General features: G+C 36.1%; 2 protein-coding genes and 1 non-coding gene across 9 annotated transcripts; 2 read left to right on the top strand and 1 right to left on the bottom strand.

Annotated features, from left to right (window-relative positions):
• The first annotated feature begins 17,731 nt into the window (after positions 1-17,731).
• On the top strand, positions 17,732-19,492 carry LOC131876648 (uncharacterized). The gene is made up of 3 exons (XM_059222090.1): positions 17,732-18,116; positions 18,486-18,668; positions 18,909-19,492. The coding sequence occupies exons 1-3, from the start codon at positions 17,732-17,734 to the stop codon at positions 19,490-19,492; spliced, it is 1,152 nt and encodes a 383-aa protein (XP_059078073.1).
• Positions 19,493-28,900: 9,408 nt separating this feature from the next.
• Positions 28,901-109,892, top strand: LOC131856105 (uncharacterized). Of its 7 annotated transcripts, none has more exons than XR_009358231.1 (4): positions 28,901-29,375; positions 33,657-33,967; positions 34,385-34,458; positions 48,249-48,803. XR_009358231.1 is itself a non-coding variant. In XM_059207414.1 (4 exons), the coding sequence occupies exons 1-4, from the start codon at positions 29,231-29,233 to the stop codon at positions 109,836-109,838; spliced, it is 390 nt and encodes a 129-aa protein (XP_059063397.1). In that variant the 5' UTR covers positions 28,901-29,230; the 3' UTR covers positions 109,839-109,892. The 7 variants fall into 7 exon arrangements, 5 of the variants coding, with proteins under 5 accessions (XP_059063397.1, XP_059063396.1, XP_059063398.1 ...); XM_059207414.1 differs by lacking the exons at positions 33,657-33,967; positions 48,249-48,803 and adding exons at positions 58,564-58,675; positions 109,780-109,892; XR_009358232.1 differs by lacking the exon at positions 48,249-48,803 and having other exon boundaries at positions 28,901-29,407; positions 34,385-34,595.
• A 1,373-nt stretch (positions 109,893-111,265) lies between these two features.
• Positions 111,266-111,349, bottom strand: TRNAL-CAA (transfer RNA leucine (anticodon CAA)). Its single transcript has one exon. It is a non-coding gene; the product is annotated as a tRNA-Leu (tRNA).
• Positions 111,350-144,179: the final 32,830 nt, after the last annotated feature.

The raw sequence follows: 144,179 nt of genomic DNA on the forward strand, positions 1-144,179 counted from the left end.
CCGTGTGCACTCCGAGCGCCATTGTCCCCGACATTTTTTCCGAAATTTCGGGAGCTAGATCTTACTGTATTTTTCTGCTAGAATCTAGAATCTTGGCTGATTTCATCAATTCTAACACCTTCAAAATTAAATTCAAAGTTGGTCTAGTGATTTCTTGGATTAAGGCTTATAATCATTAAAAAAATTGTTGAAATTAAAATTCCTATCAAAATTGTGTTTCTTACTGTCCTAAATCTGAAAAGTGTGTTGGCATTCATTCGAAATTTCAATGCTTTATTCAAATTCTTGCAGTTTGTGACTTTTGAAATTAAGTGTTTAATTACAGCAACTTTGATTTCCACTTTCAAATTTGAATTTTGCATGAAATCGAGTCAACTTTTAAATTTCAAAGCCTGCATTGCTTTCAGTATTCCCTCTAAAATCATAAAATTCAAAATTTCAGTTTCCCTCTCTTTTTCAAAATTCAAAATTTGCATTTTTCAACAATCTTGGTAGGGTTCAATTTTGAGATTGAAACTTTAATTTGGCCTATCTACAGATCGTAAAATCACTCAATTTTTTCAGATTAGCTTTAAAATCATCATAGCTTTCATCCCTGAATTTCGAAAAAAGTTGCGAGGACCGTGTGCACTCCGTTCGCCACGGTCCCTGACATTTTTTTCAAAATTTCGGGAGATTGTCCTGATTGTATTTAACAGCTTAAATCTAGGAGATTGGCTGATTTTATTGAAATTTGCTACCTCTAAAATTCAAAATCTTCTCTCTCTCTTTAGTGCATGAGTTTTACAACAATAAGCCCTACTCACACTATTCCCGTTAGATGAAGCCTTAGAATTAAGTCTTTCCAAGGTTTAATTACTGAGGAGATGGAACCTAATTTGAATGGCCTTTTTAACGAGGACACGGGTAATTCCTCTAATCCTCTTAATGATGAAGAAGCTCTCCATGAGGTTTCTGTAGAACAACTTTCAAAATTGGATAACCAATTTGATGATTTTCGGCAATGGATGTCTCAAGAATACCCTGATAGTCAAGCTCTTTCATTAATTGAGGGTCTAAAACGTATGGTTAAAAGTGATAAGAATGGAATTCATATTTTGCATAGTATTGCACACATTGTGGATTCAAATGTGATGCCTATGAAGAGTTGTGCCGAGACTTTAGGTTATACACAACCTCCTACTCAAGTTAATCATTCTATTCCTTTGACAACTTCTATTGCTAGTATACCTACTTTTACATCAAACATAATGACTACTTCAATACAAGACATTCCACCTATGATCACCAGTCATGGGGGCAATCCTTCCTCTTCAATCAACCCTCTTCCTTCATTCAATCCAACTTCTTCATTCATTCCTTCAATGAGTGTCCCTATTACATCTCCACAAATAAACATGACGCAAGGGGGCAATTCATTTAACCCTTCCATTCCTCCTTGTAGTGTTCCTTCTTTCCAATCATCTCCTATGACTAACTATCATAGTGTCCCACCACATTACTCTCAATCAATACCTTCTTTCAATAACATAATACCTCCATCACAATCTAACACACCTAATATGAACTCTTCGACTGAAGCGACCATTAACAATCTTACACAAACTGTCTCTTCTTTACAACAGCAAATTGCCTCTATGAATCAATCTAAGTTTAGTGTGCCCACATTTGATGTTGCGAGCCCACTTTCTCTTGACATTGTTCGATCTATTCCCCCTAAACATGTTCAAATCCCGCAATTGGAGCTTTATAATGGTAAGGGTGATCCTCTAACACATGTTAAGACCTTTCAAACAATATGTACCGATTTTTCTCATGACCAAAGGTTGCTTGCAAAACTGTTTACTAGAACATTAAGAGATAAAGCCCTACAATGGTATTGCTCGTTGCCTTCTTATTCTATTTCTTCTTTAAAACAACTTGCAAATGCTTTTATTCAACAATTTCAAAACAATATAAGTCCTAAAGTTACTTTGATTGATTTAATGCATTGTAAACAAGGTGTTAAAGAAAAAGTGACTGATTTCATTGGTAGATATAAGCATTTGTATGCTCAAATTTCTTTTCCAGTACCTGACAATGATATTCAAAGAATCTTTATTTCTAATTTACAAAAAGATATTAGAGAAAAACTTATGTTTTCTGAGTTTACTTCTTTCCAACAGTTGTGCGCAACTCTTCACAATTATCAACTGACTGTGAGTCAAATGGAACAAGCAAATCCTATGGCTCCGAGTGATAAGGGTGATAGTAGTCAATAACCATTTGGGAAGTTTAAACCGAACAGAGAGGTCATTAAGTTCAATTTTAACATCATCAACAACAATGTGAATGTAGCATCAGGTGTGCCTCCTATTTCTAAGTTTTTCAAGAAAGAAAGAAAGTTTACTCCTTTGAATGAATCATTGCATAGTATTATGAATAAGTTATTGGAACAAAATGTGCTTACCCTCCCTCCTATAAAGCAAATAGATCCTACAAAGATTAATTCACCCTATTTTGATAACAAATCTTTTTGTCAATTTCATCGTCAACCTGGGCATGATACCGAAAAATGTTTTGCTTTAAAGGGTACAATTCAAGATTTGATTGATAATAATACTATCTCTGTTTCTGGTGTGAATGATAAAGGCAACACATCTGTAGCTCCTCCTAACCAAAATCTTAAGATTTTTATTGATCCATTACCTTCTCATACCTCTAATGTGATTGAGACTAATGATTCCTCTTTCTCACCTGATAGTCTTGTGTCTATGACTCCGAATGTGATTAACTTTGTGGAACAACAGAAAATCCATCACATTTGATTCCAGTGAAACTATCAGGGCACCTGATGGTCCTTTATATATAGTTGCAAAAGTCAAGAATACACCTTGCCGTGGAGTGCTTATTGATCCTTCTTGCATGGTTAATGTCATTACTGAAGAATTTCTTTTTACTTTGCAATTGAATCAAGTGATCTATGATGAAACAAATGTGGTTGTGAAACTATTTGATGCATTTTCTTCTCCTGCAATTGGTTCTATTACATTACCTATTGAGGTTCATAACAAATCCCTTGATGTGAGCTTTGCTATTATTCCATCGTCCGAACAATTTCGTGTGAAGCTAGGCTATCCTTGGTTATCTTCCATGAAAGCTATTGCTTCTCCTATTCACAAGTGTTTGAAATTTCCCCATAATGGTGAAACTGTTACTGTCAATCATAGTCTCTTTAAACCAGCTGAAAGAACTTCTAGCGTTCCTATTGATTATTTTTGGCCTAAACAATTCCAATCTCTTCCACCACGAAGTGATCATCTTTTCAAATCTTATCAAAATTGGAAAAAAGATATGATCCTATCTCTAAGTGAACCTAGAACACCCAAACTTGATATTCCTATCATTCTTGAGAAGGAAGTTCTTCCTTTGAAAGATAAAACTAACGTCTTTCCTCAAGAAGATTCCCAACCCATCCCTATGGATGTGACTATGTCTATGTCTAATAAACTTCCTAAAAATAGACCTATACCTCCTCGTCATGATGGACTTGGTCTCCTTCCTAAACCAAATATTCCTCCTTTATATGGAGCAGTTCCTCCTCCTTCCTCTTATAGAGAGAAGAGACCTTCCTCTTCTCCTATTATTCAACCTAAGAGACCACAACCTAAACACCCAAGTGATAAGGATGAGAACATTCATCCTCCTCAATCTTCTCAACTTCCTGCTAAGACTAGACGAAATCGTTCTACACATGAACGCCGACGAAAGCGTCGTCTTAGAGCTTAGGCAGCTGTTTCCCAAACTTTGCAATCCCCAAAGACACCTTCAGCTAGTATTATTCCATTTTCTCCTCAGTCGAAAATTGAGCCAAAATCTCCTAAACATAAGATGCATGATGGTCTTGATCCTGTGCGAGTTAAAGATCCTATTTTTATAAATCTTGATGATGATATAGATGAAAATGTTATTCATGATGAAAATGTTACTCCTCTTTCTTCTGATAGTGAATATGAATATGTTGATGTTGATAACCATTTATCTAACGAATTTTCTAAAGCACTTATCCTAGCTCCTAGACAAGAACAACGTGGCTTGGAACATGAACATAGCCCTTGTTTGGATCTTGTGATAGCTCCATCTGCTGTGTTGGATGTTCCTCCTCTAGCGTGTTTCCTGCCTTCCCGAAATGTTGATCAGCAAGATCGGGGGGTGGATGACGTGCTAGACTAGTTTCATTAGCATAGCAGACTCTCTCCTCCTCTCTTGACCTCTTTTGTTACTTCTTCTATGTGTTATTCTCATTCTTCTATTTGTTGTCCTTAGTGTTGTCTACTTGAGGATGATGCAAAGCATTGAGATCTCTTTTGGTCTCTCTCATGTTGACTCAAAAGACACATGTGTTCCCTTCTTCTAGGTGACCTTCCTTGATTGGGGAATGAAGAACAATTATGCATACATACATATGATATACATGAATTATCACACAGCATACTGACCCCAAGGAAAGCGAAGTCACCTTGTGCTTTGTGTTTTGTGTCTATTATCCTTGGGCTTATCTCACACTTGGGGGCTAAATCCTTGTGATAATGTGCTTCTTTCCCTTCTCATTTCTTATATGTATCACTACCTTAAAGCAATCACCCCCAATGAGGCGTGTGTGATCGCTTTAACGTAGGGGGCATACACTCCGTTCATATCTCTTCAAGATACTTGAAAATTTCTTGGCGAATTTAGCTTTGCCTTGAAAATTTTTGGTATTTTTCTTGCATGACTCATAGTGAGGGAACCTTACTACTGACAGTCATGGTTCTCCCTCGTGATCTTCCCTTTTACTTTGTCAATTGAAGTCGTAAGATCCTTATTCCACTGGGGGCTTGGTGTATCTTGCCTCCTTGACGTGGTGAAAGTCTTTCAATGTTGTTTCCTTGTACTTTACCGAAAGTATGGGCGTACGCTTATACTCTCGCTAAAGTGGGGGCTAAATGTAGCGTCCTAAAATTGTGACACTTGCAATTTCGACTACATTTGGGTCTTCACGATGGCGGCGCAACGTTGAACCTGAATGGAGACCCCGAAACTTGTTTACGACATCAAAAACTGCATATTTCTGCACCTTGGCCTGATCCTTCCTTGCACCCTGCTGTCCCAGGAGGTGGGACCATGGCGCCCAGCGCCCTGGTCCCTGGCCCTATTTTGGGCCCGGTCTCTTGTTGGGCATCGGGTCTTTAAGTTTGCAATTCGGAAAACAATGCTTCTAGGTCGGCCTAAGGTCGGAAAAATCAGTCTCCTAACCCTAATTGACAAGTATATAAACTACTTTTCCTCTCCTAGAAAGGGAGGAAGGAAGGAAGTAAGCAAGAGCAAGACGTAGAAGCGATATTCAAACATTCAAACATTCAAGCATTCAAGCATTCCTTCAAGCAATTGAGTATTCTAAGTCTCCATTCAAGGCTAGGTGTTGCATTCAAAGACAAGGATTCAACCGTTGAAGAGGAGATCATTTACAACATACAACATACAACATCATTACACCTTCGCATGTAATAATACAAACATTCTTACGACAAGGTTGCAGGTACGCGGCTGTAATTGAAGATCTGGAATCCTTGTGCAGAGACGAACAGATCCCCCTTCGTTTCGCAGATTTTTCGGAGGACCGTGTGCACTCCGGGAGCCATCGTCCCGTCAACTTTCGCTCAAATTTGCAGGACAGCATCGTCTCGACATTTTACTGCTAATTTCAGGTCCGCAGCTTCATCCCGTATACCTATCTCTGTTTATAAGCGAATCTTTCTTACTTTACATGCATTCCTAGTTCAATCATTCTATCTACATTCTTTACAAAAGAGGGTATCCTTGATGTCTTAACCCTTGAAACTCATTTAGAATCCAATCTTGCATTGTGTAAGATTGGATCTTGTGGGTTTCAACCCCTCTTTTGAATGTAAAGTCTCTCCTAAGTGAAAACCTTCAACCCTAGTGACCCTCCTTTCTCTCTCCTTGGAGTGGGGGGGGGGAACACCTAGGGTTCGATTTTCCGCTTTACAACACAAATTGCTCTTGATGAGCAAGCTAGTATCATGACCATGACTTAAACAAAATTTTAACTTAGTCAAATTATCTCCTCCAAACTTCTATGAGTTCATCGCCTTCATTCTTCATCATTTGGATGTCTTTTGTCATTGGAAGGTAATTCTTGACCACTATACCTCAATCTTGACCTATGCTACCCTAAAACCCTAGAACCTAGTCATGTTTACAATTGAGATCTTGGTGACTTGATCACTTAATACAACTTAATCATGCAGGTCTCATCTAACTCCGACTCCAACACTTAAGCAAATCAACCCTAGCAACCAAGTACTTTGGGAAATATCTTGCAACTTGACAACATGGGTAATGATGGAGGAATGGAATGTGAGACCTATAGAGGTGAGAGAGAGAGGGTGAGAGGAAGAGATAATGACCTGGAGAGGGTAGAGAAAGAGAAGTAGAGAGGGAGAGAAGAAGAGAGGGATGGAGAAAGAGACCTAGAGAGGGGAGAGAGAAGAGAGATAGTAGAGAGGGATAGAGAAGAGAGATAAAAGAGAGATACCAATGTCAATCTTCTTCTATAAATTCGAGATCACGACGGTATTCTTTCAGGGTATGAGAATCCATGGCGGCCGTCGGAAAGGTTGGAGGTGATGTCAGAATTGTGACGACCACAAGGATAGTTGGAATTGCGATGACCACAAGGATAGTTGGAACTTCTAACATAAAGTTTTCGATGGCTTTTTTTGTCAGTAGTGCAATGAAATTATGTCGGAATTCCGACGATTTGCCATCAAAATTTTCACCCGAATGTACTAGTGTATAGAATCAACTAGAGATAAGTATCTCTAAACCCATTAAGCTGCAACAGCTCAACTGCAACACAATGTCCAAACCAACTCATTTAATTTGACTGCAACACTAGAATACACAAAGAATATGTTCACATCAATGACAACACAACATTCCAACAAACTTCTCAACAATATAACTAGTTAGAAAAAGATTACTGATAAGTTAGGGGAGACAAATGACTGGTGGAATTGAGAGTTAGTGGCAATTAGAGAGAAGAGGATAATTAGTTATTTTAGACATGTGTCATAAAGATAATAAAATTACCATTTTATTTAAATTAATTTGGAGTGATTGAGATTTGACATGTGAGAGATTAATAAATTAAGAAATTTATTTAATTGAGAGAACATGATTAAATAATTATTTAATTAAGGGAAGATAATATAAATTTAATTTTTTTTGGTCAATAATAAGTTTTTGATTTTATTAATATATCAATTAAAAAAAGTACAAAGTTTTGATAGTCTCCATCCCAAGCATCTACAAAAAAACCCCTCCAAATCTAGCACAAAAACAAACCCCTATATCACCCAGTAGCTACTTGAAACTAAATGCACATTTGGAAACAATTTCATAGGAACATTATCAACCCGACAAAGATAAAAAAATATTACATAAATTTCTTTTTTATCATTGGTTTTTAATAAAACTGAAAAACATAGGCTAATGTAAACAACATTACTAACTAGCATTCTCATTTTCCTCGTTGAGCTTGGCTAGAACCTGGACCACCTCCTTTGTGCGTGCCCTCGGTCATAGTTCTCATCCCATGTCCACCCTCACAATTTCATGTGCCACTTTGAGGGCATCTTCTACCCGCATTAACCCTGCAAAGGTTTTGAAAGCGTCTCAACCTCATCATGCTAAAGCTTTTCATCTTGCTTTCGTATCATCCTCTAGTCAATGAACAAAAGGAATGGGGTTCAAATATTCTACCATTCATTCTGATATGTCAATGCCTACACCCAAGATATCCCATTCAAAGATTGAGTCTAGATCGCCCAGGTATTCATTTGCAATTAATTCATTCAACTCATGTTTAACCTTTGCCACAGTGTCTTTGAATTCAAGACCCCAAGCAACAATTAATGAATATATTTCCATATTAGTCCTCTATCAGTGACTAATATGAACAATGTCTTCTCCCAACATAAGCTTCACCATCTCTATCAATCTTTCATCCTTGTGAAGAAAGAGGCCTTCTTGTGCCTGTTCGAAACCTTCCCCAAAAATGGCACTACTTTCTTCACTGTTTTGAAGGTGAAGCAAGCCTCCATATTTTCCTGCTACAATGTCGTCACCTTAGAATTCATAATCTCCACTCTCTGTAAACCTCTTACAGTGATTGTGAGAAGACAAAATGAAAATGAAAAAGTAGAGTGAACATAAATCATTATAACTTTTAATGCATCATGCACATCAAACAAACCTAACATCCAACACCACTGCCAAAGGCCAAGATCATAAATACACATCCATTAGTACTCTATTTGAGCATATTTTGCCTTTTTGTTTGCATGATTAAGCATTAACTCCTTCTCTAAATCGTGCCAACTACCTTTCCCATCATCCAATGCATCCTCCACCCACCATTCTCAGAGTTTCCATATCCATGATATCTTTACCCACATCATCCTCCCGCAGATTACAAATATCTTTGAGTTGGTATTCATGTACTACGTCAAACGAAAAAGCCCATTTTGATAATGCATTAGCTACTTTGTTTCCTTCCCTTCACACATGAGTGACTTTAAAGTCATTAAAATAATTCAAATCACCTTTGATCTTCTGAACATACTTATTTAGCATCCAAGCTTGAGTATCCCCTTTGCTAATAGCATTGATTATGATCAATGAATCACCTTCCAAATGTAAATTTTTAAAACCATATTTTAGTAGTCCCCACTCAACTTCCAAAAGTGTTGCTTGCACCTCAATTGCATTGTTCGTGCCACTCTCCAAACGTTTGCCACCCCAAGCTACAATATTGCCCTTCCAATCTCGAAACACTACCCCTGCACCAAAATTTATTGAGTTTCCTTTTGATGCTCCATCAAAATTGGCCTTGATCCACCCTTCTTATGGTGGAATCCACCTACAATTTAAATGAACATGAGTTTCCCCAATAGACGAATCATCCCACCTAGGCCCATGAACGGGCCTAAACTTGATTCTTGGCCAGCAACTCTGAATACATGAGTTCTCTTTGTATAATACATCTTTCACATATAATCTTGACGATTCTGCCCCAACAACCTCTTCAATAGAGGTATTGATTCTGGCCATAATCCTTTCGAGCGATTCACATTTGTCTTGAAACATCCTTATATTTCTCTCCTTCCAGATTTCCCACACAATCATTGTTGGACTGATCTTCCACACACAAGAAAAAATAGACTTTTTGCACCTATATAGACAACATAGAAACACATCCTTTAACGTCCCAAGAAGAGGGCCATGCCAACCCAATTTTCCTTGCACCATCCTCCAACAAGCTAATACAAATTCACAATTCAATAGTAGATGATCGATGTTCTCTTAATCCTTGTCACACATTATACATTTTGTTGTCCCAACCATCCCTAAGCGCTTCCTCCTTTCCCCATCAGAATTCTGCCTCTCGCCCCAAGCCAAGCAAAAGCACCTGCTTTAGGGAGACATTCTTTTCCCCAACGTAGTCATGTTGCCCATTCCTCCCTCTCTTCCCTATTTCCCAAAACCTAATAATCAATCTTAACCAAGTATTTGTCATGTTTCGCACCACACCACATAACAACATCCTTGCCACCAAGAACAAAGACTCTTTTGCTTTTAAAAATGTCCTCCATTACTTTGATGTGATCTAGATTATGTATAACACCTCTAACATATTTCCACCCCCATTGAATCCTTCCATCAATTCTTTGGGGTTCCAAATAATCCCCGACTTTAACTCCCCAATCCTCCTCCAATAATCTTCTGACCTCCATCAAATCCTCATTGCTGCCAATGACCTCCGTACCATCCCATGAGTCTACCAAAAAATTAGCACTCCCATCGTCACCAATCTGCCATGATAAATGATTTGTGATTACTTTCTTGTAGGAAACAATGAAATTCCAAATTGTTGATCTATGTGGAGGGTTTGTAATGGTAAATATCCTCCAGTCATCTGAATGATCCAGGTACTTTGCATGCAAGATTTGCAGCCAAAGTTGATGAGTATTTTCATAGATTGCCCAAACCAACTTTGCCTCCATTGCTTCCTTCATTAGTTGTCAATTCCTTAATCCCGCCCCTCCCTGCTACTTGGGCATGCAAATTTTGTCCCAAGCAAGCAGCGAAATCTTATCCTACTCTTGAGCACTGTTCCAAAAGAAATTTCTCATTTTTTATTCAATCACCTTTAGCACCTTTTGGGGAATTTTTAGGCACATCATTGAGAAGAGCGGTATAGCAGAAATAATTGATTTTAACATCAAAATACATCCCATCGAAGTCAACCATTTACTTTTCCATCCATCAATATTTTGAATGCAACAATCTACAAGATTCTTACATTGAGCATACCGACTAGCCACACCAAATAGAGGAATACCCAAGTATTTTCTTGGGAGACTACCAACTTGTATTCCCCAAATATGTGAAATCTCCCTCTATTTTCCCAAGGGGTTGTTAAAGAAGAAAATTTCATATTTCCTCCAATTAATCTTTTGACTAGACCAGTTAGTATAATTTTCCAATGTACTTCTCAAAACTTGTGCTTCTCTCAAGGTTGTCTCCCCAAATAAAAGAGTATCATTAGCAACTTGTAGGTGAGAAACAATCCTTACATCTTGCACGATTTTAACACCCTTCCAAATACTCTCTTTTTTAACCCAAGCAATCCATTCACCACATAAACCAAATTTTTGCAAAGTAGCAAACATAAAATTCCACCTTACCTTGTCATAAGCCTTTTGTATGTCTAGCTTGAGTAACATTTTAACCATTTGTGTGACCCGAATCGAATGACTTGCCTCATGTGCCACAATAATGCCTTCTACTATAGACCTATTTGGAGTGAACCCACTCTGGTCTTCTGAAATGATAAACTTTAACACCTTTTTCAGCTTGTTTACAATCACCTTGGAAATAATTTTATAAATGGTGTTACATAAGGAAATGGGTTGCATATTATCATAAGAAACAACCATCTGCTTCTTTGGGATAAGGGCAATGAAGGTGTTATTAAAGTCCTTCAAAATGAAACCCCCAACTCTAGATTCTTGCACTACTTGCCATAATGTTGTCCTCAATTTTGACGTGGCCTAAATCTTGAGGCAACCCTATGAAACTTGTCTATTTTGTACCTCACGGGCTCCGGGAGAGGCTAATTGACCTTGTCGATTAATTGTTTTTCATTTTTCATTTTTTTGTTTAGTCATTTTTGAGTTATTAGTTTTCTTTGTTTTTACTAACAGGTCAGGCTTTAAACCTCGATGTGTCAGTTTGCCTTTGTCGGCACATCGGACTTTAAAGTTCGATGTGCCAATTTCCCTGACTAGCAGGTCGGACTTTAAAGTCCGACTTGCAGTTTAGTTTTGTTGATAGGTCAGACTTTAAAGTCCGACTTGCTAGTGTCTTGTGGTGACATGTCGTACTTTAAAATCCGACTTGTCAACATGAGTTGTATTTATTGCAACTCGTGTTTATCTTTTAGTTAGTTATAAATTGCTTTTTAGTCGATCTTTTTGCATTCTAAGTCTTTGTTTCTTCATGTGAGGTGTTTTAGCTCTTATCTCCTTCCTCCTTGCGGGTGTTGGCGATTTAGCTACTCGATTAATCTTTTTCTCTAGCGTCTTCGCATCTGGCAGGTAGGGTTTTCATTTTTCTTTTATTTATTTTGCATCAAGTTTTTGCTAGGTTTTGCTAGGGTTTGTGTTAGTTTTCAGTGTTGCTTCGTTATTTGTTTTCCTCCAATTAATGTGAGGTAAACCCAACATACCTTCCGCTTTTTTGCTAAACCTCTCATAACGGATTTCAAAACCTGAAATAAGATTTTCTTTTTCGTTCCATGGACTTGCATGTCGAGTTTTGAACCCCGAAATGCAAGTCAACCAATGCTCGTTCCCACAGCTCACATGTCGGGGTTTGAAACCTGACATGTGAGGATGAAGTTTCCTCAAGTCGCATGTCAAGTTTTAAACCCCAACATGTGAGCTTTTCATCTTTACATTTGCAACTGTCAGGTCAGGGTTTGAAACCCGACCTGCCAGTCAGTTTTGTTCCACTGGCATGTTGGGTTTTAAATCCTGACCTGTCAGTGTTTTTTTTTTCTTTATACTAGTATGTTGGGGTTTAAAACCCAACATGCCAGTATCTTTCCTTTGCAACTAGCAGGTCGTATTTTAAACCCCAACCTACCAGTTTTGATGTTTTTCCCTTCATGAGCCTTTTTCAATCAAGTTTTTCACTCAGTCTTGTTTGATTCCAGATCTCCAACTTGTTCTTATGATGATGAATACTGATCACGGGCCTAAAAAATATGTTCTGTGCAACATCTTTGCAAATGTCCAAGTCATTTGCAAGCAAATCAAAGGCCTCTCCCATTCATAGAGATCCATCACCGAGCAAACCTGTATACAAAAAGATGAAGTTGAGATGAAATCCGTCTTGGCTAAATTTGAAGAATTTAAATCCAATGAGGAGAAAGATGAATAAAGTGTCCCAGTTTTTACACTTAGTTTTTCATGTAGATGCATTTTTAATGTAGTTGCATTTTTAGATGCTGTAAGTTTTCTCGCAGTTGCATGTTCCCTTTATGCTGTAGTTGTAGTCAAGTGGGACTGTGCAGTTGAATTAGTCAATTGTGCCCACCTTTTTCTCCTTTTCTCTCCTATATATAGAGGAGCCTTATTTGTAAATATTTCTTTTATATGCTTCGCAAAACTCTGTCGAAATTTTGTGCCAACTAATACTTTGATCTTTTTTGGATGTAAAATTGAATTCAAAGTAATATAAGAAAGCAATCCATTAAACCTCAAATTTGAGTGAGTAGAAGATTGTGGTTGTGATTGGAATTACTCCTATGTTTAGTTCTCAAAATCATTCTTATATATATTAGAATTTTGTGGCAAATTTGTTTATGTTATTGAAAGAGATTTCCAAGTGTGTTGAGTAGACTTTGTGCTATTTGCATTTTGGGAAATTTTTCCGATGTTAAGTAATTAGTGGTAGGATTTGTATTGCTGCTATTACTTATGGTTTTAAGGGATTGGGAAATTATACTTGAAGACTTTGAGCTACAAGTTAAATTTCTTATCATTTGTAATCATTAGCTTAGTTAGAATTACATTCAAGAAAGACTTTGTGCTTCTTGATTGTAAGTTTAGTTTGTTCGTTTCTTTAAGTATCAAAAGTGATAGAGAATTGTAACAAAGTGGAGGGAGAATACATAAACTCTGAAAAAAAAAGAGTTATATGCCCGAAACTTACCCATAGATTTTAGTTTCTTGTTAATTAGAGAAGAAATTTCAAAGGGAACCTCCCCTTACTGAGAGGAGAGATTAACTTCTCAACATAGTTGTGTGTGAATTATATATTTTGTCATTGGTACGCTAGTGAAAAAATATTCACCCAACAGTTTTTTGGTGACTCTATTGGGGAGTGACGTGCAACCAGTATTTTCCTTTTTGGGTTGCAGTGTGCTTTCATTTTAATATCTATATTGTTGATTTTCCCAAAGTTTTAATTTGGATGATCAAAGTTACACTTGTGGACAACGAGCAACAAGAATTGTTGATCCTACCTTAGAGTTTTTGTACAACATAATTTCCCTTTTGTGACTCCTCCATGGACGCGATCTCCTTTGCAGCGGGCACGTAGTTTTCCTCCTACTACACATTGGTCTCCTATACCAAGTGAGGCGTCAAGTTTGCAAGTTTTGGTTGTTCCACTTGCAAATATTTTTGTAATACCACCATATAATCCATTAAGGATGGCTTCTACGGGTCCTTGGGGTACTCTGTTTGGTCCTTTGAGCCTAACGAAACCTTTACATGAACTTCCAAAAGGCACAAGAAAGAATTTGCCTATTTTTGGGAGATGGTGCTCAATATCCTGATGAGCACATCACTGCTGTTTATATTGCATGTGATGTTCTCGGCGTTGAACATGAAGATGTTTCTATGAGATTGTTCAGTGAAATTTGCAAGGTGCAACTGCTGATTGGTTCTATCATCTTCCAAATAATTGTATTACAAATTGGGCCAGCCTTAGAACAAGGTTTGAGGCAAGGTTCAAGCCTACTAAAGATGATCATGCACTTTTAGCATAATTGACTCAAATGAAAAAAGAACCACAAGAGACCATGCGAGAATTTGTGAAAAAGTTCAATAAGTTGCACAATCACATTCTGACTACTTCACAACTTACTGCTGGAAATTTGAAATGTTTCTTTATTAATGCTCAATTGCCAGAAGTGAGTTTTCTCTTGCGTAGGGATAATCCTAGAGATTTGGCTACTGCGCAATAGATGGCCATATCAATTGGAGATGATCTTATCCTTGTGGGTAAGATAAGAAAGGATCCTAGCAAGGTTAGGAATAATCAGATTGTTGACACATCATCTTTCTCAACAAATTTTGTGGATCCTATGATTCAAAAGCTAGCAAATGAGTTGCTAGCACTTAAGAATCAAATTTCCTCCCAAGGAAATACTTCTTACCGTGATGTTCCAAGAAGGACTTATCCAAATAATGCTTCCAATTATGTTGCGCGCAATCAAAACAAGTTAACTCCTGCTCCAGAGAAACTTGCATTCAAAGCACCACCTTAGAATTCAGCTACAGGTTATTATGAAGTTGAACAAAATGATCTTCCTCCATTTGGTGAGGAAGAAGCCAATTTGCTTCAAGGAGATGATGCAGAATTGGTCGGCAACTCTAACATCGAATATATGAAGTATGAAGAAGATGATGTGTCAGATGCGCATGATGGAGATGTATTTGCAATTTTCACCTGTTTGCAAGCACAAGTAGCACAACCACTTGTCAATGCGAAGAGTGATGATTCTACACAAGCTAAGGATTCTCAATGCTTGCTAGTTACTATTGCTTAGCATGGAAATCCTTTACCAAATCCTCCAAAGGACAACTCCACTCTAAAAGAGAATTCAAAGGATAAAAATGTAAGTGCTCCTTTGATTGCTGTACATTTTTCAACACCTGTTAATTCTTCTACACCTGCATCAAAGACTAGTGCACCCAATATTTCAAGTTTTCAAAATGAGAACCTTAACCAATCTTTGATGAATTATTTTTCAGCCATTTGATATTATAGATCATGCTAAGAAAACTAAAGTACAAATGTTTGAGGTAGAATATTTGAGATCCAATCCAGATCAATTTGATCGTTTCGTCAAATTTGTAAAAGAAAAAGGCACTTCCCCAAGTAATCCTCCCAAATCCAACACACCTCAAAATAATCTAGTTAGTTCCCCTTCTCCTACAGGAAAGATAGAACCATTTTATATCTCCTTGTTGATAAATGGTCATAAGTTAAGTAATTGTGTAATTGATTCTGGAGCACCTGGCAATTTTATGCCTGCTAAAGTTGCCAACGCTCTTGGTTTAGCCTTGACCAAGACGTTTGGTAGATTCTTTTCCATGGATAATAAGCAAGTCCCACTGATAGGTCAAATTAAGGATGCACAATTAGCTTTTGCCGCATTTCCAAACAAGAAGATCAAAATGACAGTACTGGTAGTTGATTTGTCAGCTTCCTATGGCATACTTTTGGGAAGGAATTTTTGTAGAGATGTTGGAGGAGAATTAAACATGGATATGAATGAAGCATGTATTCCTGTCAAAGGAGAGATCAAAAAGTTGTATCCAGGAAAGGAATCACAATACACTGTTGTTAAATCTGATGATCATCAAGCTCAGATTCTTTTTGAGTCATCGGTTATGGGAAATTATTTCTTACATGTTGATGATGAGTTTGAAGTTGTTCATGAAATTGAGGATGTCATTTCACTTGATGAAAGTTTTAGTGATTTTGAAAGTATTGTTGTTGAGTTTGTGGGATCTTCAACTCTACAAGAGCAACCTCTCAATTTTGATGTTGTAAGTGTTGGTGGTCCAAATGATGTTTGGACATTAGAGTTTGATGGCAGTTGTTCTTCCATGAGATCAGGAGCCGGTATTGTTTTCGTGTCTCCTAATGCTAATATATTCCCATTCTCTTTCAAGTTGCAGTTTAATAATATTAATAATACTACTGAGTATGCGTCTTCTTTTTGGAATGAATGTTTCTCAAAAGAAAGGAATTAAGAATTTGCATGCTCAGGGAGATGCTGAATCGTTTGTTTGTCAAGTCAGAAATATCTATCAGACAAGAAGCGATAAGCTAAGGCATTATCGTAATCATGTGTGGGATTCAATTGAGGCATTTGATGCCTTTGATCTGTCTATTGTTTCAAGTGAATTCAATGATAGAGTATATTCTTTAACAGTATTTCCGACCTTGTTGGTTCCACACAAGGATTTTATATTATTGAAATGATCTTTCGACCAAGTGTTGTAGATAATTCTGACAATTGGCAAGTGTTCAATAAAGATCAACATGTAATCAATTTATTGTAGACTCCTGATAGTTTTGATGACTTGTATTTTGATGGTAGTCAATATCCTTCAAAAGATGCCATTGAAAGTGTTGATGCAAAATCTGGTGAAAATTTTCTACAATTGAAAGGTAATAAGATTCCTAAGGGTCTTGTTTCTCTTGAAAAATTGTTTGACAAGCATGATCGCTATGTCAAAAAGCAACAAAAATCAGCCGCTAGTACAATGGAGTATGAGCAAGTGAATATTGGGACATATGAGAATCCAAAGATGATCAACATTGGAAAATGTTGTTCACATGAAGAAAGGCAGAAATTTGTTGCATTATTGCAGCAATATATTGATGTATTGGCCTACTCTTATGATGTCGTGAAGTCTTTTCATCTTGAAGAGCTTCGTCATGACATTCCATTGAAGTTGGGTGTTGCTCCTTTTCGTCAAAAGCAAAGGTAGTATAACCCAAAGATTTATGACACCATTTTTGCTGAAATCTAAAAAATGCTAAAGGCGAGGATACTTTTCCCTATTCATCACTCCACCTGGATAGCTAATATTGTGCCCGTTTGCAAGAAAAATGGCGAGATCCGGATATGTGTTGATTTCTAGAATTTGAATCAAGCATCTTTGAAGGATAATTATCCATTTCCTGTCATGGATCATGTCTTGCAAGCTGTCACTGGATCCGAGATGATGTCCATGTTGGACAATTTTTGGGGGTTATAATCAAGTGGAGGTTCTTGAGAAGGATTAACACAAGACTACTGCTTTTACCACACCATGGGGTACTTTTGCATACCATAGGATGCCTTTTGGCTTGATAAATGTAGGAGCGACTTTCCAATGTGCAATGGATTTGGCTTTCTGAGATTTTCATGGTAAGTTCATTGTAGTATATTTGGATGATCTGATAGTTTTTTCTAAGAAGCATCAAGATCATTTCTATCATTTGCAACAAGTGTTGGGAAAGTGTCGCCAACATGGAATTTCCCTTAATCCCAAGAAATTTATTTTTTGGGTTACTGAAGATAAGTTGTGAACATATTGTCTCAAGGGAAGGTATCAAGATTTATGATGAAAAGGTAAAGGCCATTCATGATCTTTCCCTGCCAGAAAGTAAGACTATCGTGCATTCTTTATGCAGTAAAGTAAACTTCTTGCGAAGGTTTATTTCAGATTTTGCTGAGTAGACTCATCACATAGTTGTCATGATGAAAGGCAAAGCTATTTTCAAATGGACTCATGAAAGAAAAAAATATTTTCATGAAATTAAGGAAGCCATGGCGAGTGCCCCAGTTTTGGTGTGTCCTGATTACACCAAAGAATTTATCATGTACAATTATGCAAATGATCATACCTATTCGGCTATACTGATGCATAATAATAATGAGGGTGTTAAATCACCTATTGCATTCATGAGTTATCCATTAAAGGCCCATGAATTGAAATACTCAGAAATGGAGAAGCATGCCTTTGCCATGGTTAAATCGGTGAAACATTTTATATTTTATATTCTCAATTCACATGTCATTGCACTTGTTCCTAATGCTGTTGTCAAGTCAATTCTAACACAACAAGAATTTGGAACTAAAAGGGGCAACTGGGTTGCCAAAATTCAGGAATATGACATGGAAATTAAGCCTACCAAGTTGGTTCATGGAAAAGGTTTGTGTCAGTTGATTGTCGATAACAAATAAAGTAATAAGGTAGTGCTTGAAAATTAAGGCATGAATGAAGATCTTCCCAAGGTTTTGTTTATCAACACCACATATGAGTGGTATTCTAATTTGGCATATCTTTTAACATATGGTGAGTGTCTTGCACACCTATCATGCAATGAAAGGCAGACCTTGAAGCTCAAAGCAATGAAATTTGTCTTATGGGACAATGGTTTGTATAACAAGGGTTTGGATGGAAATTTACTGTGTTGTGTTGACAAGAAACAACAAGTGAAGTTACTTCAATCTTTTCATGATCTTGCTTGTGGTGGACACTTTTCAACTCCTGTCATTGCACACAAAATTTTGTGTCCAGGATACTGTTGGCTAACATTGTTTAAGGATGCATGCAGTTGGGTTCGCAAATGCAAGCAATGTCAGCAGTTTGTTGGTAAGCCTAAGCTGGTGACACTTCCTCTTAAGCCAATGGTAATTGAAGAGCCTTTTCAACAATGGGGATTAGATTTTGTTGGACCTGTTTATCCAACATCTAGTGTGGGTCACATTTATATTCTCACTGCGATAGATTACTTCACCAAGTGGGTGGAGGCGATTCCAACAATGCAAGCTACCTCAACAATGGTTTGTCAATTTTTGAAAGAAAACACCGTTTCAAGGTTTGGTGTTCCTCATAAGACAGTAACTGATAATGCTTCTTGTTTTTCATCTTATGAGATCATTGACATCTGTTTCGATTATGGTATTACCCTTTCACACTCATCTGACTATTATCTGTAAGGAAATGGTCAAGATGAGTCAAGAAACAAGAACCTGGTTACCATTATTAGGAAGCTTGTTGATGAGAGACAATGGACTTGGCATAAGGCTCTTTATGATGCACTATGGGCGGATTGTATAGCTCCAAAAAGAGCAATTGACATGTCATTTTTCCAACTTCTGTATGGATTGAATGTCGAGCTTCCTATCACTTTGGAACTTCCAGCATTGAAGCTTGCCAAGGCCGGTGAAGACGAAACTTACCAAGGTTCACTTGATAAGTGGATTATGTTTCTTTCTCAGTTAGAGGAAACAAGAGCAGAGGTGGTGGATAGAATTTTTGCACACCAAAGCCAAGTGAAGGCATTATTTGACAAGAAGGCTACTTCTCGTGAGTTCACAGATGGTGATCAAATCTTGTTATGGGACAAGAGGAGGGAGCCAAAGGGTATGCATGAGAAATTTGATTCCTTATGGAGAGGCCCCTTCACTATTCATGAAGTATGTGGCGAGCATAGCTTTTTGCTTGCATATGTTGATGGTACCTCATTCTCATTACCTCAAAAAGAGTTGTCTTCACTTCCTCCTTGGAAACGTTTTCTATGAAACATTTATTTTGTAAATTCATAATGCACTTAGGAATAACATCTAGAAAGTTCACATCAACCATTCTTTGAGGATCCTCCTCCATTAGCAGTTCTTGGAAGTAGCTTACTGCTTTCCTCAATCTACTTTTGATTGGATAACACAACACCTTCATTATTCTTTAGGGAGAAAATTTTATTACTCGACATTTTGACCTTTTCCGAATTGTGAAAAAACTTGGTATTTATATCCCCTTCTTTGAGCCAAGTTTCCTGAGACTTCTACCTCCAAATGATTTCTTCCCTCGCAAGCACCTCCAAATACTCCCGGTTGAGTTTTTTTCTCTTCCATGTATTTTGATTCTAACATGCCTTTTTGAATAACCCAGTTATGCAATCTTTCCAATTTTTTCAATGACAAGCTTCTTAGCAAAAACATTTTTAAACTTATCTCTATTCCATTTCTTCAGAGACTTCTTCAAAAACTACAATTTATTGTAGAAGATGAAAGCATGATTTCCTTCCCAAGCTGAAGAATTTTTCCATAGGTCCTCAATCAAGTCGCGAAACTCTTTAAGCTTGAACCACATCATTTCAAATTTAAACGGACATCGTGCTGGGGCAAAAACATCTTGAATAAGGAGACTTATCAGATAGTGATCTAAACCATGGATAGGCAATATGGTAGCTTTGATAATCAATTATTTAGACACCCAATCACCTGCAAGAAATATTTGGTCCAAATTTTCTGTATATTTGAAAATCTAGCTCTTCTGTTGATCCATGTGAAATCCCTTGTCTTAAATTTTAATTCTGCCAAACCACTATTAATAGTAAATTCACTGAAATCCTACTGCACTTGACTAAACCTTAGATTCCCACCTTTCTTTTCTATAGGGGACAAAGTGGCATTAAAGTCTCCTGCCATCACACAAATGCGATCATCTATAATCGCTAAAATGCTCCCCAACTGCTCCCAAGTTCTCATTTTATCTAAAGTACAGGTTAGTCCATAAACATTAAACAAATCAAAATTGCTTTGTAGAGATTTTGAGTACACTCACACCCATTGCAAATTCTTCTCCATTCTTACTGGTTCAATATTTAGAGTGTCGTCATTCCACAAAATCCTCAATCCTCCTAAAGCTAATGTTGCCTCAGAAAAAAAAAAAAACACCTCTCCATTTTTGAAATTGCAATTGAAAAGCTTGAATATATTCACCTTTTAATTTAGTTTCTTCTAACATCACAACAACTCCTCGTACTTGATCAAGATATCTATTGATCAGTTGCCTCTTGTCAGGGGCATTATAGCCCCTTACATTCCATGAAAGGCACCCCATTACCTCTAGGAAGAGTCACACGCTCTTCCTGATCTTAGTTTAGTTTGCCCTTTAGCTAGGTTTGCCATCTCCAACCTTTCCCAATTGGACCTTTCCCCTCTGGACCTCTTCTCACCTATTTTTGGTTTGGTGATTTTTGAATTAGTTTGATTCAAAAATCTTTTTTCCAAAAATCCCTCCTCCTCTTGTAGACCCAGATTGTTAATATTATTGGTTACATCCTTCGAATCTTGCAAATCCAAACCTTCCTTTTTTGAAGATTTCATATCTCGATTATCCTTATCCATGAAATTTAGAGTTCTTATAGGCGACATCTGGATATCTTTGAAAATTTCATCATCAGATTCCTCCACCACCTTATCAACCTAACCATCTCACTCCTCTGAGTGAGACTTGATATTCTGGACATTCACATCATCAACTAAAGGTTCATTAGGAATTAAGTCTCTATTTTGGTGGACTTTGCTAGAGACTATGTTTTTAGGCGACACTCCACTGTTTTCCTCAAAATGAATATCTTCAATATATAACATCAGATTCTTGTCCTGCTTTGTATGTATTTCAACATTCTCCTTTAACTTCTCCCCTGACTTTTTATTATTATCCTTTACACCTTCTAGGTCCATCCTAGGCACATCAATCTCTAGATAATTATTTACCATATCATTTTGACCCTTGTTTTCTTTGACCATGGAGTCATTTAGTTTTTTGGAAAAATTCTCCACTCCTATATGGGATTCATTTCCTTCTAGATTCAAACTTGTAGTCGTTATATTGGCATCCTGTGTATTTCAACCTCCAAGCCATTAACTTCCTTGTTTTGATTGCTTCTGCCTTCCGACGATACACTCTTTCCATCATTTGCTATCATATCATTAACTTCTATCAATTTTACTAATAGGTCTTGAAGCCTATTCTGACATTAATTCTTCCCCTTTTCGATGCTCTGGCATCCTGCATCTGAATGCCCTTTTTTCTTGCATATAGCACAAACATCAGTCAAATCTTCAACTTCAATAGGTTGTCTCCATACTCCCTCACCCGACTATATTTCTATATATTGCAAAAGTTGATGAATGGCTTGCCATTGAATGCAAACCCTAGCATGCATACTATATTATTTTACCTCCAAAGCTTCATTGACCATTAAAAAACTTCCAAGCTTGTCACCTTTTAGTATTCCAATACTCATGAGGGAGATTATAGAGTCATATCCACAATGAAACAATATCAATCTCCTCCTTCTTGGGGTCAAAGTTCGGCGTCCAGTCTTTAATAAAAAAACCCTTTCCCCCCATGAGAAAAGGACCACTGTTTAATTTTCATTCCTTATCTTTCTCACTGGGATTGATGACAAGGCAAAACCCATTTGGGAGGAGTTTCAACACGCTGAAACCCATTTGGGAGGGTTTTCAACACGCACACCTCTCCCTAGTTAGTATCAACCCATGACCCAACTCTAGAGAAAGTAGACCGGTCTCCACTCCATTTCATGAAAAAGGCTCTACTTTTTAAAATTTGAACTGAAATATTTCATTCGTAGTTATCTACAAGTATGGAAACTACAGTTGCGTGCTCTGGACTTTTGCATACCTTTTTTGTTTGTGGCTCTAGGCTAGCCTTCTTTGGTCTCCAGAATTTCTTTTTGATCATTCTAAAATCCAACCGAGGTCTAGAATGAATAGACACGAAACCCCATTTATGTCTATCCCATTCCCTTCTTTGTGAATGAATCTTTTCCGTTTTTTCACAGCATAAAAGCTCTGACTTTCTTGTCCCTTCCATGCTCGATACAATGATTACCACTCCCTATTTTGATAACCTTCAATTTTGTGACCTCTATAGTTCCAAATCTACCTTCGACGTCCTTCTGTACAAAACCCTAGCTCCGCCATGCTTTTTTTGAACTAATATTATTTTCAGATAATATAAATTGATTTAATTAAACAATAAAGACAATTTATCTAAAGTATGTGGAAGAGGATTAATTAAATAATTAAATAATTTAATTAATATTAGAAGAAAATTAAATTATTAAATAATTAAAAATTATTTAATTATTAAGCTGGAGGGAAATTTGAATTTTGATTTTGAAGTGGAGGAATGAAGCTAATTTAGAAGAACAAAGTTAAATTAATTAAATAATTAAAATTATTCAATTCATAAGGAGAAATAAAATAAAAAGATTAGCATTCGAGGCATGCGACAATTTTATGTGTCTACAATGACCATAATTTTTAAATTTTTCAAGAACTTATGATAGTCTTAACATTATTCTCTGCAATAAATTATATGTTTTTGGGGTTTGAAATTTGAATTGTATATAATAGACACGTTGTCTAATTTTAAATCTATTTTTAATTTTATATTTTATTAAATAACTTAATAAATTATTTTAACTTTAATTTTAAGTTTTGTAAAGAAATATTTTTCTAAATATTGATTTATAATTACGTTGAGAGGCATAACCTACAGTGGCAACATTGGGTGGAGTAGAATGGCATGAGTGTGTTAAAAAAAATGTTAAATTGAACAAATAATAAGTCAACAACATAAAGTATTCAATTAAAAGTGATAACTTTTCAAACCCTCACGTTTTATTAAAAAAACATAAATAGCAAGAGGAAAATCAAGGTCAATGCATACCTTTAAAAGTAATTATTTTGAAGAGCAGGAAAAAAAGGTGCAAAGAGGAGAGAATAAATTACCACAAGGTAAATTAAAATAAAGAGGAGAAAGGTTTACTCAATGCATTAGAGATCAAATTATAGAGCATGTGTAAATAAATTACTGAGTACAATTAAGTTATATTTTGTTACATAAAATAGTATTAGTTTTGATGGTTGTTTATTTATTTTTTAAATTTTAAAAATACCAATTGATCTATAATTATAGAATGTAAATTAAAAATTTATTAGGGAATAAAGTGGTCAAAATAAAATAGCAATTACTTATAAAATGTAAATACTAAATAAAATAGTGATTAGTGAAAGTTAACAATAAATAGGTATAAAATGTAAATAAAATAGTTTTTTATTAAGGATCGAATAGGGTTTGAGGGAACCCAAAACCCCTTACAACAAGTTTTGAAGGGACTTGAAACCCTCAGATTTTACATGGATCCGGAACCCAAAGAAGAACACTGCCCTAAGATACAACATAGACATCCAATAGCCCATCCTCAACCTAGCAACAAAGTATAATCACTGAAGAGCCATTTGTAAAAAGAAAAAGGTCGAAGCCATACACTAGAAATCTTAGACCAACATAACCATAGGGGTTTTCCAGGTACCCTCAGCCTCAACAATGGGTTTTTGAAAGGCTCCCATAACCTTAATCTTGAGAATGAACAAAACTGAGTTAGTCATACCCTCCAAGATCACCACCTCAATAGAGGAAAAAGGAGAGAAATCAGTAAAAAGACCAGCCTCAATTCCCATACAACCAAGAGACAGGGTACCATCAACCTCCCACCAACACCTCCCAACATCAATTGTGGCATCCACCTCCACCTCAATAAGAGAAATTTTATCTCTAGCACCATCCATCTCCACCTCAAAAGAAGATAGGCCCACCTCTATAGGAACAAACAAAGAAACCCAAGGATGTAGAGATAGAAGCAAAAAGGCCAGCACTGAAGAAGCAAGAAGGGAGAAACCAACAATAGGGCCAACAAAGACAGAGATCACCATAATAGCCCACATGGTAGGCACATTAAACAACACCAAGAGGATAGAAACACTTGACCACCCCCTCACAAAAAACAAAATCAAAGAAGGGGTAAAGATATGATAACGACAAGAAAGAACTACACCCCCCAAGAACAAAGCAATAGCTTTGAGAGCCACAAAATGAGGGCACACAAAGAGGTAGAAAAGGGTCCCAAAAGGCACAACAAAACAAAACCCAATTTTTTTTTTTTCCATAGAAGCATCATGTTAAAATTCAGAACAAAAAACATACCCTCAAAGGGCCAGAGAGACCCCCCTTAAGCTACCACAAAGGCACTCAGCCCTAACGAGGCATTTAGAGAAAGAGAGGGCCAAAGGATAAGAGAAAACCCCCAACAAAAGCATCAACCCCCACAAAATAAAAAACCAACACAAAGCCCAAACCAAAGAAGAGGCCATCCAAAGGACGAAACCAACAAAGACACGGTTGGATTAGAGACGACAACCCTTTGTCAAAGCTTCAAAAATACACATTAGAGCACATACAATACCAACCATTCCTAATATTTTGAGAAAAACCAAAGGACATCACGTTCCAACGGAGGCAACCCCAAGATAGGAGATCAACAAGGTCATAGAGAGAAGCAAAGCGAGCTCTCCAAACTGGGCACAAGACTTGATTGAGCTGGATGATCCACCAAACTTGGGCCAAGGTAAAACCGTGCCCACCTGAGTCATTACCTCCCCATCATTGTCTCGTTCACCTAAATCCTCCACTTCCTTCGCTGAAACCCTAGCTTTGCCTGCTCGCCTGCTCCCGCGCGCCATTTTGCTTGTTAGTAACCACAACACACTCCTATGTTGTGATTGTTAAACACACCAAAGTGTAAATTAAATAGTTATTACGTAGTACATTGGTAAAAAAAGTGAATAAAATAGTAATTTGATAAAAATGTAAATAATAAATAAAATGTTAGTAAATAAGCTAGTAAATAATTATCGATTTTGGTTGGTAATAGATTTTTGTATTAACTTGAAATATCAAACAATACATAGTTCATAAAATCATCACCCCAAAAAGCTTCTACAAAGAGCCACCTGTCGATTCTAACACATCATAGTACCTTATAACATCTCAATAACCACTATAAAATATGGAAAGACATTGCGTAGTAGTATAAAGGGCACATTTTCTGCCTAGCACATACCAAAAAACACTACTAACTGTATCTCTATCACTATCCAAAACATTGCTAATCTAAACATATAGCAAATTCAACTACTAGCTATCATTAGCATGCTCCTCATTGAACTTGGCAAAGGTTCTCATTGCCTCCTCTGTATGTGCCCTCGGTCTCAATTCTCGGCCCATCTCCACCCTTGCCACTTCATGCACCACGTTTAGAGTTGCTTTAACCCGCATTAACCCTGCAAAAGTTTTAAAGGCCTCCCAACCATGCCATGCCAATGCTCTGCACCTTGCTTTCAAATTATCCTCCAATCAACGAACAAATGGGACAGGGTTCATAGGTTCATGCGTCCCTTAAAAAATAATAATGCCAACCCTCGAGACAACCCATTCAAGTATGAATTCCATATCACCAAGAAAATATTCTGCGATTAATTCCTTTTGCACTTGTCTAATCTTATCCACTACATCTTCAAATTCTAAACCCCAAGCAACAATTAAAGAAAAAATCTCTATATTAGTCCTATATCTGTGACTAATATGCACAATGTCCTCACCTAGTAATAGCTTAACTGCCTCCAAAAGCCTTTCATCCTTGTATAGAAAGAGTCCTTGTATGTGCCTCTTTGAAAGCTTTCCCACAAACAACACTAATTTCTTCATCATTTTGAGGATGAAGGTGGCTTCCATTTTCTACTTGCTATAGTGTCGTCACCTTTGAGTTTATTTTCCAACTCTCTACAATTTGTTTTTAGAGAAACCAATATGAAAAAATGACATGTATAGCCACCAAATAACTATAAAACAAACAACACCTCATTCATTCCGCCCGACACCAACATCCTACTTCGCCGCCATAGGCCTGAATCATAAATGCACTATCGTAAAAACTCTATCCTCGCTTTTCTTTATAGTTTGTCTACACGATCTGGCATTTACTCACCTCTAACTCATGCCATTTATCATGTCCTTTAACTAATGTTGCGTCCATCCACCATCCTTGGGGTTATCATATTCATCATATCTTCATCCACATCATCATTCTGCATAGTGCGAATATCTGCCAATTGATATTCATGCACAACTTCAAACATGCTAGCCCATTTAGATAGAACATCAACCTCTCTATTTCCTTCTCTTCGCACATGACTGACTTTAAAGTCATTAAAATAGTTCAAATCACATTTGATTTTCTGAACAAACATATTTAACATCCATACTTGTATTTTCCCCTTATTGATTGCATTGATTATGATCAATAAATCCCCTCCAAATGTAATTTTTTAAAACCAAATTTTGATCCCCACTCAATCACCAAGAGTGCAGCTTGTACCTTGGCCTCATTGTTCGTGCCCCTCTCCAAACTTTTGGCACCCCATACAACAAGATTACCATTCCAATCCCTAAACACAACCCCTGCACCAGATTCACCTAGATTTCTTTTTGATGTCCCATCAAAATTTGCCTTGATCCACCCTTCTTCCAGTGGTGTCCATTTACCATTTAAATGCACCCGAGCATCCACTAGAAACAAATCGTCTCGGCTAGGCCCATGAACGAACCTGCATAGTAAATAAAATTTATTTATATCTATGTCTATAATTTTATATTTATTATTTTTATATTTAAGTTTGTCAAATAATTTTATTTCATAAAAGATATACTTTTATGTAATCTTGGTTTCCTTATGTTTTTAGGTAGTAACTTTATTTACTCTTTATGAACTTTTTGTTTGTACTATTCATGCTAATTTTATAAGAATAAATTTAGTAGTAGTTGATTTGGAATAAAAAATGGTTTGTTTTAGTATTTGTTTTTTAGTATCTTTATCATAGCAAGAATGTATTGCTAAATGATAAACTTTGAAAATGAAGAGCAACAAAGACAATGCCGAAGAGAATATGATCGAAATTATATGAGACAACAACGTGAACAAATGTATAATGCGCAAAGAGAGGAAGTGAGAAGTCTTGAAAATGAAGAGCAATGAAGAGAATGACAAAGATAATTTGCTCGGAATTATATGAGAGAACGATGTGAACAAATAAATGATACACAAAGACAAGAAGAAAGAGATCGTTGAAACCAAAATAATAGAGAAAAAAGTGTTAAACGTAAGGTAGATATGATAGTGGAAGAAATTGAAGCATAAATGAGACAACATACGGATGAGATGATAACACATCGTACATGAACATCTCAAGATGAGTAATACATATTGAGAAGAAGAATACAAAGAGTTATGCATTTAGATCAATTGAATGAGATAGAAAAACAACAAATATGAGTGTGCAAACGTGAATCGGCTCAAAGACAACGCCAATCTCATGAGAATGCTAAGGTTAGTTTTGAAGGGATGAATTCTATTACAATAGATCGTATGTTACAAACACCAAATAATAGAGGACAAGATGTAATAAATATTGAAATTGATTTGAAGACTTTACAAATGATATTTTGACACAGACTAGATAAACTTGCTACACTAAGTATGTACTACATTTATCAAGAAGTTATCCTATCATAAAAATTGTTCGTTTACCTGAAGGCCCTATTTGTAATCGACATCGACAAGAGAAGGATGAACATCTATTTTCAGTATTAAACAACATGGATCTTGGTCCACAACCTTTAGAACTTACAAATTTAAACCAAATAACGGAAATGTTGATAGCACATGTCAACCCAATTCTTTAAGTTACACATACAAGTGGAAGTCAATATAAATATAAAGGACATACCATAAGTATTCCACAAGAAGTAAAAGAAATAGCTAAAATCTTACTAGTTCGAATATAAGATTTATCCATCATTATTGTTTGAAAGAAGGATCAACGTGAAACAAATTATAATTTTGCCATCAATAGAGAGAACATATACAAAGCACTTAAATATAAACTAGCTTAGATATCTTTAATACATCTTTCTAAAATACGTCGAGAGATATTAGTCTTGAGGCGCCTATATTTAAATTGTTATTGTGAATAAATAAACACCTTGATATGTCTCAATGTATTCTAGATAGATGCATCAAAGATATCTAAGCAAATTATTTTAGTTTTAAATATACTAGTATAAGATACAAATATTTTTATTTTAATAATTTAACATCGAACTTGCAAATTCATTAACTATTGCTTTGAAAGAAAAATAAGGTTTAATTTAATTATAGCTTGGAGAAAAAAAGAGAGAAAACATACTAATTTACCATTGGAAAAACAGAGAAAGCTCCGCTCCATTCTCGTTGAAAAAAGAAGAGAAAGCTCCGCTCCATGGCCGTTGGCTCTATAGCCATTGAAAAAAGCAGAGCCGTTGAGAAAAGCTTCATGGCCGATGGCCCCATAGCCGTTGATAAAAGCTTCATGGCCGTTGGCTCCATAGACATTGAAAAAAGCTTCATGGCTTTCACTACTTATATATATATGGCTGGGTGATCTGAGAAACCGGCAGACTGTTTGTTTAGTTTCCTGCAAGTTCCCTCGCCCGCGCGGAGAAGCAGCCCTTCCCGTGGTGATGGCGATGGCGACTTCAACAGTGAGGGCTTGTCCAAGAGAGTGATGGCGCCCATGCTTCAACATTTGTTTAATTTGTCGCCCATGCTTCAAGATTTCCTCACCAGAATGCGCAATATGACCCGTGCCCTGCATCCGCTCCGACGCCACAGAGCTCATCCGCATCGCCAATCATCTGCGGAGGAATGTTGTAAGTCGCAGCGCCTCCAAAGGAATTCTTGAGTATGGTTACTTAAATTCATATGCTGTTTTTACCTCTCTTCTGTTTCATCTGGTTAATGGATATATGTTTTTGATAGGGTAATTTTCAATATCAAAGAACATAGAATTATAATTTATGACATGTAGAATGTAATCATATTTTATTGACAAGAATGTTAACTTGATCAACAGAGAATAAAAGATTCTGTTGAGCAATAGCATTTGAGACATTCTAGCTCATCTCTCTAGTAATGGTCTGCAATCTAGGATCATTGTTACCATTCATTTGTTTCTAAATATTAAATTTGTGTTTGGCAGAAATTGATGAAGTTGGCCATGCGTATGCTGGCAATCTCATGGCTTATTAAATATGCATATAATATTTGTGATATTGTTCATTTTTTATTTATTCATGTCAGGCATTTCGGAATAGGTCTTGTTTGTGCTTGACCTAGTTTATTCTTAGCCATTTTTTACTTCTCTAATCTAGGCATATGTCCCAGGATTACCAAATTAGTTGTAGCTTTACTTCACCATGTTCAGTTTTACATTGGCAGAGTACTATTAGCGTAATTAACTCCTTGCAATCAACAAGCAAAGTCATTGTGAACAATGAACTCTTTGTATGAGGCTTGGGACCAAATTTTGTATCTTATTTGATCACATAAACGGTTAGATTATCTGGTCACTTGTGTAACCTGGACCATTTTTCTTGTTCACTTGGCTTGGTTACACTGGTAGAAAGGAAAGCATTGAATTATCTCTGTTCAAGAGAGGGGCAACCAGTAATACCATGAATGTTAGATTGTCTCTCAAGCATTACCTTATACCTTGTTGTCCATGAAAGACACTATGACTTACCCCTTTGTTTGCTCAGACTTGTCATGTACTTGTTTTCCTTTTGCTGGCTGTCCCCGTCCTTTCCTTGTGGTTCTCTGCTACGTAAAGACCTTTAAAGAATCTTGACAATATTGATGAGTATTTACCATTTTTAACATGTCAACTAATAATGTGGTCGACTGTCTTTCAACTGCCTTGACTCTGATTTCTTTGTAATTTATGAGAAATACTTAATTGTCATGCCCTGTTCACTGTTGGCTCTGCAACCTGAAAGGACTATCACAGTAAGCTTAAATAGAGGACTGCCTTCATCCTTTATGACTTTCACTATGTCTTGAAAACTCCTTTGCCTATGTTGCCCTTTTAGTTTCCCTTCAAGAGGCTTTATCCATATAGCTTCAATGACTAACACTATGTCTCTTGATGATTGTCCTTAACTGTCTTCATTTAAACTTCTTAGCCATATCTCCTTTTTCATTATGTATGCATTCTTGAACTGTCACAGGCAACTTATATCATGACAGTCTTCTAAACTATTCTCTGGCACTGCCATTGCACCCTTCTTTATTCCATGCACACGACTCTTAAGACAAGAACTCTTTATCAGTCATCTTTATTTTCTCATTATGATTGCCCTTCTCTGTGTGTCTTCAATCAGCAACATCTGCTTATGGTTTGCTTAATGTCCTATACCTTTCAACTACCCTAATGACATATACCTTTCAACTACCCTAATGACAGTCTTGAAACCCCAATGAAACCCTTTTTTGACTTGCAAGAAACAAAGACATCTTTACCTGAGATTGGGTGACACTACTGTTACCTTTCCAATTCCCAGAGAAGTTACCTGCCCTTCTACTTAAGACCAGACCTGTAGCATGATAATTTGTATGCTTGAGCCTTTATGTCATTACAGTATTGTCTTCTGTGACCTTAATCTGCAACTCTTACAGACTATGTCAGTGCATCTATGACTGTCCTTGTTTCTATATTATCCACTCTTGATCAAATAGCAATCACCCTTCTTGCAACATCCAACATCTTCAAACCTCAATAATATTTTTTTGAGATCCCTGGAGCAAAGCCTTCACATCCTCAACTTTATGCTCACTTCCTCTAAATTAGTGTCCTTTAAAAGGTTGTGGCCTTCCTTTAAACTAGCACTAGACTGCCTTCCCTTATTACTGTCGTCTGTTGTTCATTGCTTTGTACAAAGGACTTGCAGATGTGATGAGACCTTGCCTTTTTTGCTACTGTCATGTTTTTCTCTAAGGACTGCCATTCCTTATTTGTCTTTAACCATGCTATCTTCAAAGATTGCCTTTGCTCACTCTGACTGTCACCAACAGCTTTCCTTGTAACATCGAACATTTCTCCTTTCAAGCTCCTTCATTACTGTGACAACAGGTCAGTAGATTTTAGGTGACAGACCTTCGTTAAATTTGTCTATTTTCCTTGTCCTTTATATGTTTAGGTCCATAACTGACTTCTTAACCCCTTGTTGTTACTACAGTCTCTTAGGCTCCAAAAAACTTTGATGTATTAGGTTAACAAAACAAAGATGAAGACATTTTAGAAAGAAGAAATCAACAAAATTTTGAAGACTTCAAAGCATAAAAAATGCCAATCACTACCCATAAAAATCTGTCTCATACTATCCTTCTTCTAATTCACTTTCTTTTGACACTTTATTGTTATTCTCTATCACCATCTCAAAGTGATCGTTCTTTGTCTTGTCCTGTATAGCAGGACAGATGCTAATAGATTAACCCCCTTCGTCATATCATAAACTTTTGCATCCCAAAGAAAATTATTAACAATTTTAACTGTCTCATTTGCTTTAACTCGCAGATGTAATTATCTTGCCTTTCATAAACATTAGAGATCAATCTTATTATATTTTCTACCAATGCATAACAATTGGCAAGACACCGTTGTCTTATAATGGCTTCTTCTAGGCTTGAATTTCTGCTATTACTGTATTTATACTTCAAACGAGCAAGCTCATTTATTAATACAGCAAATTCAACCCTTGCTGTATCCAAAACAATCAAAAGACACCTATCTGATGGAACTGCCATTTCCCCTCTGGTAATTCCATTGGACCAATCAACCAATCCTCTTCAAACATGTCCATCATGGGCAGTGCCAATTGATCAGATGTTTGTGATCAGCCTTCTAAACTGTTTATAAAATTGTTCCAATTCAAGAATGCACGTATGTTAGCCAAGCTGCATCTCTAGAATCCAATCACAGAAATCCGTATGCGGACCAAATGCTCAGAATTAGTAAGAGTTAACATTGAAAGCAGAGCATCAAACTTGAGTTATGTTTTCTCGATTGCAAATTGCTTGGCTATTGCAACTGCCACAGTAGCTAGTTGACTTGAATATTCCGATATCTCTGTTCTCACAGGCATTTTGTTTAGCAAAAATTTCATCAATATCATAGCCAGTTGAGTGATGGAGAATCAGTAGATGAATGGCTAACATGATTAGCAAGTGTACTAGGGCCCTTTTCAAAGGTTGTTGCAATCTCCAGTAAGCACTCACAACATTTTGTGGAAACAGATTATTCTGGCCAATAAAACCCATGTCAGTTACTCTGGTCGGTAGTGCCAGGAGGCTGGTCATAAAGAAAGAAAGCCCAACAAAAGTAAGCATGAAGTACGTGGTGAATGTGACATCAGAAGGGTCCTACAGAAGTCAGAGTAGTTTATCAAGTTTGTGCTCTATTCCTAAGCACACATACCAAAAGAAACCCAACCATCGTTTCCGTCTTTATGCAAAGTGCAGCCAAATTTCCAGAGTGGGACCAAAATTGAACAATCACTAGAAGATCTCAAGATATCTCCTTTCATAAATTGTACAGTCTAGATTGTTGTTGCCATGAAAATCATCCACGTTGAATCTGCGCTTAAGTTATGTCCCTCAAACTCCTCCAGCTCCTCTTTACTTTTTCTGCAACGTGGGTCTTCAATAGATCAGCAAAGTGCTGGTTTCAAGCCAAAATTGGAGGACCTAAGTTCCTTTACTGCGACGCTCCCTAAACTCCTGGGAAAGAGCTTAACAAAGTGAAGCTTCCTTTTGCCTCTTCTTTCTCGGCACCTAAAATTTGTGGCAAATAATTTTTCTTTTGATAGCCTCATCCATGATCTCTTAAGGACTTAAATAAAAAATTACAACATTATATTGGCTATTTAAATTTTAATCCAAGCTACGACAAATTCCAATAACAGGACCATTTTTCTGGTTACTTTACTAGCAAGGAAGGCACTGAGACAAATTTTGAACTGTTTTTATTTTGAACTGGTTGCATCTATGAGTAAAAATTTGCTTTGAGACTAAAATTTATTTAGCTTGAGATGTTATTTTGTCTGAATTTTTTATTGTATAGCAGAACTGATTTTGGAAACCAACAAAATTTGCAGAGATAGAAGAATGCCCAGTCAATATAAGAGAGGGCAGAAACCATGTTACGGAAGCTTAAAGGAGCATGTTGAACGCATTGCTTAAAGCTTCTGGAAGACTGCAATGGTTGAGGCTAGATATGTAGATAGTATAAAGCAGCCATTTAGCAAATACCTGCTTATGTAGATAGTATAAAGCAGACATTTAGCAAATACCTGCTTATGCTATGTATGCTACATCTAATTCCTCATTGCTTTTTGTGATTATAGGGATGATACAAAGATGATAAAGTTGCTTATTGCAAATTGAATATTCAGCGTCCAACAAATAGGTGAATGAATCTTGCTAAAAGTGGAGTGAATTTTAAAATAAATTAAAACTTATCATAAAACAAAATTGAACTTTTTTTATATATTTTTAATAGTAATGTTAATATACAATTTTGTGTTGCATTTAAATTGATATTAAGAGTTTGATTGTTGAAGTCAGATTCACTTCAGTGACTTAATGAATGTTTAGAAAGTTTACATCACATTCTATTATGTCAGATTCACTTCAGTGATTTAATGAATGTTTACATCACATTCTATCATGTTCATTCTATGTTTTTTGTTCGGCATGCCATGCCTCCTCTGTTTTTATTGTCCGCGAGTTCTATTTTCATATTTTTGATATGTATTTTTATGTGTAGATTGTTTTAAAAAAAGTTTTATTGGTATTTTGTATGTCTTTTGTGTGGGTGATTCAGGTAGTTGCGATGATGAGGAGGAGGAGGAGAAAAGAAGCAAAACTACACATCACAAGCAACAGGAAATACAACAGGTACCAACATTTGAATTTGTGTATCATAAGCACTACATTTGAATTTGTATTTGATTATAAATTTAGATTTTGCCATCCTTTTGTTTATTTAGATATACTCAAAAAAATTGAATTTAAAAAATCTAAAATTAATGTTTTATTTACTCTAATTAACATAGTTCTTTTACCCATTGTATGATCCTCGAGGGCAACCTTGCTCACCATGTCATGTTTAAATTTTTAGATTTGAGTCACTACATTTGAATTTGTATTTGATTATACATTTAGATTTTGTCATCCTTTTGTTTATTTAGTTATACTCAAAAAATTGAATTTAAAAAATCTAAAATCTAATGTTTTATTTACTCTAATAAGCCTAGTTCTTTTACCTTTTGTATGATGCTGGTGGTCAACTTTACTCACCATGTCATGTTTAAATTTTTAGATCTGAGTCACGATATACTGTCTAACAGAGCATATATATCAAGTCTGTAGTCTTATAATTTAATTATAATTCACTCACAATCTCATATCTATAATTTCATGAAGTTTGAAATATATATATTTCTTAAACCAAAAGAGTCCATATGAATTTTGCTTCACTGAATGTTTCAAATTTACTTTAAATCTATGGAACAATTTTAATATAGATTTTGGATTTCAAACCTCTGATTACCATATGCATATTCTATGTAAAAGTTGCATGCCACCAGCTACTCTCAACAAGAGCATCAGCAGTAACCATTAAGGTTTTCCTTTCTGGTTGGATGAGGCATGTGAGTATTTATTAAGGTTTTCCTTTCTGGTTGGATGAGGCATGTGACTATGACCTATTAAGGTTTTCCTTTCTGGTGCCCATGCCGATGTTGAAATCTTCTTTAAAATTGAATTAAGAAATAAGTAATTTTAAAGAGGAACGTGTAAACCAACTCATCAACTGAATTTTAAAAATCTTTTTCTACGAAATAATTATTCTCTGCAGCAATAAGTCATGCCATAACTAGAAAAACCAATTGTTGACATATTTGATAGTTGGATTTATGGATGCAACATAATTTTTCTCTAACGTGTAGAAACATCATTTCCATGTAACTGAGTAATGTTTATAGTTTATTTATGTGGCTTAAATAGAAGGGTTAAACATCGTCTTTGCAACACTATACGACCCTTGTTATAGCAATGCTAAGGAGCATAATGTGCGTATTGATCACGTGCAATCCAATTAATCAAACACAAGATTTCAAGTTGTCTGCATAATGTGAGCATAATGTTTTAGTTATAAATCATAACCCAATACATAATGTGAGCATGATTTCAGGAGAGCAGTAATATCTTTGCCATGTCTGTAGACTGACACCTAGAGTGCAGAGTATCTCAATTGTTATTCTTGAATCAGTTGCTTAAATTGATCAACTTATTTGTAAACTGGTATGTATATAGATTTGTTGTTTAATAAAAGAAATTATTTAGGAGGGGTTGAATTGGCCCCTCCTCAAGGCTGCAGGGAATGGTCATTTGTTATTACCATTTTTCCAGCCTATCATTTCTGTGTTGATTTTATATTATTTTTTGTTACATTTTTTAATTTTTATTTCATCATGTTGAATTATTAATTATATAATATTTGTGATGTGCTGCAATTATTTTTTTATGTAACTGTGAATCCAGATTTTGGGTTCGAACTCCTTAATAAATTGTGTGGAACTCTGGCGAACCAGCTCTTAACTTTGATCATCGTTGGGAATGCTCCATTTTAGTATCTGTACTTAACTCAAACTAAAGAATGAAGTGTGCATGCTCCATCTGATTTTTCTTTTTTTTTTTTTTGAATTTTGATTAAGTATTAATTTTTTAGCAACCCTATCTCGTGGCTATTGTGACACTCTGTATCAAAGTTGGCAAAGCTAATTACTGTGTTATTCAACCGCCTTTGGGGTTAGTGTCCCATTTGGATAGAGAACATTTTATAGGGCAAAGTGCTAAACTATTCTACAGGCTTGTGATGCTTAAAATTCCTTTGCTTTCTTTTGGGGTAGGGTAATCAACGATTTTACTTGAGTGCTAAACCACTCTACAAGCTTGATATGTATTATTTGAGAAGATTAGGTTGATGAAATGTTAATTTTTTAGCAACCCTATCTCGTGGCTATTGTGACACTCTGCATCAAAGTTGGCAAAGCTAATTACTGTGTTATTCAACCGCCTTTGGGGTTAGTGTCCCATTTGGATAGAGAACATTTTATAGGGCAAAGTGCTAAACTATTCTACAGGCTTGTGATGCTTAAAATTCCTTTGCTTTCTTTTGGGGTAGGGTAATCAACGATTTTACTTGAGTGCTAAACCACTCTACAAGCTTGATATGTATTATTTGAGAAGATTAGGTTGATGAAATATTAATTTTTTAGCAACCCTATCTCGTGGCTATTGTGACACTCTGCATCAAAGTTGGCAAAGCTAATTACTGTGTTATTCAACCGCCTTTGGGGTTAGTGTCCCATTTGGATAGAGAACATTTTATAGGGCAAAGTGCTAAACTATTCTACAGGCTTGTGATGCTTAAAATTCCTTTGCTTTCTTTTGGGGTAGGGTAATCAACGATTTTACTTGAGTGCTAAACCACTCTACAAGCTTGATATGTATTATTTGAGAAGATTAGGTTGATTGTCATACCCCAAATGCGTTTGTGTATTCTTTTGGGCAGGGAATCTAGTCAGTAAAAAATATGTATTGTTTTGAGTGGATTAGGGCAGTTGTGCTACTCATGCATTTGGTTGAGTCTCTGTTTGGGTAGCTAAGTATGTATCGTATGAGTGGACCACGACAATGGATTACTTAACAGCCTTTGGATCAGGGTTTGTCTGGGCAGGATTAAATATATATTGTTTGGTAAACTTAATTTATAAGAAGAGCAACCTTCAAGAGATGAAACACTATGTTCCATAGTTAGTACTCCATAGCTTTAAGCATAGTTATATTTCATTAAACTTGAATTTGTCTTTTTAACTGCTTTATTTTTTTAACTAATAATATTATGTTATTAGCAAGTTGTAGTTTAAATATATTTTAGTGTTTTATTTTGGGAAATCATTTATATTTTGTATGATATTGAAGTGTGGGTTTGAGTTTTTGCATTCATCAGTTTACATTTATTGTTTATATGAAGTGTGTGTTTGAGTTTTGATACAAATTAATTGTTTATTTGAAGTGACTTGAACAAACTTGTTTGTTTAGTGTGTTTTGGCACCCACTAGTTGTGAAATGTGTGTTTGAATATTGATTTACTTAGTTTTTATATGAAGTGTGTGTTTGAATTTTGACACAAATTAATTGTTTGTTTGAAGTGACTTGAACAAACTTGTTTGTTTAGTGTGTTTTGGCATCCAGTAATTGTGAAATGTGTGTTTAATATTGATTTACTTAGTGTTTATATGAAGTGTGTGTTTGAGTTTTGACACAAGTTAATTTTTTGTTTGAAGTGACTTGATCAAACTTGTTTGTTTAGTGTGTTTTGGCACCCACTAGTTGTGAAATGTGTGTTTGAATATTGGTTTATATGAAGTGTGTGTATGAGTTTTGACACAAATTAATTGTTTGTTTGAAGTGACTTGAACAAACTTGTTTGTTTAGTATTTGTACTTTGACATGTTTGAACAAAATCCATGTACTTTGTTTCCATGTGTGCGTTGAAAGGTAATTTTGACATTACCTTTGTGTGGTATTTGTATTTTAACTATCCTGGAATACATTTTGTGTGATGCGTGTTTGACTTAACTTTGATTTTCACTTCTTGTGTGGTGTGTTTTTACTTCTTTGTGTTTGAGAGGATTCCATGCGCAACATTTTATATAATTTTGTGTGAATATAATTGAAATTAACTTTTTGTGTGTGAAATTTAATTTTTGTGGTGTTTGTTTTAACTTTGGCATTCATTGTGTGAACGTGTTTACAAAAAAGTTTCAATAACATTCACTTTGTGTGGATGATCGCATATGTGCATTTGCATACTTGCATTCATTGTATGCATTTGCATTTGTATGTATGTATGTATGAAAGTTAAATTTGTGTGGTGTGTTGTGTTTTTGAACTAACTTTGATGTTCACTTTGTTTTGTGTTTGAACTAACTTTGATGTTCACTTTGTTTTGTGTTTGAACTAAATTTGTGTTTGAACTAAATTTGACATTCACTTTGTCATGTTTGAGTGGACTTCAACATTCAATTTGTGGTGTGTGTATTTTGGTATGTTTGAGCTAGTGCTTATTTTGTGTGTGATAGTACTTGGGGGGGTGTGTGTGTGTGTGTGTGTGTGTGGTGCGTGTGTGGATGTGTATGTGCATGTGTGGGCATGTCAGTGTGTGTGCACGTGCATGCGTGTGTGTGGGTGTGCATGTGCATGAATACAAACACCTCATTTCTATTTAAAAAATATGCATAAATAATAATTATGTTTTGACATTGAGAGACGTATTACACTCACTATGGCTGTTAAAATGTGTTAATAAAAATAAAGACATTTGATTTGACGTTCTTGTGAGTGTAAATTAAATTAAATTAAATAACTAAAATAAAATAAAATAATTTAAATTACTGTCATTTAAAATCAAGTTGAAATGATTGAATATGATGAGTGTGAATTTTTTTTCGGATGGCTCTGTGTTTGCGTGGGTGTTGTGCTAGGGCCGACGTGCCCTAGCCCATGCCCTGCGCTCTGCTTGCTTTGTTCCAAGGGGGAGGGGGGTTTCTTTCTTGTTGGGGGTCGGTTTTTGCTTGCTGTTCATATTACACTCACTATGGCCGTTAAAATGAGTTAATAAAAATAAAGACATTTGATTTGATGTGCTTGTGAGTGTAAAGTAAATTAAATTAAATAACTAAAATAAAATAAAATAATTTAAATTACTGTCATTTAAACTCAAGTTGAAATGATTGAATATGATGAGTGTGATTTTTTTTTCGAATGGCTCTGTGTTTGTGTGGGTGTTGTGCTAGGGCCGACGTTCCCTAGCCCATGTCCTGCGCTCTGCTTGCTTTGTTCTGGGGGGGGGGGGGGGGGTTTCTTTCTTGCTGGGGGTCGGTTTTGGGTTTCCCATGGTCGGGTTTTCTGGGTTGTCGCAGGGTTTTTTTGTAACCCTTTTCTGTTTCTTCTCTGGGTTGTCGTTGGGGGTGTGTGGGCTTTTGGGGTTGGGTTTTCTTCTTTTGGTATTTTCTCTGGGTCCATGGAGAATAGAGGATTATCCTCTTCTCAAATGATCCCTGGAGATCTAGATATGGCGGATCCGTCTCATTTGATGCATGCATGTGGAAAGTAACACATTAGTCATTCCTAATCAGGGACAGACGTCTCTTCTTTGAAAGTGCCTTTTCGCATGAAAAAGGTGAATGGTTGCTATACTTGTTTTAGAATCTTGGGCACGTCGTGTCTGGAATCCTGAAGGAGACATGGAGCTATTGATGGCAACCAACAACTATTTTCTGGTTATTTTTTCCAACCCGACAGACAAGAACAAGGCTTTTTGAGGGTGGCCCTTATTTTTTCAACCAGGTGGGACTCTTTATCAAACCTTGGCATATTGGCTTTAATTCTATTGAGGAGCTTCCCTCTCGTGTTCCTATGTGGATCCAATTGCCGAGGCTTCTGTTGGAATTCTGGAGAGAAGATATTCTTCACTCAATCTCATTGCTTCTTGGTAAACCTGTGGGTTCGGCTTCACAAACTCAAGATCAAAAGGTAATTTCCTATGCTTGTATATGTGTAGAAGCTGATTTAAATAATCCTTTGCCAGACTCTATGGAAATCTGTTTGGGGACATCTTCTTGGATCCAGTAGCTGGACTATGAGACCTTGCCATTTGGATGCAGGATTTGTTATGAATATGGTCATTTACAGCGGAGATGTCCCAGAAATAAATCTTCTAAACTGGCTATTTCCGATCCTCCTCACTTTGTTCTGGGGGAAGATAAGGGGAACACCCCTATGCCTAATGGTCTTGTTGATAAAGATGGCTTCATTCCTGTCAAACCTCAGAATAAAGACAAAGGACAGAAGAGAACCTGTTTGGATAGGCAAAATGATGTCACCCTAAATAGGTTTGATGTTCTAGAGGATTTGGTCCAAGAGGAAGGAGTTCCAGTTGAAATGTCCTTGGGTGCCCAATTTCAGCATGAGGTGCTGGATGGGGATTCCAAGAAAGAGGGCGGGGCCCTATCTTTGGAGAATCAACAAGTTGTTCAAATGGTTATGGATTTGCCTTCCCATGTTCAGGACAACATAGATCTTAGTGGGTCACAGGTCCCTGAAGGTGTAGTGGTCATGGCGTCTGCTCCTTCCACTATAGTGGCCTCAGGTTTTGTGAAGAGTAATAAAGCCCCACTTATATTAGGCTTGCAGTAGAAGACCCTCAAAAAGGGTTCTTTAGACAAACCATTAAGGAGTGGACGAAAAATGGCTCAGGAAAAGGTTAAGCTTATTGGTGATACTTTGGTTGAGTCAGGTCTGTGAAGCCCATTGATTCCCACTTCTCTCAACCACATAAATGATTGTGCTCTCATGTAATGTAAGGGGGCTGAACAACATCCTTAAACAAAAGGCTGTTTGCAGATTAATTGACTCTGAGTCTTCTGATGTTGTTTTTATTCAGGAAACCAAGCTTTCAGTGGATGGTTTGGCTAGTTGTGCTTTGCATGTCTGGCCCCAGGGCCTTTGGCAGGGAATGAGATCTCATGATAGTTCAGAAGGGGTTGCTTGCTTTTGGAACCCGAGGAAAGTTTCCCCTTTGTGGTGGTTTTCTAGCAGGGCTTCCATTTCTATGGCTGCTTCTAGCTTTGAGATTGGAGAAAGATGCCCCTTCTCTAATATTTATGCTCCTACTGATCTTGTGGGTAAGTCACATCTTTGGGCTCACATCAATCTTGTTGGGCTCAAGATCCTTTTCTCCCTTGGATTTTAATGTCGTTACTAGTTTGGAGGAAAAGCGAGGTGGGTTATTCAGGCTTGATCCTTCCTCAAATTTACTCAAGAGATAATATTGGTCTCTTGAATCTCATTGATGTGAAGCCAATTAATGGTGTCTTTACATGGAATAATAGTAGGAGTGGCGTTGAGGCTATCTCTAAAAGACTTGATAGATTTTTGGTTTCATGCTATTGGGTGCATGATAGGTGGCCCACCAGTTCATAAATTCTTGATTGGAGGGGTTTTGATCATTGGCCTATTAAGCTTTCTATTACATCTTTTAGAACCTCCAAAAATGCCTCTTTCAAATTTCAATTGATGTGGCTTCGTGATCAGTCGTTGAGGGATCTTATGGTTGTTTGGTGGTATGAAGGGGTGCCTACCCATGGGCAGGCTATGTACACCTTTGGGAAGAGATTACATGTGAAATATAGGCTGAAGAGGTGGAATAAACAATGTTTTGGGAATATGCATAGACACAAGATGGTAGCTCAATCCAAGCTGGATGAGGTTACGCATCAAATTAGGGATCAAGGGATGACCGTGGAGCTCAGTATGGCTGAGTCCTTTGCTCTAAAGGACTTAGAAGAGTGGGAGTTGCGTGAGGAGATTTTTTGGAAACAAAAGTCTTGTGTGGATTGGCTCCAAGAAGGTGATAGAAACACTGCTTTTTTTTTTATAATTTTGTTAAGGCTCGGAGGTATGGTAACTCTATTACCTCTCATATATTTAGAAGGGGTCCATCTTCCATCTAAAGAAGAAATTGCTACGGAAGCTGTCAGATTTTTTTCTAATTTGTTTACCAAAGAGGATCCTGAAGCTATGGTGGAAGAGAGGGCCATCTTGAACTGTATTCCCCCTCTTGTCTCTTTTGAAATGAATTATGCTCTCTTGTGCCCCGTTTTGTTGTCTGAACTTGAAGGGGTTGTGTTTCAAATGAAAAAAGGCAAGGCTTCTGGCCCTGATGGATTTCCTATTGAGTTTTTTCAAGAATTTTGGGAGTCTATAAAGTACGATCTTCTAGATGTGGTTCAGGAATCTCATAGGAATAAACAAATACTCAAATCTATGAATTCTACCTTCTTGGCTCTCGTTCCTTAGAAGGAGGGGGCTAATAGCTTGGATCAATACTAGCCTATTGCTTTATGTAATGTTGTCTACAAGATAATCACTAAATTGATTGTTGAACGACTAAAACCTCTCCTATGCACTTTGGTTTCTAAGGAGAAAGGTGGTTTCATTGATGGAAGACAGATCCTTGATGGAGTTGTGATAGCAATGGAGACTATTCATTTGATGGCTTCCTCTAAGGAGAAGGCTATGTTTATTAAACTTGACATGGCCAAATCTTATGATAGGGTGAGTTGGGATTTCTTACAGAAGATCCTTTTGGCCTTTGGTTTTGGAGAAGAGTGGGTGAATTGGGTTCTTAGTTGTGTGACTTCTACCTCTTTCTCCATTCTTAGTAATGGGGAACCCTCAGAATTGTTTAGCACTTCGCATGGGCTTTGGCAAGGGGACCCTTTATCTCCCTATTTATTTATTCTCATGGTTGAAGGTCTTGGCAGATTTCTCACTTCCCAGGTGAGACAAGGTCTTATTCAGGGTTGGAGTTGAAGCAATGCTCTACCTCCCTACTCTCATCTTCAGTTTGTGGGTGACACAGGTTTGATGGGTAGGGCCATAATCAATGAGGCAGTGAATTTTAGGAGAGCTTTGGATATCTATTGCAAAGCCTTAGGTCAGAAAATTAAGGAAGATAAATCATCCATATATTTTTTTAATACCCCTCGGCTTATTCAGAATAGGATTGCCAGGATCCTCAGATTTTAGATGGGTTCCCTTCCTTTGTTGTACCTCGAGATTCCTTTAGATTTGGGGGTCCAAGGCGGAGATTTTTGGCAAGAAATTTTGGATAAATTTCGTTGCAAGGTTAATCATTGGACTTACAGGTGGTTATCCTCTATTGGAAGAGTGATTCTTCTGAAGACTATGGTACAAGCTCTTCCCATTTATAGGTGTTTTGTGCAGGCTCCCCCCTCAAGCTATGTGAGAGAGTTCGATGCTCTATCTCGTCAATTTCTTTGGTTTGGTAGTTTTCTTTTTTCTAAGTGGAGTTTAGTTAAATGGGACTCTGTTTGTAGACCGAGGCATGCTAGGGGTCTTGGCCTCAGATGTATTGCTTTGGTTAGCAAGGCCTTGGCGGCTAAGCTGTATTGGAGGTGGTGTAACAATCAGGATCAGGACTGGGCCAAGGTTGTAACCCACAAGTATCTCCCTGGTGCAAATGATCATGAGGTGTCTCGTCTTAGTTTAGTGGGCAGGGGCTCTTGTATCTGGGATAGTTTTAAAAAAGGTGCCCAAGTTATTAAAGATGGCCTTTTCTGGATTTGAAATAGAGGCTTTGAAGCTCTATTTTGGCAGGACTCTTGGGATGGTCACCCTCCTATTATGTCTAGTTATCCACAGCTTCAACCTCTTTGCAACATTTTCACTGATGTTGGATGGGTTAAGGTGGAGAATTTTAAAATAATTAGGCACATTGGACAACTTGAGGTGACTTGCTGGAAAGATCCTCTTGAATGGCCCTTGGGTGGCTTAGATGAAGATCGTGTGGTGTTGGTTAATATCTTGGAGAGTAGGTTATGTAGTTCCCTCAAGGAAAGAGATATTTTGCCTTGGGATCCTAACCCAAAAGGCAAATTTTCTGTTGTTGAAGGTTATGCTCAACTTGATAGGGAATTGCATGGCTTGACGGATGTTCCCTGGTGGAAGAAGGTTTGGAATAACTTCTCTCGGCCGAAATGTAATTTTTTCTTATGGCTCGTTGCTCAGAGGAAATGCGTCACATGGGAGAATCTTCGTAAGAGAGGCTTCAAGGGACCATCTATCTGTTATCTTTGTATGCATAATGAGGAAGACTGCTCCCACTTGTTTTTTCTATGCCCTTTCTCTAGGGAGATTTGGCACAAGTGGTGGGAGGCTTGGCAACATGCTTGTTTTCATGCTACCTCCTTAATTAACTTTTGGGATAACCTGGGCAGATCCCCAACAAAGATCTCTTTTCTTCAAGTGGCCCGGGCTATTGGCCAGCCCTTATTATCTGGAATTTGTGGCTGGAAAGGAATCGAAGGGTCTTTTGTGATTCACATATAGGGAGTCTTCAGTTGTGGCAGAAGATAGTTAATAGGCTTCAGGAGACAATCTCGACTAAGTGCAATTTGTCTGAAAATGTTGATCCGGGTGATTATGCTATTGTAAGGAATCTGCAATTGGAAAACATTAAAATGGACTGTGTTGCTAGAAATAGATCTCGACATGCAAAGCAACAGATAAGTAGAGATGGAAGGTGGATTCCCCCTCCTGTGGGAATCTTAAAAATTAATACAGATGGCTCTTCCCGTGGGAATCCTGGACATGCAGGTATTGGAGGTATAGGTAGAGGTGATGATGGTTGTGCAATTTTTTTTTCTCTATTTATATTGGGCAACACTCTAACAATCTTATGGAGGCCCTAACTATTAAGATTGTTGTTGAGCAAGGCTGTTCTTTAAGATGGAGGAAGATTATTTGTGAGTCGGATTCTCAGATTGTTGTGGACATGTTGAACAAACAAAATTTGAATGATGTGAGTTGGCAATTAGCTTTTGTGGTTAGACAAATTTTATAATTGTGTAATACATTGGAATTTGTCTCCTTTTCTCATATTCCCAAAGAGTGGAATAGAGTGGCTGATTGTTTGGCCAAGTGGGCTTCAGAGCATGTTGATGGTTGAGATTTTAGTGGAAGGGATGGTCTACCTCCTGATTATCTAGAAACATTAGACAGGTTAATGCTAGAAGAGAGGATGATGCAAGAGCACCTAGTGGTGTAGGATCAATTTCCCTCTTATGTTTGTTTCCTTTTCATTGTCATTTTTGAGGCCCTTCGAGGCTTCAGATGTGCTTGGTTTTTGGTATAATTCCAAAGTAGCTGGGCCCTATTATCATTGGAAATCCGATGGTCGGATATAGTGCTATGGTCACTGGTCTTTGTAGTGGTGGTGCTGGTAGTTCTTTTACGATCCTTTTAGTTTTTGTTGTTGTCTTGGTGGGCCTAAGGCCTATTCTTTGTAATTTTGTGATTTTTGAATAAATCTTTACCCCTTTTTTCCAAAAAAAACAACTCAAGTTGAAATATAAAGACCCCAAGTTTGTTGATTTCATAGTTTAAAATGAATATCATAGTTTAATTTTTAAGACAAAAAATAAGCTAATTAAAAATTTAAGAATTAAAAAATCAAATTAAATAACTTAAATAAAAAATAAAAAATAAAAAATTTAAATTAATTAAATAATTAATATAATTTACTTAAATAATTATTTTAAATTAATTTAAAATAAATAATTTAATTTAATTAATTAAGTAAAATTAAATTAAATATTGGAGATTTAATTCATAATTATAATTTAATTAAATAATTAATATAATTTAAATAAATATTTAATATAATATAATATAATTTAATTAAATAATTAATATAATTTAAATAAATAATTAATATAATATAATATAATTTAATTTAAATTAAATAAAAAATGAATAAAATTAAATAAGTAAAATTAAATAATATTAATAGCTAAAATAACATTTAATTCAAATTATGATTTAAATATGATAATTTTATTTTTAATATAGAATTAAGAGAAGAAATAGGCTAATTAAAATTTAAGGATAATAATAATAAAAAAATAGCTTGCTTAATAAAATATTAAATTAAATTAAATAATTTAAATGAATTAAATTAAATAACAAAAATATTGATCATCTAAACTTGATACATTAAAAAGAACATCATAATTTATTTTTTTGATCGATATTGAATATATATTAAACTTAAAATACCTATATACATATCTATCCAGTTCTTTAAAAAAAAGTATAAATCGTCTGAGAGCAAATATTAAACAAACTAAATATCCACCATTAAAGGCCAAACAAATTTCCTAATTGGTTTTCAAATTTTGGCTAGGATCAAACTCCCGACCCTTTGCAACGCTAGTCTCCATTATCTTGTCACAGTCCTACTTCTTTGCCTCACTTGTCCCTTTCAATCTTTGTCGAGCAAATGTATACCAACAGATCCTCCCATGCCTCCTAAGCCTTATTAGTTCTTGCCACACGATCTGCACCATCCTACGAAAGCATGGACGACTGATATTCCACATGCACTATGTGGGGCATTATTCCCTCCCCAAACGAATGTCTCAAATCTTGCCCTAAAACTGGTCTCCCCAACAGAGAAGTCAAACCACACAAGGAATGAGTCGAGATACACACTTTAGTCATCCATTCAACTTCTGCTTTAGTCCCAAAAGAAAGACCCCAGGCCACCAACATTGACACAATGTCCATGTTTGTTATGTACCGAAACTCAAAAACCAAATATTCACAACCCAACGGCCGCTTGATAATATACAAAAATTCCTCCTCATCATAGAGAAAAAATGAAATTAGCCTCCATCTCCAAACTAAGAAGCTGAGGTAAACAATTCCACCACCACACCTCACCCTCTCTCCTAAACCAAGGGAAACGATGTTTGTTGAAAATCTAGAATTTTTCTATTTCAAGAGTAAGTCAACCCATTCGCACGATGTAATATGTGCCACCGCACAAACATCTAATCACAAAAAAATTGTCATAATAATAAATCTAGGTGGTGGCTCAAAATTAATGACAGGGAAGTAAGATCAACACGAACAACAAAAGTCGTGTAGTACCCCTACCTTGTTTAGACCCTTTTTGGCCTCACTGACCAAGGTTGACTTTTCAGTGGATTATGTGGATGGTTGATTTATTGTGATTGTGATTGTGATGTGTATTTTGGTATTACGCTTTGTAGTGTGTTTGGTGAATATGATTATGCATTATAGTGCATTGAGGAATATATATTGAATATACATTATTGCTTATTGATGAGTAGTTGTTAACTCTGCTTCTACATCGTGTTTTAATGAGGAAATGTTAAGTTTATTTATGCATTACTAATATTGGACTTACACATTTACTTTACGTGTGAGTTGCTTCATGTATATGTCGTCATGTTGTATGGAAGTGTATGGGGTACTAGGAGATGATTTTTTGTCACTCATTTCGGTGAGACACGAAACATCATGTTTCTCCTTCACCGGTGTGTTTACCGTGTTTGTGTATATATGTATGTGTGGTTCGGTGGTGCAGGGAATCACAGGTACAAGGTATCGTCTCCACCTGGCTCCACATGTCTGAGCGTACCTAATTAACCTAATGAAAGTGGAGGAGACAGTTCTAAGGTCCTAATGTTACCCCTAGCCTTGCTCAATTGTGAGCATCATTAGTCTTTTGTTTGCCTTGTCGGTTCGTCAGGTAGTCCATTTTTCTGACGTTGGTTTTTTGTGTCATGTTCTATTTTGGTTTTAGTTGAGTGTTTCGTGTTATGAGTTTTGTGTGTTTAATTATTCTATTCTTGAGTAGTTAATGAGAATTTAACGTGTCGTGTTGATTAAAGGGAATTAAGAATAAATTGTATTAGAATCATTTTCGTGGTTAATTAATTAATCGATTATTTTTAATTGTCTAAGTTATAGTGAATGTTGAATTATTAGTGAAAGTTAAATTATATTTGCCTTGAGTAATTGTTTTAAAAATAAATAAATAATAAGACCATTGTTTTTATAAATTGATAAATCAAATTCTATTAAGCTAACAAAATTAGAGTATTTATTTACCACCATATGGTGGAATAAAATATGTATTATGCATTTTTGAACAATGAGTATTATTTTCCAAATTTTGGAGATTTCCAACCCTACAATGGATTTTTGAAATTTTGATTGGGAAGGATTTGCTTGGAAAGATTTTGGGGTGGGAGCTTGTTGGATTCGAGCGGGAAAACTCTTGTCGCTACTAAGGTTTCGTGAGTTCTTTTGGAGTCTTTGGCTCCATGTTTCATTTTGAAATTCTTCAACTTGAAGGTGAGTTTTATTTGATTTCTTCCTTGATTCTTTATAAAGAACTTTTCTCCAACTTGAATTTTGGATTTTAGTTTAGATAAAAATTTGTATGTTTCAATTTTTAAAATGAGAGCTGCTTTAGGGAAATGCTGCCCAAATTTTTATGTATGCCTAGAAAGTGAATTTTATTTCAAAAGTGTGATGTTGTTCACCCATCAACCAATGGGTTTTAAGGAAATTTCCATTTGGCAAGTTTTAATTTTTTGAGTTTTTGGAGGTCCATCAATCGTGGATGGCCTCCAAAACCTGGTCGTTGGTCTCCTTAGACTTTTTTGTGAAAAATGTGAATATGATGTTTTAAATGTGAAATTATTATGTGGAATAATGATATTATATATGAATTTTTTTATATGTGGATTGAACCAGATCTATTCTCCTAACGTTAGGGCCAATTGAGTAATTGAATACATGTGCTGGAAATGCATTGTTGCCATGAGTTATTTGTGTGAATTTAAAAAAAAAAACCCAGTTAAAACAAAATCATAGTAAATGTTATTTCTTGTCCAATGCATAAAAATTTATATTGATTTTAAATTCGATATGTGTGTATGTGTGTGTGTGTGTGCGCACGTGCATGTGCGTGTGCGTGCGTGTATAATTTGTAATTTTTTAATTTGTTAATGGTAATTTTCAATTTGTAATTTTTATTTGGAATATGGTATTGGATGAAATTCGTTTTTTTTAAAAAGAAATATCACTTTAGTAATTAATTTATAAATATACGCGTATATATTTATACTATGTATTTTGAATTTATTATATGAAGAAAATGTTAAATATTGATTTGATGTAAATGCAAATTAGTTGTGCAAATGAAATTTATATTGTTAGCCATCAATTATGTTTATTCGATATGACTTTGAATTGGAAAGATTATTTTTATTTATATATCGAATTTAGTTTTCAAAAGTATTTTAAATGTTAATTTCATTATCTTGAAATTTGAAATTCAAGTCATATTTTTATAGCCAAATTGGCTTAAATTGAAATGATTATATATTTGTTTTTAAATGATGTGTTGTTCCCTAATGTGGATTTTATTATCATGAAAGGGTCAGTTATTGAAATAGCTGCAATTAGAGATTGTTAGTTTTAAGTATATTTTGAGTGATTGTTCTGATTCCTTAACACGGATGAATTTGGAGTGCAAGTAGATTCATTTGAGTGTTTACTCTGATTGGTGAATTTTTGGTGCTGATTTTATAAAGTCATTCTCGTGTCATGATGGCATGTTGAATATAAGTTTATTGTGCAAGTTGATTTGGTTAAGTTTTGGTTGTGGTCGTTCATGCTTTATTGTGGTTTTGGTCTTGTTTTGTGGATAGACCAGTTGTTCCTTTCACACCTCCAACTGGTTTAACCATGCTAGATGGTTTGTTTAATCATATTGTCCTTCCATTTTTTTTTGTTTTGAATTCCTTATGTTAGTTGGCTTTTGTGTTTTGCCTTGGGGTTCTTTGGAGGTTGTGTAGTGTCATAAGGAAGAGTGGCTTTCGAGTGGGGGCTATGCCCAAATAGGTAGCAGTGTAACCCATCAAAAATTGAGTAATAAGTGATAATTAAAAAACGGGGGTTGGCTTTTACAAACATTAATCAAGATAAATTGTGCCCCACTCATGGTTGAGTGCTAATACAGACTCAAGATGCAGTTAGAAGGCTTGGAATGACAAACCAACTGCCTTGTCCTCCTGAAAGGTTTGTTGGGTCCGCATGAGACATGGATGGGGGCTGGAGGTTCGGGAGAGTCTATCAGGGTAACCCAAGATGGGGTTCGGGGCCTATGGAGGCCTGCCAGGGTAACCCATACCAGCTATGCGATGACACTCTTCCCTTATTTTCACTAGTGTAAGCATGTGTTGGCTTTTCTTGGAGCACTCTTGTGAGAGTCATGCTTGTATGCGTATATCTTGTGCGAGTACTTGATGTTCATGTGAGACCATGTGATGCTTTGTTGTGGCTTGATTGAGGGCCTTAGTACTATCTCCTAGCATAGAGGGGTGGTTCCTTTTTGGGCCACATGGTCGAGTGGTAGTGCCACTTTCCATTGGGTATTTTGTTCATGTCTTCTTGCGATGGATTAGCTTCGTAGGTTCTTCAAATGTTTTTCTTAGATTCCTTTCATTCCGTTGTTCTAGTTGGATTCTCTTTGATGTCTCAAATCATATTTGTATATCTTGGACTCTTATGTGGTTGGTTGTATCATTTGTTTATGCACGCCTTGATGGCATGATGTAATTGATGTAAAACCTTATGTATTTTGCACCTTTTATTTATAGAATGGTCTTGCACTTGAAGCAGACCCAGAGACGTAGCCCATTAGGGGTGAACTCCATTATCATGTGTGTTGTATGGTGTATGTGTTCATCTGGTTCCTTTTAATTTTGGATGTATGAATGGTATAATGGTTAAATTGTATAATGTAATTTAGGTGATATTAATCTTAATTGTATGTATGAAGTTGTTAATTTAAATACGGTAATATGAATTATGATGAATGTAGCTTTAGTGATGTAATGTGTAATGCCCCGCCAGGAAACCCCGAAGGGATAAGCCAAAATACAAGATTAGAGTGCAATAATTTAAAAAAAAAAAAAAAAAAAGTTACACCACATTAAGATACAACAAGATATCAAAGATTCAGATTACATAGCGGAAGACATCAACTAACACCTAAAGAGTTTCCCAATGAGATTACTTAAAATCACAATTCACTTAACTCACAATTAATCCAATAAGCTGATTATCTTAACAACGAGATAATTCTTAAACAGGATAATTTCTTTCAGAAGATGGAAATATAAGTCACAAGCAAAGGTTCATCCATTAAGATCTAATCATAATCTTCATTCAAGCTTTTCATAAGAATTACAAGCCATACATCTAATATTCTATCACACTAGAATTTCATCATAAACATATGAGATCTTTTCAAGCATACTTAATTTCCTATCAACAACTGAATATATTCCATTACTCTAAGTTACATTTTTTCATATTCCAATCTACTGCATTTTAAAAGATGATTGCATACATGCATCCACAATAAATCTCATCTAAACCACTTATGCATTCGATCAACATGGCATTCAAGAAAGGACTGAATAAAAGCATTTAAAGTTAATTCCATTTATCCACTTAACCATACTAACATAAGCTAATCATACATGATGAAGCTGAATAAAGAAAACATAAGAGAATAACATCACATAATACCATAATGATCTCGGAGTTCACCCCTAAAGGGCTACATCTCCGGGTCTGCTCAACTGCAAGACCCCTCTGAATAAATAATAAAGTTAAGAGTACAAGAGGTTACACCATTACAATCCGGCCATCAAGGCGAAACATAAACAATATACAAGCGACCACATCGGCCAATTAATACATAAACGATCCCTGAAAAGAACAGGATCCAGCTGAACATAATCAAACTAATACAAAGGTCTAGGAGAGCATCCACAAAACTGAGCCATCACCACCCAAGGTCTAACATGAAACCGATACTCACAAGGGCAGAGACAAAAGGACGACCCACAAAGGTACTCCTAACAGGACAAAACGACAACACACTAGCGAACGCAGGGACAAGTGTCATCACACAACTTGGTATGGCTACCATGGCAAGTCTTCATAGGTCCCGACCCCATACACTGGGTCACCCTGGCAACCTAATCCGCGCTTCCGGCCCATCCAAGCCTCATGTGGACCCACACATCCTCTCGTGAAGACAAGGATGGTGGTTTGCCATTTCAGGCCTTCCCACAGCATGTCGTGTCTATGATAGCACTCGTCCCATGTGTGAGGCACATTATCTTATTTAGAGATTACATTCTAATCCACTGTTAGGTTATCACTTATTAGACTCACTTTCGACGGGTTACCCAGCAGCCACTTTGGGCGCGACCCCCAATCGAAAGCCACTTTCCCATACAACACTAGACCAAACTCAGACGAACTCAAAAACCAAGGGATACACATGGTCAGACGAACGGAGTTCAAGAAGGGAGAGACAACCATCTGGTCAAACACGACTCAAAGATGAACACTTACTGACGGTACTCTAACTAGAGACCCGACCAACAATGGTCAACCACAAATCATCATTCGACTCTCACATAGAGGATATGACCAAATACGACACTACCACAAAACAACAGTCAACTCGGAACCGAGGACTGAAACAGGTACCCCAAATCATTCCATACGACAGGGTCCTATCAAAACAAGCACGACTTGCCATTACATAAGCAAAAGCGAATACATAAATTAAACTCGCATATGAATATTCAGCAGATACAATTTTTTCGAATAGATCTAAACATAAGAAGTCGATCAAGTTTTCTACAAGATCTAAATCAGATTACAGTTATCTACCTCATCTAGGAATAGGTTGTTCTTGGTTTTCTAACTCTCTAAGGTTCAAAGCATCGAATAGACATATTAAGCCATAATGAGTTCTTAAACCAAATTCATATTAATAAAACTCAGACAACCATTAATCATTTAAATAAGATATTTAATCTCCAATCAAAACGTCATTGACATACTGGTTCAAAACCACCTCTACAGTTTCATATTTTCAATCCCAGATGCTCTATACGGATCACGGAATATTAATATAAAAAGGAAATCCAAATGTAGATAATCATTTCCAAAAGCATATCGTTAAATTTCTAATGCCCAATGGTTAATTATTCATTTCTAACCTTTCCAGATGGCTTATACCCTTAAAATCTTCAAACAATATCTATATGGGAATAAAGTACGTTTTAACTCCAAAAAGATTATCCAACATAACAATATTTTATCTTCCCAAACTATACACAATTAAAATTATGTCTTGCATAATAAACTACTAAAAATTCATCAACATTCATGCCACATTTCCCGTAATTAAAAACTTACTTAGAATTTCCCATTAAATAATATTAAAATATTATATATATATTTTTTTTTTATAAAAAAAAAATACATAAAAAAAACATCTTTCAAAAAAACTAATTTAAAAAAAACAAAACATTTAATATGATTGGGGGCGGCGAAGGCCGGGCCCACCTCCCAACGTGAGGGTTGGGCGAGCCGAAACCCCAGCCGCTGGAACCACGCGGCGGCGCCACTGTGGTGCCCGCAGGTCCGCGGCGCCCTGCGGCCACCGCAGTGTGCCGCGGCCACATGCGAACTGCGAGCGAGAGAAAGGGGGGACGAGTGGGGGAGGGGAGGAGGAGCGGGTGGAGCTCCGCTCCCCGCCCTCCAAACCCCAACCACGGATTAAATTAAAACAAAACGCACAGTTCGGCTTAAAATATATATCTAAAAAAAAAAAAACAAAACGATGCACAGTCCGAAACTAAAACAAACATCCACCACAAAATTGATAATAAATTTCGATTTAATATAAATTTGATTTAAAAGGGACTGTTTCGGTATCAAGTTTCTTTGGTGATTTTCATCCTTCCCAAATACAAAGGGGTTTCAAACACCCAAACAGCAACGAGGAATAATACACCTCAATTAAATTTATTGATTTTTATTTAACAAAACAAACCAGACATGGCAAGGAGAACCATTTTAACACAATGATACAACCATGAATTTTCTTGAAGAACACAAGCTAACAGCATAGATCTAAACCTATAAATCCAAATTTAAATCTGATAACAATATTTAAAAAGATTGGATTTGACAACAATCAATTTCATTCACCCAACAAACCATTTCCATAACCACAAGGAAGAACAGTTAAGGTAATTCCTACCTTCATACGCATTCCTGGAATAGCTGAAGGAGAGCCCAATCCTCCCCGATCCAGAAGAAGTTTCTTCCCCCCAAAACCCCCAATTTCCTCCCCAAAATTTCTTTCCAACCAAAATTTTCCAAAAATATCCATCCTCCAAATTTTCCCTCAAATTTTAGGTTATAAGGAAGAGTTGACCAAAATTCCATTTTTGGAATTAAAATTTTATTTAAAAATAACTCTCCAAATTAATTCTTTTCTAACTATAGCAACAAATTAATTTGCTTTCAATTCCAAATCGATTTTCTCATTTAATCCAATTTAACCTTTCTAATTTCAAAAGCCAACAGAATACAATTAAGTCTATTGCAATTAAATACAAAACTTTCTTTTCAACAACATATTCAAAATGCATTTAATGTTCAAAATCAGTCATTTAATCAAACTTACTCCCAATTTAAAATGAGCAATCCAATATCACGAAAATCGCATAACGAAATCCTGATTAATTTAGCCCATTAATCTCTAACGCACAAATACATATTTAATCAAAATAATTACTAAGGATTAATTAATCAATTTAACCATACACACCGAGCACACAAACCGAGAAGGTCAACCAAACAGACGACTCGCAACCCGAACAAAAAGGGATTACCGATGACGACTGACGATGCTCACTTGAGCACGACTAAGGTCAACTAGGGTCTTACGACCACCTAATCCAACTCTAAGGATAAAAGAGGTACACTCAAACCTGCAAATTTAGGTGAAGACGAACCTCGCACTCATGCGGCGTTGTACCTAAAATCTCCTGCAACCAAGAGTCATACATGCATACATATATAAAATTTAATGAAAGCGTTAGCCCGATATTAATACCACGAGAAAGGAACACTGAACAACTTGCATACAACTAGTGTGGGAACCACATCAATAGCTATGCGTTAAATCAAACATCTGACTATAATCATAATATTAAGATAAACTGAACAAGATGAAACCGAGATTAGAAATTGATTAGGGCAGGGGTATTACATAATGTAACAAATGACAAATGTATATATTCAATCATGCTTAGTTTAATCTCTCATGAATTTAATTGCTATGTTCATGTGGTAATCATTCTATCATGAGTAGGTTTAATCAATCTCATTGTTAATTGGATTAATCGAGTAATCTTCATGGGAAACCCTTTAGGAGTTTGCGTTAAGTCTTCTGCTTGTGCAACTTCTATTGCAATGTATATCTTGTACATTAGTGTGTTCTTATTAAAAAAAAATTATTTGCACTCTTTATTAGTGTTTGTAGTTGTTTCCTTTAGGGTTTCTTGGCAGGGCATTACAAGTCGAGGAGTGAAATTAATGAACTGTACATCCCAATGGCAAGAAAAATAATTACCAAGTATTGCTCAAGCAACCCATGCCACATCGGCCCCTGAGTTGTCCGACCACCAAATCTTTGAAGGGTCCAACGCACATCCCAGGTTGGACAAAACATCGACGTCGACCTGCCCATTACCTTCACGACAAATATGTGAAATTTTGTATGCAGTTTCTTGATTAGTTGATGGTTAAAAATTGCTCACACAATCCAATCTAGAAATTGCATACAAGATTTGAATGGATTGTGGAAATTTGATAGCTTTGAATGTGTGAAATTTTAAAATCTTGAAAAATATCCAATTTTTGTACAAATAATAGAAATAAATTTATTTATTCTCCATTGATCTTGTTTGATATATTTGCTCTTAGATTGTATGTGTGCACAAGAGCTCAACAAAAAATGGATTGTGGTTGATAGCTTGATCGCAAGAAGATTTGATTGCATAAGATCAATTAGACGCATTGATTAAGGTTGAAAAGGAAGAGGGCATCCTCTTATATAGAGAACATTGTACGAAATGGAGGGATACGATTAAGAGGTGTAAAGATAAAAGGTCAGCTAGGATTAAAGAGTAGGTAGAAGAAATAATTAAAATAGTAAGAGGGTAGGTAAGAAGAATTAAAAGATGAGTGACATGTGTCATGGGTAGAAAAGGCTAATGAATTAATTAAATAAATAAAGGTCTATTTAATTAATAGAAGAAAGGGGATAATTAAACAAATAAAAGAATTTATTTAAATTATAACAAGTTTAGAAGAAGATAAATCAATTAATTAAAAAAACAAAGATTTAATTTAATTAATAGAAGACTTAGGATAAAACAATTAAATAAATAAAATATTTATTTAATTAAACATGACAATTTTAGGTTTCTACATTAGTTATTCTCATTCTCTTGGAAAATGTAAAGCATTTAAAACATTTTTTCAAGACCAATATGATAGGGCTTGCATAGCTCTTACAACTAATCTTGCACTCTTCCTTGGTGAAGAGGTAGTGTCGTAGCACTCCATTAATTCTCCATGTTGCTCCTCACCCTATGACACTAGTAGTTGACTCTATTAGGGGCTCTTTGTCATAAGAGGTAATGGTATTTCAATTACAATCATCTTGGGGCATAAACATAGTTCATTCTTGCCTCTATGCTTGGGAGGAATGGATCTTATCCTCTTTTCTCTCTATCTAAGGTTTCACTCTTCCCTTTAGGGGTTTCATTTTTCATGTTTTGATGTCCTTTCTTCCATAAAATGGCATGTCTCTTATGATTAATCTTTCCTTAGAGAAGTTTGTGATCCTTCTTCTAACTCTCTCTTTCTCTTTGAAGATTACCTCTTCTTTAGAGTAGCATTTTGCATATCTAAATGTCTTTCTTGCATGGAATATTTCTTCAAGAGAGTACATTGTGCATTTTCTTATATATAATATCTCCTTAGAGGTTGTATAATTCTTCTCAATCTCCCTACACTTGGGGGGAATTGATCTCTCTTATCCTTTCTAAGGATACACTTTTCCTTTGTTAAGTGGTGTTTGCTTATGATTTGATGTGATTGTTGGCATTGTGTTGTGATTGATGTCAACCAGAATGAGATGACTACCAGTATGAGAGATGTATATGCAACACTATCAAGGAGGAGTACAGGTTGAGATATCTTTGATATCATCTTGTGTTGTAGAACACCAGTAAGGTAAGGAAGATGACTTCGAGAGTCGCCGGTACACAAGTTAGTGCTTGACTTGTGTGGATGAGTTGGGAAGGTGATCGGTATCGATAAAGAAAGGATGTCAACTGGTAAGTGATGTGTTGACATGGAGAAGTCAGATCAACCAAGTGAGTGGTTGTTAGTCTACAAAGCTTATGACCGATGTACAAGCTGAAGGGTGAAGGTGCTAGAGCTATTGTTTGCGATGAAGAGGCAGAATATTACCTAAATCACATCAACACAATAGGAGAAGAATGAATAGATCACAGGTAAGCTGTTGTAGTACCCCTGCCCTAATCAATTTCTAATCTCGGTTTGACCCTGGTTAGTTTATCATGTTATAATGTTTTAGTCAGATGTTTTGATTCTTGTGCGTACCTCTTAATGTGGTTTTCGTACCAATTCGTATGCAAGTTTATTAGTTCTCCTATTTCGTGTTATTAATCTCAGGCTAACACTTTCATTAAGTAAATATATGTATGCATGTATGACTCTTGGTTGCAGAAGATTTCAGGTACAATACCGTATGGGTGCGAGGTTCGTCTTTGCCTGGATTCACAGGTTTGAGTGTACCTCTTTGGTCCTTAGATTTTGGATTAGGTGGTCATAAGACCCTTGTTTGACCATAGTCGTGCTGAAGTGAGCGTCGTCAGTGTTCCCTTTGGGTGGGTATGCAGGTCGTCTGTCTGCTTGGCTTTCTTGGGTTGCATGTTTTTGTGTGTGGTTAAATTGAGTAATTATTCCTTAATATTTAATTTGGTTTAATGTGTGTTTATGCATTAGAAATTAAGGAACTAAATTAAATAGGTTCCCTTTATGCGATTAATCGATAATTAGAATTGCTCAATCCAAATTGGTAGCAAGTTTGATTAAATAGTTAATTTTAAATTGATTAATTTATTTTGTTTATGCTTTGGAAGGGAAAGATTTAAATTTATTTGAAATAAAATTATTTTAATTCCCTTGTTTTAAAAAAAAAAAATAGAAAGGTTGATTTTAATTATTTAAGAAAATCAATTTTAAATATAAAAACAAGTTTATTATTTATATTTGATATAGTTTGAAAGAATGAATTTGAGATTTTATTTTAATTGAAAATATTTTACCCTCATTAATATTTTGGAATATAAAGGTTAAATTTGTTAAAATTGAGAAAATTAGAAATTAAATGAGGAAGAGGCATTTTGATTTTTCTAAATTAGAAATAAATTGTGTAAAAGTATTTTTATTTAGAAATGAGATTTTTGGTCAAAACTTTGCCATTTTAACTTAGGGTGGGAAAAATATTTTGGGGAGGAATGATTTTTGGAAAAATATGGCCAGGAGACATTTTGGAAGATGTTTCTGGAGAAATTTTGGGGCATTTGGTGGAAGAAGGATTCCGAGCTCGCAGGTTGGGCTCTCCTTCAAATTTCTTCCAGGATTGCGTATGGAGGTAGGATTTCTTTTATTTGTCTCCTTTGTTGCCACAAAGATTTACTGTTTGGTTGTGGAAGAAATGTGTTTGTTTGCAAATTTGGATAAATGGTAGTAAATCAATCTTAGTTGCCAAGAATAGTGTTGTTTGGAAAATTTATTCCCTTTCTGGGTTTAGTTATTCTGGAAAAATTATCAATATTTGTTGTTCATGGACATTCTGGAAAATATATTTTAGTCTTTGTATGAGACTGTATATTAATGAAATTTGGGGGTTTTGTTTGAAATAAAAAAATAAAAATGCATATATATGTGTTTGAGGTTTTGAAAATGAAATTTAGTTCTCAGAGAATTCTGAGTCTGAGACTGCGGATTTTGGGTTTGTTTTTAATTTTAATAAATTAAAACAAAAAATAAAATATACCCTTGCTGGTCTGAGAGTAACCAGAGGCTAGGGCTTTGGTTTTATTATTATTTTTTTATATAAAAATAAAGCAAAAAAAGAAGAAGTATGCATTTATATTTTTTGGAGCTGTCAGGGAGGGGCGACATGGAAGCCAAGGCCCTTGACCCATGGTTGGGGAGAGCCAAGGCTTCCCCATACAATGGGGAGAGGCCTGGCGGTGAGGCGATGCCGTCGCCTCCACTCAGCCGAGGCTCGGTGGAGACCACGACATGGTCTCCCTAGCCTTCCCTTGGGGAAAGGGAGGCCCATGTGGGTCTGCCCTTTGGCCTTGTTTTATTTATTTTTTATTATTATTTATATATATATATTTTTATAAAACAAAGAAAAAATAATAATAAAATATAAACATATTTTTGTAAAGTTGCAATGCCATTTACTTTAAAGTTTTTCTTTAAAAAGGAAAAAAAAGGGTATTTATTTAATTATTAATTTACTAATTAATATATGTTAACAAATATATATTAATAGTTTTTTTCAAATTACTAATTTTAATAATTAATTTATATAAAAAATATACGCAAGGAAGTATTATGTTAATTCGGAAAATGATTACTTGTTTTGTTTAACTCTCTTCTTAATGTATATTTCCATTTTTTGGGAGTATATGTTGGTTTTGGAGATGTGAGAGTGGTTTATTTATTTTGAAAAAGATTAAGAATGATGTTTTATTTTGAACAATAAATATCATATGTTAGTTGATTAATATGTATATGTGAGTTTATATCATTGGGTGTTCTGCGTATAAAATATTTATATTAATGTGATTTTGGTTGAAAACTCATGATGAAGTATTTATATTATTATATGATATAATTGAAGTTTAATGAGTTAGTAAACGATGAACGACCTGTACCTAGACAAGGTAGACAAACTGCAATCAAACTTAGATCATTTAGAAAACTAGATCAATTTTTAATGTTTAATCAATATGGAAAAAGATTGTCCTTTCTGGTTTATGCCTATGCATGTTTAAATTTCTGTATTTGCATTTGCTTATGAAATGACAAGTCCTTGAACATGATTGTTGGTTATTGTCGTTTATTGATTTGGGTACCTGTTTATATTCTTAATCTCAAGTATTTACTATTTTCTTGTGATGGTTGTAACCGATCATGTCTTTTATGCGGGTGTTGAATGTTGGTTTGTGGTTGACCATAGCTGGTAAGGTCTCTAGTTAGAGTACCGTAAGTCAGTGCACCTTGTATGAAGTCTAGTTTGACCAAGTGAGAATTCCTACCGTGTTGAACTCCGTTTGCTTGACCTTGTGTTTTCCTTGTTTTAGAAGTTGTTGGGTTATGGTCTAGTGTCATATGGGAAAGTGGTTTTCGATTGGGGGCTGCACCTAAAGTGGTTGTTGGATAACCCATCGAAAGTGTGTCTAAATAACTAATAATCTAATAACATATTAGAGAGTTAGTTAATGAATCATTGAGTAAGTTAATTGTGCCTCACATATGGGATGAGTGCTAGTACAGATTCAACATGCAGTGAGAAGGCCTGAAATGACAAACCATCATCCTTGTCTTCACGAAAGGATGTGTGGGTCCACATGAGGCTTGGATGGGCCGGAGGTTCAGAATAGATTGCTAGGGTAACCCAGTGGATGAGACCAGAGCCTAGGAAGACCTGCCATGGTAACCATACCAGGTTATGTGATGACACTTATCCCTTATGTTCACTAGTGTGTTGTTTTGTTGTCTTGATAGGAGCATTGTTGAGGAGTCGTCTTGATGTTTATGCCCTTGTGAGAACCTGATATCATGTTAGACCTTGGGTTGCTAAGATTTAGTTTCGCGGATGCTCCAATTGATCTTTTGTAATTGCTTCTTATTATGTTCAGTTGGATCCTTTCCTATTTAGTGATCATTCATCTATTTATTAAACCGATGTGGTCGTATGTATTATTGGTTATGATTGCCTTGATGACATGATTGTAAATGATGTGACCTTATGTATTCTTCTCTATTATTTAATTATTAGAGGGGTCTTGCAGTTGAGTAGACCCGAAGATGTAGCCCACTAGGCGTGAACTTCGATATCATTTCAAGTGTTATGTGGTGTTTAACATTCTTATGTTTCCTTTTAATTTAGCATGCATGGATGACATTATGTTAGTATGTATAATGTGGATTAGATAAAGTTAATGTTAAATGCATGTATGTAGTCATGTTATTAAAATGCAGTAATTTGAATCACGAAAGAATGTAGATTAGAATAATCGGATATATTCAGTTATTGGTAATGCAATTAAAGTATGCATGGAAAGTATTCGCTAGTTTATCTTGAAATTATGCATGGAAAGTATTCGCTAGTTTATCTTGAAATTAAAGTATGTAATGAAATTAGATGCATGACTTATGTTTTAATATAAGTTTGAGCGTAATGTATAGTTAAATTTGTAATGGATGAACTTAATCATGTTATCTATATTGTTAACCTTAATTGTAATGGATGAACTTAATCATGTTATCTATATTGTTAACCTTAATGGAAAAACTCATCATGTTATCTATAATATTAATTTACCAAAATAAATTATCTTTGGTTTAAGTTTTATCATGTCATTAAGTTAATCAACTTAATTGGATTAATTAAGCGAGTTGAGTTAAATGTTGAATTAAGTAATCACGTTGGGAAAGTCTTTAGGTGTTATTTAGTCTTCCGATGTAGTATCTGAACTTATGATAACTTGTTGTACCAATGTGTTGTGTTTAATTTAAAATTAAATAAAATTGTACTTTATTCTTATGTTTTAGCTTAATCCCTTTGGGGTGTCCTGGTGGGGCATTATAGTTGTGAAGTTGCAGAACAACAGGACTCCCTCCGGATGAAGATGCAATCATCATGAGAAACAATGAGTGACAGTGAAAGTGCCATCACCGGATCACATGTGCCTGTTTGAAGATATGCTGCACAAATAAGGAAGTCACATAAGTACATTGCAGGATGCAGAAGACAAGGCGTCACTCCACTGGTAAGTGGAAGTTATCTCCTATTATGCATTGTGTGCATCATAGTTATGTGAGATAAGGAAGAAGAGGTGTGCATCAAGTGCATGAAATCAGTAATATGCACTGAACCGACTGAGAAGGCATGTTGAGATGCCGATACATATCAAGAGTGTTTACCGGTATGTAACTCAACCGGTAATATGGAGAAGGTGCAGATGAATAAGATTCCCCATTTGATGAAGATGTATATAAGGTGGGATAACAAGAGTGTTGACCCATTGAGTAGTCCATCGGAAGATAAGCAGAGTGCAAGGCTGATGACAGATTGGTTTGAGGGTTTAATGTGCAGGGTTAGTAACTCGACGGAGAAGAGAAACTGGTAGAGTGTTTGGTCGATGATCCTATTTGGACTGACATGAAGAGTCAAGTTGGCAGTTGGTCGACATGGATGCCACATGGAGTCAAGGTGGCAGACATGCATTTAGATGAAGAATGAATGTACACCAACGGGGTAGTTGCAGAGCTGGTCGACATTAATGGAGGATCCCACAAATCACGGGACGTGTTGCAGATGTTTGCGGCTCGATGTCTTGAGGACAACTTAGAGCCAGCTAAGAGTGATTGAGGAGATTGAGGCGGATGAAGGAAACAACAAGATTGATCTTGGTGGTTGACCAAGAAATCAGCCGATAAGGGAAAAAATAGATTGCGAAAGATGGAAGGCGTGATCAAGAAGGCATGTTAATGGTGGAGTTGTATAGTTGGCTATCTGGGAGATCAGATCGGACAAGATCTGATTGGATTTGGTTTGCCTCGAGGTTGATGAGGAAACCGTAACCGCCCATGTTTTTTAATTGGTTTTTGGCAGGAAAAATAAGCTATCCATTGATTGGGATCCAGAGAGAGTTTCCATTCATATCTTCGAGGTCGAAAGAATTAAAACCCTTACAATTCACGATACGGAAAGGCCCTTCCCATAAATCGTCGAACTTGGCGTGCTGACTAGGCTTGGCCTCCATTTCATTATATTTCAGCACGAGGTCCCCTGGGCTTGAAACCTAATTGGAACTCTTTTTGCTGTCAAACAACCTCTTGATGGTTTGCTGGCAATCTTGGAGAGATGCGAAAGCGGTCTCTCTGGCTTCTTTGAGCTCCATAATTTCCGCCAACTTTATGACCATCGGGCTATTCTCTGCCACCTTGATAGAATTAAGTAGCTGCAGAGCTGGGACCTCTAAAGAGATACGAAACAGTGCATCCTTCCCATAAACCATCTTGTATGGGGAGTTTTTTAGAACCTGCTTGGGTATTATTCGGTCCACCCACAACGCGCTCCTCAAATGGTGGTGCCATTCCCTCTTATATTCTGAGTCTATCCTCTTCATGAGGCTGATAAGGTTCTTGTTAGTGGACTCGGTGAACCCGTTCCCTTGTGGGTAGTAATTGGAGGAGTTTTTGAGGTAGATACCTCTCCTAAGGGAGAATTGGGTGATGCACAAACCAGTGAATGCACAAATGTTGTTTGATATGATGGTCTTGGGCGGACCATATCAACACACTTAGGTCTTCTAGGAAAGTCAGCACTTCACTCTCCAATGAATTCCTTAAAGGGACGACCTCAAACCACCTGGTGAAGTAGTCAGTGGCGGTCATAATGCACTTGTGTCTGGGTGAACTGGGGGGGTTGATCATCCCTATAAAATCAAGTCCCCACTGGGCGAAAGGCTCTTCTATATCATCACAGTTCTGAGAGGCATTGCCTCTTTTCTACTCCTACCAGTATAATACTGGCATTCCTTATATTCCCTTACCAAAGCGTGCACATATTTGAACATGGAGGGCCAAAAATATCCGACTTGGGTGATTTTGATGATGGTTGTCTGTGCAGAGAAATGACCTCTTGATGAGCCATAGTGAAATTTATGTAGGATTTTATCGACTTGGCATTGGTCCACGCAGCGGAGTAAAACCACATCAAAATTCCTTTTGAAAAGTACACCATCTACAGGCAAAAAGTGCTGTTTTGGAGTCTATAGAACCTTTTCTTTTCCGGAGGGAGACCCTTGGGGAAAATCTTGGTCCTCATAAAGTGCTTCCTGGCCTCCATCTAGCATGTGTTTGGAGACTCGGGGGAAACCATCGCGACTTCCTCTGTGACCATCTTGTCTTCACTAGGTTCGCACTCATGAACTATATATTCGCATAAGTCTCTGCCGCGAACTATTTTGGTTGGCCTGACATCAACGTCATACTCCAAGAACTTAGTGATCCAATTAGCCATCTTTTCGGTGATGTCACCTTCCATGATGTATTCTCGGACTGCAGGATGCGCTACATATATGGTGGTTTTATTGCAGGCAATGAAGTGTTTGAATTTCTTCAGTCCCTTTCCTACGACCAAGGCTTGCTTTTCGACGAAGTTGTATTTAGCCTCATAATCTTTGAGAGTCTTCGAATGGAAAGCTATAGGATGTTCGCTCCCCTTTTCGACATCGTTCTGGGTCAGGACCATGGAAATACTATACTAACCTGAAAAAACATACATTATGAAGTCTTTTGACATATCTGGGCTAGATAACATGGGGGCTGAACATATGGCGTCTTTGATTTTGTCAAAATCTCGTTTGGCTTCGGGAGTCCATGACAAACATGGAAAGTTGGTTGCTACCGGGACTCAAACAAGAGGTAATACATTTCATCTTGACTCAACTCAGAACAATTGTCTGTATACAAAAATAGAAGATCCCTGGTTATGGCATAAAAGGTTTTGTCATGTAAATTTTGATAACCTGATCAAAATAAGTAAGAAGCACCGAGTAAGAGGTCTACCAAGCTTGGAAAAACCTGAGAATGCAATATGTCGAGGATGCCAGATGGGTAAGATGACAAAATCAAGCTTTACAATTAAGTCTTACACTTCTAAAGGAATTTTAGATCTTGTACACACTGATCTTTGCGGTCTTATGAAAGTTCAAAGTTATTATGGTGATAAATACTTCATATTATTTGTGGATGATTACTCAAGGATGATGTCAGTTATGTTTTTAAAAGAGAAATCAGAAGCCTTTCAAATGTTCAAATGGTATAAGGCAAGAGTTGAAAATGAAACAAGAAGATAGTTGAAATGTCTAAGATCTGATAGAGGAGGAAAGTTCATTTTAGATGAATTTAACTTATTTTGCAATGATCATGGTATAAAGAGACAAGTATCTGCACCAAGAACACCACATCAAAATGGGTTAGCTGAAAGAAAAAACAGATCAATTGTAGATTGTGTCAGAACCTTGATGATAGAAAAGAGAGTACCTCATCTATTTTGGAGGGAAGCAATAAGCACTGCAGTTTACACCTTGAACTGAGTACAACTAAAGAAAGGAACTATGAAGACACCGTATGAAATCTGGTATGACAAGAAACCAAATGCAAGTTATTTTAAAATATTTGGAAGTAGATGTTATGTTCACAAAGATGAAAGAAATGGAAAATTTGATCATAAAAGCGAGGAAGGAATATTTCTTGGTTATTCCTCTAGGAGTAAAGTATTTAAATGTCTGATCAAATCATCTAACAAAATAATGGAAAGTGCAAATGTGAAAATTGATGAATTTGCAGAAAAGAATGATGAATGAAACTCCACAGAACCAAAAGATTATGAAAAGTTTGTATATGTACAACAGAGAAAGCCGAAGAAGAAAATACTCGGTTACCGAGTGATGAAGAAGATCATACAGAGCCCACCGAGCCTATATTAGCAAAATATGTCAGAAGAAATCATGAATCAAGTCAGATTATAGGAGATAAGGATGCTCTAGTGATGACAAGGAACAAACTGAGACAGAACACATGTCTGATATCCGAGTTTGAACCGAGGATAGTAAAAGAGGCATTAAACAATGATGATTGGGTGAATGCTATGATAGAAGAGATTGAACAAATCAAGAAAAATGAAACATGGACACTGGTCCCAAGACCAAAAGAGAAAAATGTAATCGATACAAAGTAGATTTTCAGAAATAAGCTAAATGAAAAAGGTAAGGTCATTCGGAATAAAGCAAGACTAGTTTGCAAAGGTTATGCTCAAGAAGAAGGAATAGATTATGGTGAGACTTTTGCAATTGTAGCAAGACTTGAGGGAGTGAGAACATTGTTGGCATATGCTGCTTTCAAAAATTTCAAGGTATATCAAATGGATGTTAAATCTGCAATTTTGAATGGTATAATAGAAAAAGAAGTCTATATTGAACAACTTGAAGGATTTATTGAAGAGAAGAATAAAGATCAAGTATGTAAGTTGAACAAAGCTTTATATGGCTAAAAGCAAGCACCTAGAGCATGGTATGAAAGGTTCCATTCTTACTTAATCAAGATTGGATTTATGAGGACTAGTGAAAACAACAACATGTATATGAAGAATGATGAGGATAATGGAATACTGATTTCAACCATATTTGTTGATGATATTATTTTTGTGGAAATGATTATTTATATAAGAACTTTGAAACTGAAATGTGCAAAGAATTTGAGATGTCATTAATCGGTGAAATAAAGTATTTTATAAGTTTACAAATATTGCAAATGAAAAATGGGATTTTCATTAGTCTATCCAAGTATATAAAGGAAATCTTGAAGAAATTTGGAATGGAGGATTCTAAACCTGTAAGTACTCCTATGACTACTAATTGTAAACTATCAAAGAATGATGAATCTGCATCTGCTGATGAGACACTTTACCGATGTATGATTGGAAAGTTGCAATATGTAGTTCACAACAGGCCTGATATAGCACATGCAGTAGGCATAACAATAAGATTTTCTGCAGATCCCAACGAAACCCATATGATAGCAATCAAGAGAATTTTCAAATACTTAAGAGGCACTGAAGATTATGGTTTACTATATAAAAAGAGGAATGATTTTGACTTAAAAGTCTATACTGATGCTGATTGGGGATGAAATATTGATGACAGGAAAAACACAAGCGGTAGAGCTTTCTTTTTAGGAGAAAGACTAGTGAGTTGGCTTAGCAAGAAACAAGGATGCATTCCACAGTCAACAGCTGAAGCTGAATATGTCACTGCAGCATTGAATTATACCAATATAGCATGGATCAAACAACTGTTGGAAGGTATTTATGAGACAACTACCGAGCTAGTAACTATATTTTGTGATAATACAAGTGCTATTAACATTTCAAAGAATCCTGTAATGTAATCTAAGACAAAGCATCTCTATAAAGTATCATTATCTAAGAGAAGAAGTTCAAGAAAAGAAAGTTGTGTTGGAGTATGTTAGCACAAATGAACAACTAGCAGACATCTTCACAAAGCCACTGCCCAGGGACACTTTTGAGTATCTTAGAAGTAAGTTAGGGGTCCTACCCCTATCTAGTACTAATTGATAGAGTTCGGTGAAAGGATCAATTCTATGACTCTACAAAATACTATTTGCGAGTTGATGCTGATTTACACACTTTAGAAGGTCGTCTAAAGTTGTGTAGGAAACAGTGAATGAAGACAAGATGCTTTGACCGAGACTAAGATGATACATTTGTATATGTTTTAACAAGCAAGGAAATTACTTCACAGGGGAAGTAATCATGGATTAGTTTTACTTTTGACATTGTTGTCAAAGGGGGAGAAGACTAATGACAATGGGAGAAGATCACAGGAGAAGTTTACAACTCAAGGATAACAGGAAAAGAATAACAACAGTCCGAATCAATTGAAATAAATCAAGTTGGTCTTGCCATCAATGCCAAAGGGGGAGATTGTTGGCATTACATTAAGTTTGTTGGTATGATGATATTGAGAAGGTTGTTGGAGATTGATGATATAATTGATAAAGGATGATTACTGTCTTGATAATATTACTTTGTCCTTGATGTCAAACAATTGATTTTCTGATTCGGTATGATGTTGTCATATCTTAAAGAGTATGTTTTGATGAGCATAAAGTGTCGGTAAGTGACATAGAAAGAATGTGAAAATGAAGGGGAGTAATAAGTTATTCAATGGGCAACTATTACCGAGTTAGACAATGATGACATTATGTTATTTTGATTGTTTTGATATCCTATATATGTGTATTCGAAGATTGAATAAGAAGGAGAAAAGATTTCATGTAATAGAATGAGTAAAGGTTTGATACTGTTCTATTTTACCGAGCAAGGAGGTAGTCGGTAAAGACCAAGGTTATTAGTATCGGTTAAAGAAGAAACAATGTCTACCGAGTAAAGTTCAGTATTTACCAAGTGTCAACCGAGCAGTAACGAAATGCATTGGATGAATAAATACATTATTAAATGAAGGATGCCAATGGGTTGGAGATTTATAGAAGATTGGAATGTCGTGCAAGAACTTTGTTAAGGATCAACGACAATGAAAATTCAAGAGTTGGATCTACAACACAGATTGAACGGTCATAATCGAGCACAAGTACCAAGGAAGGTATACAAGTTCCAAGGCAGGATAAAACTTTTTTCAGTTCGAAGGATTCAATGAACCTAGTGAAGTTTGAAGATCTGATGGCTAAGATTAATCATGGGCAATGTGATTAAGAAGATTAAGCGGTTAGGAATTGCTTATAAATAAAGAAAAGTTGATGAACAAAGAATGCGGGCAAACAGAAGAGCAATGATACTGCAGAGGTGATTACTGAGTACAAAAGATTGAAGATCTAATTGAAGAACAGATTGAGAAGCCCAACAAGGAGGAAGATAAGTCTTATAACAAGATTATCTTGAGCACATAGAGTCTGCTTTAACATTTCAGATGTAAAGTTGCAGATATATTTTATTACTGTTATTTATTTTTGTTAGTGACAGGAAATCTCTTAACCAAATGGACCTAACAGTCTTATTTGTAAATCCTCTAGCAAGGTAACATTCTGAATGAGTGTTTGAAATCTTTTTACAAGGTCACTTCTAACAAAGTGCAAGATTCTGATAGATCTGAGGGAAATCCCTTGACTGGGTCACATCTAGCAATGTGTTTATGTAACCTTTAACAGGATTGGCTTTTAGCCGAGCATACTCTAGAAGAGTATATTTTCTTAGTGGGTCCGAAATCCCACAGTGGTTTTTCCCTATTTGGGTTTCCACGTTAAATCTGGTGTTAAATGTGTTTTGTTGTTTCAAGTTTATCAGTTTATGAGTTTGAATGATTTACAGTCATAATTGCATGTCAAGTAAGTTCTACCGAGGTTGAATCTGATGAATAGATTGCATTGTGAGTTTATCTAATCCACCCCCCTCTCATCTAACTAACAATTGGTATTAGAGCTAGAACTCTGAAAGAAAAGTTTAAAGGAACTTGAGGCAAGATCTGAAGATGTATAAAAGGGATGCACCAAAGCTGAACAGGTCAAGTTTCTCCGCGTGGTAGAAAAGGATGAAGCTGCACTTATCAGGAATTGGAGAATATGTAACATATTATTTTGAGAATGATTACACTGCACCTAGCACCTACCCGAAAATGATGGAAGAAATTAAGGCAAAGCAAGAACATATTCAAGCAATTATTGAAATAACATCAACATTGACCGACTCAGAGTTTAATGATCTAGAAGGTTGTAATGATGCCAAAGCTATGTGGAATAAGCTTATATCTGTGTATGGTGGTGATGAACATGTTGAAAGAGAAAAAGTAGACAGTCTAAGAGGACAACTTGAATCCATGAGAATGAATGAAGGTGAGAACACAATCCAATACAGTTCAAGGTTAAAGGAAACTGTCAATCAAATCAAAGGAGCAAGAGGAACTATTGAAGAAAAGGATGTAACAAGTAAGTTGCTAAGAACACTTCTACCCGCTTATACCATTCGAATCTCTGCAATTAATGAATTAAGGTCTGTACCAAACATGTTAGTCTCTTTGGATGCTACTATCGGTAAGCTACATGCTTTTGAGTTGAGTAATTTTGATAACAATGGGTCTTCGGTGAACAAAGCTGAATCTGCATTCAGTTCTTTTCATCTTGATGAATCTAATGATTACAATGATAGAATGTATAAGTATGCTGAAGGAAATCACAGTGGAGCAAGTGAGATATTTCACAAAAACATGGAAGAAGTACACGAAGTATATGAGGAAATCAGAAAGCAAGAAGAGTTTGGAGCATTATTGGCCAGAAGGTTACCGAGAGGCAAAGGTAAGTATAAAGGAAAGTTACCTTTGAAATGTTTTAACTGTGATAAAATTGGGCATATGGCTTCTAACTGTCCTGACAAAGAATCTAGTGAAAAGAGAGAATACCAAGATGACAGACAGAAAGACAATCAATACAGAGGGCACCGAGACTTCAGAAGGAGAGATAGAAAGACATGCTTAGTAGCTGATGAGGAATCCAATGATGAAAAATCTGATGGGACTGAGACATAGGAAGTTGTATATGTGGCTATCAAAGATGGATCAGATGAAGAAAGGTATGAAGAAAAAGCCTTAATATCACACATCAATAATAATGATTCTTGGATCATAGATAGTGGATGCTCACATCACATGATAGGTGATAAACACAAGTTTGTTAATTTAGAAGATTATGATGGAGGTTATGTAAGATTTGATAATGATGCACCATGTCCTGTGAAAGGTAAAAGATCTATCACACTTCTTGACAATACTAAATGTGATGATGTATATTGGGTTGAAGGTCTGAAATACAATTTCTTGAGTGTAGCACAACTAAACAATATAGGATACCGAATAGAATTTCAGAAAGGAATTGTCAAAGTTCATGACAAACATGGAAAGTTGGCTACTACCGGGACTCAAACAAGATGTAATACATTTCATCTTGACTCAACTCGGAACAATTGTCTGTATGCAAAAATAGAAGATACTTGGTTATGGCATAAAAGGTTTTGTCATGTAAATTTTGATAACTTGATCAAAATAAGTAACAAGCACTGAGTAAGAGGTCTACCGAGCTTGGAAAAACCTGAGAATGCAATATGCCAAAGATGCCAGATGGGTAAGATGACAAAATCAAACTTTACAAGTAAGTCTTACACTTCTAAATGAATTTTAGATCTTGTACACACTGATTTTTGTGGTCCTATGAAAGTTCAAAGTTATTATGGTGATAAATACTTCATATTTTTTGTGGATGATTACTCAAGGGTGGTGGCAGTTATGTTTTTAAAAGAGAAATCAGAAGCCTTTCAAATGTTCAAATGGTATAAGGCAAGAGTTGAAAATGAAACAGGAAGATAGTTGAAATGTCTAAGATCTAATAGGCGAGGAGAGTTCATTTCAGCTGAATTTAACTTATTTTGCAATGATCATGGTATAAAGAGACAAGTATCTGCACCAAGAACACAACAACAAAATGGGATAGCTGAAAGAAGAAACAAATCAATTGTAGATTATGCCAGAACATTGATGATAGAAAAGAGAGTTCCTCAAATATTTTGGAGGGAAACAATAAGCACTGCAGTTTACACCTTAAATCGAGTACAAGTGAAGAAAGGAACTATGAAGACACCGTATGAAATCTGGTATGACAAGAAACCAAATGTAAGTTATTTTAAAATATTTGGAAGTAGATGTTATGTTCACAAAGATGAAAGAAATGAAAAATTTGATCATAAAAGTGAGGAAGGAATATTTCTTGGTTATTCCTCTAGGAGTAAAGCATTTAAATGTCTGATCAAATCATCTAACAAAATAGTCGAAAGTGCAAATGTGAAAATTGATGAATTTGCAGAAAAGAGTGATGAAGGAAACTCCAAAGAACCAATAGATTATCAAGAGTTTATATATGTACAATCGAGAAGTCTAATCGAGAAAGCTGAAGAAGAAAATACTTAGTTATCGAGTGATTAAAAAGATCATACAGAGCCTACCGAGCCTATATTAGCAAAATATGTCAGAAGAAATCATGAATCAAGTCAAATTATAGGAGATAAGGATGCTCCAGTGATGGCAAGGAACAAACTGAGACAGAACACATGTTTGATATCCAAAATTGAACCGAGGATAGTAAAAGAGGCATTAAGCAATGATGATTGGGTGAATGCTATGATAAAAGAGATTGAACAAATCAAGAAAAATAAAACATGGACACTGGTCCCAAGACCAAAAGAGAAAAATGTAATCCGTACAAAGTAGATTTTTAGAAATAAGCTAAATGAAAAAGGTAAGGTCATTCGGAATAAAGCAAGACTAGTTTGCAAAGGTTATGCTCAAGAAGAAGGAATAGACTATGGTGAGACTTTTGCACCTGTAGCAAGACTTGAGGGAGTGAGAACATTGTTGGCGTATGCTGCTTTCAAAAATTTTAAGGTATATCAAATGGATGTTAAATCTGCAATTTTGAATGGTATAATAGAAGAAGAAGTCTATATTGAACAACCTGAAGGATTTATTGAAGAGAAGAATAAAGATTAGGTATGTAAGTTGAACAAAGCTTTATATGGCCTAAAGCAAACACTTAGAGCATGGTATGAAAGGTTGCACTCTTACTTAATCAAGATTGGATTTATGAGGACTAGCGAAAAGAACATGTATATGAAGAATGATGAGGATAATAGAATACTGATTTCTGCCATATTTGTTGATGATATTATTTTTGTGGAAATGATTCTTTATGTAAGAAATTTGGAACTGAAATGTGCAAAGAATTTGAGATGTCATTAATCAGTGATATAAAGTATTTAATAGGTTTACAGATATTGGAAATGAAAAATGAGATTTTCATTACTCAATCCAAGTATATAAAGGAAATTTTGAAGAAATTTGGAATGGAGGATTCTAAACCTGTAGGTACTCCTATGACTACTAACTGTAAACTATCAAAGAATGATGAATATGCATATGTTGATGAGACACTTTACCGATGTATGATTGGAAAGTTGCAATATGTAGTTCACAAAAGGCTTGATATAACACATGCAGTTGGCATAACAACAAGATTTTCTCCAGATCCCAAAGAAACCCATATGACAACAATCAAGAGAATTTTCAGATACTTAAGAGGCACTGAAGATTATGGTTTACTATATAAAAAGATGAATGATTTTGACTTAAAAGTCTATACTGATGCTGAATAAGAAGGAGAAAATATTTCATGTAATAGAATGAGTAAAGGTTTGATATTGTTCTATTTTACCGAGCAAGGAGCTAGTCGGTAAACACCAAGGTTATCAGTATCGGTTAAAGAAGAAAGAATGTCTACCAAGTAAAGTTTAGTATTTACCGAGTATCAACCGAGTAGTAACATAATGCATTGTATGAATAAATACATTATTAAATGAAGGATGCCATTGGGCTGGAGATTTATAGAAGATTGGAATGTCGTGCAAGAAGTTTGTTAAGGATCAACGACAATAAAAATTCAAGAGTTGGATCTACAACACAGATTGAACGGTCATAATCGAGCAGAAGTACCAAGGAATGTATACAAGTTCCAAGGCAAGATAAAACGTTTTTCAGTTCAAAAGATTCAATGAACCTAGTCAAGTTTGAAGATCTGATGGCTAAGGTTAATCATGGGAAATGTGATTAAGGAGATTAAGTGGTTAGGAATTGCTTATAAATAAGGAAAAGTTGATGAACAAAGAATGCGGGCAAATAGAAGAGCAGTGATTCTGTAGAGGTGATTACCGAGTACAAAAGATTGAAGATATGATTGGAGAACAGATTGAGAAGCCCAACAAGGAGGAAGATATGTCTTATAACAAGATTATCTTGAGCACATAGAGTCTGCTTTAACATTTCAGATGTAAAGTTGCAGATATATTTTATTACTGTTATTTATTTTTGTAAGTGACAGGAAATCTCTTAACCAAGTGGACCTAACAGTCTTATTTGTAAATCCTCTAGCAAGGTAACATTCTGAATGAGTGTTTGAAATCCTTTGACAAGGTCACTTCTAGCAAAGTGCAAGATTCTAATAGATCTGAGGGAAATCCCTTGACCGGGTCAAATCTAGCAATGTGTTTATGTAATCTTTAGCAGGATTGGCTTTTAACCGAGCATACTCTAGAAGAGTATATTTTCTTAGTGGGTCCGAAATCCCACAGTGGTTTTTCCCTATTTGGGTTTCCACGTTAAATCTGGCGTTAAATGTGTTTTGTTGTTTCAAGTTTATCAGTTTATGAGTTTGAATGATTTACAGTCATAGTTGCATGTCAAGTAAGTTCTACCGAGGTTGAATTTGATGAATAGATTGCATTGTGAGTTTATCTGATTGACCCCCCCTCTCATCTAACTAACAATTGGTATTAGAGCTAGAACTCTGAAAGAAAAGTTTAAAGGAACTTGAGGCAAGATCTGAAGATGTATAAAAGGGATGCACCAAAGCCGAACAGGTCAAGTTTCTCCACATGGCAGAAAAGGATGAAACTGCACTTATCAGGAATTGGAGAATATGCAACATATTATTTGGAGAATGATTACACTGCACCTAGCACCTACCCGATTACGATGGAAGAGATAAAGGCAAAGCAAGAACATATTCAAGCAATGGTTGAAATAACATCAGCATTGACCGACTCAAAGTTTAATGATCTAGAAGGTTGTAATGATGCCAAAGCTATGTGGAATAAGCTTATATCTATGTATGGTGGTGATGAACATGTTCAAAGAGCAAAAGTAGACAGTCTAAGAGGACAACTTGAATCCATGAGAATGAATGAAGGTGAGAACACAATCCAATACAGTTCAAGGTTAAAGGAAACTGACAATCCCATACACAACTTTCAGTGCGACCGCAGGGATTAGCCCCCAGACTACAGATGGGGTTGGTGGAATGAGTGGGCTCCTGTTATTCCAGGTCACAAAATTTCTGGGGGGAATGTGTGCCATCGCTATGAGGATGACAGTAAAAAAGACAAGTAAGCTCCGAGAAGAGGAAAATGTAGCCGAATGAACGTTCACCAAGGGGGGAAGGAGTAAACTGGGATTTAGGGTTGTTTGACTCCTAGTGACGGGTCTGTGACTCATAAACTGACTCAAGGTTTTATTCAAACTATGGTCCCACCGGGCGTTCTAGAAAAAGAACTGTTGAGTCGAAATTTTACTTTGAAAACATACAACCTTATGGGTAATTCAGTCATGGGGGACCAATTGCGCAAGGCTCATTGAATAACCTTCGGATTTAAGAAGCCGACTCTTCCTTATGGTTTTGTGAAAAGGGGAAGAAAGAAACTTAAAACAACAAGATCTAAACTACTGAGGCGATACACTAGAACATTTTGTAAAAACATTAACAACATATAAAACCCAAAGACATGTGGTTTTAAAGCTCATTCAACAATCTACATATCCGAATAGAACCACAATTAAGATACAATCAAACTTCGTTCGCAACATAAAGGAATATCAATCACGCATCTACCAAATAACAAGTGCAAACCATAGTTTAATCGACAAAATCTTAGATATATATTTTCAAAGTTATCAGAATCACAAGGGAAAAGCACATAAAACTATCAAATCATACTGAAAAGAGACATCACAAAGACTGCATACACAATTTGATTAACCTTCTCCAGAAAACAGTAACAACTAAAAGGCTGAAATTCTATCTAAAAAAAGCTAATTGTTTCTTTTGAAAGTTCTGAACCCCCAGAAAAGGGAAAAACAAAGCATAAATAGAGCCCACGGCTCTGCTAACAGCTCAAACATCTGCCAACCAAGCATAACCACCCCTGAAACAAAAAAACCATGTCGTGGCATTCTGTATGAACACACCCAACAAAATGGCCTCCGAGGTTGTTACTCCCACTCAACCGCGATGATCTTCATACCCGCCTGAATAGAAAAGTTCGTGCTAAGTGCGACCTGGTAGACAGCACACCCTCAAGGACACACAGAAGCTCAAAGGAACCTCCACGGAAAAGCATCCCAATCGAAATACTACCAACATCACGGAGATGCCATGTGTCTCCATCTTTCTCAAACTACAGGGTGGGGCCCAAAAGAAATGCCGAGTTACCAAAACCGGTCCATTTGTCACCTCCGCGCTCCTTCAGACTTCAAACATAAAACAGGGGCCGCCAGGACAACACTGAGATGACATCTGGCCCGTATGTTGAGCGTAGCTGGAAAGTTAAAGAAGGAAAAAGGCCTCCCAATCAAAATTTCAATCGTGGACTTTAACTGAAAATAATGTGAACAATATTACAAAAATATTTGCAAGTGGAACAACCAAAATTTGCAAACTTGACGCCTCACTTGGTACAGGAGACCGTTGTGCAGTAGGAAGAAAACTGTGTGTTTGTTGCAAAGGAGATCGCGTCCATGGAGGAGTCGCCAAAGAGAAATTATGTTGCTGCAAAAATTCAAAGGTAGGATCAAAAATTCCTATTGCTCGTTGTCCACAAGTGTAACTTCGATCAACCAGATTAAAACTTTGGGAAAATCAGCAATATAGATATTACAATGAAAGCGCACTTCAACCCAAAAAGGAAAATACTGGTTGCACGTCGCTCCCCAATAGAGTCGTCGAAAAACTGTTCGGTGAATATTTTGTCACTAGCGTACCAACGACAAAATATATAATTCACACACATCTATGCTGAGAAATTAATCTCTCCTCTCAGCAAGGGGAGGTTTCCTATGAAATTTCTTCTCTAATTAACAAGAAACTAAAATATGTGGGTAAGTTTTGGGCATATAACTCTTTTTTTTTGAGTTTAGGTATTCTCCCTCCACTTTGTTACAATTCTCTATCACTTTTGATAATTAAAGAAACGAACAAACTAAACTTATAATCAAGAAGCATAGTCTTTCTTGAATGTAATTCTAACTAAGCTAATGATTACAAATGATAAGAAATTTAACTTGCAGCTCAAAGTCTTCAAATATAATTTCCCAATCCCTTAAAACTACAAGTAATAGCAGCAATACAAAGGCTACCACTAATTACTTAACATCATAAAATTTCTCAAATATGCAAATAGCACAAAGTCTACTCAACACACTTGGAAATCTCTTTCAATAACATAAACAAATTTGCCACAAAATTTTAATATATATAAGAACGATTGTGAGAACTAAACATAGGAGTAATTCCAATCACAACCACAATCTTCTACTCACTCAAGTTTGAGGTTTAATGGATTGCTTTCTTATATTACTTTGAATTCAATTTTACATCCAAAAAAGCTCAAAGTCTTATTTGTCACAAAATTTCGACAGAGTTTTGTTAAGCATATAAAAGATAAATATTTACAAATGAGGCTCCTCTATATATAGGAGAGAAAATGATAAAAAGGTGGGCACAATTGACTAATTCAACTGTATAGTCTCACTTGACTACAAGTACAACATAAAGGGAACATGCAGCTGCGAGAAAACTTACATCATCTAAAAATGCAACTACATTAAAAATACATCTACATGGAAAATTAAGTGTGAAAAAGGGGACACTTTATTCATCTTTCTCCTCATTGGATTTAGATTCTTCAAATTTAGCCAAAATGGATTTCATCTCAGCTTCATCTTTTTGTATACAGGTTTGCTCGGTGATGGATCTCTATAAATGGGAGAGGCATTCGATTTTCTTGTGGATGACTTGGACATTTGCAAAGATGCTGCAGAGAACATGTTTTTTAGGCCCATGATTAGTACTCATCATCAGAAGAATAAGTTTGAGATCTGGAATCAAACAGAAGTGGGTGTAAAACTTGATTGAAAAAGGCTCATGAAGGAAAAAACATCAAAACTGGCAGGTCGGGGTTTAAAATCCAACCTGCTAGTTGTAAAGGAAAGATATTGGTATGTTCAGCTTTAAACCCCAACATGCTAGTATAAAGAAAAAAAATCACTGGCAGGTCGGTGTTTAAAACTCGACATGCCAGTGGAACAAAACTGACTGGAAGGTCGGGTTTCAAAACCTGACCTGTCCTGTGAAAATGTAAAGATAAAAGCTCACATGTTGGGGTTTAAAACCTGACATGCGACTTGAGGAAACTTTATCCGCACATGTCGGGTTTCAAACCCCGACATGTGAGTTGTGGGAATGAGCATGTGAGTTAATGGTATGCATTTATCGTTGTGTGCGTTATTGATCATTTTCTTGATCTGGTGGTGTTCTTCATGTTATGCGACATCCTTGGTGATTATAGCATGTTGTGGATTATCGAGGCGTGATTCTTCGTAGTGTTTCTTGGTTGCAGTACTGATTTAGGTCCATACTATGTCTTAGTCGACATTGTTTTGGTCTGCATGTATTGTTGTAATGTATGATGTTATTATTTTGTAATTTGTGTTGAGGGTTTAGCCAACCTTGAGATATAGGTTGATGATTTGTATAAATATATGTAATATTCATTTATGAGATGTATTTGTGTGTGCAAACTTTAAATTGATCCTTCAATAGCAGAGGAGAAGTGCAAAAGAGTGAAAGAGAGTGTGAAGAAGTGGAAAGAGAAGAGTTTGAGTATATGTGCTTAACTAAAACTGTAATCAGGCATTGGGAGATGCTATTTCTTTAGTTCATATAATCTGAATTGTTGTTTGATCTTTATAAGATAGCAAGTCTTCCTTAGGGTTGTAGCCCTTCTTGTGATTTGAGTAGTGAGCTCTAAGAAGTGTGCTTGAATGCATGTGCATTCCCCATTTTAGTATTTACATTTACTCCTAATAGGGTATTATCTCATTGTGGGTAGGTTCCCTCCATGGTTTTTTCCTTAATCGGGTTTTCTACATCAAAAATATTGGTGTTATGTGTGTTATTGATGTGGTGATGGCTTATGTTTTCATTGGTAATAATCAGATTTGAATTGTGTTGAGTTTTTGACCAAACTGATTCACCTCGCCCCCCCCCCCCCCCTTTCCCCTCAGTTTGTTGCTTTGTTGGCAACAAGTCCACCTTTATTGAAATATTTTTTTTCTAACGAACTCATTTATTTATTAACTAAGTTAGTCAAGTGAGTTAACTTCCCAATCAAATCTAGTTACATGAGTGACCATTTCCCAACTAACTTATCTCAAGGATCCTCCACCATTGATCTTTCTGCCAAACTCTCAATCCTGATCACTGATTCGAATCTCAAAAATCTATAAATAAAACCTCATTCTCAATTAGAAGCACAATCACAAGGAGTATAAGATATCACTAATTTTGAGGAACCAATCCCCCAATCTTAGGATCTTAACTCACTCAATCACATGCAAGGGCACACAAAACAATACAAAAAGGCAAAAGGACACACAACATGCAAAAGCTAAAAAAACCCCAAAACAAGACCTCAAGTCAACTATTCAAAGTGACCTCGATATCAAAATATATCAACAACTAATATCACTCTTGAAAATGTCATCTCAAGAACACAAAAGATCACATAAAAAGAGAAAGAGCATGCATCATACATGAACTACAAATAGCAAAGCTATGAGCTCATGAGAAGAAAGAGAGAAAGCATGGATACACATTTTAGATGTGTTTTTCTAGGTGATCCATGAGAAGAAGAATGAGAGAGGATGTGGATACAAATTCTAGATGTGTTTTTCTAGGTGATCCATGTTGGGGAGGAGAGTAGGAATAGTCTAGTTGTGTTTTGCTAGTTCCACTCATTCTCATGCGTGTGTGCAAGTGATTTGTGGTTTTATGTGTTAAGCATCCTATATAAGAGTTTGTTTTCTCTGGTTTCAAGCATGCAACAACCTATGTAGGACATGAAATGAAAATGCAAATGTGTGTCTGGTATCGGGAACATCTTGTGTAAGAGTTTGTTTGCTCTGGTTTCAAGAATGTGCACCCAGTATAAGACATATATCAATGTTGTGTCTGGTTTCAAGCATGAAGCATCTCATGTAAGATTTTGTTTGCTCTTGAATTAAGAATGAACACCCCATTTAAGACATGCAAAAATATACTACAATATAGTACAAAGAGGGCAATATGTATGCCCCCACCTTAAGATGTCAACATAGGCTTATGTTGATGTGTTAAGAAAGCTAGAAACAAGGATACACACCTTTAACACCAAGGAGGTATTCTTTTAGGAAAAACTGTTCGCAAATCCAAGATAAAGAGGCAACACTCTTACAAGCAAGGATAAGATGGTTGGAAAATAAATATCTTGTAACAAGTGTAAAGGGAATCCTTGGAGGAGAAGAGATCTTTGCTCAAAAGATATCTACCTCCAAGAGAAGTTTCTTGAACAAATATAGAATCTTCTACCAAAATAAGGGAAGGAGAACAAGAATGCATACCTTCCCCCTATTGATAGGTGATAGGGATTCTCGATGAAGGATGACACAATTTTTACCCAAAGTGAGGGGTAAGTTTATAATAGATATAGATTGCCAAATTAAGAAGAGGTTGTAATCAAGGATACACACCTCTTGCATAAGAGAGTATCCTTGAGAAAACAAACAAGTTTACACAAGGAATGACATCAAACCATAAACAAACACCACTCAATAAAGCAAAAGTGGATCCTTAGAAAGGATAAGAAAGAAATCATTGTCCCCCACGATGTAGGGACAATGAGAATAATTACACAACCTCTAAGTAGAGAGTATACATAAATGACAAATGTACTCACATGAAGGAATATTCAATGCAAGAAAAGACATTAAGATATGTAAAATATAACTCTAAAGAAAAGGCAATCTTCAGAGGAAGAGAGAATTAGAATGAACGATTGAAAATTCCCCTAAGGAGAGATTAATCATAAGAGACATACCATTCCATGCAAGAAAGGGCATTAAAGTATGAAAAACACAACCCCTAAAGGGAATAGTGAAACCTTAGATAGAGAGAAGAAAGAGGATAATATTTTTGCCTCCTAAGCATAAAGGGAAAAATGAACTATGTTGTTTCCCCAAGGTGATTGATATTATAAAATCATCACCTCTTTTGACAAAGAGCCCCCAATGAAGTTAACTACTAATGTCATAGGGCGAGGAGCAATATGGAGGGTGAATGGAGTGCTAAGGCACTACCTCTTCACCAAGGAAGAGTGCAAGATCAGTTGTATGAGGTATGTGAGCCCTATAATATATTTCTTAAACAAATATTTTAAATGCACTACAATTTTCAAGAGAATGAGATAAAGTACGATGAAAAAGACAATGTACATCATCTTCCTTACGCTTATAATTGTTATTTATTTTAATGAAAGGAAAGACAACATTCTTATTATACTTCAAGCTCCAAAATATTCTAGTAGCTAATTTATCTTGGTAATAAATGGGAGTAGGTCTTGTCTCTTAAGATGTAGGATAAGGGTGGTTATAAGAAGATGGATTGTCATCTATGATTATAGTAGTTCCATTATTGACTAGTTATTACATACCTTTTAAAATATCTAGACAATCATTAGCATGATGTGATGAGTTTGATGACATGCGAAAAATGAGTGTTTGAAAAAGAAGAACCCTTAGATGGACGATAGGTTCTATGTCTTGCAAGATATTTCTTAAAGTTTTTAATTCTAAGGAGATAAACCATAGGTGAATCATTATAATATCCTAAACCTTCAGTAGTAATTTGTGTAGGAAGGTTTATAGGGACTCTAATTCCTTGTTCAAATTTTCCAAGTCTTTGTCCTCTAAAAACTTATTTTGATATTATGATATAGCCAGTCATATAAGAATGTTTTAATTGAGAAGGAGTATTATAAAAATTTCTTTAAAATTTGTAGTGTAAGTGTATTTAGAAGGTACAAAGGGAAAAGTGGATGAAGAAGGAATATCTTGTGTAGGGAGATTCTCCTTTCTATCATCATGCATATCCTCTTTGATAGGTTGGAAAGGAAGATCCTTATCATTTAAGGACTTATCTTTACTTAATATGATGTTGGGATATAAATCATGGATGAATTGCATAACATCATCTTCACTACAAATGTTTTGATGGTTAAGATAAGCTCTAGGAGAATACGAGGGATCTAGAGAGAATGAAACACCAATATTTTTACCTTGTCCCCCTTGTGCTAGGTTATGTGTATGAGAAGGAGATGGTGCCATGTTTCTCTCCATTAGATAGATCATTGATAGGAGTATTAGCTCTTTCTTCATTCACATTACATATTGATGCTCTACAAAAAGGATTAGAATAGTGATGTAAACACAACAACACAAGAAACAAGTTCAAACGTTAGTGTTAGCAACAAAAGATTATCCTAAGCAAGCATATCAAGAGAGATATGAAACGTGAAATGGAAAGCATGCAAATATAAAAGAGATAAAATACACTCCTCCAAATCCTAACCAAAATGCTCATAGCTTCTCCTCCCTTGTTCCTCTCCTCTCCAAGTTCCACATGAGTGTAGCTCTCATCTTTGCACTACTATGAAAGTCTTATGGAGATTCAAGATTGAAGATGATTATGAAAATATGCAAATGCAAGATAGCTAGGAATGAGAGGAAATGAGTTTATTAAGCTACTATCAATTTTTAACCAAAAGACAATGTAGATTATGATTTTACTCTAAAATGCTCTCTCAAATTCACTATAACTTAGATGCATACAAGATTTCTGGATTATGGCTAGATGATCTTAAATGCTTGATGATTTTGAAAATGAGGAATGTGAGCTCTATTTATAGGAAAAATAGAGAAATTGATGGTTGAGATTGAGTAATCTCAACAAGGGTCAGGATTGATGGGTTTATGATCCATGTGAGGGCTTTCAACCCAATCCTAGGATGACAAGTGTCATCATGAGATAGGTTGAGAGAAGAGGGAAGAAACATTAAATGCTTGACATGACTTGAAGGTTAACTTGAGAGGTAAGGTTATGTTGAGTTGAATGAATAAATCCATCATCTAATAAATAATGCCTTTATCCAATCGATAAACTTTTGTGCAAGAGTTAGTGGCGATAACCATGGTCAAAGCAATGAATGCTTGAGGAGACACATGAGTTAAATGAAGGTTGAGTTAGAGGTAAAGTCTTTAACCATGTGTGTAAGTGGAATTAACCATAAATGGTTATGTAAGAGCCATTAATGGTCATGTAAGAGCCATTAGTTGTTTGGAAGACTTTTAGGGGTTAACTTGTTGAACACATAAAGCATTGAATACTTTTCAAAGACTTTGTTCTTTGAAAAGTGACTCCAAGTTGCTTAGGAATGTGACAGTATTTAGGAGATGGATTAGGCTAATTAGGAGTGGTTAGAAGAGTCTAGAAGGGGATTTAGGATTGCAAGTGGGTTTGGTGGGTGAGGGAAAGTAGGATTTTATTTAAAATAAAATTAATTTATTTCAATTGTGGTTGCAACTTGCATTTGTAGGAGAATGCAAGTGGGGGGTAGTTTAGGGATTTAAATAAATGTTTTAATTATTTATTTAAAAAGAGGAAAGGGGGTTGAATTAAATAAATATGTTTTATTCATTTAATTGATTTTGAGTGTGGCTAAATGAATTAATTTAAATAAATTGAATAATTTATTTAATTAATAGGAGAAGGGTTTGAGGATGAATTAATTAAATATTAATTTAATTAACTGATTATTGATGGTTAAATAATGAAATAAATAGTAAACATTCATTTAATTAAGTGGACAGATTTATGTGACTACATTTGCCCCTCTTTGAGACGGTGCAACTTATCGTGTCGTTTCAAAGAAAGAAAAATAGATGTGAAGAATTATGCCCCTTAAATGTTAATTTAGTGGGTGGTATTGCCGCCTTGAGAGATGGGCCAATTTTTTTTCAAAAAAATGGGCGATCTCTCGAAAAAGAGAAAGAAGTTGGGGATAGGTGGAATAGAAGAAATTAGAAATAATGGTCAAAGAATGGGAGAAGACGGAGTGAAATGGAGAAAGGGCAAGCCAATGAGTACCCTGGGGTCATGCGAGAGATATAGTGCAAAGGTAGTGTGTGCTTTTTATTGATGCTATACAATTGATCAAAATTGGTTGGACAATTTGGTGCAATCGGTTAAATTGCCTCGGTCGAGTCAACGTGTGATAGTTGATGTCAGTTGTTTGCTTGGAAAGGATAAAGTTTGAGTAAGTGAATGAAAGTGACCTGTTGTGACTTAGACAATTGATGTAATTGTCTGATGACGTCAAGGTATATGAAGCAAAATACTCGTTGAGACTTAGACAATTGATGCAATTATCTGTGTTGATTGTGTTTGATTGGTTGATCAATTGATAGTGTTTGCGTTATAGGTTGTGTGTGGTGAATCATAGCAATCATGTTGAGAATAGGTCATTATGAGAAATGCCTATTGTAGTCTAGGTTTGCCATGATCGATTACCTGTTGAGACCTGAAGATACAGTGCAAATGTAGTGTGTGCATGAGTCGATGTGCTTGTGTAGACAGAGTAACTAGCTTGATTGGGTTGATAGGAAATGATGAAGGGATTGTGATGGTGCCCTAGCTGGGGAGGGTGAGGGGGGATTCAATGTTAGATAGAAGGTATGGAGGATCTAGGACTCATTCCTATGGAAGAAGGTCGAAAAAAAGAGAGTATGTATTGTCATTACTATGTATGAATGATATACAACTATATGGATGTATGGATGGATGGAATGCAACGTAATACAATATATACAGATGAGATGGAATGACGTTCCATAGAGTATTCATAGTGCTTTATTTTCCTCATCGAGCATGGTAGTATCGTTCTTGGCCAAGGTAGTAGGAACCAGGTTTGGAGCATTTCACTTGTAAGCAAGCATTTAAGACAAGTAAAAGAAAGGGACCCTTCATTCTGGTTCATGTGTAGATGGTCAAGGTATACGTCGTAGTCAGTAAGCCATAGTGATCTATGATTAGATTTTTGCATATGATCACGTAGCTTAGTGAACTTCCCATGTAGACACCATTAGTACATGCCCCATAACTTCATTGGAACAATTCGCAGACAATAAACAAAATGATACTTAGGAACCATCCCAGCTACTCTAATCACTTGTGGATATCCCAAAGTAGTGTAGGAACCTGATATGAATGAATAAATAACTAACAAACAACCAAGTACTTTAAAGCTTAAGCAAATTTTTCTTGTCAAAGAAAATTTTATCATGTCTTTGTTTTGGTAAGGAAGGATACATCCCTGTTAAGACAGTTGTGTGTACCTGTGTTGATTGTGTGGTTGATTTGATAAGTGATCATCATTTGAGTAGCTCAAATTGCTTTTTTGATGTCTGCTGCGATGTGTATGTACAAAAGATGTTATGTGTTGCCATGTTTTTGGATTGATTTTTTGATGTTTTATCATGTTTTTGGATTTTGTGAGTGTTTTTTTTGAATGTTTTGGAATTTTGTGTCCAGAAAGTTTTGAATGAGGAAAAATTAATGAATTAAAATTAATGTAGAATCCACTACCATCAATAGGTTCAGAGTATTGCCCCCAGTTTAGATATCTCTACGAAAAGTAGGATGCAGGACGCATGAAGTACTAACCCTGATTGCAGATCAATAACAAGCCGTGGTTTGAATGATGGATGAATGAATGCAATGAATGTGATCGCAACAAGTCTGAAAGGCAATAGATCCATAGCCTTTACGAGTAGCTTCTGTTTTCCAAGTTTTCACTAGCGCACTTACCCAAGGTGCCACCAGAGTGGTTGCTCATCGTTTGGATGCATGATATTTCTCTTTACTATTTTGATTTTTTGTATTTTCTTCAGGACATTTTTCTAAATGTTTTTGGTGTTTTTCTGGTTTATGATGGAGCCTGATGCTCTGTACAACTTATGTATGAAGCTGTTTGAGGTACATGTTGTTGATTGGATTTGCTAGCGATTACCCTTTTGAAGTAGCCAATTGATATGCCCCGGACCCAAATACTGCAGTGATAACATATTGACCCAACCAGTTTGATTCAAAGTTTCCCTGATGTTCTTTGTTTGGTTGGGTACGAGGGTTCTCCTTGAGAACAAGATCACCTACCTGAAATGTGTGAGGTTTAAACTGATGATTATAGCTTCAGCTTATTCGCCGTTGATAGGCTTTGAGGTGGTTGTATGCAGCTTGTCGCCTTTCATCAAGTAGTTCCAAGTCTTGAAGACGTGAGAATCGGTATGCTTCATCATCTATCATATTATGCAAAGAAACTCGTAGAGATGTTATCTCAATCTCAATCGGAAGGATGACTTCTGCGCCGTAGAGCAGTGAGCAGGGAGTTGCGCCTGTAGGGGTTCGAATGCTAGTTTGATACACCCATAGTGCTGGATTTAATTGAACGTGCCAATCATGACCAACATCATTGACCATCTTCTTGAGGATTCTCAATATGTTTTTGTTTGATTCTTCGACCTGACCATTGCCTTGTGGGTAATAGGGAGTGGAAACGTGGTGTTGGATGTGAAACTTCTCACAAAGCTCACAGACATCCTAATTTTTGAAAGGAAGCCTGTTATATATGATGATGGACACGGGTACAACATACCGGCACATGATGTAATTAAGGATGAATGAGGCAATCTGCTTGTCGGTGACTTGGGTAAGTGGAACAACTTCGATCGACTTTGTGAAGTATTCAGTGGCGGTAATGATAAATTTGTGGCCATTGGATGAAGATGGATGAATTTTACCCACAGGGTCAAGTCCCCATTAACAAAAGGGCCATGGTGTTGTGATTGGTTGCATTTCTTGTGCTAGTGCATGTATCAGGTCTCCATGAACTTGGCATTTATTGCATTTTCTGACAAAATAGTAGGAGTCTTTTCCCATGGATGGCCAATAGTATCCAACGTGCATGATTTTCTTTGCTGAGGAAGGATCGCTTGAGTGATCCCCACAAATTCGTTCATGTACCTCTTCCAAGGCATTTGTTATCTCGTCTTGTTCCAAACATCGAAGGAGAGTACCATCAAGACTTCGCCGGTATAAGGTTTCGACAATGATGGTATATCGAGCGGTTTGGTGGATAAAGGTTTTGAGTTGGTTATCGGATTGGTTAGGAGGGAGTGTGTGATAGCAGAGGTAAGTAAAGAACTCACCGTACCATGGGGATTTAGAACTGACAAGGCGACATATCATTTCAGTTTCGGGGATATCAGACGCGGGGATCCAAAGTTGTTCTACCAAGAACTCGTAGCGTGTGGAATTTTGCGGAAGATCTAGGAGAGATGCAATTGTAGCCATTGTGTCAGCAGCTCGATTCTGATCACTAGGTACTTGCTCAAAGGTGATAGTTGTAAATGATTCTTTGTAACTATCCACCATGCTTTTATATGGCATGAGCTTATCATCCTTAGTTTTTTACTCATCGGTGACTTGTCAGATGACTAACTGAGAATCTCCATATACTTGTAGCTCTTTGAGATGCCATTGTATAGCCAATTTGAGTCTTGTGATTAAGGCCTCGTATTCTGCTATATTATTGTTGCATGGAAAAGTGAGTCTGTATGACTTCGGGATGCTATCACCTTGAGGTGTAATGAAAAGAATGCCTGCCCCCGAGCCATGTATAGTATATGAGCCATCAAAGTAGGGCTTCCATGGTTGTGTTGTTGTGATCATGAAGATCTCTTCATTTGGAAAATTTGAAACAAAAGGATGATCACCTGTGAGGGATGGATCGACCAACTGATCTGCAATAACTTGCCCCTTGATAGGCTTATGGTCCATGTACTCAATGTCAAATTCATTTAGAATCATAACCCATTTGGCCAAGTGGCCTATCAATGCTTCCTCGTTGAGTAGGTCCTTGAGTGGATCGATTTTAGCAATGAGTTATACCTTGTGTGTCAACATGTAGTGCCTCAGTTTGGTGGCTGCTAAGATAACTGCTAGGCAAGCTCGCTCAATAGGTGTGTAATTGAGTTCATAGCCTACCAATGTGCGAGAGATATAGTATACAACACACTCTTTTCCTTTTGTATTGTGTTTTGCCAACAATTCTCCTAATACCGTATTAGTAGCTGAAATATATAACAATAGGGGTCTGCTTGGATCCGGTGGGATTAACAACGGTGTATTCATCAGGTAATCTTTAAGCATTTGGAATGCTTGCTGGCACTTTGTATCCCATTGAAAGCGTATATTCTTGTGTAACAGATGTGTGAAGGGATGACACTTATCAACCAATTGTGCAATGATTCTTCAAATTGATTGTAGTCGCCCTTGTAGTGTCCTTAACTGACTGATGTTCTTGGGAGGTGGCATGTCCATGATTGCTTTGACTTTCGTTGGATCTACTTCATTGCCTTTGCTTGAGACAATGTATCCTAGGAGGTTCCCAGAGGTCACCCCAAAGACACGTTTCTTTGGATTAAGTCGTACATGATATTGCTCTAATCTGTCAAAGATTTGACCCAGTATTTCCATATGATCTTCTCTTGTTAATGATTTAGCTAGTAAATCATCGACATAATCCTCCATTATAGTGTGCATTAGGTCGTGAAAGATGGTTGTCATCGCTCTCTGATAGGTTGCCCCTGCATTTTTCAGACCAAATGGCATCACGTTCCAACAATAGGTTCCCCATGGGTATGTGAAAGTAGTTTTATGTTGATCTTCTGGAGCAATCTTGATATGGTTGCACCCTTAGAAACCATCCATAAGAAAACATGGCATGACCCGCTGTGAGATCGACAATCATGTCGATGTTTGGTAAGGGGAAGTCATCCTTCGGGCATGCCTTGTTCAAATCTTAGAAGTCTGTACAGATACATATGCCCTCATTACGCTTGCCGTCAGGTAGAATGTTGGAGATCCAATTAGCATAATCGATTGGTCGAATGAAGCCAACATCTAAGAGCCTTTTGAGTTCTGCCTTGACAAGCACATCAATCTGTGGGTGCATCTTTCTGAGCTTTTGTTTTACCGGTTTCACTCCTTCTGCCACGGTGAGGTGATGCATGACTAAATCAGGATCTAGACCAGACATGTCTGCATAAGACCATACAAAGTTGATTTGACGCTTCTGGAAGAATTCTACAAATTTTGGCTGTTCCTCTGGAGTGAGTAGAGATGTCAAATGTATTTGGTGAGGAGTCTCAGGGGTCCCCACATTGAATTCTTTTGTTTCTTCGATTAGGATCGTTGATCTCTCTCAATTTATACTAGAGGGGAGGATGTCAAACCTTTCATCCTCAGGCGCCTCAGAGAGGTTTTCACCTTTGGATACACTCTTTATGTTTACTTTTTTGGGATCAGCAAGTGCTATTGTGTGGTTTTCACTCGAAGATCCATTTTTTATTGTGATGTTTTTGCAGTTGAAAGGTTTGGCATCTGCCCCAAAGTATGTTGTGCTATTAAGTTCGATGGAAAATCCAACTTGTGATCCCCGCTTGGTATGTGATCCCATATTTCTAAAAAGTCGATGATCGCCTCATCTTTTTGGAATTGATCAAGACATGGGGGATTTGGCTTGTTCTAGTCAATGAGTTCGGAGTGGATGATAGGCATTACCTCATCAATTAGGTTAAGTTCGGAGGAGGCGTCAGTGAGGGTTAATATAGATGAGTGAAGTTCATCAATGGTACTCTCCTTGTCAGGTTCTGGTGTCAGATTTGATGTAGGACCTATGGAAGGTGCTTCTTGCTCACGAGCCCAAAAGGTTTTAATCTAGGCCTCTCCATAAAATGGGATATCTTTACGAGGCGACATAGGTGATGTGTCTTCCTTGTCTGAAGTATTTTGATTCACTGTATCAAATTACCACTCATGCGAGTCAGTCTCTGAATCACTCTCTAACATCCTATTACTATACCAATTTAGGGTATCCTTTGTATTGAAGAGTGTATTTGTCACGGGTGTATGCACTTTTATAGGTGGGATTGTTGGCGTTGCTGGTAGGATGATAGGAGTTGTTGATGCTGTTGGTGTTGCTGGTAGGATTATCGATGTCATTGAATTTGCTATTGGGAGTATCGGTGTTGTTGGTGCTACTGTTGTTTCTGATGGAATTATCATTCTTGTTGATGTTGTTGATGGTACAGATGCTACTAGTGATGGTTTTATTAGTCTTGTTGGTGTAATTGGTGCTACTGCCACTACTGATGGAATCATCAGTGCTGTTGATGCTGCTGGTGTGATTGATGTTGTTGATTTGATGATCAGTTTCGTTGGTATAGTGAGGTTAGTTGGTGTCACAAATATAATCAAGGAGGGTCTCCTTGAAGTAGCTGTTTGATACATGGGTTTGTTGGGTTTACCTTTGAATATGAACTTAGGAAGAGATTCTTTTTCAAAACTTAATCTAGTGTTATCTTTGGGTTTCAACTCAGGCTATAAGGGCTCGTGTCGTCCTTGTTTGCAATGTCCCAAATCACTCTGACCATTATAGCCCATTCTTTGCATGACAGTGAGGGCTTTGCCATATTTATCAATAGAAAGTTTAGCCTATGGGATTTCTGTGGTGATAGGGTCTTTGTAGATCCATTCTGCTAGGTCCTCATCTCTGGTTTCCTTTTCTTGACTTTTACCAGGGATGAATTGTGCCAAAGTGCATGCTTGCTTGGTCAGTGGTGGTTGAAGCAAGTTTTGAGGCTTGCCATAAGTTCTAGGGGAAGTGGGTAATTGTCCAACACAAAAGAGTTGGCTTAGATTGTATTCCCCAGGACCTTCCTCTGCCATTTTCATTTTCAACTTCTCTTGCTTTGGTATAGGGGTGATTGAGCTGGAAAGAGAGGTTGGACTAACATATGATGTGGACGGGATAGCTTCTCTGCTGTTAGGAACGGTAATCTCTGGCTAATGGTTAATATTGTTACAATATGCAAATGGATTTGCATAAAGAAGGATTGTGATTTCTACACCGTTATGGGGAAACTTGATACACTGGTGATAGGTGGATAGAACGACTTGCATGGCATGTATCCAAGGTCTTCCTAACAACAAATTATATGGCAAAGGAAGGTCCAGAACTTGATAGATGATGTGCATCACCATTGGGCCCACTCTGATAGGTAACACAACAACTCCTTTGGAAGGACATTCTGCAGCATTGTAGGCCTTAATGGTTATCTTTTTGCGAGGGTCTACTAATTCGACTGCATATCCCAATGCTATGACCAACTGCAAGGTGCATATATTTAGGCCGACTCCATTGTCAATCAAGACTTGCTTGATTATGTGTTGGTTTACAAAACCTTCAATGTGAAGGGATGTGTTATGTGGTTTTTGGAATGAAGCGTTATTACTTTTAGAAAAAGTGAGGCATGGTGATGACCTGAGATTGCCAACCATGGCTTGAAATTGATCTATGTTAAGGTTGGCGGGGACTGACGCTTCTTGGAGAGCTTGATCCAAGATTGTTTTGTGTGAAGGGGATAAGCGCAAAAGCTCTAATATGGATATAAGTGCGGGCATTTTGTCCAATTATTCCACAAGGTTATATTGCTTGGTCAAGAGAGTCGTTCCTTGTGGTGTTGCTCGAATGGTAATCTTGCTATGACGCATAACAACATTGCATGCAGGGTTTGGATCTTTGATGGTGAGGGTTGAAATTTGTTCATCAACGTCATAGAGGTGATTAACAATATAATTATAGGCAACTTGTGTATAATTAGTTGTATCTGTGTTTCGTCCTGAGGTGGAAGGACCCCTTTGATCATGTGATGGAAGCGGATTTTTGAACATTAGATGATCATCATTTGATGATTTTGGGTCATGTCCTTTGATTTCAATTTCTCCTCGGTCAAAAAGATCTTGAACAAGATCTTTCAGTCTATGGCAGTTACTCATTTTATGCCCTTTCCCTTGGTGGAATTCACAATGGTCATTATCTCTCCACCATGGAGGTTTGATGTAAGGTTCATAGTTAGATGTCTTCGGTAAGGTCACCGTATTTGAAGAGACCAATTGACGCAATATTGTTTGGATGGTTTCACCTAAGGGTGTGTATGTGTGTTTTGGTTTATAGTTTTGTTGTCGTTGTCTTGGTTCTTGGGGCGGATTGCTTCCTTGATTTTGTGGATGAGCAATGGTGTTGTTTTTAGGAGGGGGATTTTGCCCTGTAAATTTGACCACAGGTTGTGCAATTTTTACGGTCCTTGCATCTACGAACCTGTCATTGGCGATGTTCTTGTTCTTCTTCCAAAAATTTGGTTTATCACTGTTAAGACACGGGTGAGGGCCATCTTTTAGTTCATTGTATATTTTGATAAGTCCCTTTTTGATAAGGGCCCGTTCACATTTTAATCGTTGGGTGATCATGTCTTGAAAGGACTCTGTGACCTTTATGTCTAAATGGAATTCCATTTCATCGTTCAAGTTGGAAATAAATATTTCCACTAGCTCTCGTTCAGGCAAATGAAGAGAACTTCTGCTAGACAATTGCCTCCATTGTTGTAGGAAAGCTGAAAACAACTCCCCTATCTTTTGTTTGGTGTTGCATAGATTTGCCATGGTAACATCTCATTCTATGTTATGTGAATAATGCGCGATGAACTTTTGGACTATTTCCTCAAATGTTCTAATGTCGCCTGGTAATCGGGAAAACCATTGTGTGGTTGTTCCCTCCAAACTCTGAGGAAAGAGGCACATTAGATAGGTGTCTTCATAAGCCACTTGTAGGCAAGCTGAGTGAAATTCCCGTACATGATCTCTAGGGTCTCCTTTTCCTCGATACTTTTTAAAATTAGGTGTTTCAAACCCTCATGGAAAAGGTGGCATATGTAGGTTCCTATCAAAGGGATAGGGACAAATATCATTAAGTGAAAACTGGGTAGTCTTCACACCACTATGGAGTTGTTGAGTGAGATTCTCGACTTGTTGTCTCAACATGTCTATTTCGGTAGGAGGAGGAGGTGGGAGATTTCCTTGATTAAAGTCACATCAGAAGTAATCCCTACCTCTTCCACCCTTGTTACGGCTATGGTGTTCTGATGTTTGTTGTATCTGTGTGGTATCAAAATCAGAGGGTAGTTTAGCACCCTCTTGAGCAAGTCTCAAAAAATAAGCATCTACGTTGTTTTTAAGAATTTCATCAAAAAGTCAATTGAACCCGAGGTTGTGTTGTTCTCTTTCTATAGCTTCGGGAGTTGGAGTACTAGGATATTCATCATTTGGACCTCCTCCAATGGCTTTTTGAAAGTCATTGAGGTTTTCGTCCTCCTCTTCTTCGATCTCTAGTTGTCTAGTTTTTGATCTTGTGTGAGCCATTTTGTTTTGAATGTTTTTGAGATTTGGTGAAAGTGATTATGAGTTGGGGATGAAATGTTTTTGATGAGAGATAAGTGTTTGGTGAAGTGTTTAGAAGATGGATCTGTTACACTGAAGGTTGGATGGTACCAAAGTTCTTTTTGAACTGCTCTTTGTGTTGTCAACAATGTTGATGTGATAAGGTATAGCAAGGTTTGAGATGTGTTAAAAACCAAACTACCTAGTAGAGAGAATGCACTCATAAACTAGTTTTAACCTGCGTAGAAATGCCTCTTAGGATGATTTATCCCAGCTGTAGAGACACTCTAAAAGTGATGTGTTGTTTTGATTTAATAAATATCTAAAAAATGATTTAGGACAAGACTTTTTTATGTTTTGAGAGTTGAAATGGATTGTGAATGTGAAAGTGGATAGAATATGGACCTCAATAAAGACTTTGTGTCACAAAGGGGACTTCTTCTTCCTCTTCTCTTTTAGGGGTTGGTGGTTCTTCTCGAGCTATGTTATATGTAATGTAGATGTTCGGAAAGAACGTAGGGTTGATTTTTCCTCCTTTGTTTTTGTGATAACTCAAGGCTCTATATTGAGTAAAAACTCTATTTTTCAAAGGCTCTTTATCAAACTCGTTGGATTTGCCTTGAAGATATAGACGCATATGATGCAAGAAGGCTTTGTGTGAGATAAAAATTTGTCTATTGAGATAAAATTTTTTCCTTCTTTTGATAAAAGCCTTTGAACTCAATGGTCTTTTCTTCAAGTTGATATGTTGATGAAGATTCCTTTTTCTCAAGTTTTGAATGATGGTCATATAATTTGATATCTTGTTTGCACTTTGTTTGATGTTTGTTTGTCAGTCAAATGTTTGATGAAAAATTGTGTTGGATGAATACTTGGTTTGAATTGGTTTTGATTTTCTTTGACAGGAAAACAAAGCAAGCACACAAACACAATAATTTGGCCTCAAAAGGCAAAAATAGGTCTGGGTCTAAATCAACCCAATCTTTGAACTTTTTGACCCCTTTTTCAGATGTTTTTGTATGTTTTTCGAAAATCCTGAAGTCGGCTCAAATTATTATTGGTTTGACATAAAATGAAGACACTTCAAACACACTTTATCCCTAAGGTCAAATGGCCAGTTGCGATAATTTCAGCACACATCTTGATATTTCTTCAACTTTGCTACTACATACCTTATGAATCCTGTCGTAGTAGGTTAGGATGTGATATACTAAGTCTTGCACGAGCATAACAGATAGATAATCCCTATGATGAGGGAGTCACCACTTTAATCAAGCTACAAGTAGCCTTTAAAAAAGCCTTGTTTCTACTCAATGAAATATGTATGGTGAGTATCTTGAGAGCAAAACCATCTATGCCCTTGCATTGAATTTCTCACAAATATTCTCAATCAATGGAACGGGTGGTTTTCTATAATAAAAGGTGTCTAGTAAAAGGTGTCTAGTAATGTTTATTCAATAGAATGGGTGGGTTTGCTTGAAGTAAAAGTTGATTTGGAAACAAAACTTTGACAGACTGGGGGTTGTTTTTAACTTACAAAATGACAATTGATTGTGATTTTTATCTTGGTGTAAGAAATGAAAGCTTGTTTGTCTTGTTTTAAACCCAAAAATAAAAATGGTTCCTAACTTGCAAGAAAAAGAAATTTGTTGGGTTTCAGTTTGTGGTTCTTTTTACCTTGCCAAGTGAGATTCTTTTTTAAAAAGCCCAAATTTTAAAAGATGTGATCCATTTTAGGACCCAAAATAAAATGAAGTTAATTTTTAAGCCAAAAGAGAAAGTGAATTTATTTTATTCCAACTTTATATATAAAGTTAGTAAAAAAGAAAACAACTTCCTAATCTAACTCTTCAAAATCCTGCAACGGAGTTAGTCAAAAAACCTGCATAAGAATTTAGTAAAAATGGAATTTTTGGTGGGCTTATACAAGCCTAAATATTTATGATTTTTTCGGTTACAATAAATTTTTTACAACTCTCTATTACAATAGCGCTACTTTGTGTGAAAACAAAAGCGCTATTTAACACAAATGTGCTATATGACAGACAAAAGCCCTAAAATAAAGAGAACTACGCTAAACTATGGACAAAGGCGCTAAAAGATTTTGTCGAACAAAATAAAATTATGTCAAACAGAGAGTGCAAAAGCGCTAAAACTAGGTACAATAGCGCTATTTGAAGAGCAATAGCGCTATAATAAGGACAATAGCACTAATTAGAAGACAATAGCGCTATTTTGGTGAACAATAGCACTCAAGAACTAACTTTCAAATGCACTAAAGCGCGACCTGTGTGTTAATTAAAACAATAAAAAATGTTAGTAGTTATCAAAAATATGATCAGAAGGTTGCGTGTTCAATTCACGTCGGGTTCACCAAATGATGCTCTACAAAAAGGATTAGAATAGTGATGTAAACACAACACAAGAAACAAGTTCAAACATTAGTGTTAGCAACAAAAGATTATCCTAAGCAAGCATATCAAAAGAGATATGAAACATGAAATGGAAAGCATGCAAATATAAAAGAGATAAACTACACTCCTCCAAATACTAACCAAAATGTTCATAGTTGCTCCTCCCTTGTTCCTCTCCTCTCCAAGTTCCACATGAGTGTAGCTCTCAACTTTGCACTACTATGGAAGTCTTATGGAGATTCTAGACTGAAGATGATTATGAAAATATGCAAATGCAAGCTAGCTAGGAATGAGAGGAAATGAGTTGATTAAGATACTATTAATTTTTAACCAAAAGACAATGTAGATTATGATTTTACTCTAAAATGCTCTCTCAAATTCCCTGTAACTTAGATGCATACAAGATTTTTGGATTATGGCTAGATCTTAGATGCTTGATGATTTTGAAAATGAGGAATGTGAGCTCTATTTATAGGAAAAATAGAGAAATGGATGGTTGAGATTGAGTAATCTCAACAAGGGTCAGGATTGATGGGCTTATGATCCATGTGAGGGCTTTCAACCCAATCCCAGGATGACAAGTGTCATTATGAGATGGGTTGAGAGGAGAGGGAAGAAACATTAAATGCTTGACATGACTTGAAGGTTAACTTGGGAGATAAGGTTAGTGTTGAGTTGAATGAATAAAGCCATTATCTAATAAATAATACCTTTATCCAATGGAAAAACTCTTTTGCGAGAGTTAGTGGGGATAACCATGGTCAAAGCAGTGAATGCTTGAGGAGACACATGAGTTAAATGGAGGTTGAGTTAGAGGTAAAGTCTCTAACCATGTGGGCAAGTGGAATTAACCATAAATGGTTATTTAAGAGCCATTAATGGTTATGTAAGAGCCATTAGTGGTTTGGAAGACTTTTAGGGGTTAACTTGTTGAACACATAAAGCATTAAATACTTTTCAAAGACTTTGGAGGCTTTTAGAAGTGACTCCAAGTTGCTTAGGAATTTGACAATATTTAGGAGATGGATTAGGCTAATTAGGAGTCATTAGAAGAATTTAGAAAGTAGTTAGAAGAGTCTAGAAGGGGACTTAGGATTGCAAGTGGGTTTGGTGGGTGAATGAAAATAGGATTTTATTCAAAATAAAATTAATTTATTTCAATTGTGGTTGCAACTTGCATTTGTAGGAGAATGCAAGTGGGGGGTAGTTTATGGATTTAAATAATTTTTTTAATTATTTATTGAAAAAAAAGAAAGGGGGTTGAATTAAATAAATATGTTTTATTCATTTAATTGATTTTGAGTGTGGCTAAATGAATTAATTTAAATAAATTGAATAATTTATTTAATTAATAGGAGAAGGGTTTGAGGATTAGGTTTGAGGTAGCTTTTTCATTAGCATATTTATGATTGTGATCTACAAAAAGCTTTTATATTATCTACATATGTAATCCATTTTCCTAAAAATATCACTATAAAACAACATGCATTATGGATAAAAGATTTGAGATTTAATTGATTTATAGGAAGTAATTAAAAAATTCTAATAATGCCATATGCCAAAGTGCTATCAATGAAAATAAGCAATGTGAAGTGAAATAAACCATTATCCACCACATGATTATGATATTTATATAAGTGAAAAGTAATGTAATCATATGTGAAATGACAAATAATTTATATCTATTAAGTGCCATTATGAATATCTAAGATCATATCTGAAAATAAAAATTACAAAATATGAAACCCACAAACCAAAATAACCAAAATAAATTAGGGTTTCTTGAATTTAACCTCTAAATTTATGTAATTTGATTAAAAATAATCTATGAGTGTAAATTTGAAAATAAAAATTCTCACAAATCAGATCTGAGAACACAAATCAGAAATAGTGGCATAAGGAGTCAAGTTCACCAAAATGTAATGGTGAAAATTAGGGTTTCACCATAAAATATAATAAAACCGCTAATTTTGTTTAATTACCATCACATTAGGGAAATATAGGAGTTTGATAGATCTAAGCCTAATAGACCTAGATTTTGATATGATTCTAGGCCTCCTTAATATGACTCTTCTTTCGATTAATTTGAATTGTAAAGGATTAGGGTGAAATAGTGAATTGTTGAAGAGATCAATCACAAACAATAAGCTACAGTCATTGCACGGAGCCACAAACTTGGATTTACTCAAAGGAATAAGATTTGGATTTACTTCCCAAAATTTGGCCTAAATTGTTGGGACTATGGTGGTGGTCTCCTTGGTCCTCCTAACTTTTCGCTATCAAAAGGGGAACCTATTCATCTCTGTGAATCCTTTCATTCCTTCAAAATGTAGCTTTATACCTGTTCCTGCACATAGTGAAAAGGAGAAAATTGTTGGGATTAGGGGTTTGTCTAAGTCCAACCCTAGTTTAGTAATTAACCTTGAATGAATAAATATAAATACCGAAATAAACACCGGAAAACTATGCTTTAGACTTGCAATTGTTGATGATGATGCTTTGATCTTTGAATGTAATTATATATATTGTATGAAATAGCATGAACATGATAAAACCCTAATCGCACACACATGCTTGCATATGAATAATGTAATTTTTATCCACAATTATTGCATGAATAATATGCACCCTTGAAGATCTCTGTAAATGTTTGATAATGAATGCTTCACGGATGCAAGAGTGTTAGGAATTGATTGCTTAGATCAGATAGATGAAATTAGGTTGATGAAATGTCTTTAAATAGGTGTATCTAGGTAAATTACCGATTAGGATGACCTCCAATGGTCATGCAGAGTCATGGAGATAAATTCCCATTGGAGAGATATGACTCCTAACCCAATTCAAATTTGGGTCCTAATGAGAGGGACCATGGCACTAGGCACCATGATCTAGGACCAAGGCTTTGGGCGCCATGGTCCAGGACCAAGGCAAGGCATTGGGCACCATGGTCCAAGACCAAGGCATTGGGTGCCATAGTCCAGGACCAAGGCGTTGGGTGCTATGGTCCTTCTAAAAAAGTGACCAAAATAAGCCTCAGGGGAAAGGGGCACCTCACTAAGGAATCCATCAATGGGTTTTCATGGCATCATAAGTGGAGAATAGGCACAAAACAGACCTAAATAGGTGAAGAGAATAGGACACACTAAAGAAGGGGCAATGCATGAGGTGTAAATTGGCCTCGACGACAATTTATGATGCTACATCAATATTAATATCTATTGATGCAAAATGACTTATAGTCAAATTGTTTCGTGTTCAAATTTTCATCAATAAAATCACCATCCTTCATTTTCAAATAATAAAAATGTCTTTTCAAATATAAATTATTGGACAAACTCTTAGTTCAAGGTAAATTTCACTTATCTTCCTCCATAACTTGTATGCAATATCTTTAGTGGATACATTCTGGAGGAAAGAGTATAAGACACAACCAAATGGTTCCCTGTGCCTTCTTGTCTATTTTATTTCATTCTTAGTTTGACATGGTAGAGGTAGCTGATTTATTTTCTTCTAAAATAGGTAACCATTGATCTCTCTCTTTGAGAAGATCTTCCACTTTTAAATTATATATCTCGTAACTAGTTCCATTAAAATTATTAATACCGAGGTAGAGGAAATGGTATATAATCTTTCATAAATCTACAAAAATCCCACAAAGAAAAATCTCCCACTACAACAAAATCCTTCAACACTTATAAGAGAAAGGCGTACATCCCTCAATAGAACCATTATCTGTGATACCGAATGTTGATTAACAAGGTGAGGAAATATTGCAATATGGACTTAAACTAAGTGCTTGCAAATTTAAACATGAAATATTAATGCTTAAAGAATGTGATTGCATAATCGAAGAAAGAAAGAGAGAACCATAATGTAGTTAACACTAGATATACAAGGAGAAACCCCTAAGGGAGAAAACTCCACAATAGAAAGAAAGGAAAGTATACTACTAATCCAAAGAGATATAACAATAATAATACACTTCTCTAAAGAACACTTTAGAATTTGCAACACCTTGTTACATACACAATTGAGCAAACTTGATACAAATTACTAGTTCACAACCCTAATTTATAGAAACTCTAGGGAGTGAATACCACTATGGTATCCAAATACAACAGACAACAAAAATGTTGGCATTGTGTTGTCATTGATGTCAACTGGTATTGTTGTTAGTGCAGGTTACCGGTATAGCTTGTGACTGGTATACAAGTTAATGTTGGAGACATAAGTTGGTGTTAACTATGAGAAAACATTGGAGACAGTTGGCCTTATGGCAATGCCAACTGGTGAGTTATGTGTTGGCATTGATCGATAAGTGATGTGTTAGCATTGTGCTATTGCCAACTGGTAAGCTGGTAACTGATAAGAAAAAGGGCGAGGTAATAAAAAGTCTGCAAGCAACCAGTATATAGATTGATGACAATCACCAGGACTCCTACCAGATAGAGATGTTGTCGCTAGATAAAGAGAACGCTGACAGATAGTGTGCTCAATAGGTATGTCACATTAATACCGATAGGTGACAAAGATCCTCTACCATCGGTGATTGGCAGTTTGAGTGCAATTGTGTATCTACTCTTACCGGTAAGTGGTATTACTTCCTTATATCAACTTGCATAGAATGCATCACAACTCTCCGGGATAAGACAGTCAAAGGAGTTTAAGGCAGATGATTGAAGGAACACACTAGATGATCAAAGTGAGAAATCATATGCGTCCAATTTACGATGTCAGAGATGGGCACTGGATTAGAAGGAGTAGGCATGGTGAGCTATCAGGACAAATAAGGAAGGATGGAGTGATGTGTTTGCCACTTTGGCAAACCGTCGGAGGGAAGAACCAGTCTGATGACAGAAAAGGTAAGTGGCTGATGACTTGGATTCACTCTGATTGCTAACATCAACTTAGATGCCTGTTGATGACTGAGGTCTGAGACTACCATGCCATCGGTGTGCTAGTAGATGTACCTTGGATTCTGTTGACATGTTAATGTCACTGGTATGTAAAGAGAAGATAATAAAGTGCAATAAAGTGCAGACATGAAGGTTAATTGGTTAGGGTATAACCGATAGGTACACACCGGTAGTGAATGATGTGGTCGGTGACAAAGTCTAAACTGACATAGGTGACTGAGTTGGGGTGCATGCCGACAAAGAGGCCACGTGTAGTTGAGGCGAAAAACATGCGTGAAGTGGCGAATGAACCATGCAACGTGAGGTAGTTTGTGACTCGTTAAGCATTTAATGCAGGCTGAGAAAATCACAGGAGGATTGCAGAGGTTTGTGGCTTGAGGTAAGTTGAATAGAGAAGATCTATGGCATGCACTGATTGATGCAGGATGCCTGGGTGCAGATCAAAGTAGGTGAAGTAAACCACCAAACCATTTGTGGTGATTGACCAAGAGATAAGCAACACAAACAAGATGTAGGTTACTAAAGATAGAAGACGTGTGTTGGAAGGAGGTGTTACGGTGGGGATGCATGATTTATAGGAGGTTGTCAATCCCTGAGACAAGATCCAATGTGATTTGATACAGATTGGGTTGGTGGAGAGAAACCCTAAGCCCACCAATGTTTGAATCTTATCTTGGCGAGAAAGATCAGATATAGATATGCATCTCAAAGATAAAGATTGATGATACTACTAAATGCTTGGATGTCTAATTCAGGAGAACAGGGCACGAGACAAGAATAATCCAAGTGCCAAGTGTAGAAAACTAGAGTGATTGTGTATTGAAGGAGAACCGGTCAGAGGATGCAACTGGCAAAGTAAAGTAAAGTGGTAGATTGATGGTACTGCAATATGTTGCAGGCCAGATAGAAGAAAACAAGAGTGTGCCAAAGCCTCAAGTAGTCGAAGTGAAAATTGTAGTAGATCACAATGACTAAGTGTGTGGAGGTGCAACCAGTGAAAGGGGTTTAATAGAGGTTTACCTTGTGTAGTCAAGGTAATCGGTGAACTGTCACCGAGTATGATAGTGGTGTAAATAGGGAGTGTGTGTATCGGTAAGAAGGCAACTGAGAGGAAGAGTGAAGCATCACAGGGTGAGTGTCAGAGGAAATCCAACAAGGTAGAGAATAGAGCAGGGTTAAACCGGTGAGCTGAGTAACCGGTAAATAGGTGCAAAATTTGACAGTTTATCAAATAGATAGAGCATGAACCGGTAAGGTAGCAACAGTGTGGAGAGGAGAGTAGATAGAGAGTAAGAAGAGATCAGAGAGAGAAGAGATAGAGTGACATAAAGAGAATTGAATTGGTAAGGCAGAGGAGGAGTGAAATCGATAGAGGAATCATTTGCAGAGGTTAAAAAACACATTTGTAATCGGGTTATAACTATTGTACTGTTTTGATGTAATTTGTTGTAATCACTGAGTTGGTGCCCTAAATCAAGGGTTAGTTCCCTAAATAAGGAGTTGGTGCTCCTTGGGTTGGTGCCCTAAAATCAGGGGTTGGTGCTCCTTGGTTGGTGCCCTAAACTTTCTATTCGGTTTTATTGTGAGGCTAGATTGGAGCAGTAGACATTAGTAGTATTTCTCACTGAGGTTTTTCCCATATTGGGTTTTCCTTGTATATCCGGTGTTGTGTGATGTATCCTTGTGTGTGCTTGCATAATGTTCTCCTCCCTTATCTCATTGGCATGTCTTCTTGGTCTTTGATATGTTTTTGATTATTGTAAAAGTAGGTTTTGAAGGAAACCCTTTACAAAAGATCCTTAAGAAAAAAGAGCATTAAGAAACAAGAAGGAACGAATATCAGAAAAACCAGCATAGCAACTAACAAAATCCAGCAAAAAAGCCCCACAAAACCAACAACGACCAGACAAAACAGGCAAAGCATAGAAAAGGAACTACTTTATGTTTTTTAGGGCATTAGCCAAGTTTCCGCTAATCCCATATAGTTCTTAAAAATTATCCCTAAGTTTAGGGATTTCTTTAGAAGAGGCCACAATAGCTTTCTTCATGCTCACCCTTGTTCTCTTTTCCGCTTCACTAGGAGTACTTTCCGCAATCCTAGTCTCGATTGCATCTTCATCAACGTCAAGGTCCACGACCGGTTTGGGAGAGTTGGAGCTTTCAAGGACCTTAGAGATTTCCTCTAGGTTCTTAGTGACAACTATCAAGATATCCGGAATCATTCCCAACAGGTTTTTCATTGCAACTTTTCCTTCCTCCAGATTATCAATCTGAGCTTCCATCTTCTTAGCTTTTTCCTCCATGTCCTGCTTCCATTGCTTCTGGTACCTTTCATCTTCCTTCCTTTTATCTTCCAACTGCTTCCCATTTTTTTCCAGATTCTTTATAAATTCATAAGTCCACCTGTCAAAACCCAATCTGGCCTCAGTTAGGTTTTTAAGATTATACAGAAATAACCCTTCTCCAACACACTCCTTATCCTTGCTCAGATTCTCCTTGGCCGTTTCCTGCTCGGGTTCCTTATTCTTCTCCTTCTCAATATCCATTTCTTTTTCCTCATTAATCTTATCATCCTTCTCCTCCATTGGCTGGCTGTTGTCATTGCCTAAGCTAGCACTATGAGTAGGACTATCTTGGTTAGACACGTCCTTAGCTTCACCTTCCTCTTCCCCCACGTCCTCATCTTTCCAACTTTCCTCCCCTCCAGACTCATCCGTTTCCATCTCACTACCATCTTTTCTGTTATCCTCTAAATCATTCTTGTCCTCTTGGATTTTCATCCTAGTAGCACTTTTGCTCTTTTTTCTCTGAGTCAACTCTTCCTTGCTGGGTCTGCCTTCCTCCACCTTTCTCTTACCTTTCCCTGGAAATGTAGACAATCTCTTATTTTCCTGGATAGCAAGGATTTTGCAGTGCTCATATATGACCAACATGAGGCCACAATGAAGCACCAGATTTGAAGGATTCTTGTTGTGCTTATTAAGAGACCTTGACAGAGACCTAAAGAGGTAGCAGGGCAGGGAAACATTTTTGTCATGCCTGAAATGATTTAACAACACAAAATGGTATGTGTGGGCCCTAGTAAAATGACCCTCGACTATAATGTATTCCATGATAACATTCAACACACAACCCCAAATTTTCTTAATGTTGGAAGCATCATAATAACCCCTTGTTGCTTTACCAATTTTTGCCCTCTCCTTCTCCTTACGGAGAAAAATCTTAATCGCATTATTAGAAACTTTCAAATCTCTAAAAAAATTGAGACCTCAGTGGGGCATACCTATAACAGTCGCTATGAGGTTCGCATCCAATTTAAACCTCACACCATGGATTTTAAATGACCCGTTACTCCAGTTTTCAGTAATTTTAGAGACTGCAAGATTAACCCTACCTTTATCGTAATTGACCAGCTTCTCTATGAAATTTGTCATGAACCCTTTTTCCATCTTAGTCCATACCTTTGGCATTTCCTTCCATCTGGAGATATTATCTGGTTCCTCCCTCCTTAGATCCCCTTCCATATTCAAGTTCAAAATACCAACTCTGTTCTTCTACAATTTCGGAGCTTCCTTCCCGTTGTCTCTCGAAATTTTGAAAATGTTAACCCACAAAGTATGCAGAGTATTAATATCTTTGATTAGGATTCTACCACTTTGCCAAGTAATCATAACCTTTCTATAAATGTATAGATTACTCATTACAACTATCATAATTGATTGTGCGGTCCCTCTTTCCCCATGAATCTATCCTTTCTTAGAAGATCTTTAATATTAAAATTAATATTACCTTCCCCGTACCAAATGCTTTGAGCTTCAGAATTAATGCCTAGGTTCACCAGGCAATCCGCAACCAAATTTTTTTCTCTAAAGGCATATTCGGCAGGTCTTTGATATGTTAACTCCATTCACATTTAGGATTAAAAGGGTTAAGATTTGAAACCACTGATTCACCCACCTCTCAGTGGCATATTGTGTTCTACAAAAACCACCTAGAGAAATCCCATGCATGCCTCCTTCAAATCATGCATGTAGCCCAAAATAGGCACTTATTGATGCTCTTACAATTATCATAAGACATCTCACCAAATTGGATCAATGTAGCTGTCTTCTATCATAAATGCACTCATAGTGACTCATGATAACACATGACATCTATCATGATTGTCATACATGCACTTACAACCCCCTACATGTGTCTAACAATCTAACAGTAGAACGTTCCAAATGGGACACCTAACTATTTTATCTCTTTCTTAAAGTCCAAACACAATAGTAAACTTGTCTTTACATTAGCTCTTTCACCACCCTAGAAATTACAAATAACATTAAGAGAAAAAATAATTGGGGTTGAAAACTTTGATGGCACCTAAATCCTAACAACTATCACCCACCCATAGTGCATTGCAGATATAAAAGGAATGTCAATGCATTGCACACTACATTGTGAGTCACTTTCTTTTCTCTGGGGTTTGAAATGAATGATCAAGTGAGAATAACATTTGATGTATCCCATACTACACTGAGGGTCTTAGCTTAACCCAAAGGGCCAAGTATACCATTTCTACATCAAGCTATACCAAAAAAGTTCTACGAGGTTGGTCGAAACTATTACCTACTTATTTTTCATTAGAAAATCTCTTTTCCTTGTAGTCCATTAAATGAATAAGCAAATGAGGACATCCATTGGCTAACAATTTGTTGGAATATTATACTCTTTAAACACTATCAATTGTAGGCATCGATAATATTATATTTGATTAGGTCATTGGATTTATCCATGGGTGATAACCTCAGATGGAGAAGGGTTTCCTACATATTAGAGGTATACAACCTCTACTAATACCCTCATACGCCCCTTACTCCATTTTTTGTCATTAAAGCTATCACTTTCTAACTAGCTTAACACTATAATTAGAAACTAGCTTAACACTATAATTAGAAGAGAGATTCATAATTAGGAATAAGATCACAAATGAATGATTTAGGAGTCTATACACAAATTCCTATAGATCTAGGATTAAATTTTACAACACATAAAAATCATTTGAACACAACACAAGAAAACATCTACTCAATAAATGAATATAAATCAACTATAAGGTAATCAACCCATTCACTTCATTCATGTCACTATTCAAAGCACATTATGCATTAAATAAATTATTTCAAGTTTTCATCTCTTTAATAACCATATAATACCTATTTTGGCCTCATTTGAAACCTACTTAAGACGGACAATCAAACTAGTTGGAAGAAACTCCAAACATTGGAGTTATCCCCCCAAACCCAAAAATTGCCTATATACCTACTTCCAAATAGATCAAATTTGCATGTAGTTCTCCTCACATGGTCTCTCTTAAGGAACACATGCTTAGATTCCCATAACCAAGTATTCATTAATTACCATGTCTTATTCCTATAGGGTTTCTTATAATGATTTCCAACAGTTAATCATGCTTAACGACATGCAATAAATTTTATCACCGTTCTTAATTTAGCAAGCCTAAATTATAAAACTTCCATCTAAGGACATTGTAATCTCTAATTAGACCTCACCACCAAATATGATCCTAATTAAATGTGAGCATCCCAAATTCTCTTACAATTATCTATCAAGAATATTGTGCCACTTGTGGTACCCTTGATACTACCGCATAGTTTATAACATAGGGTTCTATTTAGGCTTAGAACATGTCAACATGTAAATACAACATGGTTTGGGTAATATTAGATATCATAGGTACAACATGGTTTGGGTAATGTTAGATATCATAGGTGCACTGATTATTGATATCTTGAACCACCATGTTATATTGATAAGAAACCCCTTAAACATTCATCTTTGAGGATAACTAAGTAGAATAAATATCTCAAGTAGGAAGCAATTACTAATATTAATATTATTCATACTTGTAAGATAACTTCACATTGTGAGAATAATGTGAATCCCCAATATGGATCCAACGGTATTTGCCTAATATGATCAAGCATTATAATCCTATTAATTTTTAACATCATTCTCCATTAGAATATGTAATGCCATGATAATGCCATACAAAATTATTTAAACTTCAAAAGACATATCATCATAATTATTAACTTGTAGCAAAGTCAATATATAAGTCTGATCTAGATGGCTGATAACATTTTGTTCATTGGATCACCATCCGAGTATATAAATCTAATAATAATATATTCTTAATCTCTTAATAACCTTTATCATCCAGTAAAATCCAAGACATTTAAAATGGTCTTAGTTCAAAAATATGAAATGTTCACCGTGGCCATTTATAACTAAATATAAAATTAATCATAAGTGATGAGATAGTTGGAGGCGTTATGTTGTATGAGTGCAATTTGATTTAACTCTTGATCTCTGTAAAACTGTTGAATCAAATGTTAGTTCGTTCTATTTAATCATGCAACAATCTACTATAAGTCCTTTAGTTCAAATGATACTTAAGAGTTCTATACACATCATGTAGTCATATAAATCTTATGCATATACTCCCAAATTTGAAGCGGATCACCCAAAAGTAGTAATTTGTAATGATGTTAAAATTGAACATGATTGCATAGGGTTTATGTCTTAACTTGATATCAAAAAATATATCAAATTAAAAGATAAATTTTCATTCTATTTAGTATGCAATTAGATTGCAATTCATTACAACTATAATATTTTTCCTTCATTCATATGATAATTTTCATAACAAGATTATCATATTTAAGAGGTTGATTGAATTTTTTTAGTCATATAAAGCCTTCTCCACAATATCAATGGATTTTATCAAGTTGTAACAACAATGATATGTTTAGTAAGGTGTGGTTGTTGTACCACTACATGAAATTGTTGTTACTTGCAGTATTATACAACCTCTAGCCAAACCTTGTATTAATTGTATCTATTTTCTAATTCATACCATAAGGTGGTCTTATAGCTAGATATTCGAGCTAAGATTCTTTGCTACCCTATTTCCCTTAAAGTCCAACATAAAATTATTCAAATAATTAAACCTTGATTATAGTTGTGAGATCCCATTTGGGCATATGCTAACCTTTTTAAAACATCAAATTTTGTGTGTATCCTTTGATCATGGTATTTTTTAAGATTAGCTTTCCAAGATTTTGCTCCTCCTTCATGCCCTCTCCCTACCTCTTCTACGAATTGTGTCCTGAAATTAACACCCGCGTGCGTGCACACACACACATGCACGTACACACACACTAGCCTACCTAAAATTATGCTTTTTGGGTTGCAGGTCATTCATCCTTTGTGGGCTATCTCCCTACTAAATGCCTTTGCAACAAACCCAATTCACCTTTATTCACTCCTTCTCTCTGGCTTCCTCCTCTTCTAACTCTCTATTCAACATGGTTTTCTGCATTCCTTCAATTTTTTCCAGGTTCAAGCTGCTGTAAAATTGCCTCCTTTTGCCTTCCCCTACAATGCCCGTAGACTCAAATTGCCTCTTTAATGAGGTCATGGATAAAATATTGCACCAAAATGACCTGCAACCTATAAATTCTGGATGGCTCTAGGGTAGAAAAGCCATACCTTGGTAAATGCATCCAATTCTCTACCAAATCCAACTTTCTCTCTCCCTCTCTCCTTGCTTTCTTTTTCTTCGCATTTTCTTTATATATCATGTTCTATAACTGTCCTCATGTTTATGAATTTCCTCTCATGCTTATGTGTTTGTGGATCTCCACATTCTATTCTAAAGCCCCCATTTCAGCGCAAGCAGGGAGGACATGGAAGCAATCGTGGATTAGTTTGTTCACATGCAAAATGCATTTGCCTCAATGTTTCTACAAGCTTTTTAATGATTCTTTTTAACGCATATTCGACAATCTTGTTTCTCCTATTAATATATGTCATAAATGTCATGATGGGTACCCATGTTATGCCATACTACCCTTGTCCTCTCTCATTGATGCCTACCCATTAGGCCCATAACATAGCCCCATGCCTCTTTAACTTGACATTTATCGAGTTATTTTATTATTTTTTATTACTTTTCTTTTCTTTTCTTCCAACATCCACCATGGATGCAATTGATGTGGATGTGATAAAAATATAACCTTTGAAAGTTGGGTGTCCCACATTAGAAATATAAAAACATCCGCGAAACACAAAAGAGTTACGCAAGAATTTATTTGTTGAACAACTTAAGATGTCATAAGACATCTTTGAATGAAGATAATAGATCCAAAATAAAATATCCAAGTGAGTGAGTGAATTATGATAAACATATGACACGCGAAAGAAATATGCTATTTTTTATCACGTAGACCTAACTTGTGATTTGAGTGTTAAATTTTTAAGTAAAATTTGGGTGTCATATTTTTAAGTTGTTTTAGCTCATTGATTCCTAATCACCATTTGATATTTCGTGTATTATTTCTCCTATTTATTGGGTGCTTCAGATAAAGATATTGATAGTGAATTTTATAAGTATTATTTTGAGTTTCTTTCGAGTGTGGATTTTCTCTTAAAATAGTTTTCCTCTATGTAAATACTTTTGTTATTGTGTATTATTTCTGTTTTTGCTATACTGTTAGTTTAATTTTGCATATACCTCCTCTAATAGATTAGTGGAATCCAAGTATTTCACAAGTCTCCACATCCTTTCAAGAAGATTTGTAGAGCACAATGAGATTTTCACAAAATAAAGAAAGAAATTTAGACCAAGATTATAATAAATGGCCAAGTGTGTGATGAGTTACCAATTCCTAATGCCATTTGTAACTGAATTTTATTTATTGAAATTATTTTCTTTATATTAAATTAAAGCAAGTAAAAATATAGGAACCATATTACAAGTGTACATATCATATTGTTTCATAGCACTATCTTAAATGATACTTATGTGACACTTGAAGTGAAAGAATGACCATCTCATCAACGAATTTTTATTTAATTTAACATCTAGTGATCAAATTGTAGATGTCAAACATAATATTTGTGCATATCATAAAAATGTTTCATTTGATAATCTTATGTGTGGAATTAGATGAAAATATTAATAATGACAAAGACTATCTTTTTACAGTTAAATTAAATGAATAATATTGATGATAAAACCCTTCTTTTTGCCCAAGTTATTGCTAAATTAAAACAAATGCTTAGGGATTCCCAAGACTATCTTTTCATAGAACGTATCATATGAAGCTATTATGTTGAGAGGTGTATGTTAGTTGCATATGAATGCAAAAAGCTCCATCAATAAAAACTAGAAGCATTGAATTTTATATCTTCGTTGGCTATAATTTGTCTCACTTGCACAATTTTTTGCTTTATTTCTCATTATGCAAGTTATGCATGATAAGTTTTAACCTGCGGTGGTTGACAAAAGTTGCTTCTTTGATCCCATGTGGAAGATGATTTTGAAATTCCGAGGCGATGTTGCGACCAAGAATGCGATTTTGGAGGCATTTGACAAAAGAAACTATTTGTATATTGTGGATTTTGTATTCAAGGAGTTTGATTTAATAAAAGGTTACTATGAATATAGAAAAAATATTGAAACTATTGTAATGCTATCATTTTCTTAAGCCACAATTTGTTTGTTGTTGTTTGTCATTTGATATTATTTTTGGAATTTCATTATCACTTGCATGTAGATGATTGATTTGTGAAGAAGTAAAAATAAAATGAAAACATTTTTGTTGGCTCTAAGAGATATAAAATGCCTCCAATAATTTCTTATTAGTTTTTTATAATGTTTGTGTACAACTATATTTTGGCATTTGATTTTAAGGCCAAACTAAAGAGACTTCACAATATGTATAACCATGTATTTATAGTTTCACATTCAATCTCAAGCCTTTTTATTATTTGAATTGGAGTGGCATTTGATTTATTGTAGCAATTTTTTATTTTTATTTTAAATTGAATTTCCTTTCTTGAGATCTAATGATCTACCTTATTCACCTCATGCATTTTCAAGAAGAGGAATATTTATTTCTAGAGGGTCGCAGTGGATTGGCTTTTCATGGAAAGTCTTCAGAAAGCTTTGACCTTTCTTGAGATAGTATATGAGATCAACTATTATGCCATGGTATGATTCTATAATGTATATTCAATTCTCTTATCTCAATTTGATTCGATTTAGCTAGATCTAAAGTGAAAGGGTCACATTTAAGCATTTTTATGCGACAATTTACTCACTACATGCATCTTCTTTCTACAATTTAGAAATATGGTAGAGTCAAAGTTTAGTTCCCATCTCATGGCTATTGCCTAACCCAAAGGCTAAATTGAACTTTCTTTCAATTAGGTAATGCTATATCCATAGTCCTAAACCTAAGGAATTCGATTTGTCCTATTCTAAGCTCTCTTATATTATATTTTTTAAATGTGCTAATGGACCGATTCAAAGATTTTAAATTAATCATAAAAGTCTAATAATAAGAGATTGCTTTACACTTATATGGCTTGGAGTGCAAGATTGATCCAATAAAAATTAATATTTTATGAATCTCATTTGTGTTTATTTTAACAACTATTATAGATTTTGAACTTTAGAGATTTAAATAAATAGAACACCCAATTTATAAAAGAAACTCTTGATTTAAATAAATCTACATGGTTTGTATTTATATGACTTAAGAAACTCTTGATTTCATGTAATCTAAAAAGATGACCAACCTTTTCATTTAAAAATTCATTGTAAAACAAAATGTACATTTTCATTTTCTTGTTAATAGGCGAGGCATTCCGAGAATTGAAGTCGGGACCTCTCGCACCCTAAGCGAGAATCATACCACTAGACCAAATGCACTGTGGTGCTCGATTATGTTACATTAATACTTACAATCTTAATTCAATCTACAGACTACATCCAAAAGTCTTAAATATTTTTATTGTCAGAAGTGGGGTTTGAACCCACGCCCTCGTTAGAGGACCAGAACTTGAGTCTGGCGCCTTAGACCACTCGGCCATCCTGACCACATATGTAAACTTTAATCTATATTGCATAGAAATCATACTCCGCTCCATAGCCGTTGGAAAAAGCAGAGAAATCACGCTCCACACTATAGCCGTTGAAAAAAGCTCCACGGTTGGGCGATCTGAGAAACCAGCAATTTGTTTGTTTAGTTTTCTGCAAGTTCCATCGCCCGCCTGGAGAAGCCCTTCTCGTGGCGATGGCGACTTCAACAGTGATGGCGCCCATGCTGGAAGATTTGTTTAATTTGCCGCCCATGCTTCAAGATTTCCTCACCAGAATGGTCAATGTTCAGTCGACCGTTCTGATGCCCTATGCCCTGCATCCGCTCCGGCGCCACATCGTCTGCGGAGCAATGCCGTAAGTCCCAGCACCTCCAAACGAATTCTTGAGTGTAATTACTTAAATTCATGTGCTGTTTTTTTTCCTCTTTTCTGTTTCATCCGGTTAATGGATATATGTTTTTGATAGGGTAATTTTTAATATCAAAGAACATGGAATTATATTTAATGACATGTAGAATATAATTATATTTTATTTGATGACATGAACGTTAACTTGACCAACAGAGAATAAAAGATTCTGTCGAGCAATAGCATTTGAGACATTCGAACTCATTTATCTACTGATGGTCTGCAATCTAGGATTTCTGTTACCATTCATTAGTTTTTTAATATTAAATTTATGTTTCGCAGCAATTGGTGAAGTTGGCCATGCGTATGCTCGCAATCTCATGACTTATTATATATGCATATGATATATGTGATATTGTTCATTTTTCATTTATTTATGTCAGGCACTTCGGAATACCTCTTGTTTGTTCTTGACTTTGTTTGTTGTAGGGGTAAAATTGTATAGAACAGAAGTAGGCCACCAAAAGTAATTTACAATAGCTAGTTAAGACTGCCTAAAGGAGGTGGAGTAGGGGGGAGGTGTGGTTGAGGGAAATAGGAGAGTGACCTTGAAACTTTTCTAGTTAACTGACGTTTGTGCATATTTGAGTTTTGTAACATTGACAGTGTATGCCATTGCGAAGCAGTATTTGTTTAGATGTTAGTTGTGAAATCAAGTCGTTGCAGGCATCTAAGTGGGAGGTGTGGCTGCTGGAATGTCTCCTCCTCATCTACCTGTTTAAACCTAGTTTTATATATGAGGCCTACCTTTTCTTAAGATGACAAAATTTTATGTAGATGGTGTATTTCTAAGGTTAAGGAACATGTGTCATATCTATGGCAAATGGACAAAACAAATTATTTCTTTAGAAATCTTTTTAAAAGTATTTAGTCTGTGAATAAACTTTTTAATGGTTTAGAGCATGCACAAAACAGGTGAGATTGCTTGCCCTGAGGCCTGACAGAGCATGACACTATGGCAGCGGTACCATCTGCCTCGGAAGCTGCTCTTAAATATGGTATCACAGTAATTCTAGGTGTGGAATCAGCACAATTGTTGCATCAAGATTAACCAATTTTTTACTTGTCTATATCTAGGCATATTTCTCAGGATTACCATATTAGTTGAAACTTTTGATTTCTCTCCCTTCACCATGTCAGTTTTACATTGACAGAGTACCATTAGCGTAATTAACTCCTTGCAACCAATAGGCAAAGTCATTGTGAGCAATGAACTCTTTGTATGAGAGTGGGGACCAAATTTTGTATCATATTTGATCACACAAACCATTAGATTATCTGGTCACTTGGCGTACACATTTGAAGTCTTTAAATGAATCAGGTTCTTAGACCGTTTTTCTTATTCACCTAGCTTGGTTACTCCGGTAGAAAGGAAAGGACTGAATTATCTATATTTAATAGAGGGGCAACCACTAATACCCTGCATGATAGATTGTCTATCAAGCATTACCTATACCTTGTTGTCCATGAAGACACTATGATTTACCCCTTTGTTTGCTCACACTTGTCATGTACTTGTTTTGCTTTTGCTGGATGTCTCTGTCCTCTCCTCATGATTCTTTGTTACTTAAAGACCTTTAAAGAATCTTGACAATATTCACAATATTCATGAGTATTTACCATTTTTAACATGTCAAACATGGACTGCAGATAACTGATAATGTGGTCAACTGTCTTTCAACTGTGACTGATTTCTTTGCAATCCATGAGAAATTCTTCTTTGTCAGGCCCTGTTTACTGTTGGCTCTGCAACCTCAAAGGATTGTCACATTAAGCTTAACTAGAGGACTGCCTTCATGCTTTATGTCTTACACACTGTCTTGAAAACTCCTTTGCCTACTTTGCCCTTTTCGTTTCCCTTCAAGAGGCTTTATCCATATAGCTTTAATGACTAACACTATGTCTCTTGGTGACTTTTAGTTTCCCTTCAAGAGGCTTTATCCATATAGCTTTAATGACTAACACTATGTCTCTTGGTGACTGTCCTTCTTGACTGTCTTCAATTAATCTTCTTAGCTTGACATCATCTGACCATTGCATCCCTTAAAGACTGCCATATCTCGTTTTCATTATGTATGCATTCTTGAACTGTCTCTGCAACTTATACTACGACAGTCTTCAAAACTGTTCTATGGCACTGCCATTGCACCCTTCTTTATTTCATGCACATGACTGTTAAGACAAGAACTCTATATCAGTCATAGCTTCGCCACTTGGGCTGCTTAGGCATCTTTATTTTCTCATTATGATTACCCTTCTCTGTGTCCTCAATCAGCAATCTCTTCTTATGGTATGCTCACTATCATATACCTTTGAACAACCCTCATGGCAGTCTTGAATCCCCAATGAAACCCTTCTTTGACTTGCAAGAAACAAAAACATCTTTGCCTGAGATTGGGTGACACTACTGTTATCTTTCCAATTCACAAATAAGTTACCTGCCCTTCTACTTATGATCAGACCTGTAGCATGAATGTTTGTATCATGATTCACCACCTGGTATTTGCAACTCTTGTGCCTTTATATCATCACAGTGTTACCTTTTGTGATCTTGACCTGCAACTCTTATAGACTATTTTTGTGCTTCTATGACTGTCCTTGCTTCTATATTATCACTCTTCTTCTAATATCAATCAATCGTTCTTCTTGCAACATCCAACATCTTGAAACCTCAATGATAATCGTTTGAGATCCCTGCAGCAAATCCTTCACCTCCTCAACTCCATGTTCACTTCCACTAAATCACTGCCCTTTAAAAGGTTGTGACTGTCCTTTAAACTAGGCACTAGACTGCCTTCCCTTATTACTATCTTCTCTTGTTCATTGCTTTATGCCTCATGAGTGACTATCATAATGACGGTCTTCCAACTAAAGGAATGTCATATGTGATGAAACCTTGCCTTTTTTTTTCTACTGTCATCTTTTTCTGTAAGGATTGCCATTCCTTATTTGTCTTCAACCACACTATCTTCAAAGTTTACCCTTTCTCACTGTGACTATCACCAACACCTTTCATTTAATACCTTGTAACATTGAACATTTCTCCTTTCAAGCTCCTTCATTACTGTTACAGAAGGTCAGTAATTTTACGACACAGACCTTTGTGAAATTTGCCTACTGTGCTTGTCCTTTATCCCCCTTCGTCATATCATGAAAAATGCCAATGACTAACCAAAAAAATCTGTCCTTAAACTATTCTTCTTCTCGTTCATTGTCTTTTGACACTTCATTGTTATACTCTATGACAATTTCAAAGTGACAGTTCTTTGTCTTGTCCTGCATCCCCCTTCGTCATATCATGAACTTTTGCATCCCAAAGACAACTGATTAAAACTCCAACTCTCTCATTTAAAGCAACTGTTGCTTTATTCATTGTAGACTTGCTGATGTAATTATCTTGCCTTTCACAAGCATTAGAGATCAATCTTATTATATTTTCTATGAATGACATCGATGTCTAATAATGGCTTCTTCTAGGCTCGAATCTCTGGTATTACTGGTTTCAAACTTCCTTCTTCTCGTTCATTGTCTTTTGACACTTCATTGTTGTACTCTATCACCATTTCAAAGTGATTGTTCTTTGTCTTGTCCTGCATACTCTATCCCCCTTTGTCATATCATGAAGTTTTGCATCCCAAAGAAAACTGATTAAAACTCCAACTCTCTCATTTAAAGCAACTGTTGCTTTATTCATGGTAGACTTGCTGATGTAATTATCTTGCCTTTCATAAGCATTAGAGATCAATCTTATTATATTTTCTATCAATGACATCGATGTCTAATAATGGCTTCTTCTAGGCTCGAGTCTCTGGTATTACTGGTTTCAAACTTAAGTTAATCTTCTTAGCTTTAATGACTAACACTTACATCTCTTGGTGATTGTCCTTCTTGACTGTCTTCGGTTAATCTTCTTAGTTTAACATCGTCTGACCATTGCATCCCTTCGAGACTGCAATATCTCCTTTTTCATTATGTATGCATTCTTGAACTGTCACTGACAACTTATACTATGACAGTCTTCTAAATTGTTCTATGACACTGTCTGTCATTGCACCCTTCTTTATTCCATGGACATGAGTATTAAGACAAGAACTCTTTATCTATCATAGCTTTGTCACTTTGACTGTCTAGGCATCTTTATCTTCTCATTATGATTACCCTTCTCTGTGTGTTTTAAGCCAGCAATCTCTGCTTATGCTTTGCTTACTGCCCTATACCTTTTTTCAACCCTCATGACAGTCTTGAATCCCCAATGAGACCCTTCTTTGACTTGCAAGAAACAAAAACATCTTTGCCTCAGATTGGGTGACACTATTGTTACTAGTCCTATTCGCAGAGAAATTACTTTCCCTTTTACTTATGACCTGACCTGCAGCATGAAAATTTGTATGATGATTCACCACCTGGTATTTGAAATGCTCATGCCTTTATGTCATCACAGTGTTGCCTTTTGTGACCTTTACCTACAACTGTTAAAGACTATGTTTGTGCATCTATGACTGTCCTTGCTTCTATATTATCCACTCTTGTTCAAATAGCAATCACTCTTTCTGCTTGCAACCTCCAACATCTTCAAACCTCAATGATAATTGTTTGAGATCCCTGCAGCAAATCCTTCACATCTTAACTTCACGGTCACTTCCACTAAATCACTGTCCTTTTAAAGGTTGTGGCCTTCCTTTAAACTAGGCACTAGACTGCCTTCCCTTATGAAAGCTGGTCTTCTCTTGTTAATTGCTTTGTATCTCATGAGTGACTATCATAATGACTGTCTTCCAACCTCAATGATAATTGTTTGAGATCCCTGCAGCAAATCCTTCACGTCTTAACTTCACGGTCACTTCCACTAAATCACTGTCCTTTTAAAGGTTGTGGCCTTCCTTTAAACTAGGCACTAGACTGCCTTCCCTTATGAAAGGTGGTCTTCTCTTGTTAATTGCTTTGTATCTCACGAGTGACTATCATAATGACTGTCTTCCAACCTCAATGATAATTGTTTGAGATCCCTGCAGCAAATCCTTCACATCTTAACTTCACGGTCACTTCCACTAAATCACTGTCCTTTTAATCGTTGTGGCCTTCTTTTAAACTAGGCACTAGACTGCCTTCCCTTATGAAAGGTGGTCTTCTCTTGTTAATTGCTTTGTATCTCATGAGTGACTATCATAATGACTGTCTTCCAACTAAAGGACTGTCATATGTGATGATACCTTGCCTTTTTTTCTACTGTCGTCTTTTTCTCTAAGGACTGCCATTCCTTATTTGTCTTCAACCACACTATCTTCAAATTTTACCCTTGCTCACTGTGACTATCACCAACACCTTTCATTTAATGCCTTGCAACATTGAACATTCCTGCGCTCAAGCTCCTTCATTACTGTTACAACAGGTCAGCAGATTTTAGGAGACAGACCTTTGTGAAATTTGTCTATTGTGCTTGTCTTTTATAGGTGTAAGGCCATAAGTGACTTCTTATACCCTCACTGTCACTACAGTCTTTTAGGCTCCAAAAAGATTTGAAGTACTAGGTTAACAAAACAAAGTACAAGACATTTTGAAGACTTCAAAGCATGAAAAATGCCAATCACTACCAAAAGAATTCACTGTCTTTTGACACTTAATTGTTATATTCTATCACCACTTCAAAGTGAATGTTCTTTGTCCAGTCTTGCAGACAACTTGGACAGATAATAATAGATCATCCCCCTTCGTCATATCATGGACTTTGCATCCCAAAGAAAATTAATAACAAATCCAACTGTCTCATTGAAACCAACTGTTTCTTTAACTATTGTAGTCTCGCTGATGTAATTATCTTGCCTTTCACAAGCATTAGAGATCAATCTTATTATATTTTCTACCAATAAATAACAACTGGCAAGACACTGTTGTCTTATAATGGCTTCTTCCAGTCTCAAATCTCTGCTATTACTGGATTGAAACTTCATTTAATCTTATTAGCTTTAACGTCTAACACTATGTCTCCTGGTGACTGTCCTTCTTGACTGTCTTCAGTTAATCTTCTTAGCTTGACATCATCTGACCATTGCATCTGTTAAAGACTGCCATATCTCCTTTTCCATTATGTATGCATTCTTGAAGTGTCACTGACAACTTATACTGTGATAGTCTTCTAAACTGTTCTATGGCACTGCTATTGCGCCTTAATTTATTCCATGCACATGATTGTTAAGACAATAACTCTTTATCCCTCATTGCTTTGTCACTTGGACTGCTTAGGCATCTTCGTCTTCTCATTATGGTTACCCTTCCATTATGTATGCATTCTTGAACTGTCACTGACAACTTATACTATGATAGTCTTCTAAACTGTTCTATGGCAGTGCTATTGCGCCTTAATTTATTCCATGCACCTGATTGTTAAGACAAGAACTCTTTATCCATCATTGCTTTGCCACTTGGACTGCCTAGGCATCTTCATCTTCTCATTATGATTACCCTTCTCTGTGTGTCTTAAGTCAGCAATCTCTGCTTATGCTTTACTTGTTGTCCTATACCTTTTAACAACCCTCATGACAGTCTTGAATCTCCAATGAAGCCATTTTTTGACTTGCAAGAAACTAAAACATCTTTGTCTCAGATTGGGTGACACTTATTGTTAGCTTTCCAATTTCCAGAGAAGTTACCTGCCCTTCTACTTATGATCAGACCTGTAGCATGAAAATTTGTATCATGATTCACCACCTGGTGTTTGCAATGCTTGTGCCTTTGTGTTATCACAGTGTTGCCTTCTGTGACCCTGACCTGCAACTCTCACGGGCTATGTTTGTGCATCTATGACTCTTCTTACTTCTGTATTCTCCACTCTTGTTCAAATAGCAATCACTCTTTCTTCTTGCAACATCCAACATCTTCAAACCTCAATTATAATTGTTTGAGACCTCTGTAGCAAAACCTTTACATCCTCAACTTCATGGTTACTTCCACTAGATCACTGTCCTTTGAAAGGTTGTGGCCTTCCTTTAAACTAGGCACTAAACTGCCTTCCATTATTACGCTCTTTTCTTGTTCATTGCTTTATACCTCATGAATGACTATCATAATGACTGCCTTCCGATGAGACCCTTGCCTTCTTTGATACTGTCATCGTTTCCTCTAAGGACTGCCATTCCTTATTTGTCTTCAACCACACTATCTTCAAAGTTTACCCTTTGTGATTGTGACTATCACCAATACCTCTCATTTTAGGTGACAGACCACCTTCGTGAAATTTATCTATTTTGCTTGTCCTTTATTGATTTAGGGCCATAACTAACTTCTTATCCCCTCGCTGTCACTAGTCTTTTAGGCTCCAAATGAAGTATTAGGTTAACAAAACAAAGTTCAAGACATTTCAAAAAGAACAAGTAAACAAAATTTTGAATACTTCAAAGCATGAAAATGCCAATCACTACCCAAAAAACTCTTTCCTCAAACTATCCGTCTTCTCATTCACCGTCTTATGACACTTCCTTGTTATACTCTATCGCCATTTCAAAGTGGTTGTTCTTTGTCTTGTCCTGCATACAACCTGGACAGATGCTAATAGATCATTCCCCTTCATCATATCATGAACTTTTGCATCCCAAAGAAAATCAATCACAATTCCAACTGTCCTATAATCCTATTTAAAGCAACTGTTGCTTTAACCATTGTAGACTCGCTGATGTAATTATCTTGCCTTTCACAAGCATTAGAGATCAATCTTATTAGATTTCAACCCTTGCTGTTTCCAAAACAATCAGAAGACACCTATCTGATGGAACTGCCATTTCCTCTTCTGGTAACTCCATTGGACCAATCAACTAATCCTCTCCAAACATCTCCATCATGGGCAGTGCAAGTTTGAGGGCCAGATGTTTTTGATCATCCTTCTAAACTTTTTTATAAAATTCTTCCAATTCCAGAATACACATATGTTGGCCAAGCTGCATCTCTATAATCCAATCTCAGAAATTTGTTTAGGGGCCAAATTCTCAAAAGTAGTAGGAGTTAACATTGAAAGTAGACCATCAAACTTGAGTAATGTTTTCTCGATTGCAAATAGCTTGGCTATTGCAAGTACCACAGTAGCTAGTTGACTTGAATATGCAGATATCTTTGTTTTCACAGGCATTTTTTCCAGGAGAAATTTCATCAATATCATAGCCAGCTGAGTGATGGAGAATCAGTAGATGAATGGCTAACATGATTAGCAAGTGTACCTAAGGCCCTTGCTTCGTATAGTGCTAGAAATTCCTTTTCAGAGGCTGTTGCAATCTCCAGTAAGTGCTCACAACATTCGATGGAAACAGATTGTTCTGGCCAATAAAATCCATGTCAGTTACAATTGTCGGTTGAACCAGGAGGCTGGTCATAAACAAAGAGAGCCCAACAAAAGTAAGCCTGAAGAACGTGGGGAATGTGACATTACAAGGATCCAATATTTTTCAAAAAGATCAATATGGTCCTAGACTCCTACTGATGTCGGAGCATTTTAGAAGGTTTGTGCTCTATTCTTATTTAAGCACACATACCAAATGAACCCCAGCCATTGTTTCCCTCTTCAATTGAAATGTCAGTGTCCTTATGCAAAGTGGAGCAAGATTTCCTGTGAGGGACCAAAAATGTATGAGTTATAGCATTCAACAATCACTAGAAGATCTCAAGATATCTCCTTTCATAAATTGTACAGTTTAGATTGAACAACAATGCCATGAAGAAGTGTGTAGCATCTTCACCTGTCAAAAGATGAAAATCAGCCATGCTGAATCTGCAATTAAGGTATGCACAGTCCCTCAAACTCCTCCACCTTCCTCCAACCTCTTTACTTCTTCTGCAACCTGGGTCTTCAACAGAGTAGCAAAGTGCTGGTCTCAAGCCAAATTTGGAGGACCTTTCAATGCAACAATAGAAAGCCTAAGTCTCTGAACTGCTACGCCCCCTAAACTCCTGGGAAAGAGCATTCAATGTGGATTTTGGAGACTTAACTCTTTCGCCTCTTCTTTCTTGGCGCCTAACTTGTGGCAAATAATTATTCTTTTGATAACCTCACCCATGATCTCTTAAGGACTTAAATCCAAAATTACAACATTGTGTTGGCTATTTAAACCAAGGTAGGACAAAAACCAATAACAGGACCATTTGTCTGGTTCACCTGGCTTTGTTACTCTATTAGAAAGTATAGCACTGAGACAATTTTTTTGAACTGTTTCTACTTTTTTATTTTTAAAATTTTAATATAAATTAAGCTAAGGCATTGATGTCTATGAGTAAAAAATTTGCTTTGAGGTTAAAATTTATTAAGCTTGAGATGTTATTTTGTCTAAATCTTTTATTGTATAACAGGACTGATTCTGGAAAAGGACACGCAGTAAATATATTAGCTTATTATGGTAGTTGTCGACTAACAAAATTTGCAGAGATAGAGGAATGCTTAGCCAATATAAGAGAGGGCAGAAACCATGTTGCTGAAGCTTAAAGCTCTGAAAATGGTAGCATGTTGAATGCATTGCTAGAGATGGTGTAGTACCGGGAAGATTGCAATGGTTGAGGCCAGATATGTAGATGGTATAAAGCATGCATTTAGCAAATACCTGCTTATTCTATGTATGCTACATCTAATTGCTCATTGCTTTTTATGATTACATAGATGATACAAGTTCCTGATTACAAATTGAATATTCAACGTCCAATAAATAGGTGAATGAATCTTGCTTAAGGTGGAGTGAATTTAAAAATAAATTAAAATATATTGTAATGTTAATATACAATTTTTTGTTGCATTTACATTGCTGTTAACAATTTGATTGTTGAAGTCAGATTCACTTCAGCGACTTAATGAATGTTTAGAAAGTTCTGGTTAAATCACATTCTACCGTGTTGGTGCTTTTGTCCATCATTCTATGTTTTTTGTTTTATTTTTTGCTGCGATTCTATTTTTCATTGGCATGGCCATGCCTCCTTTGTTTTTATATTGTCTGTGAGTTCTATTTTCATATTTTTGACATGTGTTTTTCTTTTGTATTTTTATATGTAGATTGTTTTTGAAAATGTTTTTTTGGTATTTTGTATTTGTCATTTTTTGTGTGTGATGATATTTCAGGCAGTAGCGATGATAAGGAGGATGAGGAGAAAAGAAGTAAAACAACCCATCGCAAGCACCAGGAAATGCATCACAAGTACCAGGAAATACAGCAGGTACAAACATTTGAATTTTGTGTATCACAAGCACCACATTTGAATTTGTATTTGAGAATATAAATTTAGATTTTGCCAGCCTTTTGTTTATTTAATTATACTCAAAAAATTGAATTAAAAAAATCTAAAATCTAATGTTTTATTTACTCTAATTAACCTAGTTCTTTTATCCATAAATCTATATGATCTAGAGAGGTCAACTTTGCTCCCCATGTCATGTTTAAAATTTTAGATCTGAGTCACTATACAGTCTAACAGAGTATATATATCAAGTCTGTATTCTTATAATATATAATCCAGACTTGAGATTGCATTTAATTATAATTCACTTACGATCTCACATCTACAGTTTCATGGAGTTTGAAATCTGTATCATTCTTGAACCCAAAAGTCCATATGAATCTTGCTTTTCACCAAATGTTTTAAATTTACTTTAAATCTATGAAACAAATTTAATATGGATTTTGGATTTCAAACCTCTGATTACCATATACAACTTAGCTTTCCACGTCTGCATAAATCTATATGATCTAGAGAGGTCAACTTTGCTCCCCATGTCATGTTTAAAATTTTAGATCTGAGTCACTATACAATCTAACAGAGTATAGATATCAAGTCTGCAGTCTTATAATTTATAATCCAGACTTGACTGCATTTAATTATAATTCACTTATGATCTCACATCTACAGTTTCATGAAGTTTGAAATCTGTATCATTCTTGAACCAAAAAGTCCATATGAATCTTGCTTTTCACCAAATGTTTTAAATTTCATAGATTTAATATGGATTTTGGATGTCAAACCTCTGATTACCATATACAACTTAGCTTTCCACGTCTGCATATGATAGGTAAAGTCTTTTCAAACCTGAACTAGAATATCAATTTTGATTGATTGCAGAACTCAAGTCCGCAGTTTAGCTGAGTATAAGTTTGTAAGTGTCCTAAACCACTGGAGTCATCTTAACCATAGATTTGAAACTCCTAGTAAGGATTCTTGCTCGCTCTGTTTTGTGTGTAGCATTGGGTATGACCTCAGAACTAAGATGTCTTAAGAAATCCGCTTAGCCATTGGAGTGAAGTGCAACTAGTTTTATTTTTTCAAATCCATGTATAATCAAAATGATTCTATTCTCACATAAATGTCCTGCCACTAAGACTCATTGATTATAAAAAAATTGCATGCCTTGAAGAGGCACCAGCTACTCTCAACAAGAAGCTTCAGCAGTACCAGGGATTGTTGGATCAGGCATGTGAGTATTCATTTAATAAATGCAATCTTTAACTACGACCTATTAAGGTTTTCCTTTCTGGTGCCCATGAATGAAGTTGAAATCCTCTTTAAAATTGAGTTGAGAAATAAGTAATTTTAAAGAGGATTGTGTAAACCAATTCATCAATTCAATTTTAAAAATCTTTTTCTACGACATAATAATTCTCTGCAGCAAATACCTCATGACACATTTGGATTGATGGATGCAACAAATGTTTTTCTCTTACATGTAAACGTCGTTTCCATATAATTGAGTAATGTTTATAGTTTATAGTTTCTTACGTTTTATTTTATTCTCGTGTCTATTTATGTGGCTTAATTATAAGGGTTAAATGTTGCCTCCAATGCAACACTATGGTAGGGCCCTTGTTGCAGTAGTGCTAAGAAGCTTAATGTGTTTATTGATCGATCACCTACAAACCCCTTGGCTTTCCCATTAATCAAACACAAGATTTCACTTTACTTGGTGCTTGTAAAGTTGCCACCCATTAGTAGTTGTACTAAAATTAGTTTTTACTAAGTTCTTAGTAATAAATCATAACCAAATAAATTTTCTTTATGATTCCAGGAGAGCAGCTACATATTGATAATGTCTGGATCTGGCATTCTTTGATTTATATATTCATAAATATCTTTGCCATGTCTATAGACTGACACCTAGAGTGCACAGTGATGCCTAAAGTGCAGAGTTATCTCAATTTTTATTGGAGTCAATGCGGGGCAAATTTTACTGTTTCATTTTTGAATCAGTTGCTGAAATTGGTCAACTTATTTGTAAATCAGTATGTAAATGGATGTGTTGTTTAATAAAAAAAATTATTTAGGAGGGGTTGAATTGACCCCCTCCTCAAGGCTGCAGGGAATGGTCATTGGTCATGGCCATTTTTTGAATCCAGATTTTGGGTTCAAACTACTTAATAAACTGTGTGGAACTTTGGCAAACCAGCTTTTAACTTCAATCTTTAGTTTTGAGACTGATCATCGTTGGGAACGTCCCGTTTTAGTTACTGTACTTAACTCAAACTAAAAAAATTAAGTGGGCATGCTCCATCTCAATTTTGATGGAATATTAAATTTTTTTAGGATAAAAGCAAATTTCCAGGCCCTTGATGGGGAGTTTAGCTTATTGGGAAGCTCCTTGCCTGTGGCAAACCTATCTTGTGGTTATGGTGACACTCTGCATCAATAGGGCCTTTGGAGTTGGCGAAGCAGGCTCTTAAGTGGACCAGCTAGTTACTGTGTTATTCAACGCCTTTGGGGTTAGTGTCCCAGTTGGATAGAGGACATTTTATAGGGCAAAGTGCTAAACTATTCTACAAGCTTGTGCTGTTGAGAATATTAGGGCATTTGTGATGCATAAAATTCTTTTGCTGTAACTTGTTTTTGGGTTGGGGTAATCAGTGATTGTACTTGAGTGCTAAACTACTCTTCAAGCTTGATATGTATTGTTTTAGAAGATTAGGTCGATCGTGATACCCCAAATGCCTTTGCATTAAATTGCTTTTGGGTAGGGAATCTAGTCAGTAAAAAATCTGTTCTATTTTGAGTGGATTAGGGCAGTTGTGTCACTCATGCATTTGGTTGTCTCCATTTGGGTAGCTAAATATGTATCGTATGAGTGGACCTGGGCAATGAGTTACTTAACAACCTTTGGATAAAGGTCTGTCTGGGCAAGAGTACGGCATATAGGTGAATTACCCAAGTTTTTAACTACTCTACAAGTTGTAAATCTACGGCATGTAGGGGAATTGCCCAAGTTTTCAACTACTCTACAAGCTGTATATCTATTTGTATGAGTAATAGCCTTTGGATAAAGGTTTGTCTCGGCAAGAGTACGGCATATAGGTGAATTGCCCAAGTTTTTAACTACTCTACAAGCTGTAATTAATTTATTTGTATGAGTGGCTCAGAGTAATGGGTTACCCAACAACCATTGGAACCATTGGAAGAGTGCTAACCCCTTCCATAGTTAGTACTCCATAGCTTTGAGCATAGTAATATCCCATCAAACTTGAATTTGACTTTTTGACTTTTTAATGAAAATTAGAACTTGTGTAGGCTTGATACTATAATTTTTTTAATTATTAGTATTGTGTTATTAGCAGGTTGTAGTTTAAACATGTTTGATTAGAGTGTTATTTTGGGAATTCATTTATATTTTGTGTGAAGTGTGTGTTTGAACATTGATCTTCTACCATTTATTTATTGAAGTGTGGGTTTGAGTTTTGACATTAATCAGTTTACATTTATTAGTTGTTTGTTTGAAGTGACTTGAACATTTTGGCATCCACTAGTTGTGAAGTGTGTGTTTGAGCATTGATTTTTTATTTATTTATTGAAGCATGGGTTTGAATTTTGATATTCAGTTATATTTGATTCATTTTAATATTTACTTTGCCTGTTTAAATTTTAACTCTTTGAAATTCATTTTGTTTGCATTTATTATTGATATGATCTTTATGTTTGAGCTTTAACATACATTAATTGTTTGTTTGAAGTGATTTTCAAAGTTGTTTGTTTAGAGTGTCTCAAATTATCATTTAATTTGTATGCATTATCGTTTAAACTTTGGCATTCAATTTGAGTACATGTTTGAATTTTGGCATCCTCTTATTACATTTTAAAACTTTGTGTGAAGTGTGTGGGCCCTTATATTATTTGTAGGCATTCATTGTGTGTGTGTGTGTGTGTGTGTGAGAGAGAGAGAGAGAGAGAGAGAGAGAGAGAGAGAGAGAGAGAGAGAGAGAGAGCATGGGTGTGTTTGAATTTTGATTCACTTTCAAAACTGTTGTAACTTTGGCATTCACTTTATGCCAAAAAACTTCACACAAAGTGCATGTTTGAATTTTGGTGCATTTACTTTGCATATGAGAGAGAGAGAGAGAGAGAGAGAGAGAGAGAGAGAGAGAGCATGGGTGTGTTTGAATTTTGATTCACTTTCAAAAGTGTTTTAACTTTGGCATTCACTTTATGCCAAAAAAACTTCACACAAAGTGCATGTTTGAATTTGGTGCATTTACTTTGCATATGTGTGAAATATGTGTTTCAACAAACTATTTGTGAAGGGTGTTTTTATTTTTCATATTGACATTGTGTGCTTATTGTGTTTATATAATGTGTGGTTGAACCACTTTTGTGTGAAGCATATTTGAACTTTGACATTTATTTTCTTTGTGTTAAACTTCAACGTGTACTTCATGTGGCATGTGCTTATATTTTAACTTTCACATTTTTGTGTAAAATGTGTACTAGCTTTGACATTCACTTATGTGTGAAGTGAAATAATACAAACTTGATATGAAATATGTTTTAAAGGCAACCACTTTGTTGTATTTGTACTTTTGGCATGCATTTGTATGTTTGAACTTCCACATTCACATTATATGAAGAGTATACTAACATTGAAATTCGCTTATGTTGAATGTATAAACTTTTAGCATTAACATTTTTTGTATTTGTACTTTGATATGTTTAATTTAAGTGTTTAATTTTTGTGTGGTTGAATTAAATTTCCATGAAATGGTTCGAGCTTAGGCATGTGTTTTCTATTGTGTGTTTGTATTTTGGTATGCTTGAACTAACTTTGTGTCAGTTTAAATTTTAGCATTTACTTTATATATGTGTGGAGCGTGTTTGAACAAATTGTGTGAAATGGACAAATGTTGTGTGAAACATTTTTTACTTTGACATGTGCACGTGTATATGTTTGAACTTTCACATTTACCATGTGTGAATAATGTACTGACTTTGACAATATGTTTTATGTTTAAACTTTAGTAGAAGTACATTTGAACTTTGGAATTTACTTTGTGTGTATTTAAATGTACTTGACATTATTGAACTTTAGGTTTTTACTCTGTGTGTTTGAATTATTTGTTTTGTTAAACATGTTTGTATTTTGGTATGTTTGAACTAACTTTGTGTCTATTTAAATTTTAGCATTTACTTTGTATATGTGTGGAGTGTGTGTTTGAACAAATGTTGTGTGAAATATTTGGATATGTGCACATGTATGTTTGAACTTTCACATCTATTATGTGTGCAAAATGTATTGACTTTAATGATCACTTATGCTGTATGTTTAAACTTAAGTGGACATACATTTGAACTTTGGAATTTATTGTGTATTTGTACCTTGACACTATTGAACTTAAGTTTATACTTTGACATGTGCACGAGTATGTTTGAACTTTCATAGTCACTATGTGTGAAGAATGTACTAACTTAGATAATTACTTATGTTGCATGTTTAAAACATTAGTGCAAGGACATTTGAACTTTGGAATTTGCTTTGTGTGTATTTGTACTTTGATATTATTAAATCTAAGATTTTACTTTGTGTGTGTGTTTGAAGCTTTTATGTTGTGAAACATGTTTGTATTTTGGTGTGTTTAAACTAACTTTTTGTCTATTTAAATTTTAGAATTTACATTGTATATGTTTGGAGTGTGTGTTTGAACAAACTGTGTGCAAAATGGACAAATGTTGTGTGAAATATTTTTTACTTTGACACGTGCAGGTGTATGTTTGAACTTTCACATTCACTATGTGTGTAGAATGTATTGACTTTGACAATCACTTATGTTGTATGTTTAAACTTTAGTGGAAGTACATTTGTACTTTGAGATTATTGAACTTAAGTTTTTACTTTGTATGTGTTTAAAAGTATTTGTTTTGTGAAATATGTTTGTATTTTGGTATGCTTGAACTAACTTTCTCTTTGTTTAAATTTTAGCATTTACTTGTATATGTGTGGAGTGTTTGAACAAACTATGTGCGAAACTTGTTAGTAGCACACATATCAAACTTTAAGTGGCTTTGTCAAACTTGTTAGTAACAACTTATCTCCATATCAAACGAATCAAGAATATAAGATGCTTCCTGCTCACAATGCTTCCGCTGCCGATAGGGTTTCGCTGGATGGTGCGACTACTGCGCCGACTGTCGCTGGCATCTTGCACGATGGGACGACCCTTTTTGTGCCTGCAGCGGGCAGTGAAAATCACACTGTGCTTGTTGTGGCTGCCAAGGGGAGTAATGCTGTGTATGGTTCGCAAATTTTTTTGGAGGCTTGTAGGGGAGGGGAAAATACTATTGTTTGTTTTTCTGGCCCTTCCATTGCCGCCCCTGGTCTTAAGGTGCAAAGATGGTTTGGGGATAGGTTTGTACCGGTCTCGTGCTCCATGTCGATTAAGTTGTTTGAGGAGTTTGAGAGAGAGATAGATTTGAATGATTCTATCCTATCTTCTCATGGAGTGATCTGTAGGTTCAAGGGTTTTTGGCCTAGTCTGCCTAATCTGCATGCTTGGATTTCTGAGCATTGGGGGCCGCTCATATTTGATAAGGTACATATGTACCCTATGGGTAAAGGGTTTTTTATAGCTAAGTTTGAGAATGTAGAGGATAGAAGAACGATTTTATGTCATAATTTTTTTAGTGGGGAAGATAAATTTGTATTGATGATTAAACGGTGGCATGCTGATTTCAATCCATCTTTGGAAACGTTTAATAAGATTCCAATTTGGGTGCCGCTCCCTAATCTCCCCCTTCACTTTTGGGTGGATCCTCTGTTTGAGGAGGTGGTTGATGCGCTTGGGGATTTTTTGATAGTTGATAATGATTCTAATGAGATCTATCATTCCACTTTTGCCTGTATCTTGGTTGAGATAGATACTTCTAAAGGGTTGTCTGCTGAGATTTCACTCAACACTTCTAAGGGTTGTTGGGTTCAACCCTTAGACTATGAGGGGATCCCCTTTAGATGCAGGAGATGCTTCAAAACTATTCATGCGTCAGTTCAACTCTACACTGCTCATAAACAATCTGAGCATCATTTGGTTTCTCAGGTGGCTGCGCTGGATTTCCAACGTGATTCTCCGATTGTGCAGGAGCTTTATGCTGGTGTTAATGGGCTTTGCGAGCTTCAGACGAAGACTCTGTCCGAGTCCCCTATTGATTGGGGGAATGGGCATCAGGCATCCACTCCTTGTGTCAATGTCTTGGGGGATATTGGTTCGTCTATTGGGAGAGATTTTGTCAATGTGTTGGTGGGTGTTTCTCCTGTTGGTTTTTCCTCTCAGTTGGGGGGTGGTTCTGTTGATTGGCATAGTAAGGCTGCACAAGTAGAGGAGGGTTGGATCATTGTTCAAGGAAAGAAAGCTAAGCGTTCTTCGCCCTCTTTTGATATGACTCTTCATTCCCACAAGAGCAAAGTTAAAGGTAATTCTTGATGGGTTGGCTTTTGGCTGGCTACTGGTTCTTGTTTTTGGCTATGGGAGCTTCTTGTCTTTTGGTTGTCTATTTAGCTAATGCTTCATCTTTAAGACAACTTCTCTTTTGAGTTTTGCTGATTCTAATTCTTTTAGAATCTCCTTTGTAAAGGGTTTCGGGGTCCCCTTCAAAACCTGTTTTTCCCTTAATCAAAAACTATGTTTGAAATCCAGACAAATGTTGTCTGAAATATTTTTTACTTTGACATGTGCACATGTATGTTTGAACTTTCACATTCATTATGTGTGAAGAATGTATTGACTTTGACAATCACTTATATTGTATGTTTAAACTTTAGTGGAAGTACATTTGAACTTTGTAATTTACTTTGTGTGTATTTGTACTTTGACATTATTGAACTTCAAGTTTTTATTTTGTGTGTGTTTGAAGTATTTGTTTTGTTGAACATGTTTGAACTAACTTTGTGTCTTTAAATTTTAGCATTTACTTTGTACATGTGTGGAGTGTGTGTTTGAACAAACTGTGTGTGAAATGGACAAATGTTGTGTGGAATATTTTTTACTTTTACATAAGCACATGTATGTTTGAACTTTCATATTGACTATGTGTGAAGAATGTACTGAATTTTATGATCAGTATGTTTAAACTTTAGTGGAAGTACATTTGAAGAAATTTACTTTGTGTGTATTTTGATATTTTTAAAATTAAGTTTTTACCTTGTGTGAGCTTGAATTATTTGTTTTGTGAAACATGTTTGTATTTTGGTATTGAACTAACTTTGTGTCTGTCTAATTTTTAACATTTACTTTGTATATGTGTGGAGTGCGTGTTTGATCAAATTGTTTGTGAAATGGGCAAATGTTGTGTGAAATATTTTTTATTTTGACATGTGCACATGTATGTTTGAACTTTCACATTTCCTATGTGTGAAGAATGTATTGATTTTTACAATCACTTATGCTGCATGTTTGAACTTTGGAATTTGTTTTCTGTGTATTTGTACTTTGACATTATTGAACTTAAGTTTTTACTTTGACATGCACACGTGTATGTTTGAACTTTCATAGTCACTATGTGTGAAGAATGTACTACCTTAGACAATTACTTCTATTGCATGTTTAAACTTTAGTGAAGTACATTTGAACTTTGGAATTCGCTTTGTGTGTATTTATACTTGAACATTGTTAAATTTAAGTTTTTACTTTGTGTGTGTTTGAAGTATTTATTTTGTGAGACATGTTTGTATTTTGGTATGTTTGAACTAACTTTGTGTCTTTTTAAATTTTACCATTTACAATGTTTGAACAAATCGTGTGTGAAATATTTTTTATTTACTTTGACATGTGCACATGTATGTTTGATCTTTCACATTCACTGTGTGATGAATGTATCGACTTTGACAATCACTTATGTTGTATGTTTAAACTTTAGTGGAATTACATTTGAACTTTGGAATTTACTTTGTGTGTATTTGTGCTTTGACATTATTGAACTTAATTTTTTTTTTTAATCAGTAAAGGTAGTGCCGAATCCATATATTCATTTTGGAAAGTTACAATGTTTACATTCATGAATGAGAAAGGATCATAACCTTATGTATGTGATTGAAACCATTATGTTGATTTTCTGGAATATAATATAATTTCAAGGCAAAGCAAAAAACCCTATATATTATCTTCATTCATTCCAAAAAACTATTATAGTTTATGACAACGAAGATCAAAATTATCTTTCAAATATAAGTTTTAGCGGAGGATTTTTAACGACAGGTTTAGCAGAGATTATCTGAAATATCTTATAGACAAAAACACTTAAAAAACCAGAAGCCAGCTATAGGCTTTGAAATGTCAATAAACATAACCAGAAAAATAAAACCTATATTTCAGTTTTCCTCAAGAGGCTCGGCAGGGGGAGACGGGGTTCTGCCTCTTCCTCGGCTTCTGCATGGAGGCCGGCCTCGACCGCAACCAGACCCATGACCCAATCCTCTGCCACCTCCTCTCCTTCCTCGTTCAGCCTGGGGTTCCTCTTCTTCAACTTTTGGTGGCAGGAACCTTGCAAATTCGTGGAGTTCCTCCTCCCTGCCCATATCTTCTCAATTCTCACCCATGAAATGCCACTTAAGGTATCTGAGCCCCATACCAACAAATGCTCTGTGATTGTCCAGGGCCTTGCCTTCCAGGTCTAATAGAAAGGGATAATACTTAATTAGTTCCTCGGGAACGTTGAACAAAATTCTATCACTTGGCCGAGGAGCTCCTAAGTCATGGCGTGCCTTGTTGAGAATTTCTTGCAATTCTAGCAAGATTTCATCTGGGAATAACTTCTTTGTGAGGTTCCAAACAACTTGTTTGGCCAGTTTCAAATCCAACATAGAGGCGACAAACCTGGATGATATGTTTGTATTGTTGCAAGGGTATTCCTCCCTGCTCAAATGCCCATTACCCAGGATCATTTTTTTTGCCAAGATGGTTGTTGGCTCTGGGTGTAGCAATAGTTGTTTCAATCTTAATCTGTTATTCTTCTGAAAGAGACTTGATGCGTGGAGGCCGAGAGGGAGATATGAGTGTCTGCTTCGAAGCATGAGATAGGCCTTGGATAGACGCTCATGATAAACCCATACGGTTCCTCACTAGACATGGTTGATGATTTCAGAGGCTTCCATCAAGAGAAAAGTATGAATTAGATTAATCTTCAATGAGGTCACTCGTAGATTAGGAAAGATTAAAAAATTGTAGTGAAAGCGAAGCAGAACCTAGGAGACACTTTCTTTAACACATTAATGAGGAGTTGCTTGCATTAAATTCGCCTACAAAGGTGGCGAAGGATATTTGTCCCTGATCGTGCCAAATCTTCCTGCCTCTGAAATGATGTCTAACTTGTTGACAACGCATGCCTTGAGCTAGAAATGACGGCTATTGCCAGCTGGTTTTTGGGAAACGAAAAAGGTAGCGCTTATTTTGAAAGAGCAAATTGAGTGATGTCAATGTTACCGGGCCCTCTTTGTTGCTGAAAAAAGGTCAAGATTTGAATTCAAAAAAGTAGTCGTTCCCCAACTTGAGTGTCTTAGTTAAACCTTAAAATTAATTAAGGAAGGGAGTGTTTGCAGGATTTGTTTGCTTGCTTTAGGGGCCCTACCTTGCGCTCATCAAACCCAAGGGAATCCTTTTTGCAATTTTAACCTGTCCTAGTTAGTCTTGCTACCTGGCTCCCTGATCCCATCAATGAATATAAGTGCCCTTTGTTGTTGTTTTTGAGAGGGCATCTGCTACTGTGTTCCCTTCTTTGAAGATATGTTTTGCTTCATATTGCTCCAATTTTGCCAAGTTTTCTGATATATTGTCTATAATTGCTTGTAGCTGCCAATTTGGGGTTGTTTGCCTTTTAATTGCGTTGATTCCTATCCGTGAGTCTCCCTCTACTATGATGTTTCTCAGTCCATGCTTAATGAAATCCATCAATCCTAGCTGTAAGGCTTTAAATTTTGCTATGTTGTTAGTATCTGGTGGCATTGGCTTTTCCATTTTCCCTATGATTGACCTTGAGTGGTCTCTAATCACATATCCTATGCCTGAAGGACCTGGGTTGCCTTTGGAAGCACCATCAAAATTTAATTTTAACCAGTTGAGCTTTGGAGGGGTCCAGATAGCTTCCTTTCTAGACTTGGATTTTTGCCTAAAAGAGGGAGGAATCTTGATTCCCTACCAATTTTTCTTTATGCTTTCATCCCAAGAAGATAAAATTTTGGGCGATTCCATTGGGAAAGCTAATTTGCAATTTACTGTTTCCACAATTGTCGTTTCTATTGAGTTTAGGATTGATTCAAACCTTCTGGCTTTATTATCAAAAAGCCTACGATTCCTTTCTTTCCAAATTTCCCAGATAAGGCAGGATGGAGACACTTCCAAAATTTGGCTCAAAGTGCTTTCCTTCAAAGGGAGTGGCCAACATTGAAAAAGAGAGATTATGACATTAGGTAGAGCTGAGATCCACCCCGATTTAGCACAGAGCCATCGTCAGCATTTTGAAGCAAAGGAGCAATTCAAGAGGAGGTGATCCATTGTCTCTGCCTGAGCTTTACACATAATGCACCTCGATGGTCCTATATATCCCATTTTAGTGAACTTTCTTGTAGTTAAGATTTTTTTTGGAAGGCTAGCCATGCAAAAATCCCTGCTTTTGGAATAATCTTACTGCTCCAAAACAGCTTAATTGGAATGTCCTGTTTTTCTTGGTTTGAAGCACTTACTAAAAATCTATATCCATCTTTAGAATTATACTGCCCTGTTTTGGAGGAGGCCCAAATTAGAGTATCTTTCCCTCTTCTAGTGTTGATATTTCATGCTCTCAACTGGTCTAGGAGTTGTTCTAATTCTTCCCTCGGGATAGGCAATCCAACCATAGGTTTCCACCTCCAACTTTGAATATTCAAAGAGCTTTCCACTGCTATGTAGTCACTGACTCAGACTCCCCAGTGTTGTTTAAACAAGTGCTCTGTTATTGGAACGCTGAGAGAATTTGCGATGGAAGGATATCCTCCCCATGAGTCATCCCAGAAAAGGCTAGAAGTTCCATCATGAATATCCCAAGAGATGGAGTCTAAAATCAGTTTTCTGCATGAGATAATGAAGTTCCAAGTTCTAGATTCCTTCAAATGATTGTTTGTTCTCAAAAGATTATGAGGATTCCGATCTGGTAGATATTTAGTTGCCAGCATCCCGACCCATGTTGTCTTGGGATTTTTTAGAAACTTCCAAGCTATTTTTGCCCCTAAGGCTTTGTTTTGCAGTTTTAGATCTTTGATTCCTAAACCCCCCATTGTCTTGGGTTTGATTATTTTATCCCATGCAATTAAGGCATTTCTGTTCTTTTCCTCAGTATTTTGCCAAAAAAAAATTCTCATCTTCTTGATTATGTAGGAATTTGCACTACCTGTTAGAGATAAGATGGATAATAAGTAGATAGGTAGGGCCAAAATCACTGCTTGAATCATTACTAGCCTTCCAACTCATGAGAGCCACTTCCCCTTCCAGGAGTTTGAGTTCTGCTCCATCTTTATCTTTAGAGGATCCCAAAATTTGCTATTCCTTAGTCCTTGATCAATTGGAATGCCCAGATGAATACATGAAAGAGTTCCTGCACTGCATTTGAGGATTCTTAGAATCTTAGCCTGTAAAAGATTTGGAGTGGAAAAAAAAAAACTTTGGATTTTTCTTTATTACTTATTTGTCTTGAGGCCTTTCCAAAGGATTCTAATAACAGGTTTAGTTGAGTTGCTTCCTTGACTTTTGTTGCACCCATGAGAAGATTGTCATCTACAAATTGTTGATGTGTGTGACAACAAAATTTGTGGTTACTTTGATTCCCTCTAGAAGGTTATTAAATTGTCTTGTTTTTATTGCCCTCCCTAAAGCTTCCCTATTATGATGTAGAGGAATGGAGGTATAGGATCTCCTTGTCGAATGCCCCTTGAGGAAGAAAAGAAGCCTGCTGGCTTTCCATTTATCAGAATAATTTTTTTTGGTGTAGAAATGCATTCATAGACCCAATTGATCCATTGTTTGGCAAAGCCAAAGGTTTGCATAATTTTACAAAGGAATCACCAATCTACATTATCATAAGCTTTTGAAATATCTAACTTAATTATCATACCTGGTCTATTCATGCTTTGAAGAGTGTGAATTGCTTCTTGTGCCACAATGACCCCATCAAGAATTGAATGGCCTGGAACAAAACCAGTTTGTTCTTCTGATATAATGTTGTCCATAAGAGGCTTCATTCTGTTTGTCATGACTTTTGAAAGGATTTTGTAAACTGTGGTGCATAGAGAGATGGGTCTAAAATCTCCTAGATTTGATGCTTTCTCCTTTTTTGGAATGAGGGCAATAAACGTGTTATTGATTTATCTGAGTAGTTTACCTGATCTTCTTGTGCATTCTAAGGCTTCTGTAAGTTCTTGACCCAATTTATGCCAGCACTTCTTGAAAAAATCTGAGGGGAAGCCATCCAGACAGGGAGCCTTTCCAGAGGGAAGCTGGTTTAAAGCTTGAGATACTTCTTCCAAATAGAGTTCCTCGTTTAGTTTTTGATTCTGCTCATCTGTTATGATCTTAGGGATCACATCCAAAAACTTTTTCTGTTCAGTCAGGTGAGAGCCTTCAGCATTATTTAAGAGGTTGGAGTAGTAAGTGATGATCTCTCTCTTTAGGGTCCTCTATGGTTTGATTTTGCTTTGTCTCCGATTTAGAAATCCAGTTCTTTCTCCTGCGAAGCTTTGTAACATTATGGAAGAACTTAGTGTTTTTATCCCCCATTCTGAGCCAATTCTCTCTAGACTTTTGCTTCCAGAAGATTTCATGAGGACGTTCTTTTCTTGTTCAAAGGATTCTTGATCCATTCCCACTGAGATAATCTTGTCATTTAGAGCTGCTAATTGCTCTTCTAATGATTTTAAAGTTTTTCTCCTTCAAATGATTCTTCCTTCCATCGGTTTTCAATCATGGTTAGAAAATTTGGATTGCAGTTCAAATTAACATAATTCTGGTTATCATATCTCAAAGAGTTTGCTCGCAATTCCAACCGCCTTTTTTGCTAGGAGTTAAGTTAGTTAGTGTTATCAATAATTGGTGTCAGTTCAAGCTCGGCCAGATTCTGTGACTTTCCGCTCCTTAAAATAAATCAGATAGGGTGGGTCGAAAACATTGAAACAACAATTGCAATAGTCTAAGTGTCATCAATAGTGCTACTAGTGCTTTACCAGGCCGATAAGAGTGAAACTTCAAATGTGCCACAGATTGCGTGAAGCGGAAAGGGAGAGGAAAGGGTTACCTGAGTTGCGCGGAAACAATCGGGAAGGAGCCTACTTACTATCGTCTATAGTTGACCCTTCTGAAGTCTACAGGGTTCTCTTGGCAGCGCCCATGTGTGACTCCCTCACTCTTTCTCGAAGGATTGTTCTATCCGACTACCCGGCTGGTTAAATCAACAGGAAGGAAGGAAAGCCTAGAGAACAAAAAGGTAGGAGGACGAACAAGAGAAAAAGAAGTTAGATAATCGGAATTCGCCTACCATAGTTGTTAGATTGTTTGGAAGGGAGATATTAATTAGCCATCCTTTTTGGAACCTTAGCCCCTCGATGAACCATCCCCACAGGCTCCCCTCCTGCCCGAAGGGGTGATAGCTAATGGATTATGGTTTATTGTTGATTGTCAGTCCCCCCACCCATTATAGTTGTTGAATAGTAGGGCCAGTCGAATTTGGCAGGGCAAACTAGAGTTCCCACCCAACCCGAGAATCATCATCCACATATTCTCAAATCTAAAGGGAGATCTAGAGGTATCTTAGATACCTTGGAGCGAAAGCATAATGGGAAAGTGGTCTGAACCCGAGTAGGGTAGGACAAAACAGTCGAAGGCAAAAGGAAAGGATCTAATGTCATCCTACCAGAAGAATCTATCAATTTTTTTTCTGAAATATTGCTAAAGCCTTTTCTTCTGTTTGTACATGTAAAGGAATCCCCTGAGTCTATTTCTAATAATCCATTCCTTTCAATCCAATCATTGAAATCCTGTTGAGATCTGCCTAATCGCATGATGCCTTCCCTTTTGTGTGATGCTTTCCTAATGGTGTTGAAGTCACCTGCTATGATGAGTTGTTTATCAGCCAGTTGAGATATGACTCCATCTAAAGCGAGCCATAAAAATCGCTTTTACTTTGTGTGTTTGAAGTATTTGTTTTGTGAAACAAGTTTGTATTTTGGTGTGTTTGAACTTTGTGTCTATTTAAATTTTAGCATTTACTTTGTGTGTGGAGTGTGTTTGAACAAACTATGTGTGAAATTGACAAATGTTTTGTGAAATATTTTTTACTTTGACATGTGCATGTTTATGTTTGAACTTTCACGTTCACAGTGTGAAAAATGTATTGACTTTGACAATCACTTTTGTTGTATGTTTAAACTTTAGTAAAATTACATTTGAACTTTGGAATTTACTTTGTGTGTACTTGTACTTTGACATTATTGAACTTAAGTTTTTACTTTGTGTGTTTGAAGTATTTGTTTTGTGAAACATGTTTATATTTTGGTATGTTTGAGCTAACTGTGTCTATTTATATTTTAGCATTTACTTGGTATATGTGTGGAGTGTGTGTTTGAACAAACTGTGTGAGATATACATATGCTATTTGAAATATTTTTTAATTTGACATGTGCACATGTATGTTTGAATTTTCACATTCACTATGTGTGCAGATTGTAGTGACTTTGACAATCACTTTATGTTGTATGTGTGCAGAATGTAGTGACTTTGGCATTCACTTTAGTGGAAGTACATTTAAACTTCAGAGTTTACTTTGTGTGTATTTGTCATTGACATTATTGAACTTAAGTCTTTACTTTTTGTGTGTTTGAAGTAATATTTATATTTGGTATGTTTGAATAAGCTCCACGTGTTCGAATAATTTTTCATATTTATTTTATGTGCTTAAACCATGGCATGCATTCGTTTTTGCTTGTGTGAAATATATTATAACTCCGAAATTCATTTTATATGATTCGTTTTTGTGTTTTAAGATAATTTTATATTTACTTTGTGTGTTTGTGAACTATTGTTGGCATTCACTTTGTGTGTTTGTGAACTATCATTGACATTCACTTTGTGTGGTGTTTGTTTTTAACTTTGTCTTGAGCAAAGTCCATGTATTTTGTTTTTATTTGTGTGTTTGAAAGGTAGTTTTTACATTTCGTTTGTGTGGTTCTTGTATTTTTACTAACTATGGCAATCCCTTTGTGTGATGTGCCTTTGAATTAACTTTGACATTCACTTTGTGTGGTGTGCATTTTAACTTCTTTGTGTTCGAGAAAATCCCATGTGCATCATGTTTTGTAACTTTGCCATTTACTTTGTGTGACATATGTTTGAAATTGACTTTTTGTTTCTTTATTTATTTGTTTGCGTGTGTGTCTGTGTGCATGTTTGAAACTTAGTTTTGGCATTTACTTTCTATGGTTTTTGTTTTACTTAACTTTAACATTCATTGTGTGTGTGCATGTTGGAAATTGACGTTTATTTTTCCCTACCATGTTGTGTAGAAAGTATGAAAGAATTGGTATCTATGCTTTGTGTTGAATGTGTTTACAAAAAAGCTTTAGTAATGATGAATTACAAACACAAATTACCATAGCATTAACAAAACAAATCCTATTTAACAATCACTGTAAACCTCAAAAGGATATGAATTTTGCTTGTTGGAATATCCAGATGCAACTCAATTGTATAACATTAGATATGAATGCGGTTGGATTTCGATATAGGGGATTTAAAGTATGATTGTATATCAAATGATGAAGGAAAATGATTGGATTTTCAGACGAAAAAATCAATTAAGAGATGAGGATGAAACCATAGACCCGAGTTAACTAAATTGAGTGTGAGTCAACTCAAGGGAAAAATAGAAAATTTCAATTTCAAAATGATGAGAACATAATAATGAATTATTTACTTTAATTGATGGATAACTAATAAGTAAAAGTTTCTATTTGAAGGTGGAGTAGATTGATGACTAACAAAGGAGTTTCTAAAATGAGACAAATTTTACTAATCTAAAGGAGTTGATTGACTCGAAGATGCGATTAATTGATGAGATAGAAAAAATAATTTTATTTGGAAAATGAAAATTAATTCCCGTTTAGTTTTTTATTAAATAAGCAACCAAACAAGGGTGTTGACCTTATATAAAGATAAGCCAAAAGGACACAAACAATTGGTTGATAATAGGCCATTGACAACAAAGGCCCAAACATACCACTTACAAAACACTAGCAAAACAACTAGTACCCACATCAAGAGTGGGGTGAAACATCCACAACTCGAGGAAGAGTTGGGGAGGAGGAAGGGCAATCTCGTCTTCATTGACGAACCACAATCCAATCAATACTATCATTTGAAACTGCATCACAAGGTAGATCAAGAGGGGGGATCCCCATAGTGAAACTGCTAGCACAAAGAGCATAACATTGAGAAGGCAAAATGTTATCCATCAAGGGCCAAAGCAAAACAAGATCAACAAGCAAAGAAGGGTCAACAGGGTTAGAGGGGGTCACACCAACGACAGGAGATCGATCCAAGGGGTCTAAGGAGGCCAAATCAATAGCAAGAGGCAAAACATCCTATCCTCTTGGTAGGAATCATCAACAACCTGGCAAGTGATCATCATGAGTATCCTTCCACTAAGTGGCAATGCTCTTACGACACGAGAGAGAACAATTTGTGGCCAAGTGACCAGTTAAGAAGTAACAACAACATTGAAAGGGGAGGCCCTCATAATCCAATTGTTGAGTTCATGGCCTATCCCCAACCATGATAACCACATCTCCAACAAGGGGTATGGAGATGCCAATATCATTCAAGATGCATGCAAACGTAGAAAGACCCATGGTGGAGGTGGTCTCATTAACCTTCAAGAAGCGGTCAATAGAGTTACTAATGGCCTCAAAACAAGTTTTCGCCCAAAAATGAAGGAGAGGATTGGGGAGACGACCCACACTGAGCACACATTGAGTAGTTTAGTAAGAGGGTTAAAGGAGGCTGTCAAAGGTTTAATCGAGAGTGAGTGAACACCCCAAACCCACAACTTTCTCAACACCAAATCTTGGTTATCAAAAGAAACAAATGTAACAACAAAAAAACCCTTGGCCCAAGGGAACAACTCAATGTTACCTACAACTAAGGGCTTCTAAGAATCCACCACCCATTGATGAAGATTCGAGAGAGAGATCCAAAGACCAACAAATCTACACACCAACACACAACACTGGTAGAATTCCACATTATCCACCACGTCTTGGCTACAACCCACGACGTGGGGAGGTCTTGGCATAAGCAAGAGGATGAGCTTTCCCCTTGGGAAGACAAGCAACAACAGAGTTGGCAAAATGAGAAAAGCTATGCCCACTAGCAAAAGAAAAAGGTTTTGGAGGGGGAACCCCAACACCCATAGCCATAGAAGGAAAACCCCCTTATGAGAAACAATCATACCAGGGAGAGGAATCTCATGCAAAATAGTTGCAGAAGAAGGGGCACAAGCATCCATTGAAGTATAAGATCCACCCACTACCTGCAAGGCAAAGGGACCGTTCCAACCACATGAGCCTGCAACAACAATGAGAGTTTTTTAAAACACACTGAGTGGGAGAGCCCTTGCAAAAGAACCCATCCTGTTTTAAAGATATAGCCCTCTACATTAATTCTTATTTAGTTCAATAATAAAATATTACTTAATTAAAGATATAGATGATTATTAATTACTAATGCAATTTTTTAATATTTTTTTTAGCAAAACACATAAAGTGTATATATTTAGACTATAATATATTAAAAGATTACAAAAGAAGTATGAAGTTGATCTGCCTCTTAGAAACTTTATAGTATAGGAGCATAAATCAATCAAAATGCACTAGGTGAGAACACACTAAGGGAGCATAGCTCAACCTTGAACAAAGAACCTAAAGGTGCTATCAACAACCATAGAGGAGAGCATAACTTATCTCCAAGAAAACCTTGATTAACTAGCCTGTGACATGAAGAATAAGTAGGAAAATAACTGAGTTGGACGTGAGCATATAAAAATTGATCCTTATTTACATGTTAGCACAACAACAAAATCAAGTAGAATCATCAACACCTTCCTTTATACTCTAAACACAATACTTTGTTTTGGAATGTTAAATTGTGGTGCCTAAGAAATCTTCATTCTGGGCCACCAAGGCAATCTTAAAACCATAATAAATTGATGCCATGGCTGGGTTCTCTCATAGGAAATCCCATTGAAAGATGCCACCAATATCTGGGAAGGGAAGAGGAGCTTGGGAGATGTTGTAGCTAAGCCAAACTGTGCATTCTCATGAGTCATTTGAGCTTAGAAAAGCTAGTCAGATGAATCCTCATCAAATAAACATCAAGAAGGTTCCTTCTATTTGACTTTGGCCTAAACAACAACACAAGCACTTTAATCTGTTTTGATTTGAGCATCCCTCATAGCAAGACATCGAAAAAATTAAGGATATCTAGTGCAAGGAAAAAACCATAATACAATTAGTGCAAAGTGTTGACATTAAATTAAATAAAACATTACATAAGGAAACTCTAGCTCGTAAATAGCTCACTGAAAAGCCTAGAGACCACATGGAAGAGGATATCAAAATATTTGTGAGTCAACAATATAATCAATCTTCAAATGTACATCTCAGAGGAAATTATATTTGAAGGCAGGCAAGTATTTAAAAGTGAGATATGTGTGAAAGTTGTGATGTATTTAGCTTGATCATAACCCATGTTGGCTAGAAAATAAGCTAGATTATTACCTTCCTTATAACAGTGATTGATTTCTAAAATTTCAAATGTATTCATTAGATTCCATACCTAATTCGAAAAGTATTGTAATGTCCAATTTAGTGACCTTTTGAGTCTATAAAGATTCACCACTAGAAGGGTTTCGCCTTCTATTTGGATGCTACTAAGGTTTGAATTTTTTGCTATCTTTAGACCATGGAGTAAAGCTTGTGCTTCAGATATATTATTTGTACCAACTAGAAGGGCAATTGCCATAACACTAATTATTGTTCATATGTGATCCCTTATCACAACTCACTCCGCCTTTGCCTCCCCCCCTCCCCCTCAAACTTTCTAGGGTTACTGCTAGTAGCACCATTTGATTGGTGATGAGATCCATTTGATATAATTTTTGTTTATTTTGGTTTGTCCATGTTGGAAAAAGCTACCTTGGAAAGGCAAAGCAAGGTGCTTCCATTCCTTTAGAACAAATGTATCCCAATCTGTGAATGAGGAATCTAATTTTTTGTTTTCATCACTTGAACATGTGATATTGCTTTTTCAATATTGTTAAGGATGAGATCAAGACCTAATGTCTCTTTTATGAAAATCTTTTGGTTTCTTTTCCACCGCAAATTCTATATAATTAATGACGAAGCAATCCTCCAAATGCATGCAAAGAGGGAAGATTTGTGTAACTTGTGAATATTTCCAAAAGATTGTTCAGAAGAGGGCCAAAGCAATTTAATTTTCTCAAAATATATAACCAATAGTTTTGGACAAAACTACATTGAAGTAAAAGGTGATCTGCATCTTCATCGAATTTTCTACATAAAACACATCAGAAAGGTTGAGAGATATTTAACTTAATAAGCCTTGAGCCAGTAAAAATTATTTTCTTTAATGTCAACCAAGAAAAAACAACCTACCTTTGGTAAGATAGAGTCGTGCTAGCAAAAGGAAAAGGTTCTATGTGATTTATTTTGCTCACCTTGTGACAATAAAGATTTGTATTCTTGATTGATTGAATAATGGCTTGATTTTGATGGGGCTTAAATTAGTTTATCTACTTGATTGGCAATGAAAATGGTTCTTTGAGATAAATGATTTTGAAATACCATGATTTTGTTGAATACTCGGTAGGACTGAGAGGAGGGGGGATGAATCGGTTTGGAACTTCAAAATAGATTATTAATGTAACAATGACTTACTTAGCAGTAACACATTAATAACTGACACATAAGCATCAACCAATAACACATGAACACCAGATTTATGTGGAAAACTCAAATAGGGAAAAACCATAGTGAGAATATAACTCACAATATGCATAACAATGATTAGAACGTTTTAGGCTTACTGCCAAGGAGCACCAACACCTGAAGGACTTGCATAACCAAAGCGTACAACCTTACGCAATATACAAATAGGACTTGCTCAATTGAAGATCACTTCTTTAGGACAAGATACAAACTGCTACTGAAGGACTCATTGTTAGTCAACAATGAATGAAATAACTGAATTGAAATTGAGAAGGATTCTCCTAAATATGAAATTATCCTTGAACAACTGGATCAAGCAACCAACATCATGGCAAATGTCTTTGATAATCTTAACTATCACAATACACTGTCTTGCAGAATATATCACCTTCAAAACTCTTCTCAAACTGAATTTCGCACAACCATAAGCTCAAATATGTTTGCAAACCATTCGCTTACACTTCTCACACAATCCACTTTTCATCACATCACAATTCATCCATTCACACATCTTAAATATGAGATACAACATTGAAAATCTAATTAAGGGTTGACCAAAATTGAATAAGCAATATAAATAAACCACTTGGACCTAAAATATTCAAATTGGTCCACTCCAAGAGAAAGGGGGAATCAAAACATATTGCAATACATCCTTCCATGATTGATCCAATAGTTTGCACATGCTAATAAACTCTCCAAAGTTGTTACCAAACGTAATGTGTAGAAATAACAACCAATCAACCACATAACCTCTTCCGATACAAAATACTCAATGTGGATCTCCATACGCCATGGTGAGACCCAAAACAACATCTCAACACAACTTCCAACACATATCCGAATAAAAAGAATGTGATCCACTAAACCACAACATAATCATCAACATATTTTGAGTACAAGATGACACAACCAACACCAAAAACATTAACTGCAACACAAAACATAATTCCGCAACAAACAAGAGCATATCCAGACCAACATCCATCTAGATAACCAGGTTGGACATCAATGACAACCATACAAGCTCATGCTTCCAACAATCTCTCCCTTTGTCATTGATGGCAACACTGATACAACTCTTGACAACACCAATACATCACTTGATCATAATAATCTCACAACAAATCTCTCTTCAATCTCACA

Source organism: Cryptomeria japonica, chromosome 6 (assembly GCF_030272615.1).
Source record: "Cryptomeria japonica chromosome 6, Sugi_1.0, whole genome shotgun sequence".
Classification (NCBI taxonomy): domain Eukaryota; kingdom Viridiplantae; phylum Streptophyta; class Pinopsida; order Cupressales; family Cupressaceae; genus Cryptomeria; species Cryptomeria japonica.

What these genes read in the sequence shown, in the direction of transcription:
- LOC131876648 (XM_059222090.1), top strand. Translation starts at nt 17,732, where the DNA reads ATGGCGAGTGCCCCAGTTTTGGTGTGTCCTGATTACACCAAAGAATTT. An exon ending in CAAGTTGGTTCATGGAAAAG is followed by an intron (nt 18,117 to 18,485) that starts GTTTGTGTCAGT and finishes TTTTGTGTCCAG; the next exon opens with GATACTGTTGGCTAACATTG. An exon ending in TTATCCAACATCTAGTGTGG is followed by an intron (nt 18,669 to 18,908) that starts GTCACATTTATA and finishes ATTATCTGTAAG; the next exon opens with GAAATGGTCAAGATGAGTCA.
- LOC131856105 (XM_059207413.1), top strand. Translation starts at nt 29,231, where the DNA reads ATGGCGCCCATGCTTCAACATTTGTTTAATTTGTCGCCCATGCTTCAA. An exon ending in ATCATCTGCGGAGGAATGTT is followed by an intron (nt 29,376 to 34,384) that starts GTAAGTCGCAGC and finishes TGGGTGATTCAG; the next exon opens with GTAGTTGCGATGATGAGGAG. An exon ending in AGCAACAGGAAATACAACAG is followed by an intron (nt 34,459 to 58,563) that starts GTACCAACATTT and finishes AAATATGGCCAG; the next exon opens with GAGACATTTTGGAAGATGTT.